At 40.4% G+C, this 121,896-nt stretch overlaps 11 protein-coding genes across 21 annotated transcripts in view; 6 read left to right on the forward strand and 5 right to left on the reverse strand.

The window, feature by feature from the left end:
- The window catches only part of LOC147869411 (polyubiquitin 9-like), a 3,653-nt gene extending 658 nt beyond the window's left edge, over positions 1-2,995 (reverse strand). Inside the window, exons 1-2 of the mRNA XM_087338404.1 lie at positions 2,881-2,995; positions 329-514 (exon numbers count right to left, since the gene is read on the reverse strand). Of these exons, the coding sequence (XP_087194530.1) occupies positions 329-514; positions 2,881-2,883 (189 nt within the window). The 5' untranslated portion in view covers positions 2,884-2,995. The remainder of the gene's footprint in view (positions 1-328; positions 515-2,880) is intronic.
- Positions 2,996-47,405: 44,410 nt separating this feature from the next.
- Positions 47,406-53,926, reverse strand: LOC147869412 (KH domain-containing protein At2g38610-like). Of its 3 annotated transcripts, XR_015530673.1 has the most exons (8): positions 53,616-53,922; positions 52,887-52,972; positions 51,090-51,220; positions 50,884-51,009; positions 50,607-50,723; positions 49,781-49,933; positions 49,392-49,697; positions 47,406-48,595 (listed from the first exon to the last, which is right to left on the reverse strand). XR_015530673.1 is itself a non-coding variant. In XM_087329130.1 (7 exons), the coding sequence occupies exons 1-7, from the start codon at positions 53,765-53,767 to the stop codon at positions 49,551-49,553; spliced, it is 870 nt and encodes a 289-aa protein (XP_087185256.1). In that variant the 5' UTR covers positions 53,768-53,926; the 3' UTR covers positions 49,218-49,550. The 3 variants fall into 3 exon arrangements, 2 of the variants coding, with proteins under 2 accessions (XP_087185256.1, XP_087185253.1); XM_087329130.1 differs by lacking the exon at positions 47,406-48,595 and having other exon boundaries at positions 49,218-49,697; positions 50,607-50,691; positions 50,894-51,009; positions 53,616-53,926; XM_087329127.1 differs by lacking the exon at positions 47,406-48,595 and having other exon boundaries at positions 49,218-49,697.
- Positions 53,927-61,169: 7,243 nt separating this feature from the next.
- LOC147869413 (1-acylglycerol-3-phosphate O-acyltransferase-like) lies at positions 61,170-63,964 on the reverse strand. 2 transcript variants are annotated; one of them, XM_087329141.1, is made up of 6 exons: positions 63,768-63,964; positions 63,478-63,638; positions 63,128-63,237; positions 62,877-62,976; positions 62,639-62,762; positions 61,170-61,793 (listed from the first exon to the last, which is right to left on the reverse strand). In XM_087329141.1, exons 4-6 carry the CDS (start codon positions 62,969-62,971, stop codon positions 61,677-61,679), a joined length of 336 nt encoding a protein of 111 aa, XP_087185267.1. In that variant the 5' UTR covers positions 62,972-62,976; positions 63,128-63,237; positions 63,478-63,638; positions 63,768-63,964; the 3' UTR covers positions 61,170-61,676. The 2 variants fall into 2 exon arrangements, with proteins under 2 accessions (XP_087185267.1, XP_087185270.1); XM_087329144.1 differs by having other exon boundaries at positions 63,768-63,947.
- Positions 63,965-64,153: 189 nt separating this feature from the next.
- Positions 64,154-79,896, reverse strand: LOC147869414 (1-acylglycerol-3-phosphate O-acyltransferase-like). The gene is made up of 2 exons (XM_087329137.1): positions 79,661-79,896; positions 64,154-64,415 (listed from the first exon to the last, which is right to left on the reverse strand). The coding sequence occupies exons 1-2, from the start codon at positions 79,861-79,863 to the stop codon at positions 64,172-64,174; spliced, it is 447 nt and encodes a 148-aa protein (XP_087185263.1). The 5' UTR covers positions 79,864-79,896; the 3' UTR covers positions 64,154-64,171.
- On the forward strand, positions 72,554-75,817 carry LOC147869415 (uncharacterized). The gene is made up of 4 exons (XM_087338465.1): positions 72,554-72,735; positions 75,353-75,479; positions 75,574-75,631; positions 75,726-75,817. Exons 1-4 carry the CDS (start codon positions 72,644-72,646, stop codon positions 75,770-75,772), a joined length of 324 nt encoding a protein of 107 aa, XP_087194591.1. The 5' UTR covers positions 72,554-72,643; the 3' UTR covers positions 75,773-75,817.
- Positions 79,897-82,111: 2,215 nt separating the features above from the next.
- LOC147869416 (histidine acid phosphatase family protein) lies at positions 82,112-88,965 on the forward strand. Of its 2 annotated transcripts, XM_087329155.1 has the most exons (11): positions 82,112-82,355; positions 83,589-83,679; positions 83,767-84,039; positions 85,516-85,674; positions 87,194-87,334; positions 87,578-87,634; positions 87,714-87,852; positions 87,942-88,046; positions 88,136-88,344; positions 88,477-88,518; positions 88,592-88,965. In XM_087329155.1, the coding sequence occupies exons 1-11, from the start codon at positions 82,132-82,134 to the stop codon at positions 88,742-88,744; spliced, it is 1,593 nt and encodes a 530-aa protein (XP_087185281.1). In that variant the 5' UTR covers positions 82,112-82,131; the 3' UTR covers positions 88,745-88,965. The 2 variants fall into 2 exon arrangements, with proteins under 2 accessions (XP_087185281.1, XP_087185289.1); XM_087329163.1 differs by lacking the exon at positions 83,589-83,679.
- A 2,156-nt stretch (positions 88,966-91,121) lies between these two features.
- Positions 91,122-97,041, forward strand: LOC147869417 (Transport protein particle (TRAPP) component). 4 transcript variants are annotated; one of them, XR_015530678.1, is made up of 8 exons: positions 91,122-91,337; positions 93,391-93,479; positions 94,750-94,813; positions 94,897-94,974; positions 95,043-95,119; positions 95,856-95,940; positions 95,977-96,143; positions 96,618-97,041. XR_015530678.1 is itself a non-coding variant. In XM_087329183.1 (8 exons), exons 1-7 carry the CDS (start codon positions 91,272-91,274, stop codon positions 96,171-96,173), a joined length of 579 nt encoding a protein of 192 aa, XP_087185309.1. In that variant the 5' UTR covers positions 91,123-91,271; the 3' UTR covers positions 96,174-96,177; positions 96,599-97,041. The 4 variants fall into 4 exon arrangements, 3 of the variants coding, with proteins under 3 accessions (XP_087185309.1, XP_087185301.1, XP_087185321.1); XM_087329183.1 differs by having other exon boundaries at positions 91,123-91,337; positions 95,856-95,922; positions 96,036-96,177; positions 96,599-97,041; XM_087329175.1 differs by having other exon boundaries at positions 91,124-91,337; positions 95,856-95,922; positions 96,036-96,143.
- A 1,512-nt stretch (positions 97,042-98,553) lies between these two features.
- Positions 98,554-102,261, forward strand: LOC147869418 (Inosine triphosphate pyrophosphatase family protein). Of its 2 annotated transcripts, XM_087329206.1 has the most exons (8): positions 98,554-98,785; positions 100,618-100,682; positions 100,771-100,834; positions 100,966-100,975; positions 101,099-101,130; positions 101,632-101,744; positions 101,872-101,948; positions 102,052-102,261. In XM_087329206.1, the coding sequence occupies exons 1-8, from the start codon at positions 98,644-98,646 to the stop codon at positions 102,155-102,157; spliced, it is 609 nt and encodes a 202-aa protein (XP_087185332.1). In that variant the 5' UTR covers positions 98,554-98,643; the 3' UTR covers positions 102,158-102,261. The 2 variants fall into 2 exon arrangements, with proteins under 2 accessions (XP_087185332.1, XP_087185340.1); XM_087329214.1 differs by lacking the exons at positions 100,966-100,975; positions 101,099-101,130.
- A 3,032-nt stretch (positions 102,262-105,293) lies between these two features.
- On the forward strand, positions 105,294-109,353 carry LOC147869419 (low-temperature-induced cysteine proteinase-like). 2 transcript variants are annotated; one of them, XM_087329232.1, is made up of 6 exons: positions 105,294-106,018; positions 106,802-107,043; positions 107,145-107,285; positions 107,599-107,866; positions 107,906-108,171; positions 109,038-109,353. In XM_087329232.1, exons 1-6 carry the CDS (start codon positions 105,484-105,486, stop codon positions 109,158-109,160), a joined length of 1,575 nt encoding a protein of 524 aa, XP_087185358.1. In that variant the 5' UTR covers positions 105,294-105,483; the 3' UTR covers positions 109,161-109,353. The 2 variants fall into 2 exon arrangements, with proteins under 2 accessions (XP_087185358.1, XP_087185350.1); XM_087329224.1 differs by having other exon boundaries at positions 105,297-106,018; positions 107,599-108,171.
- Positions 109,354-110,826: 1,473 nt separating this feature from the next.
- Positions 110,827-115,432, reverse strand: LOC147869420 (uncharacterized). 2 transcript variants are annotated; one of them, XM_087329241.1, is made up of 5 exons: positions 115,075-115,428; positions 113,838-114,201; positions 113,277-113,347; positions 112,757-112,855; positions 110,827-111,263 (listed from the first exon to the last, which is right to left on the reverse strand). In XM_087329241.1, exons 1-5 carry the CDS (start codon positions 115,396-115,398, stop codon positions 111,156-111,158), a joined length of 966 nt encoding a protein of 321 aa, XP_087185367.1. In that variant the 5' UTR covers positions 115,399-115,428; the 3' UTR covers positions 110,827-111,155. The 2 variants fall into 2 exon arrangements, with proteins under 2 accessions (XP_087185367.1, XP_087185375.1); XM_087329249.1 differs by lacking the exon at positions 112,757-112,855 and having other exon boundaries at positions 115,075-115,432.
- A 2,063-nt stretch (positions 115,433-117,495) lies between these two features.
- LOC147869421 (ERAD-associated E3 ubiquitin-protein ligase HRD1B-like) lies at positions 117,496-120,862 on the forward strand. The gene is made up of 6 exons (XM_087329260.1): positions 117,496-118,056; positions 118,830-119,006; positions 119,084-119,233; positions 119,315-119,538; positions 119,900-120,086; positions 120,249-120,862. The coding sequence occupies exons 1-6, from the start codon at positions 117,521-117,523 to the stop codon at positions 120,463-120,465; spliced, it is 1,491 nt and encodes a 496-aa protein (XP_087185386.1). The 5' UTR covers positions 117,496-117,520; the 3' UTR covers positions 120,466-120,862.
- The last annotated feature ends 1,034 nt before the right edge of the window (positions 120,863-121,896 follow it).

The raw sequence follows: 121,896 nt of genomic DNA on the forward strand, positions 1-121,896 counted from the left end.
CAAATAGTCAATATATGTGACATTGTACATCAATATATAACAAGGATCCATTTGGGAATATGAGCAAATGTGATACAACACGTGCCTATAAGTGTCGAAAAGATTTTTTAAAGTTAGCAAGAAATATACTTGGAATTTTGAAATTTTAAAATTGATCATAGGACCACAAATCCTTGGATTTTAGACAATTCACTCTCTATTAACCCACTCTTTATTTGATAGAAAAGTCTGAATGAAATAGCCAATCAAATTGTTCAATCGTAGTAATGGTGATTGATTGATAAAGTGTGCATCACTTGTGGTTAATAAAGATATCCCAATATGTTACCTGTTGTTGAGAAAGTGTATTTGCATCGTCAAGGATATGATATGAGTCAAGGAGGATCAATCGTTGGCTCCTCACAGGATTGCCTGTGAGATTTTGCAACTTTTGTTTCACCTGTATGATGGTATCCGAGGGATTGCATTGGACGAAATATGTGATATTCTTCCTCTTCACACGAATGTGCATAGCCTATTCAAACAAAATCCAATTTGGATGTCAACATATGGATTCATTATTGTACCCTAGTTATCATAAGAATAATTACTTTGACCCTAGCAAGCTTTACTAGTTATAATTCATTTGAGATTAGAACTTATTATTCATTCCCACATGCATTCTCAACTCATTATGGCAAGCTATCCTTAGAACATCACAATATAGTGGTTAAAAGAACACTAATAAGTTGTGTTTTCACGACATTTCAAATTGCTCCAGCGATATGACTTTATTAGATTTTGGTTTAGGTCAAAATTCTTCTGAGGGAACTTTTTTGTTTATAGTACATCCAAAAGAGGTGAAAACTCTCACATAATGGTGACCTAAAGATATTCTACAATCAATTAGAAAGAGAATTTTATTGTGCATGTAGGTTGCATCCATCTAGAGGCCTCACCAACCATGTTATCAACAAGTCAAGGCCATCAATACCTCTATGTCTTGACTTCGATAAAGCATTAACAAATAGGATCAAGTTCCTAAGAAATGCTCAAAAATATCATGAAGAGTACAAGAAGCATCAAAGACAATTACGATGATATGTCAATCTGGGTTGAACATAATGAACTTGGATGAAAGCTCACTACATATGTTGGCATTTCATAAGTTTTTACAATTACAACTCTGCTAACAATTAAGGTTTCTTGATCAACATTTTGGCAAGTTCTTGTTTTTCGGTTCCTTGGTTATAACCATATGCAACAATCTTCAAAAGTTTCAAGTTATGTGCTCAAATAGCTTTGTAATTACTCGCATTCATGTGTATGGAAATGTGTACATTTACAAGCATCATGTGTCGCAAGACATTCACATATGCATCCATAGGGAAACATAGATATTGAGCATGTTGACCAATCATAATTATCTTCGAGAAACATAGAAGGAAACATATTCAAGTGCAATATGGGTGTTATAACTTTTCTACATTATTTAGATATATATGTTGGATTCACATCAATTTTATTTTTCAACAAGACATGGAAAGGAGTAGTATGGTTTAGTCTCGTCTTCAAAAGATGTGCATATACATTGCTTTCTTTATTTTCTCCCTTTTTTTTGTAAATCATTTCTTCATGTTGTCAATTTGGCATCATAGCTCGCTCGTGCGCGCGCGCGCGCACACACACAGATATATACATAGCTAGCTATCCTCTTCAAAGTTCACGAGAGACCAATTACAATCTACGAGACAAAGCCTAGCCCGTGGTGGGGATAAAACTCTCAATTTTATTACTTTTGATACTATTGAGTAACCCACCAAGGCAACAACGCACACACATAGACACATGGAGATAGTTGGATTGTATTATCATCTTTGTAGGTCAAATAGGACCCATGAGACAAAAATATAATGTGAAAACATTATACATGGGAAATTGAATAGTGACTCTTGATGTTTAAGAACTTTACTGAATGAATGTTAATTGAGAGTGAACATTGTGACTATGCGAGAAATTCATGCAAGGATTGGATTGGGTTGAAGATGTGTGGAAAGCATAATTGAATGTGATAAAAGGTAGAGCATTGTATCAGAGTCTGATACTCAATCTCCCAAACTTGTCTAGGGCAATATGTGCACACAAGAGAGAGACAAGCAGATAGATAGAGACAGAGACAGAGATTATATTAGATCTTTATTGGCCATGAGGATCCCAAATTTGACCTCTAGGACTGAATACAAGCATCATCTTGTATGCGACTCCTTCCCAAGAAGGCGGGTTACTACTTTGTAGTAAAACCTCTTTATGTAAAAATAATGCACACACATATGTGTTGCCCTTCTTGGTGAATACGTCATTGAAATTTAACATTTCCCTCTAACAAGTCACCTACTTATCATGAGTTCCATTATACATTGAGCATGCTAAAAGTAAGCAAGTGTCATCATTATATGCCTTGCATATCTTCATACCTGGTTTTCATTCTGACCTTGTATTGGGGCCAACATTAAGGGTAAACATTTTGCGATGTAAAATTCCAATTTGACCTTTAGCATCTTGACATGTCATTCTAGTGCCTTTGGTAATTTAACCTCATATGTGATTCTACTCCACACACGGTTTTAACCATTATCCATAACGTCCATGGGGGACCGATTACGATATCTTGGGAAGGGCCTAGCACATGGCGAGTACTGATCTTGGTTCTCTCAATTTTATCGCTTTGATGCTATTGTGTAAACCATATAGTGCACACATTTTTTATTATTGTTCTTCAAGGTCAAATATGAACTATGCAAGAAGGAGAAAGAGAGAGAGAGAGAGATTTTGTGCAAATGGGAGCATGAACAAGCAAAAGAAGAAACAAAAAATTATCATATACAAAACCTTATAGCTTACCATTTCTATATTTGGAATTTCGATCTCTTTGGTAAAAAGTTCTACCTCTTCATGACATGAAATAAGTCAATTTATAAGAGAAGTTTATCGGTAGATGTCTTCTCTTTCTGTTTGTGATGCATATACGTGGGTGTGTGAGAGTTGGTGTAGCCCTTCTAAAAAACGAGTGTCAACAGGTCCACCTACTCAATTATGAGCATTCTAAAATTAAATCAACAAAGATAGTTTCCTTTTATTTCCACCCGCAAAATCAATATTCCACCTTCTACGACGCATGTTACCATTACCCTATTCATTTGTGTATATACTATGTATCGTAACACAAACTCATGGTCAGAATAAGATACTTGTAACATGATATGTGAACTATTACACTACACTTTTTGTACCTTCAAGCACGATCATGACCACGGTAACCTATCATTTATGCCTCCCATTACTTACTATTCCAATTGTTTCCTTCTTTCTTCAATTGCTTGTAAGATCTTTGATAACTTTTCTACACAATCATAAGACCTAAAAGTATAGGTTACTTTGATTCTCCCATTTGCATGTGTAGGAAGAGGGACCAAGAGAGGTAATATAATGACCAAGTGATAACATGCTTAGAGATGTAGACGGTGTGAATAAAGTTTGATATCTCTTGACTCATTCTACACATTGTCTCTAGAATAATACAAAAACAAAATGTCCTTGATTCTTGGAGTTATATAATAAATCCTTTTTGCATTTTGGAAGGGTTGATATAATGTTGTAATGCACCACATTCTAGATATGTGTCAAACACTCAATGCCTTTGAGAGAAGTATTATTGTTATTTCTACAAAAGAGCCAATATTTTGTAACAGAATTAATCATAAAGTATTACACAATGATTTTTTTAGATGTATAAAGGTAACACTATGTAGCATTATAAAAGGATTTGCCAAGCAAAACATTTACATTCAAGATATTATTCATGTGAATATTAATTGAGTGAATGTCTAGACTTACAATGAATCATGACAAATCAAATTATAAAGAAAAATTTAGTCAAGAAGTTTCCTATCTATGATCCCGAGATTAGATGCCTTCTTAATGTACTCATACTTCTCCACAAAATTGTCACACATTTGTGATATCTATATGGTTGAATGCGATAATGGAGGACAAGTTTTGTAGTGTAACACTTTCATTTGACATAAATGTCATTTGCTTCCAAGTTCTGATTATACAACGGAAAACTAAATAGGTTAACTCAAACGTCAAGAGAAGAAAACCACCTTTCTCTAAACAAAAGTGTAGCGATAATTGCAATTTAAAATCTAAATACGTTTTAATAAGCTTAATTAGAATTTAATCAAGTTTGATTAAATGAATAAAATAATACATGAATTGTGTCCAAAACAAAATAGTATCTTTGTTCTATGCAAATAAGGATAAAAAGGCACTTTAAAAAGAACAAAATTTACATAATGAAAATAGGTTTGTTATTGTTTTTATAGATAACTTTAGAAAGATACGATCTCATAACAATGACATCTATGTGTATATGGTTTTCATAAAAGTCCACGGGTAAAAATAGGTGAGAAGATACTTGTTCATGGAATAATCCTTCACTTATTGCTTCTTTGGTCATGCTTTCAAGCTAAACCTACGATACAATATGTGGAACATAAATTCATTAACATCATAAGATTCTAATGTTGATATTACAACTAGACTCTCACATGTTTTGTTAATACAATATTTAATGTAGGTGATGTTGAATACTCATCAAATTGCACGAAATTATGATCTTTCTTTATGAGTGTCGAGTTGTATATGAGAGGCCTATCAACATGTATCATTCTTAGGGGGGGAAAAGGAGATTATAACCACATTCGGCCAATCCTCTTCGAACATCGTTGTGCATTGTATCATGACACTTCCCTTAATTCTTCTTTAGGCCCTAAGGTGTTTGGAGCACTTGACAAGCATGCTCATCACCGTACTCAATTATTTAAGGCTAGGGGTTCTCTAGGTTACAAATCTAACAACATACAAAATTCTTCTAAAATGAAAGGAAGGTTATACACAAAGTTCCAATCTATCGCTTGGTGTATAGCCCTAGTTGACATTGCAATAAGACAAGACAACTTCCTAAATAGTCTTCCATGCTAATATCATAATGTATACATTTTACTTCTCTCATCCACAAACCCTTTGCCTTGCTAATTATTATGGGGTTAGACAACATTTAGTGCTCTTAAGAACTAAGGAAAAGTATGCCCAAAGTTCAATATTTTGACTAACTATTTAGTTCTAATATTGGGAAACCTCTTTCCGTCTAAAACAACATTGATCTCTTCCTTGTACCTATCACATACACCATTAATTTTGCTCAATGACAATGTTGGGCACTTCATACATGTTATTGTATGTTATGATTGTCACAATACTAGTACCTCCACTTGGGAAAACATTTACATCCTCAAAACACTAATGGGTAACTTGTTATACAAGATTGTCGCTAATTCAAAATGATTATACCATGGTAATATGTCCTGTATAGATGAGATTAAGAAATACTACCATGTTGCAAAACTGGCAGCTCTCTAATTCCATCGACACTTTACTAATGACTATGAAAGGTGCAAACACTATGAACACCATACAATGCTGAAAAAGTGTTTCTGCATTACACATAAGGCTCTCATGCCTATGCAAACAACAACATCCAACCACAAAAATTCAAGACACATGAACCACACAATGAAAATGCATATTCATAGGCAGCACCTTCAAATGACTAAAAACGTGTAAATGCTACAACTTAAGCTTGTGTGCCCAAAAGCTTACAATTTTTCATGTACAATGATATACTATAATCCGAAGATCGAAGATAGGACTTATTAAATGGTTTTGAAATTTGTTGCTACACTTCTATCGTGATTAACTGGTATTCAAGAAAGGGTCCATGGGAGTTGATAGTTCCATTGAGGTCCTTGAGTTGACTCTGTAAATAGGGGCAACGTTTTCCATAAGTGAAGGAGCTTCTTCTTTCTCTTGTTCATAGTCTCTAGTGAACCATGCATCTTGTCATACTGGCTGCGTACTACTGCCAACAAGTTCTCCCATATCTCAAGCAAGACATCTGAGAGGCGTTGATCTGCTGCATCATAATGTCGGTTGTAGCGACATTTCCATAATGCCCATAAGGTTATTGTAGTCACAGTTTTCCATATTTGGACAAATCGCACCTGCTTTCGAGGTTGTTGAAAGGGGTTGACTAATATCAATCCTCTATTATGTACCGTCATTGCCTCTTGAACATCATTTGCCTCATACAAAACCAAGTTGGAATGTAGCACTCCCCACATAGTTGATCCCCATGGAAATAGGCAACCGACATTGATTGTCAAAAATAACGAAAGAACTTTATTCCATACTTGTTGAGCCAAGGGACATGACCAAATGAAATGCTTGGCGATCTCCTGAGCTTCATGGCAAAAGGCACATTGTCGAAGATTGTGTGTTACATTCCCTTTCAATCAGTGACCAACTGGTAAGGCCATATATGTCACGGACACACCAACGTGGACTCGAATGGCACATGAAGACAGAGATGTAGATCAAGGAGTCTGCAAGATGAGGTGAAATGAGAATACTGTATTGATGTGTCAATGACTGGTGTTGAATCCCTTGAAAGGGACGAAGGAGGTTACAAGTATTTATACTTTGAGTCGAAGTACATGCATTAGAATATTCTGGAGATTATTTGGGAGAATATTCTAGAACCCTCTAGAACCTTCTAGTTCTAGAACTTTCTACAAACTCCTAGGACTTGAAATTGATAATCTACTAATAATCTACTAAGATATATATACTATGATCATATATTTGGATGTGTTGGTTAGAACACAACACTTGACTATATACAGGAGGTCAAGAGTTCAAATTTTGACATGACTGTTGTCATGTCTATGACATTATCCTCCCCTTTACGGCCGCCTTTTCAAAAGCATGGTGTAGGGGTGAGCTGAAGAGGAAACCAAAGTACATTGAGGAGGGAGTGTCCATGAGCAGTCCTCACCATAAATAGGAGTACGGGTGAACGCGAGCGACCGTGTGTGATCCTCACCAGAGACTAGAACACCAACGAGCGTGAGTGACCATGTATAGTTCTCATCGAAGACTGTAACACCAATGTGAGTGTGAGCGACCATGTACGGTCCTCATTGGAGACTGAAACACCAACGTGAGTGACCATGTGCGATCCTCATCGGAGACAGGAACAACAACAGATGTGAGCGACCATGTGCAGTCCTCATCGGGAATTGGAACACCAACGGACGTGAGCGACCATGTGCGGTCCTCACCGGGAACTAGAACACCAATGGGTGTGAGCGACCACGTACGGTCCTCAACAGAGACACAAACACCAAGGGCGTGAGAGACCATGTACAGTCTTTACCGGAGACAGGAACACCAATGGAAATGAGCAACCACGTGCGGTCCTCACCAGGAACTAGAACACCAACGGGCGTGAGCAACCATGTGCGGTCCTCACCGGAGACACAAACACCAAAGAGCGTGAGCTGTTGTCCATAGGCCAGAAATATAAATTAATTAAATGTAATACGTTGGTAGGTAAGGCGAGTAGGTAAGGTAGAGTTAGGTAAACGCCGAGTTTTGAGCCTCACAGTCAGCCGGCCGCTTGGCTCTGTATGAAGAAAAAGAAAAAGTATATAAACCGAGGTCTGCGTACCTCGGCAAGGGGGAGATATCTAGAGCCTAGGCGAGGTCGTTTCATAGATATAAGAGCTTTGTAAGGTCACCGGCCATGGGCCGTGTTTTTGTAATCATTGCTAACTGTTTGCAGTAATACATATCTATTAGCTCTTGTTGTTTTCGTCTGTGTGCCGTCGTTTCTAAGGTCTCAACTAGTATACGACCCGGGCTCTATTCCGGGTATGCTCTCTATTTTCTTCACCTAACGACGCCTCCGTGCACAAGTCTTCACGTTACACTTCCCTTGATACCAATAGCTTGTAGGCATATCAAAGGTGTTTCCAACAGAACAGTTAACACAATTTGGCACGCCCGATTACAACTATGAGATCACAGCGAACTACGTTGAAGACAACCTTCAGCCGCCATTACGACGCCCAATCGCACCAAGCGGTCTCAGCCATCTGGCCGACGCCCTGACCCAGTCGAAGGCACTTCTGACTCGGCAGTCATGGACCAGTCTTTCCAAGAAATATCGGAGGCTCACCAGTTGCAATCCTCGCCACCTGCTACTCGGTCGCGAGTTGAGTCCACACCAACCTCTCCACCAAGCCCTCCAGAGGTCACCCACCCTGACCCTAACCCTTTTCCGGTTTTACCGGAAGACCTCGAATTCGATACCATGCCGTATCCTTACCCACGATACACCGACAGCCCCGACGCGGAGTCGCACATCCGTGGCTTCGTGTCCACCTGGTAGGCCAACCACTCAACACAACGACTCTCGCCTGCCGAAATCGAGGCCTCAAAAATTGCCGGGTTTACGCTGTCGAGGTTATCATCGCGGATGTGTAGAAGTCGGGTAGGACCACGGGGGTCTCGAACCAAAGAATCAGGGAAACGAGGAGGGAGGAGTTTGGGGTCACGTAGGTCTTGAGACCATGGGAGAGCGGGCAAGTCTAGCGAACGAGTGAGAGCAAGAGAGACACCCGTAGACATAGACACGGACAAAGGCATCGAGAACGAAGTAGGTTAGGTAGTAAGAGTTCTATTAAAACACAGGTGCACAGTGCCGTGAGTGGTTACAGCCGGATCAGAGCCAATGATGGAGCGCGGAGCCTAGCAAATCGCCAGGTACCAAGAGACGTCGGTGCGTAGAATGTCGATCCCCAGGTCGGGAGCACTCGGGCGTCTGACGCGAGCAAGGGGGAGCCTCTTCTTCCGCGGTCCGTCCTCCGTCTTTCTCTGTGTATTCTTTTCTTTAGATGGCATCCCGAAGACAGTCAATGGTCGCCCCTTTTATAGCACAAGGAGCGACCGTTACAAGCATTCATGACCTGTCACTTTTGTCCTAGATTTTCTCCCCTGATTTACTCTCCTCGTAACTCTCCCTACTTATGCGATCTCTATGCTCTAACTACCTAGTAGTGCTCCTTATACTCATGCCTAGTACTTGTCCTATTTAATTCCCTCGAGGCGTGCACTCGCGTAAACCGGTGTTCCTGCGCGTTTCACCTTGTTTCTGACAGGAACTGCACGCTTCGTATACGCAACGCTCGGCCACAACCGAGCTTAGAATCATACACAGAAAAAAAAAAAGGGGAATGCAAGCACGACACAATGGAGAGAAGAGTACACAGGATGTTTAACGTGGAAAACCCTGAGAGGGAAAAACCACGGTAGTCCACTGACTGCTAACTATCACTATGTCACAATAATTACAACAGTGAGCTCACGAAGGCAACGACCTCGTGCTCACGATCTTCGCCACAGGCGGCGGTTACAACAGAGGCAACGACCTCTTTCTCTCTCTCTCTTTGTACACTGTTACACGCTCTAATCTTGTGCAAAACAAGAATGACAACAACCACTCAAAGTATTGCCCTAAGTCATATTTATACTAATATGACTTTTCGACTATTTACAAATATAGCCACGATGGACTCTCAGAAAAAAACATATTTACAAATATGTCTCTTCATCCGGTTCTCACCGGGTCTGCACCATCCGGCTCTCCGTAGCCGGGTTCTCCTCATCCGGTTTCGGCCTCGGCCGAGTTTGCTCTTCAACACTGTTCTTCTCCCTTCCCATCCGGAGGGACCTGTCTCCCAACAAACTCCCCCTTCACTCCGGCATGGGGTGTCTTACTAGTCCGATCCTCTTTCGGCATGCATCTAGCTTGTCGGGTATCAACACTTTGGTCAGCATATCTAACCCGTTCTCGACCGTGTAGATCTTCGTCAGTGCGAACTCCTGGTCATCTACTCTTTCCTGGATCCAGTGATATCTTCGCTGGATATGCTTCGTCCAAGAATGGTAGGCCGCATTCTTAGCAAGATGGATGGCACTTTGATTGTCGCAATAGAGCCGGTATTCATCTTGTCGGATACCGAGCTCTTCGATGAAGTCCTTCATCCATAATATTTCCTTGCCGGCTTCCACAACCGCCATGTACTCCGCCTCAGTGGTTGACAATGCAACCGTCTTCTGCAGCCTCGACTACCACGAAACAACTCCCCTTGCATATGTCATTACATACCCGGATGTAGACCGGCTGGTATCCACATCAGCCGACATGTCCGAATCGGTGAAACCGTCAAGTTGAGGTTTTTCGGAGCCGAATCGGAGACACATATTTGAAGTGCCCTTCAAATACCGGAGTATCCATTTGACCGCATTCCAGTGCTCCTTGCCGGGATTGCTCATAAACCGGCTCACCACTCTGACTGCGTATCCTATATCTGGACGGGTGCACACCATTGCGCACATTAGGCTCCTGACGACAGAGGCATATGGGACCTTCATCATCTCCGCCTTCTCTGCTTTTGTCTTCGGGCTTTGATTACCGGATAGCCTGCAGTTTGCCGGAAGTGTCGATCCGACCGGTTTCGCATCTGACATATTGAACCGTTGAAGCACCTTTGTCATGTACTTCTCCTGTGATAGCCACAGTTGCTTCATTGACCGGTTCCGAATAATATGCATCCCCAACATCTGTCTTGCCGAACCCAAGTCTTTCATTGAGAAGGTCCGGTTGAGAGCCTTCTTCAACATCCGTATTTTGGCTTGGTCATGTCCGACGATCAACATGTCGTCCACGTACAGAAGGAGTATCAGGAAGTCGCCTCCTTCGAACTTCTTCACAAACACGCAGTGATCGACCTGCATCTTGTGGTACCCTTGATTGGTCATGAAGGAATCGAACTTCCGGTACCATTGTCGGGGAGCCTGCTTTAGTCCGTACAGGCTCTTCTTCAGCCGGCATACCAGGTGCTCCTTCCCTTTCTCCACAAATCCCTCCGGTTGCTGCATGTAGATCTCCTCTTCGAGGTCGCCGTGAAGGAATGCCGTCTTCACGTCCAGCTGTTCTACCTCGAGGTCCATGCTTGCCGCTATACTCAGCACCGTCCGGATGGAGGTCAACTTTACTACTGGGGCAAATATCTCGTCGAAGTCCACGCCCTTCTTCTACTGGAACCCCTTTACCACGATCCTAGCTTTGTATCTCGGGGGGTTGCCAGCATCTCCCGGTTTCAACTTGTAGACCCACTTATTTCGGAGTGCCCGCTTTCCTTTCGGCAACTCCACCAATTCGTACATATGGTTCTCATGTAGGGAATCCATCTCATCCTGCATGGCACTTAACCATTTACGGCTGTGGGTGTCATCCTTCGCTTCTTCGAAGCTTTCTGGATCCCCCTCATCGGTTAGCAGCACATGCTCTACATCCGGAAATCTCCGGGGGGGCCTTCTCTCTCTAAGAGGATATCTCCGTCTTTGGGCTTCGGTAGCCGGCTCCTCCATTTGCTCTTCATCCGAATCTGATTCGGGGTCTTGGCCGGTTCCGGTTTCAGCTTCCTCTACTTCTTCTTCTGCCGATCCGGTATCCTCACCGTAACCGGCTGGTTCCTCGAGTGCTAACCGGTCTCTTGCCGGTTGGGTCTGCTCCTCACAGAATCGATCCTTACCGGTCGACTCGGAGTTCATTATCTTCTTCTCCGACTCCTAGTCAGCGAGCGTCTTGTTCTCCATGAAGATAATATCTCGACTCCGGAATACCTTCTTGTCAACCGGGTCCCACACTCGGTAGCCGAACTCATCATCGCCGTAACCAAGGAATATGCATGGTCGGGTCTTTGGATCTAACTTTCCTCTTTGGTCCTTAGTTACATGCATGTACGCGAGACACCCGAACACCTTCAGATGCCGGTAGGACACTTCCTTACCGGTCCATACTCTCTGTGGCGTGTCTCCGTCGAAGGGTACTGAGGGTGATCTGTTTATCACATATGTCGCCGTAGATAGTGCCTTAGCCCAAAACTTCTTGGGTAGTCTTGCATGCGATAGCATACTCCGGGGACCCTCTCCATTATGGTCTGGTTCATCCTCTCGACCAACCCGTTTAGTTCCGGCGTCTTCGGCACGGTGAATTCAAGCCGGATTCCCTTTGAGCGATAGTACTCCTCGAACTGCCCCCGGTATTCACCTCCGTTGTCTGCTCGAACTGCCTTCAGCTTCCGACCGGTTTCTCTTTCCACTCTCGCGTGTAGCTCTTTGAAGACTGATAGCACCTGATCCTTCGTCTTCAATGGTGTGGCCCACAGCTTCCGGTTGTGGTCATCTATGAATGTCACGAAGTACTGTGATCCTGCATGTGACTTCGTGTCCACTTGACACACATCAGTGTGCACCAACTCCAGTGGTGCATTATGTCTCATCGGTGGCCTTGGTCGGAAGGAGGTCCGGTTTTGCTTACCGGCCAGACAATCAATGCACTTCTCCAAGTACACGTTCTTCACTGGAATGAGGTTGTCTTCTGCAAGCCTCTTCATCCCCTTCTCGCTCATGTGACACAGCCTCTTGTGCCACAGCTCACCGGTAGTGTCGGATGCCACATTCACTTCCTCCGGACATAACCAGGCATTCATCAGGTACAATGTGTTGACCTTCCGGGCCCGAGCCACAATCAGGCTCCCCTTGCTGAACTTCATAACACCGTTCCGGATGCTACCTGTGTAGCCTTCATCATCTAGCCGACCGGCTAATATCAGGTTCAGACGAACCTCCGGAACGTGTCGGGCATGCTTCAGCAGCATCTTGCATTCGGTTGGCGTTGTTAGCCACACGTCTCCTATGCCGACAATTCGGCATGTACCTTCATTCCCCATCCGGACACAACTGTGATCACCGGCTAAGTAGGATGAGAAGCATTTCCGGTCCGGGGTAAGATGGAACGACGCTCCGGAGTCTACCACCCAGGTCATCTCGTCGCTGGCAAGGTTTATCTCACTCTCCTTGGTGATGAGCATCAACTTTTCTTCACTTGCCGCGATTGCCGTCGTTCCCTTCCGGTCCGGCCCCCTCTGGTCTTTACCCTTCCGGTCCAAAGTCCGCTTCGAATTGGTACCGTCGGTTTCCTTGTCTTTTCGGAAATGCCGACAGTTCTTCTGGAAGTGTCCCGGCTTGCCGCAATAGAAGCAGGTGGGCCTCCCCCTTGACTTTGACCGCGTCCCTGACTTTTCCCGGTTTTGGGGGCTACGGTTCCTTTGTCTTCCACGTTCCGATTTGGTAAGGAGCGCTTTGGAGTCGGAGCTCGTATCCTTATCTTTTCGACGCGCCTCCTCATCTAGCAAGCTCGACTTCACTCTTGCTAGGGATAACCGTTTCCCTTCCGGCCCGGCGTTGCCCAAGGTGACAACCAACGTCTCCCAGCTATCCGGGAGGGAACCGAGCAGGAGTAGCGCTAGTACCTCATCGACGAGAGGTACTTCCAATGATGTTGCCTGGTGAATCATCCCCTGGAAGGCATTCATGTGCTCCGCCATGTTGGAGTCATCTTGGTACCGGAGTCTTACTAGCTTCCGGAATACCGAAACCTGGTTAACAACATTTTTGTTCTGAAACAAAATGTCAATCTTCTCCCAGATCTCATGAGCCTTGCTCTCTTCATTGAAGTTGTTGTATAGGTTCATGTCGATGAAGCACCGTATGTACGCCGTTGTCTTCATGTGCATCACCTCCTATATCGTGGCGTCGATTTTGTCCGGTCTCTTGTCCCCGAACTGAACCGGCAACCAAAGATCTTTAACCACGAGCATGTCCCCCATCTTCGACTTCCACACCGAATAGTTGGAGCCGGTGAGCTTGAACATGCCTCCTAATGAATCATCCATCTTCTGTGTCGTTTCGCTCTGATACCACTTGACAGGAACTGCACGCTCCGTATACGCAACGCTCGGCCACAACCGAGCTTAGAATCATACACAGAAAAAAAATAAAATGGGGAATGCAAGCACGACACAATGGAGAGAAGAGTACACAGGATGTTTAACGTGGAAAACCCTGAGAGGGAAAAACCACGGTAGTCCACTGACTGCTAACTATCACTATGTCACAATAATTACAACAGTGAGCTCACGAAGGCAACGACCTCACGCTCACGATCTTCGCCACAGGCAGCGGTTACAACAGAGGCAACGACCTCTCTTTCTCTCTCTCTCTCTCTCTCTCTCTCTCTCACTCTCTTTGTACATTGTTACACGCTCTAATCTTGTGCAAAACAAGAATGACAACAACCACTCAAAGGTTTGCCCTAAGTCATATTTATACTAATATGACTTTTCGGCTATTTACAAATATAGCCACGATGGACTCTCAGAAAAAATATATTTACGAATATGTCTCTTCATCCGGTTCTCACCAGGTCTGCACCATCCGGCTCTCCGTAGTCGGGTTCTCCTCATCCGGTTCTCACCGGGTCTGCACCATCCGGCTCTCCGTAGCCGGGTTCTCCTCATCCGGTTCTCACCGGGTCTGCACCATCTGGCTCTCCGTAGCCGGGTTCTCCTCATCTGGTTCTCACCGGGTCTGCACCATCTGGCTCTCCGTAGCCGGGTTCTCCTCATCCGGTTCTCACCAGGTCTGCACCATCCGGCTCTCCGTAGCTGGGTACTCGTCATCCGGTTTCGGCCTCGGCCGAGTTTGCTCTTCAGCATTGTTCTTCTCCCTTCCCATCCGGAGGGACTTGTCTCCCAACAGTTTCTACCTATGGCCCGGAATCTTCATGACATCCACCCCCACTAAACCGCACATCCTCCGGTATGTGCCGTATTGTGAATTTAGTGAGGGATTTCGGGCCATCGGTTACTCGTCATCCTCTCCTGAACTGGCGCTTTCGGCTCCCGGGTTAGGTTCTGCTTCGTTCTGTCTCTTGAAGGCTTTTACCTGCTTCCCAGCCACCGAAGTCACTACTCGCGTCCCGTCGAGCTCCACAAGATGATACGTCGCGTTGTTGTTGACGCTAGTCACCATGTACGATCCGAACCAACGGTTCGCAAACTTATGTGTAGACCTATGCTAGTTGTCAAGGCTGTTGTCATAGACTAACACCCAATCACCTTCCTCGATATTCCTTGGCCTGAGTCGGTGAGTTCGGTCGAACCGGGCTTTGTTTCGGATCCGCGCCTCTTTCACCCTTGCCGTGGCGTGTTCCACGTCTTCCGGTCTTCGCTCGAGTTGCTGGATTCGTGCCGCTAGCAGCTCTTCTCTGCTCATTTTGTTAGACAATTCGATTGCCACCCACGAGGCGATCGTTCTCTCAATGGGCATGATGGGTTTCTGTCTGTACATTAGTTCCACCAGCATGTACCCTGTCACCGAGCTGTGGGTAGTCCTGTCCGCCCATAACGCGTACGGTAGGAACCTCGGCCAGTTTCCGACTTGACCTTCGCATGCGCACACAATGGCCTTTACGATCGAACCGTGGCCCCGTTCAATCTTCCCATTTGCCTCTGGGTTGTACGACGTTGTGAGGGACAGTTTTACGCTGTCGAGGTATTCTTCGCGGATGCGTGGAATGGGGCGGGGCCTCGGGGGTCTTGTACCGAAGAGCAAGAGACAAAGGAGAAGGGAAGGGACCCACTACGTGTGGGCATAGATTCACAGGGACACGGCCCTTCGACACAAAGACGCGAGTGGGACACGACGCAGAGAGACACGAATGTATGTATATATATATTAACAAGGACAAACAACAAGAAGCACGAAGTCGGTTACAACCGAACAGGCCAGCGAACAGATGCCGATGCCTGTTCGTAAACGCTCAGAAAGAAAGGAGTAGGTTGGAGGTGCTGCCGGAAGCACTCGGGCATTCCTCAGAGCAGCGCGAGCCTCCCGAAACCCTGCACAGAAAGAAGCTACGGAGTATGGAAGAGAGAGAAGCCTTCGGCCCACAACCCGACAACACTTCGTCCTCTCTAACCGCGATCCCCCACTCCTCCTCGTCTCCCTCCTTTTATAGGCAAGAAAGGAGTCGTTTCCCATTAACTTCCTACCTACCGAATCTACCTACCTAGGATCTTCTATGTACCTAATTCTCTCTTATGTACTACATAAGACGCACGTGCATGAAGAGCCGGTTCCTACGCTCCGGTGCACCGATTCCGCTTGTGGACGGTTTTCTTCACGACATCCGCCCCCACCTAACCGTGCATCCTCCGGCATGCGCCAAATTGAGTTGGGACGGAGAAAACCGGTCCAGCCTTCATTCCCCGCCCGTCGGTTCTTCCTCGGTTTCGGATCGTTCGTCGTCGTGGTCCAGGTTAACCGGATCCGGCTCGTCGTTGTGACGCTTCTTGAACGCTTTGATCCGCTTCCCAGCTACCGGTATCGCCATTCTCATGCCGTCGAGCTCCGCCAGATGGTACGTCCCGTTGTCGTTGGCGCTTTGTACCACGTAAGGCCCGAACCACCTTCTTGCGAACTTCCGTGTCGCTCGATGCTGGTTGTCGAGGCTGCTGTCGTAGACTAGCACCCAGTCGCCTTCCTCGATCTTCTTTGGTCGGAGCCGGTGCGTTCGGTCGAACCGGGCTTTGTTCCTCGTCCTTGCCACCCGAAGCTTTCCCGCAACCTGCTCCACGTCCTCCGGTCTTCACTCGAGCTGTCGTATGCGCGCCGCCAACAGTTCCTCCCAGCTCATCTCGTCTTTCCAGTCCACGGTTGCCCATGAGGAGATCGTACGTTCCATCGGCATGATCGGCTTCTGCCCAAACATGAGCTCTGCCGGCATGAATCCGGTTACCGAACTGTGCGTAGTTTGGTCCGCCCACAACGCGTAAGGCAACAGCCGCGGCCAGTTCCCGACTTGACCTCCGCATGCCCGAACTAACGCCTTGACGATCGGTCCGTGTCCGTGCTCCACCTTCCCATTCGCCTCCGGATTGTACGCAATGGTAAGCGAGAGCTTGACTCCTAGCCGGTCGAACAACTCCTCGGCCTCTTCGGCGTCCAACTCCCCGCGATCAGCCACGATCTTCCCGACGCACCCGTACCGGCATATCATGTCCTCGATCAGGAACCGACATATGGCCGCGGTCGTTTTGTTCTGAAGGGCTCGGCCTTCCACCTGGTTCGTCAGATCTTCCCAAGCCAGGACCAGATACCGCATCTGTCCTACTCCCATCGGCATCGTCACCAGATCTACCATCCATTTGAAGTGGATGGTCGGAGGGTACGTAGGGTGAAGCTCATCCCGATGTCGGACTATGGAGTGCATCTGACAGCTCTCGCAAGTTGTCACGAACCGATGCACGTCCCGGTACAGTCCCGGCCACCAGTACTTCCCCTTTATCTTCTCGAACGTGGCCCACGTTCCACGGTGTCCAGCCCAAGGGCTATCGTGGTAGGCCGTCAACAGCTCCTCCTGTTCTTCCTTCATCGCCACCACCCGGAGTGGGACGCTGTCGTGAAGTACGAAAGCTTCACATTAAAAGTCTACAATAAGATAAATACGTAACTAAAATAACATTTGATAATGTTTTATAACAACACATATGATAATATTATATATATGTAAAGAAAAATAATATATATATATATATAAATATATTATATTACACGAACAAGAGAGGACTTGAACCAATAAGCCCACCCTATGACTCTCAAATCTTACCATTTACTCTACACTAATAATATTCATAAAATAAAGCATACTTTATATATACTTTATATTACATAAAGGATTTGCTTCATGATATAAAAATAAAGTTGCATGTTGTATTCAATAGTATTTTGAGACTCGAACCCACAACCTCATACACTAAAGTCAACACACCTACCATTAGGCTAGGCCCTTTCTCTTTAAGGTTATGTTTTCATGTTTATTGTTATTGCATATATTGTTTCATACATAAAAGCTCAAATGAGCGAGATGTTTATCATGCATCACATGTAATGCATGAACGCCAAATGGTGATCATGCATCACATGCATTTCATGCACTACATGCATGATTTGTACCCTCCAATGCATCATATGCATGGGGGCACCTATTTAAATGGTGAAAGAGAAGATCAAAGGGGGATATGTATGAGATATCAATCAAATTATATATTTCATAAGAGATACCATAAAAATAGAGAAAGAAGGGAAGAAGTTGAACATAAACGTGGAGCTCTAGCTTGGCGGTCGTGGTGGTCAACTCTCAACAAGAGGGAGGTGGTTCGAGCCTTATCTTCATCAAAATATTGAAGTGAAGATTGTAGTGGTCTACGATCAAGAAAGAGAAGAGCGATTACATTGCAAGACAAAGTTCGGAGGTTCAACGACGTGTACAATCATTTTGTAACTCTTTTATCAAATAATTATAAATCTCTTTTATTGCTTCAAATATCATTCTATATCCTATCTTGTCATATCTTGTTGATCACTATTTATCTATCTCTACTCTTTCGTCTCTTCCGTCCATAATCCCAGTGATTCCTTCCTCACTTTCACGTTATCCTTTGTCTACGCAACGCTACGCTTCTAGGCGAGCCACGCCACGACACAAATTGGTGAACCCGACGTGAAACGGGGAAGTAGAAGAGACATCTAAAGTAAAGATCAACATCAACATGGCAAGTACGAGTACAATGGATCCGGTAATGTTGTTTATTGAAAAGTTGAATCAAGATCGATTATTTCATGCCTTACGAGAAGTCCGAGAGAAGATTGGTATGTTTGATGGCACAAATATTTCGAAGTATGTGAATATATATTATGATGAAATGGAAATGTTTGGTATAAATGATGTCAATATGATAGCAAACTTTTATAAATTAGTGGACATGGAATTAAGAGATAGAATTCATGAAATACAAGCATTGCATAGTTTGGATTGGAATGCATTCAAAGAAGCACTTGTGTCTGAATATGCTCGTGAGGATTTCTCTCGAGTTACTATGCGTTCATTTCATGAATGGATCTTAAAAGAAGATAAAGGGTTATCTGTGTCTGACACAAAAAGAGAGTTTGATAGGATGTATGGACACCTAAAGCCAGAAGAAAGAAATTCTTTGTCTTGGCAAAAGGTTGCTTTATTTTTGCAGGCAGTTGACAAGAGATATAGAAAAGAATTGGAATTTATGCTTGAAGTGCCAAATACCGAGGATGGTATAACGACAGATTGGAATGAGGTAACAAATGCTTGTAATAAATTTATGAAAAGAATGCAAAGGAATGGTGTAATGCTACAAATACCACATGTGGGAAACACAAATCGGCTTGAGCAAAACATCGAAGTTCAAAGACTTGGTCGAGAACCATCACACGAAATGGTCCATCAACCACGAGAAATGACGGGAACTAAGAGTGAGTTTTTGCTTGATGATTTAGTTCAAAGTATGAAAGATCTAACAATTAAAGTGGCAAAGCTTGAGAATGGTCAGACTTCGAGGTCAAGGGAACCATTTCGACCTCGATGCATGTGGTGTGATAGTCTCGACCATCGTCTACGTGATTGTGAAGAATATAAAGACATGGAGAATCGAGACTTGGTCTATTGGAAAAATGGTAACATTTACTTAACTGAAACTAGATCTCTGCTTACAAAGAACTTTGGTGATGGTGGTGTTAAGGTTAAATTTGAAGAAGCTGAAGCAAAGAAGGCTTCCGCAATGTACTACTCGGCAACGGCAGGGGTGCGTCTCGATGACATGCCATCCCGATCACCATTCTGGGAGAAGGTTGTAAGTACCGCACAAAAACAAAAGATGAAGATGGAAGACCTTCGTGTTGCCGGAGATTCTGTGAGGAAAAACACTGGATGGGATGTTCCAGTAGATGTTATGACAGTCTATGCTCAAATGGCAGAACACCAAGAGCATGAGGTGATAGTGGAAGAAAAAAGGAAAAGATCGGATGAGGAGATTGGCTCAACCAAAAAGCATGAAACAAGAGAAAGCAAAAGAAAAGAGATGGACGCAAAAGTTGAAAAAGGTAAATCTGGTCCTTCATTCAAATTAATGTCTGATATTGAAAAGGATACAGATTTAAAGAAAGTTTTAGAAACAAGAATACTAGACAGTCGAGTAGAATTTACACTAAGAGAAGTGTTAGGTATTGCAAAAAAGGAATTTCATGATGAAATAATTGATATTGTGCGAAGAAAGAAGCAAGTAAATGAGCAGGTTAAAGAGACAAATCCGAAGGTGGCATATGAAGTGGTGAGCAACGAGTCAAACAATATTGTTGTTGACTCTCAACATGCATCAACCTCAATGATAAATTCAACAGATGTAAGAAGCCATTACTCTCTCAAATGTTGGGCAAGAGCCACTACTGAGCATCATGTGAAGATTGGAAATGTTCCAGACCCCGTGATGGCACTTATTGATCATGGTTCTGAAATAAATATAATGAGTGCTGATTTTTACAGGAAAGGTAGATGGCCAATTGATACTCAACATGGTTGGCGAGTAAAAGCTGCCACATCAGTCACGGAAGATTTATTTGGTGCATGCCCAAATGTAAAGGTTACTATTGGTGATATAGAGGTAGATCAACATTTCTTTGTGCAGGAAGGATCTACCTATCCAATAATCCTGGGGCAACCATACATTACAGCCGTACGAATGGAGACCAAAGTCCTCGACAATGGTTCTGCCTATGCGAAAATCCGTAGTGAAGATGGACGACGAACTGTACAATTTATGACCGTTCGCCCAAATCATGAGAGGAACAAGCAAGAGCTTCGTGATCATTCAATACCAAAAGATTGTGATGATTTTGATAATCAGGTTTTTGACTAGGACTGTTGCGAGTGAGGGTTGCAATAGTCCCATTATTAAAAGACCCTCATATAGGGCATTACAACATATGAATAAGTCATTTCATGTTTCTGAAAGTGGTGCTATATGTGTGACTAGGATGTATGAATGCAAGAGGAACTTGAAAAAGAATGCTAATCTGTTTCAGCAGGCATTGAAGGATACTGGAGTACTTGAAATGGAAGAGCAGATTGAAAGTGTTATGGAAGAAATTTCTTTTGCAAATACTTTAGAAGAGTTAGAAATGTATTTGAAAGAAGATGATGAGAATGTTAGAAAGATACATGTAAACTCAATTGATATGTATTATGAGATTGATAGGTATAATTGTAAATATGAAGAAGTAGAAAGTTTATGTAATACAAAATACAAAACAATAGATAAAAAGGTCAAACCTGCTACAGTACCATTACCTATTGGTAGTGAAGAGAAGATGGAGGCAGCAGCAACCGAGCCTATGCTTCGACCAATAGAGAAGATCGGACATCACTTCACTTCGGAGACAATAAATAACTTGAGAATCGGAAGGGGTGAATTTCTTCTGCAATCAGAGATCGTGACTTTCAAAGAAATGATCTTTAGGCATGGGAAAGCGTTTGCATTCAAAGCTGAGGAGATTGGTTGTGTAAATCCAAAGGTGGTGACGCCAATGGTAATATTTACTATCCCTCATATTCCTTGGAATTTTAAACCTATTGCAGTACCGAGAGCTCGATTACCTCAATTGTTGGAGTTGCTGAAGGATAAAGTCAAGATGAAGATTTTAGAGCCTTCAAATGCACCATACTCCAATAGATGGTTCACAGTTCCAAAGAAAGATGGTTCTCTAAGATTCATTCAAGATCTACAACCAGTCAACAAAGTCACAATCCGAAATGCGGGAATCGGACCGATCGTTGATGAATTTGCGGAAGCGTTTGCTGGCAGAGCGATTTACTCTATGGGAGACCTATATTCAGGATACGACCAATTTCAACTAGCAATTGATAGTCGCAATATCACAACAATGAAAACACCAATTGGGTTGGTTCGAATGTGCACTCTACCTCAAGGTGCGACGAATTCGGTTGCTCATATGATGAATGCAATGAACAAAGTTCTACATGAATACATCCCAAAGGTAACTATGCCATTTTTAGATGATATTCCTATTAAGGGATGCTTAGAAAGAGAGAAAGATGAGACTATGGTTGGAAATGGTTGCAGAAAGTTTGTGATGGATCACATTAATGACTGTGAAAATATTTTAAATAAGCTTGAGCAAGTACATTTGACACTATCAGGAACAAAGTCTTGCTTTGGGCAAAACGAAGTTCTAATAGTTGGTCATATGTGTGGGTGGTATGGGAGGAAGCCTTCACCGATCAAAATTAACGCAATACAAAATATGAAGGAAGTTTGCGACTCGGTAACAGAGGTGAGAAGATTTTTGGGTGCATGTGTGTTTTATCATATTTGGTTACCACACTTTGCACATGTCTCAGATCCTCTCTACCAACTTTTAAGAAAAGGAAAGAAGTTTATTTGGACTGATGAACATACACAAGTTGTTCAACAGCTGAAAGAAGCATTACTGAAAGCACCAGTTCTTCGTCAACCAGACTACAAAGGTGAAAGACCAATTATAGTAACAGTTGATACTAGCCCAATCGGGATCGGTTGGGTTATCAACCAAGAAGATGAAGACCAACATCGATATGCTATCAGATTTGGAGCAAAGATATTAAATGAAAGACAAAGAAACTATGCACAAGTTAAACGAGAATTGTGGGGTTTGCTTACTGCATTAAAAACAGATAGAGATTACTTGATCGGAGCAGATGTAGTGGTTGAAACAGATTGTTTGCCACTCATTGGAATGATAGCAAGTTGCACGACACCAGATATTGCAATGCTTCGGTGGATTGCATACATCAGAACCATGAACCCAGAATTGCGGCATATAAAGGGAAAAGACAACCCAGTTGCAGATATGTTGTCAAGGGCAAGGTTCATAAATGAAAAGGTGATGCAAACTGAATATAGGAACTGGGCAACTACAAGCCATCAATTTGCTCATCAAGAATCTATTACGCCTCATGATGAGTTTAATGTAAGTATAATGTTCAAAGACACAGAGTATGAAGGTCAATGGTTAGAAATAGGAAATTTTCTAAAGACTCAAGAAGCCAACCCATCATGGTCGAAGAAACAATTAAATGAATTTCGAAGACGAGCATTCAAGTTTTTTTTACATGAAGGGCATTTATGGAGGCGTCCAAAAAGGCCAACCGAAAATCCTCTTCGAGTCATTTGTAAGGATGACATTAAGAGAAAATTAATTAATGAATTCCATGATAGTTTGTGGGCAGGACATAGAGGCATATGGGCGACATTTATGAAGTTGAAAGAAAAGTATTGGTGGCCACATATGTATAAAGATGTAACGAAATTTGTGGAAACCTGTGAGGTTTGCCAGAGGTATTCAACTATCCGGTATCGAGATGAGCTAAAACCAACATATTCATCATCAATGCATTATAAATGGATGGTTGATTTAGTGACAATGCCACTTGGGGAAGGTCAAATGCGATATTTAGTACTAGCAAGAGAAGACCTTACAAACCAAGTAGAAGGAAGACCACTACGACAAAAAACAACTAGAGCTGTATGTAAATTTTTGTTAGAAGATGTAATATGTCGTTACGGGTGTGTTGGTAAAATAATTGCAGATAGAGGAGAACTCGACTCTGATGAAGCTAGAGAATTCTTCAGCCGAATAGGGGTCAAATTATCACTTACAACTGCGTATAATCCAGAAGCCAATGGAAAGATTGAAAGAGGACATAGCCCAATAGTTAAGGCGATCGTGAAAAGCTGTAAAGGTAAAATAAGAGATTGGCCACGCATGCTACCTTATGCACTATGGGCGGATCGAACAACTCATAGTTCAGTAACAGGATACATGCCAGCTGAATTGATACTTGGCCAAAAGCCCATCATGCCGATAGAAGAATCAATTATGTCATGGATATCTATTCCATGGAGAGAAGAGGTGAGCAGAGAAGAATTACTTGCTTTGCGAATTCAACAATTAGAGCGTCGACCTGAAGATATAGAAATAGCAGCCCAACGATTAAAGGAGGCTCGACTAAAGAATAAAATCCGTTTTGATAAAAGTCATAGAATTCGACCTAAGAAAATAGAAGAAGGAGATTGGGTGCTCGTGTACGATAGCAGTTTAGATAATCAACATAGCACCGTCCGCAAGTTCGCTGAAAGATGGTTTGGGCCTTATATAGTAAGAAAAGTATATGATAACTTTACTTATAAGCTTAGTGAATTGGATGGGACACTAATCCTAAACGTGGTAGCTGGAAAGAGGATAAAAGTATTTAAGAAAAGGTTTGAGCTTGAACCTCCTCCGATAGATCAACATGAAGATGAAAGATAGTGGCACATGCCGGAGGATGTGCAGGTCTAGAGGGGGTGGATGTCGTGAAGTACGAAAGCTTCACATTAAAAGTCTACAATAAGATAAATACGTAACTAAAATAACATTTGATAATGTTTTATAACAACACATATGATAATATTATATATATGTAAAGAAAAATAATATATATATATATATAAATATATTATATTACACGAACAAGAGAGGACTTGAACCAATAAGCCCACCCTATGACTCTCAAATCTTACCATTTACTCTACACTAATAATATTCATAAAATAAAGCATACTTTATATATACTTTATATTACATAAAGGATTTGCTTCATGATATAAAAATAAAGTTGCATGTTGTATTCAATAGTATTTTGAGACTCGAACCCACAACCTCATACACTAAAGTCAACACACCTACCATTAGGCTAGGCCCTTTCTCTTTAAGATTATGTTTTCATGTTTATTGTTATTGCATATATTGTTTCATACATAAAAGCTCAAATGAGCGAGATGTTTATCATGCATCACATGTAATGCATGAACGCCAAATGGTGATCATGCATCACATGCATTTCATGCACTACATGCATGATTTGTACCCTCCAATGCATCATATGCATGGGGGCACCTATTTAAATGGTGAAAGAGAAGATCAAAGGGGGATATGTATGAGATATCAATCAAATTATATATTTCATAAGAGATACCATAAAAATAGAGAAAGAAGGGAAGAAGTTGAACATAAACGTGGAGCTCTAGCTTGGCGGTCGTGGTGGTCAACTCTCAACAAGAGGGAGGTGGTTCGAGCCTTATCTTCATCAAAATATTGAAGTGAAGATTGTAGTGGTCTACGATCAAGAAAGAGAAGAGCGATTACATTGCAAGACAAAGTTCGGAGGTTCAACGACGTGTACAATCATTTTGTAACTCTTTTATCAAATAATTATAAATCTCTTTTATTGCTTCAAATATCATTCTATATCCTATCTTGTCATATCTTGTTGATCACTATTTATCTATCTCTACTCTTTCGTCTCTTCCGTCCATAATCCCAGTGATTCCTTCCTCACTTTCACGTTATCCTTTGTCTACGCAACGCTACGCTTCTAGGCGAGCCACGCCACGACAACGCTGTTCCTCTTCTTCGGGTGCTTCCATAAGTATCCGTCCTGGAGAAAGAATCGGTATGCTTTCTTCCGGATCCGGTTGGCCTCGTCCCTCGTCCACGACGCATCCGACGTCATTGTCCTCAAGAAACCACTGATCTGGAGCCACTCGCCGTCGTACTTGCTCTCGTCGAAGCCGTTAAGTGCCGGAGTGCTCGTCCCATCGGTCGTCACGTACGCTGCCTCGAAGAAGTCCACGCCGACTTCTTCGTCCTCCGAAACCATGCCGCCCTCGTCATGAAACCTCGCCCTCGAAAGCATGTCGGCCATGGCGTTGTCCTTTCCGGAAATGTGTCGTATTTCCGGGTCCAGGGACTTGATGTATGCTATCCACCTGAGCATCGCCAGGTCCGGTGTCGCGCATCCGGAAACCATGCCGAGAATTGGGAGGCAATCCGTCTCGATAATCACTTCTGTCCCGATCAGGTAGTCATTGTCGGCCTTTACTGCCGAAACGATACCCCAGAGTTCGCGTTTAACCTGGGCATACCCTCGTTGTCGCTCACTGAGGACCTTCGCGCCGAATCGGATCGGGAACTGAATGCCGTCCTCGTCTTCTTGGTTGACGACCCATCCGATCCTTCTCGTAGACAGCCTTCTCGGGGTATCCTTCTCGAGTTATCCTTCTTGTAGACAGCCTTCCGGAGCGCCGGTGCTGCCGCAAGAGCTTCCTTCAGCTTCCGGACCGACTCCGTGTGCTCGTCTCGCCACTCGAATTTTCGCCCTTTCTTCAGCAACCCGTATAGCGGCTCCGCAACGTGGGTGTAATGCGGGATCCATATGTGGTAGAATGCGCACACCCCTAGGAACCTCCGAACTTCCGTAACCGAGCTACAATCGGTCTTCATCGCGGAGATGGCTTCTACATTTGCCGGAGACGGCTTCCGGCCATATGGTCCGCATAGGTGTCCGACCACCAGGATTTCTGATTGCCCGAAGGACGATTTCTCCCCGGAGAAGGTGAGCCTTGCAACCTCTAGCCTTTGTAGCACCTTCTCGCAGTCGTCGATGTGTGTTGCCACGAATCGCCTGCATCCGTCCGGCCCAAGTGTCTCGTCCTTCTCTTCCACCGGGCACCCCTAGATCGGGATGTCGTCTAGAAATGGCATGGTGATGTCCGGGATGCAATCCCTCAGTACCTTGTTCATTGCATTCACCATGTGGGCCACCGAGTTGGTCCCTCCTTGTGGCAGGGTACACATTCGCACTAGGCCGAGGGGAGTTCGCATCATCGTAATGTCTCTGCTCTCCACGGCTAGCTGGAACTGGTCGTACCCCGAGTATAGGTCACTAACCGAGTAAATCGACCTTCCGGCGAAGGCCTCCGCGAACTCGTCTATGGTCGGTCTGATTCCTGCGTTCCGAATGGTCACTCTGTTGACCGGCTAGAGGTCTTGAATGAAGCGCAATGTTCCGTTTTTCTTTGGTACGGTAAACCATCGGTTCGAGTATGGGGCACTCGACGGTTCGAGAATGCCCATATCGACTTTCTGCCTCAATAGCTCCATCAACTTCGGGATGTGAGCTCTCGGTACTGGAATCGGCTTGAGATTCCACGGCACATGCGGTACCATGAATATCACCATCGGCTCCACGATTGTCGGGTCTACGCACCCGATCTCTTCTGGTGAGAATGCGAAGGCTTTCCCGTGCCTTCCGAGCATCCTCCGAAACCGTTCTTCCTCCGCCGGCAGTAGGAACCCGCCCCCGCCGATTTTGAGCTCCCAGAGCGTCCCGTCGGTGAAGGCGTGTCCTATGCAGACCGGATCTCGTAAACTGGGGTCTGACGCAAGCCCTCTGATTCGGGACTCGCTGCCCTCCGGTAAGGGTGCCGCGACAGGCCTTACCTTCCGGTCTACCGTCTTGTACTTCGTGCTAACCCGGGCCGTCCGATCCGACCCGAGCCCCTGACTGAAGTTCGCGATGACTTCGTACATCTCTTCGGAACATACCGGTATCGTCCGGTCTTCGTTAAGGTCTTCTCCGGCTACCTCCCTCAGCATTCCCAAGGTGTCGTCGAAGGAGACCGCCTCCACGGCTCCGCTGATTTCCTTGTCCGGGCCGAGAACTCCGCACGCTCGAAGTCGCTCCTCCGCCCTTGCCTTTTCTCGGCCAACGATGCCGACTATCATACACCCTCCGTCGTTGGAGAAGAAAATTTTTCTACCTATCGTACAAGGTTTCTTCGGTTTCGGTTCTATCGTACAGCTGTGGGGTCTTTCCCGAGTGTCCGGACTGTCTCGGCCCCACGCCTTGGCAGCCCTCTCTAAAAATCCTCCCGGTTCTCGCCACCGAGGGATTCGCGGTTTCGCTCGTGGTTCAGCCGCACCGTCAGAAATTGGACCGAATGACGCCCGTCCTGGCTTTTGACTCTCGCGTAGGCCGAACCGTTGTCCAACACCTTGGTCTCCATTCGCGCCGCCGTGATGTATGGTTCCCCTAATATGACTAGGTGCGAGGATGTCTCCTGTACGAAGAAGTGATGGTCAATCTCGACGTCGCCGATCTTGACTCGCACGTTCGGGCAGGCCCCGTGCAGTTCCTCGATGGCGCGCGTCGTAGCCCGTATCTTCCACCCGTGCTTGGTGTTGATCGGCCACTTTCCCTTCTTATAGAAGTCCATGGACATCAGGTTTATTTCCGAACCATGGTCCACCAGTGCCACCACCGGTTCCTGAACATCTTCGATCTTTACCGGGGTTTCCGTGGTCGCTCGGGCCAAGTGTGGGCTCGAATAGTGGCTCTCCGCCCACTCATCTTCCAGCGCCAAGTCGTCGATGTGCGTCGTCCGCACCTCCATCGGTCTTTCCGGTTCCGTCTCCGTCCACAGCCTCTTCCGCTTCACCAAGTCCACAATGGAGTCGTGGCAGTCCTTCTTAGCGATCCCCAGCACCTCCCGCAATGACAGCTCCACTTTGTTGTCGAGGATCCGTTCTTCTAGGACCTTTCGTAGGTCCGTGGTCCTTTCTATTTCCGTCCCCAGTCGGTATCCGCCCTTCCTGGGGTTATCTTGCGTGCTGGACCCACCGGCATCGTTCCGTCGTTGCCCGAATCGGGTCTCGTATCGTTGTGAGGGCCCGGCCGCTCCGACTTTCCCTACTCATTTGTCTTCTACCAGAGCCTCGTAGTTCCGGCAGGCGGCTTCTACGAAGCCTGTCTTCTCCTCGACCGGGTCGCTCCACCCGGTTATTTCCCGGACCCGTCTCTCAGCGCGGTCCGCTTCATCTTTCCTCAGTCGTGCGCCGGCGAGGCCTTCCAGCATTGCCGACCAGAATCCGTCTTTGTTCTCCTTTCAGGCCTCGCTGCCCCCGACCCGAATACCGGCCGACGTCGAGTAGTGGATGGCCTCCACGTGTCAGGCCGCTGCCTCTTCCATCAATCTCTTCATACCTCCTCGCCCGTCGTTCCGGTTTAGGGCCCTTCTGGTATCACCGGCGTGCACCCGGCCTTCCCATAGGTACACCACCCGGTTCCTCAACGCCTCTGCGAAATCGCCGCAGTCCTTCCGAATGTGGCCGACCTCGTCGCACCACATGCACCTGTTCCCTGCTACCGGCCGTCGGTCACGAGCCGGTTCACCGCCTTCCCTTCGAGTCTGGGCGATCTGGAGATCCTTTATCGCCCACGTCAACTCCTCCAGCGCTGCTTCTCCGGACGAGTCATTGACCATGCCGGTCGGAGCCGACCCGGTTTCGAGCCACTCCCGGGCTTCTGCCCTTCACCCTTGCGGTGCCGGTTCAAGCCTCCTTGCTGTGACAGAGCCCGCACCGGCCGCCCCGTTATCAGCCCATTCTCGCCGTTTGTCGAAACGGCCACAAACTCTCTTAACCGCAGCCTAGTCGGTCGTCAGCCCATCTTCGGTTTCCAACAAGGAGCCGACTTGATCCCGGTCCCGCTCGTCCACCGACTTGACGAACAGTAGGACCCGGCTCGTATCCAGAATGGTTCGGTCAAGCGCCGAAAGGCGCGCAAAGCGTTCTTCAAACTCCCGGAGGAGTGCCGACGCGTTTCTTCCCTTGCCGGGGGACTCCACCCATTCCATGAAGTCCCGTTTCGAAAGCCGGAGCGCGTCGTCCAGCCCGTATTTTTCTAGGAGTCGGCCTTCGAACTCCTCCCAGGTACGGCTCTCCGCCCGTACCTCGAGCACCTCCGCATGGATGATCGGCATCGCCACTCAAGGGAACCCAGCAAGTCGCCTCTCTTCCGGAATGTCCCGCATCAACATTTCTGCCCCATAGGACACCAAATACTTCGTGGCATCCTTTCCGCTGAACCGGTCGATCGTACTGACGACCGCCTCAATGGCTCTGTCGAGGGCGCCGGTGCCCTCGCGTGCGCTCAATATCTGATCCACGGCCAAAGCCATGGCCTCTGCAAGATCTGACCCCCTCATCTTCTGCTCTTCTGCCGCCTCTTTCACGTCGGGTTCACCAAGATGTCGAGGTATTCCTCGCGGATGCGTGGAATGAGGCGGGGCCTCGGGGGTCTTGTACCGAAGAGCAAGAGACAAAGCAGAAGGGAAGGGACCCACTACGTGTGGGCGTAGATTCACAGGGACACGGCCCTTCGACACAAAGACGCGAGTGGGACACGACGCAGAGAGACACGAATGTATGTATATATATATTAACAAGGACAAACAACAAGAAGCACGAAGTCGGTTACAACCGAACAGGCCAGCGAACAGATGCCGATGCCTGTTCGTAAACGCTCAGAAAGAAAGGAGTAGGTTGGAGGTGCTGCCGGAAGCACTCGGGCATTCCTCAGAGCAGCGCAAGCCTCCCGAAACCCTGCACAGAAAGAAGCTACGGAGTATGGAAGAGAGAGAAGCCTTCAGCCCACAACCCGACAGCACTTCGTCCTCTCTAACCGCGATCCCCCACTCCTCCTCGTCTCCCTCCTTTTATAGGCAAGAAAGGAGCCGTTTCCCATTAACTTCCTACCTACCGAATCTACCTACCTAGGATCTTCTATGTACCTAATTCTCTCTTATGTACTACATAAGACGCACGTGCATGAAGAGCCGGTTCCTACGCTCCGGTGCACCGATTCCGCTTGTGGACGGTGTTCTTCACGACAACGGGGTCCTACTCACGCACACCGATGATAGCCACACGACTCGAAGAAACAAAAGGGGAAAGGGTAAGGAAAGAGACTCTGCTGGAAGCACACGGATTGTCCACGAAGCAGAGGCAGCGAACTCCCGACACCCGCAGAGAACAACGATTTGAGGAGAGAGAGCCCGGCACTCGGTTCTACAGTAGCACTTCGTCCTCGCCAACGTGCGATATCTTTCTCCCTCCTCACCTCCCCTTAAATAGTTCCCAAAAGGGGGTGCCCTTTCTCCCTAGTCAAATCGCTTTATTCCATGTCCCTTCTGACAGAGATACGCACAATCCCCTAATAAATGTGTACTACTTAGCATTTACATCAGCCGATCCATTTATGAATCAATATCAATATATCAATTCACGCTTCCATCCATGTGAGAGCCGGTTCATGCGCCTTTTTGTCCGATTCCGCCTATAGCCGGTTTTCTTCATGACAACGGCAGCATCCACGGCCAAATTCGTGTACGAACATCTCTGGTGCCGTTATGGATGCCCAATTGAGCTCGTTAGTGACCAAGGTGGGCACTTTATAAACCATATAATACGCGAGCTTACGACACACTACGCGGTGGTAAATAAGAAAATTACACCATACTACCCGCAGGCAAACGGATTGGCAGAATCGACTAACAAAATTCTCCAAACAATCCTGAAGAAGATCGTCAACGAGAACCGCACTGATTGGGATGACAAGCTCCAGACTACACTATGGGCTTATCGCACTACATTCAAAACGAGCATTCAATCCATCCCCTTTCGGATGGCTTTTGGTCTCGAAGCCGTTATGCCCATCGAGTTCCAAGTTCCGAGTCTCTGAGTTCAAGTTAAAGCACGTCTCCCCGAGGCCCAATCTGAACGATTGAGGCTGGAACAACTCCTCGAACTTGGCGAGGACCGAGTAGCAAGCATGACCCAACTTGAACAGTGCTAACGACAATGGAAAGCCTTTTGTGGACCGACATTGGAAAGGATTGGAACAAGAACTAACCATAGGCAAACGTGACTCGGTGCTATGCCAGGAAAGTTACGATTTCGATGTACCACAGCCCCTTCTGGATTATTGACGAGTTTAACGGCACGTTCCAGCTCGGCACCCTCGCCGGGGAAATTGTCAAAAGTTGGGTGAATGGATTCCGACTGCGACCGTACCCAGGGAAATACCCCAGCCAACCCTTTCACCAAGTCTCACGGCACGGACAATGCCACGAAGGAGGCCACGCGTCCCCCTCGGTAAGAACCCACCAACATTCCAAAGTAGACATTAGGTAGGATTAGGCATAGTTTTAGCAATTAGTTAGTTCCACCTACACCACCTACCACTAGGGATTGGCAACGGCTCGGCTCAAGCCTAAACCATTTGGCTTTGCCGGCTTGAAAACGGCTTGGCGGCTTGGCGGCTCGGCTCGGCTCGGTTTAGGCTTGAACTTGCCTTAACGGTTTGAGCTCGGCTCGGCTTGGCTTGAGCCTCGCCAAACTGGCTCAAGCCGGCTAAGCCAACTAAACCGTTTAAGCCGTTTATAAACTTTAGAGAGAGGGGGAGAGAGACAACAGACAAGGGGAAAGAGAGAGAGAGAGAGAGAGAGAGTGAGGGAGACTAAACAGACGATGGGAGAGAGGGAGTGAGGGAGACTAAACAGACGATGGGAGAGAGAGAGTGAGGGAGGGAGAACTACACAAACGTGGAGAGAGAGAGAGAGGGAGGGAGACAACATATAAGGAGAGAGAGAGAGAGAGAGAGAGAGACTACAGAGATAAGGAGAGAGAGAGAGAGAGGGGGAGGGAGACAACATAAGGAGAGAGAGAGAGAGAGACTACATAGAGGGGAGAGAGAGAGAGTGACTACACAGAGGGGAGAGAGAGAGAGAGAGAGACTACATAGAGAGGAGAGAGAGAGAGAGAGACTACACAAAGGGGAGAGAGAGAGAGAGAGAGGAACTACATAGAGGAGAGAAAGAGAGAGACTACATAGAGGGGAGAGAGAGAGAGAGAGAGAGGAACTACATAGAGGGGAGAGAGAGAGAGAGAGGGAGAGAGTCGAGACCACAGACGTGAGAGAGAGTGGGAGGGAGAGCTTGTACAATGTATAGTATATAGTGGATCATCTAAGAGAGAGAGAGAGAGGGAGAGAGTCGAGACCACAGACGTGAGAGAGAGTGGGAGGGAGAGCTTGTACAATGTATAGTATATAGTGGATCATCTGAGAGAGAGAGAGGGAGGGAGGGAGGTTTCTAAACCGGTTTCCAAGCCGGTTTGGAAACCGGTTTACAAGCCGTTTACCAAACCGGTTCAACCGGTTTGTGAACCGGCTCGGCTCGGTTCGGCTCAAGTTTGAGATCCCGTAAACGGTTTAGGCTTAGCCAGTTTGACTTGGATCAGGCCAAACCGGCTAAGCCTAAACCGAACCGTTGCCGATCCCTACCTACCACATCACCCAAATCACGTCATGTTTAGAGGCACACATTAGTCACTTTCACATTCACTTAAGTATTTAAAGGCACATGCACAGCATCCAAGGCAAAGCACTAACTCCCTAGGACACGTGGCCATAATATCCTATTATGGCATCCACGCCCAAGAACCTCCAGGCTCCTCTTCATGCACAAAACCCTAGGCGTTCGCTAAAAAACAGTTACCCCAAGCCCACCCCACACAGAGACGTTTTCTTGCACACCCAGCTTTCATCCCTCCCACGCTCTCAAGCCTCCTCTCGCTCTCAACGCGTTCATCACTCCCACCGCTCTTGCTCACAAGCCCTCTCTTGTCCTCGTAGCCCCTCTGCCGCACCACAACCATCTCCTTCCCTCACTCTGTCTCGGCCTGGTCGAATCCTCCTTCCCCAATCTTCCACACAGTAGAACCCCGAGTCCATTATGCCTCTGGCAGCTTCACAGGAAACCCGCTCCTAGCTTCAAGAATGAGGATTGGGTGGTTATTTAAAGGTTATCAATGCCCTTGCACACCCTGATTCCCAAGCGGTCGCACGCTGAATCCACCTGGACACAGTCACCAACAATATGATTCGTGCTGCCTTGGACCTGAAGCGAGGAGGTGATAGTGAGGTCGAGATTCCCCCTTCCACGACCTTGAAGGAATACTTTGGTGCGTATTCCATATCTGGTAAAGCCTATCGCACCTACGGTGGATCCAACAAGGCATTCGGAGAACTCGCTCGCATCCTGATGGAGTACACGTTCGTGCATACCAACCCTACAAGTATGCCACAAAGCAAAGCGGCGATCATTATCAGTGCCTACGAGGGAAACAAAATCGACTGGGGAATCATTATAGGCGAAGGAATCCGCGCGGCGCTCGAATCCTTCCAAACCGGTAAGCGTTTGTTGCCTGTGATCAATCACTTCCTTACAGTCCTCTACCCACCTCCTTCGGTTTCCCCTCGTCGCATACTGACCTCTCCACCACCACCAAGGAAACAACGGGAGAAGATTTTGGAGATAACTCAGGAAGAATGGGAAGACTCCTCGTCTTCTCCACCTCCCTCAGGCGTTCGGAACCCCACTTCCGCCTCGACCCCACCCCCACCAAAAACACAAAAACAACGGGCGGTAACAACAACCCGTGTCAAATGGGATGAGGCCGAGGAGGCCATCCCCGAGGATGTCACCATACGCCAGAGGCCACCAAGGACATCAATGACCTCTCCACAACCAAGCCCTCGGCCCACAAGCCAGCAACCCTTGGCCATCCGGCAGGAAAAGAGGAAACAGGCCGAAGGGCCAACACCACCAGCCTCGGACGCACAGGATCAACCGCCAAAAAGACAGCGCATCATTCGAGAGGCAACCACAGAAACTGAAGGCGACCAACGTCAGAAATCAAAAGAGGCCAGCTCCACCTCCGTAGACATAGTACCAGCGGAGTCATGGCTCCAAGTCGGTACGATCGAGCATGGACAAACCACGCAGATATCAGAGGAGGAAGTCCTCGGTTACAAAGATCTCCCCGCGGAGGCATACGAGTTCAGTGCACTACTTCGACTAGGCACAACTTACGAGTTAATGGATTTCCTTGCACGCGCCCAAGTAGCTGCCGCCGCTCGTATGGCCGAGGAGCACGCCCAAACAAAGATGATTCAACGCGCTCTAATGGGTGAAATCGAACCTCATGAGGATCGAGCCTTACAGAAGATAGGACGGAAGAAGCAAGTACAGAATGCTTCGCTCCTCATGGAACTACTGGATCTGAACATGGCCTTAGTCGAGGCATATCGCAATCTACACCACACTACTCGAGCAGCCAAGGACATGGCCCGACATATCAAAATGGCGCATCAGCAAGCCAAACGGGCTACCAACCTATGGCAAGACGCAGATGAGAAACTAGCGACATTCACGCAGCAACAACCGCCCTTAATCCTCCTTGCGTCGAGTGACGTTGTCTCACCAGCCACTCTTCCGAACCCAAGCCTGAGTGTTAAAGGTACCGTCACACACAAAGATGACACCGCCCACCCCAAGGTAGCCACGGCTAAGGCCAGCACAATGACGGACTCGGTACAGACAAGTGAGCCATCGTCACGGGCAGATATTACCCCGGACCCCCAAACCAGCCAAGCCTCCACACAAATGCCACCACCTCCGGTCTTCATGGAACGAGCGACACAGACAGACAGGGAGTCTTCGGCCCAAATCCAGCAAGCAGCAACCCAGACAGGGCCTCCCCTTAGGGACTACCAGGAGGAGCTTCAGGCCCAGATCGCTCTGGCCGAGTTGGCAAAACAAAACCACAACAACATTCTTGGCCAGCTACAGGAACAAGCCGCGAGCCGCGAAGCGAACCTCAAGCGACTGCTTGCTAAAAGGTCGGTCGTGCTTGAAGCACGAGAACGAGAGGTGATGACCCTCCAGGTCTCTATCACTGAGGCTAAAGAACGTTTCATCAAAGAAACCGAACGGAATAGCCAACGGGAACATGAGCTCTTCGCAGACAACCAAGAATTACAATGTCATCAAAGAGCCTTCCAGGACATGGCCAACGAACATATGCAAAAGTGGAGGATCTTAGAGGAGCAACGAGCAAAAATTTCAAATGCATATCACCAGTTGCAAACCGAGCACATCGCCATCAAAGAACAACACTGGGACGCTTGGCGACAGGATAGGGATGAAACTATAGCTCAGCTCACCAACCGTTATGAGCAGACCATCATGCTCATCACTGAAAAAGCAAAAGATAATCAAGCTACTTTAGCACTCTTCGCCCGCAAAAGCCAAGCCCGCAAGGGAGGCACTAGAAGTTCACCGCGCGAGCATCGGCATGGACAATACCAAAATCAAGACCCTAATCAACAAGTATCGCCAGCAATTCACCACGAAGATAAAAGAAACGCTTGACCATGTCTGGCAGGGGTGGTCAGCCCAAGCCGCGGACCTACACATATTACGCGCGGATGCCGAGAACCGACGGAAGGAGGGCCGAGGGTTTTACAAGATGGATGACACCAGCATCCAAACCCTCCGTGAAGACTTAACGGAAGAATATCATACCTTGGCAACATCCCACACCGCGGCCATCAAGCAACTCTTGGAGGAATTCAACGACCATCTAATGGTGTTTCGTTTAGAAGCCAAAGCATACGAGGAGGAATGAATCGCTACCGGGAGTCACAAAGCTCCCACAAACACTGAGCAAGGAACCGAGTCACTCCCCACGGTAGCTCGACCGGAAGAACCTGCCCTTACCGACCTCCACATCCCAACCGAGCCACTCACCACGGCAGTTAGACCGGAGGAACCTACCCCTACAGACGTCCACATCCCACCGGAGCCACAGACTATAACCCTGACCCTGCCTGAATCAGTCCCAACAGAGGAGGGCACACACGACGACACCGCCATCCCCGACTCGGCAACACAACCACCATCACCAACCCCACCTACCAAGCAGCCAGCCCAACCCCACGCCCCCGAGGATATCCTCGGCATATTGGAAGAGGAATAAAACCAACCTATAAGCCCTCGTAGGAACGGCCAATTTTTGTAATTTGTGTTGTTTTGCCAAATCCATGGTGAACCATGGGTCCGATAGACAAAGTCCTATCCCACGGGCGTGCCAGGTGTTGTCCATAGGCTAGAAATATAAATTAATTAAATGTAATACGTCGGTAGGTAAGGCGAGTAGGTAAGGTAGAGTTTGGTAAACGCCGAGTTTCGAGCCTCACAGTCAGCCGACCGCTCGGCTCTGTATGAAGAAAAAGAAAAAGTATATAAACCGAAGTTTGCGTACCTCGGTAGGGGGGAGATATCTAGAGCCTAGGCAAGGTCGTTTCATAGATATAAGAGCTTTGTAAGGTCACCGGCCATGGGCCGTGTTTTTGTAATCATCGCTAACTGTTTGCAATAATACATATCTATTAGCTCTTGTTGTTTTCGTCTGTGTGCCGTCGTTTCTAAGGTCTCAACTACATATACGACTCGGGCTCTATTACGGGTATGCTCTCCATTTTCTTCCCCTAACGACGCCTCCATGCGCAAGTCTTCACGTTACACTTCCCTTGATACCGATAGCTTGTAGGCATATCAAAGGTGTTTCCAACAGAACAGTTAACATGAGCGACCATGTGCGGTCCTCACCAGAGACGCGAACACCAAAGGGCATGAGCGACCATGTGCGGTGCTCACCGGAGACGTGAACACCAAAGGGCGTGAGCGACCATGTGCAGTCATCACCGGAGACACGAACACCAACAGATGTGAGCAACCCTGCACGGTCCTCACCGGGAACTGGAACACTTGACGACAATGACGGCTAGGCAAAGTAGTGTTGATGATGACAACAAGAGGGTTGAAGATGATGATGTCAAAGGTGAAACAATGAAGGCAATGATGTTGACTAGGCGACTTTGGAAGCAACGACTTTGACTATGGCAATGATGGAAGCGGAGAAAGAGATGAAGAGGATAAGAAACATAGAGATCGAGATGTTGAGGTTCTGAAGAAACACAAAGACACATATACAAAGGATGATAGAAAACACAAAGACAGGGATGAAGCTGATAGGAAACGCAGAGAAAGGGACGATGATAATAAGAAACACATAAATAGAAATGAAAACGGTAGGAAACACAAGGAGAAGCATGACAATGACAAAAAATGCAAAGATAGGGATGTGGAAGATGATAAGGAGTGCAAAGATAGAGATGATGATGAGAAGGAACTAGGAGATAGAGATGTGAAGGATGAGAAGAATCTAAAAGACAAAGACGATGATGAGAAGAAACTAAGAGACAGAGATGGCAAGGAAGATAGAAAACAAAGGGATGTTGATGATGGTAACTCTAGAACCAATGACGGTGACAATGGTAACTCCAGAAGCAAGGGCGATGACGAAGACGGGTTCACCAAATGATGTCGCGAAGATGCGCGTGCATGTGTCGCTCGAACGGGACCACCGGAGTCTTTGACCAGGGAGGACGTTTACCAAGTTATCGAGAAACAATGTTACCCTTGAAAAGATCAAAAGATTGATGATTATAAGAAGTACAATAAGAAGTATCAAAGATGAAAGAAGATGAACAATAGAAGTATAATTATAACAAGAATTTTATATTGATGCTGATTGTTGAGAATCAAGCTCAACATAGCACAACGTGTGAACACACCTTTTGAGAATCCATGATTACTCAAAAGTCAAGAGTCACACCACTACTCTCTACACATTAACTATGTGTCATAGAATCATATTCTATGACACATAACTAATGAGTTACACATTCCCCATGACTATGAGTCTTCACATTCCCCAAGAGAGAGAGTGGTTGTTGTAAAGTTAATGAAGAGAGAGGGTGACTCTATATAAAGCACCCTCCTCATACTTCATACTAAGTCGGGAGTGACTCCTTGTTATGCTACACTTTGTAAATCTCATTCTACTTGTGAAATATACACCTTCTTCTTGAGTATTCTATTTTCCTATCATTTACCTATCTTGATTTCTCTTTCCTCGTCATTCTTCTTCTCTCACACATATACGCACATAACACACATCTATTCCGCTACACAAGAATCACCATTGATTCTTTACAATGATGATGACGATGGTGATTATCACCTATTGATCCCCCCTTGAGCATAACCTTTCACAATTTGTGTATGTGCCACCTGCATCTTGTCTATCTCCTTGGTCAAGAAACTTCGATCCTTCATTCTTTCTCGTCCCCTGCTTGCCTTCACAAGACCTCATTCGAATGTCGATGTTGACTACCCATTGTAGTCCCTTCAAGCACATGCTCATCTTGGGGTCTCTAAGAGACCATATTGCATGCTTCTCTTTCTTCCATTCGTTGTGGTAAACTCTCGCTTTTGAGTTGACCATCGTACCTTTGAACTTCATGCTAGTTTCCTCCCTCATGTTAAAAGACATTATCACTTCCCGAGGTACACCTTTCAAATCCTCTTGGCGTGTTTTGTTGTCATTGTCCATTGTCGCACTTTCTTTGGCCTCTTTGTTGTGCACATCCGCTTTCCTCGTTGTGCTTTGTTTGGTGTCTTCATTGCACACACCGGCTTCATCCTTCACTTCCTCGCAGCCACCTTCCATCTCTTTGGTCTCATGTTGGCTCCCGGACGCAACTGTCGAAGTCTCTAGAACAAGTGTGGAGGAATCCTCTCCATGGTCCTTGCTCGTTCTTGCCATCTTCGGGCCAATGTCATTGTTTGTGGCTATGTTCCCATCATGTGCATCAGCTCCGGCCTTCGCTTCCTCGTCGCCACCTTCCGTTGTCGTGAAGAAAACCGTCCACAAGCGGAATCGGTGCACCGGAGCATAGGAACCGGCTCTTCATGCACGTACGCCTTGTGTTGTACATAGGAGAGAATTAGGGACATGGGAGATCCTAGGTAGGTAGATTCGGTAGGTAGGAAGTTAATAGGAAACGGCTCCTTCCTTGCCTATAAAAGGAGGGAGACGAGGAGGGGCTAGGGATCGCGAAGTAAGAGAGGACGAAGTGTTGTCGGATTGTGGGCCGAAGGCTTCTCTCTCTTCCAAACTCCATAGCTTCTTTCTGCGCAGGTTTCGGGAGGCTCGCGCTGCTCTGAGGAATGCCCGAGTGCTTCCGGCAGCACCTCCAACCTACTCCTTTCTTTCTGTGCGTTTACGAACAGGCATCGGCATCTATTCGCCGGCTTGTTCGGTTGTAACTGACTTCGCGTTCTTGTTGTTTGTCTTTGTTAATACATACATACTTTTGTGTCTATCTGTGTCGTTGTCCCACTCGCATCTTTGTGTCGAAGGGCCGTGTCCCTGCGAATCTACGCTCGCACGTAGTGGGTTTCTTCCCTTCTCCTTTCTCTCTTGCTCTTCGGTACAAGACCCCCGAGGTCCCGCCTCATTCCACGCATCCGCGAGGAATACCTCCACACCGTCTCTTGGGTCTCACGTTGATTCTCGGATGCAACTGCCCAAGTCTTTAGAACAAGTGTGGAGGATTCCATACGCCTTTGGTCGATTACCTTTGCCATGTTGTCCATAGCCATCTCCTTGATGTCGTTTTTCGTGATTACCACCTTAATCATGTGGACCTCGCACTCTTTATCCTCCTTGATCATGCAAGCTTCTACTAGGCTTGCTCCTTCATCACCCGACGTTTCGAACATGACGCATGTTCTGAAACATTCTTCCTCCCTTGGACTGGCGTTTGCCGTCCTCGATTCATTGGTTTCATCCTTCTCTGTTGTTTCTTTCCAAGATGAGAAGATGATTTGTTTTGCATTTTCTCTTGTAGTACCACCGTACCGAACTTGAGCCTTTGAATCCACCACTTCCTTAATCTGCATTTGTGGAGAGGTCTCTTCTTCCTCAACCATCATTCACCTTAGTTTTTGTCCCTTTTGAAGTTTCTCTTTAGGCTCAACTTGTGCCTTTAAGTTCTCGAATGCCTCTCTCATAAAGACTTCTATGTCGAGCATCGTCGAACCTTCCCTCTTTGAGCTTGCTTCCTTCGGTGGTGGCATGTTGCTGCATCTTGTCCTCCTTCTATCGTCCCTCATCGGCCGTGACATTGTCGACAAGATTCCTATCCTCCTCTTGTCATGTCATTGGCATACCCTTTTCACTTCAGCCCAATTTTCAATGAGGCCGTTCACACCATGGTTGTCCTCGAGTTGGACTCCAATGGCCATCATGTTCTTCCGATCAATCGACTTGACGAACATTAAGACTTTATTTGCCCCCACCAATCCTTGTTCCCACTCCGAGAGTTGAGTGAATCGACACTCAAACTCAATGAATGCATGCATAGCACTCTGGTGGGTCTTCCTCGATGACACCCATTGGTCAAACTTGTATAGACCTCGTCCCTTCGGCTCTTCATGATCATATGCCTCTCGTAAAGCTTCTTCGAAGGAAACCCACGAATCGTGAGCTTTTTGAAGTTCTTTCATATCTTTGTAGATTGGTTCAGCCACCACTCGACAAAAGTACTCCAGGCTCATTGCTTCATTCACACATCTTGAATCCATTTCGGCATTTTAGGCCTCTAGAAATTTTTGGACTTTGCCTCTGTCGAAACAGTTGACTCGCTCAACCATGCTTTCGATGGCTTGTTGGGCCGCATCTCGTCTTTTCCCTTCTCTTGAAAATTCCATTACCATCTTTGACATTGCCTCCATGAGATATTCCTCGTCCATCTTCATCCTCCCCTACTGCTCTTCACGTCGGGTTCACCAAATGATGTCGCGAAGATGCGCGTGCGTGTGTCGCTCGAACGGGACCACCGGGGTCTCTAACCAGGGAGGACGTTTACCAAGTTATCAAGAAACAATGTTGCCCTTGACAAGATCAAAAGATTGATGATTATAAGAAGTACAATAAGAAGTATCAAAGATGAAAGAAGATGAACAATAGAAGTATAACTATAAGAAGAATTTTATATTGATGATGATGATGATGACGATGGTGATTATCACCTATTGAGCCCCCCCTACACACAAGCCCAACTAGAGGCTTTTATAGGTCTCTCCATGCTTGTGACATGCACAAAACCATGGGCTAAAACCATGGTTTTGTCCACACGGTTTTGCCTATGACATGCACAAAACCATGGGCTTAAAACCATGGTTTTGTGTACACGGTTTTGACTATTTGCTACCTATGAAATACTGAATATGAAAAGAAAATATACAAAATGTAAAGCATGTAGTAGTAGCTTTAGTGGTATGATAATTGTTTCTTATCTTAGACGTGCAAGGTTCAAATCCTACTTGCAACCCTCAATATGCGCTCAGTGCCATCATGTCCTAGGTTTATTTATTATTATTTTCATTTTTACAAGTATTTGTGTAATGTGCATATATGCTCAATTTTTCACTTTTTCTCACATTAAACACGCCACATCACGACATCATCACAAGTGATATTCCTTGGGATGAACAAGCCCTAATGGAGCAATTTCGTTCCGGTCTTCGTAGTGATGTAAAGGACTTACTTCTTACCTTCCCCGAGGATCCAAAATCACTTACATAATCTATTAGTCGAGCAATACGGTGTGATAATCGTCTTTTTGAGCGTCGATGTGAGCAACAACAACAAATAACAAGATCAAGATACACACCAACTTATGCATCAATAATGGCGCAATCGTCTCCAAGGCAAATGTATAGCCCTGCTCCAACCCCAAGGCAAACACGTAGCCCAACCCCAATGGATAGGCCGACGCCCATGGAGATCGATATGACCCAACGTCGAGGACCATTGTCAGATGAAGAGAAGCAACGACGCCGAGCAAACCGTCTGTGCTTATATTGTGGAGGTCCAAGACACATAGCCATTCATTGCTCCCGTAGGCCAAGACGTCAGGTAAATCACATTCACTATGACAATAAAAATGAGTCCAACATTTTAGAAGCACTTAGTGATTCTCATATTATGAATAATCCACCCTTGTCCAATAAGTTTAAAGTCCTAAGCCAATTAGAAGAGGAGTCAAACAAATAAGTCCGGCCAAAATAGGAGCCATTTGGTTGGACAACCCAAGCTCTGTACAACCGAGTGTAGGTTCCATTTCATCCAAGCATGTTAGTAGAGTCTTCTCAGCCCAAGTACAAGTTAGGACACCGAGTTGCCAACTTCACGTCCAAGCCCTCTTAGATACCGGAGCCAATTCTTGTTTCATGGATAAAGATTTTGCCCAAAAACATCAAATATCCTTGCATTCACTTCCTTGCCTAGTTTCCGTAGTGGTGATTGATGGACGTCCCATAGCTTCCGGGAAGATATTCAAAGAGTCTGAGCCAATACACATACTCTTAGGTGATTTAGGATGTGTAGTTTCCTTTAATATAATCCGTAGCCCCGAACATCCAATTGTCCTTGGTTTGCCATGGTTCGGGCTACATAACCCACGAATTGATTGGAGGAGGCGAGAAATTTGGTGCCCTTCTGCAAAAAACATCATTGCTAAGGATTCTACCTAGGACTATTCCCTCAAAGAATATAGTTCTACCAATGCACCATCTCCTTTTCATCAAATCTCAACTATCACATTGCAACAAATGTTCCAAATGGGAGGAAAGGAGGAACTTTTTTTGTTTGCAATATCAGTGACACCTTCTAGTGCCACTCAAGGGAATTCAGACATCCAAATTCCCGAAAAATATCAAGAATATGTTGATGTTTTAGACAAAGTCAAAGCTAGTGTACTTCCAAAGCATCGGCCGTATGATTCTCCCATTGACCTCCAACCAGGAAAAGAGCCACCGTGGGGTCCGATCTACAATTTGTCACCAACTAACAATCGGCAACGGTTCGGTTTGAACTGAACCGAACCGCGAAACCGCGGTTTAACGGTTTCAACAGTTCGGTTCAAGTTTAGGTTTTTTTTTAACGGTTCGGTTCGGTTTCGGTTTGGTTTCAACAGTCAAAAACCGCAGTTTAAACAGTTTAACGGTTTTTATTTTTTATTTTTTTATTTTTTTATTTTTTTATTTTTTTATTTTTTTATTTTTTTATTAAAAAAATTCTTAAAAAATTTAAAATTTGTTTTTAAACAATCTTTTCATTTTTACACCTTATTCTCACATTTTAGGAACATCTAAAAAAAATTTAAAATTCTAAATAATGAAATATTATAAATTTTAAAAAATAATAAATAAATAATAATAATTTTGAGCTATGTTGAAAACCGAAACCGAACCACGAAACCGCGGTTTAATGGTTTAACGGTTTGAAAAAAAAAAAAAAAAAAAGTTTAACGGTTTCATGGTTCGGTTCAGGTTTCAAAAAATTTAAACGGTTCGGTTTGGACCCTCTCAAACCAAACCGTTGCCGATTGTTATCACCAACTGAGAATGAGGTTCTTCGAGAATACATCGAGGAGAATCTTGCACATGGGTTTATTCGACATTCAAAGTCTCCAGCCGATGCTCCTATATTTTTTGTGAAGAAAAAGGACGGGTCGCTTCGTTTGGTCGTGGACTATCGGGGATTAAATAAAGTCACCATAAGAAATAGGTATGTTCTTCCTTTAATCTCCAGTCTTTTAGAGCGCATTGGTGGGGCAAAACATTTTACAAAGATTGATTTAAGGGGTGCATATAATCTTGTTCGCATTTGACTGGGAGATGAGTGGAAAACGGCATTTCGCACTCGCTATGGTCATTTCGAGTATACAGTCATGCCTTTTGGGCTCACAAATGCACCCGCAGTTTTCCAACATATGGCAAATGACATTTTCCGAGATTTTATGGATATCTTTCTCATAATCTATTTAGATGATCTGTTGATTTACTCTAAAACACAAGAGGAACATGATATACATGTCCGGAAAGTACTTGAACGCTTAAGAAAGTATGGTCTATATGCTAAACTTGACAAGTGCAATTTTGATAGCGAACAAGTCGAATTCTTAAGTTATACTATTTCATCTAAGGGTATCTTCATGGATCCAGCAAAAGTCAAAACAATATTGGAATGGCAACCCCCACGTTCTGTTCGAGATGTCTAATGCTTTCTCGAATTTGCTAACTTCTATTGCAAATTCATACAGAATTATTCAAAGATCGTGTTGCCTCTCACCCAACTCACCAAGAAGAATCAAGCATTTGTTTGGACTATGGAAGCGAACACAACCTTTACTCAGCTCAAAGAGGCATTCACATCAGCTCCTATATTAGCACATATTGATCCCGAAAAGCCATTTACCATTGAAACATTTGTTTGGACTATGGAAGCGGACACAACCTTTACTCAGCTCAAAGAGGCATTCACATCAGCTCCTATATTAGCACATACTAATCCCGAAAAACCATTTACCATTGAAGAGTATTAGCACATATTGATCCCGAAAAGCCGTTTACCATTGAAGCATTTGTTTGGACTATGGAAGCGGACACAACCTTTACTCAGCTCAAAGAGGCATTCACATCAGCTCCTATATTAGCACATACTAATCCCGAAAAACCATTTACCATTGAAGAGAATGTGTCAGACTTTGCATTGGGGAGTGTCATGAATACATAAGCATCATGGCTTCACTTGGGCTTGAACCCATGACTTTGTAATACATAATCAAGAACCTAACCATTAACATAGCATATGATCATATCAAACAATAAAAGCTACTTCTTGTAATAGACTAACTATTGTAAATGTTCTGGAACATTCTAGAACATTCTAGAATATCCTAGAACATCTTAGAATATTCTAGGTCTAGAACATTCTAGAATATCCTAGAACTTCTTGCAATATTCTAGGTCTACAACATTCTAAAACATTATAGTAATCACTAGGCTATAGGAACCTATAAATATAGGCATATAATTCTTCTCAAACCAATTCGAATCAACACCAATCTTAAGCTTTCGTCGCCTATCTTGTATCCATCTTCATTTTATCTTATTAATACATTCATTCTCTCTTATCGTTTCATTCTTCTCTTATCATTTCATTCTTCTCTTGTTGTGATCTCTTTACACTTTATCTTTTCTCTTGGTTCTGACAATATGCATTAATAGTCATCTGAAGACAATAAATTTAGTTGGCCCCTTGAATGACCAAATCCATCTCCAGTAGTTTTTCAAATGCAAAGTTGAAACCCCCCAACTGGTCCAATGTTTCTGAGTTGTTGGTATCCTTGCATTCCGAGAGAGTAGTCATGCTCTTCCAAGTTTTACTGAGTATTGAAAGAAGGGAACCTTTATGACTTGTTCCCCCAAGGAATGTGACCAAAACCAACCCCTCGGATCCCATGTTAATCTTGCAACCGGGTCTCTTGCATATAACCACAACATATCACACATATGAGCAATTGAAGGATAAGGATCGAGCATTCATTTCTTTCCAATTTTTGCAACCACTCTGACTGGTGCACTTCGCAAGTGTTGTAGATAACTGCACTCAAAGGTGTAAGGTTGTAAAGTATGATTGTTTAGGACTTGAAAATAAGAAGTGCACCCATTAGGTAAAACACCCTTGACAGCCATCAATGTGTCATTTACGAAGCGTCCAAACCACATTTACATCATTCATATATTATGATCATATAATCCCCAATTGTACCAATATAACCACACAATTGAACTATTACTCTTTATGCAAGTAAAAAATACATTTCCCCACAAAATAGTATCAATCATGTCAAAAGTTCATATCATCAATTCTTGGATTGATTTCAAACATGGTCAACTTTAAGTACCTCCAATTTAATAGTTTTTTTTTAATTAACAATATCTGAATCCTGATTACCTACCTAACCTTTAAATTAAAAGAATTCTATTAATACATCAACTAAGCAATTCTACCTTATGTCCCACATGTGAATGGCCATCATAATTGTAAAATAAGTGTAGAAAATAGGAAAAGAAAATATAGTTTAAGAGGATGTATAGGATTATAATGACCATAGGTCAAATGCCCAACAAATAAGAATTAAAATCTTGATGCTGGGATAATGATCCACCATGTACATCATTAAAACCATCCAAAGGTGCAAATGACATCTAGAGTTAGGGGGTCTTATACCACGAGAAAGACTACACATTATAGCAAGCTCAGAAGATAGATTTTAAGTAGCTACAAAGCCAATGATAGTACAACTTTAGAAGTGTGGCACAATTGCTAATCTTGATCCATAGAGTGAAAAGAAGCACAATGATCTATTTCTTCTTCTAAGAGCATTCATGAATCCAAGCGTCAACTTCATCAACTCTTCTAAACTAATTACTACCTACATAAAGAACATGATGTTATTGTTCCCACAAATTACTATTGGTGTTATGCAAGGATGCTTAAGTCTCACCCACTATCTTTGACTTATGAGTCATGACTTAATGAATTGGAACATATGGGCAACTAGTTTAATGAAGAAGGTATTGGTAGGAATGAGGTTATCATGCTTTTGTTATATGCATATGATGTGGTGCTTTTTGCAAATACTTTAGAAGATGCCCACAAGCTTAGTGGACATAGAAAACTTTTGCATGCATAATTAGTTGAGTGTTAATACCTCCAAAACAAAGGTTATGCTTACGAAGCCTAAAGATAAGATAAACTACGTGTTGTGTACTATAGGGAGACACTTGAAACCATAGAAAGCTTCAAATATCTTGCACTTAAGGTTCCCACCAAACATAGATCAAATGAATGTGCTACTATCGTTTAAAAGTGAAAAAGAGAGATTGCTATGAACATATAAAATGTTGGGAGAAATTAAATATCGAGATCTCAAGAAATGCCTCTCACATATTGATAACACCAATGTTTCTTTATGGAGTTGAAGTATATGGCAAATCCCTAAATAAAAAAGAGTTATTAAATGTCCAAAATCTCTTTCTTATGAGGTTTATTAAGGTCAAGTCACCACAAATGCTTCCATTTCTTGAGACCAAATTACTTCCCATTAAGATCATGGCTGTGGAACGAGTGATCAAGTACATATTTAAAGTTCAAAAACAACCCTCACACCAATTTTCTACTATTGCATGGGACACAAGTAGAAATAATCAAAAGACACAACCAAATTTTGGATATAAAGAAATGGTTTGGAAAAAGGGACGCATCACATTTGCTTCATGATGCTTCAATAGAAGCCTCAGTGATAAGAGACTTTATTGCAATGCCAGTGTAACATCGCTTGTATTTTACATCATTTATTACAGATGTTGGTTGCACCCAACTACAAAATCATTTTCACTGTTTCCATATCCTCTGTATTTGAATTAATGCAAGATGATGCAGATTTTTTCTTACATAGATTAGAAACTCCAGTTTCACATAATTTATTACATACGTTTGCACCCAATTACAAAACCATTTTCACTGTTTCCATATCATCTGTATTTGCATCAATGCAAGGTATGCAGATTTTTTCTTCATAAATTAGAAATTCCTCCTTTGCAATCTACAACGTTTAGATGGGTCGATCAAGGCCAGTGCAGGGACAACAATGACAAAGGAGTTAATTATAAGTTTAATACACATTCAACTAGGTTCAATGCGTTCAAAAAGAATAAATTTACATGGACTTCCATCAAATACTGGTATTTATTCAACTTTTTGTAGGTTCACCTTTACATATTTATATGCCCCTCAAATACTGATAGCAATCTTACAATATCAGAAAGAAGCTATGGATTACAAAGTTGTACTCTACATCAGAAACAATTACTGACTGATAAGAAGTTTATATATATATATATATATTATTTTGCTGATAAAATCATAACTAGTCGTAAGGAAAAATATAACCTAGTTCTAAGGAAAGAAACAAAAAGGAAAGTTTAACTGCCTCTCACTAAATACGTGACCACATGCAAAACAAGAAAGGCTCTCTAGTGACCTAAGTCAAACGACTTTTGTGCAAAAATATGCATCTCTAAATGTCATAACGTGATGAAGTAGTGAGCTCTCAGCCTATAAAGGGCATGAGCCACTAGGTCTTCTTGTAATTATGCAAGTGGTATGTGGTGATCACTATTATATAAGACCTTATTATTCCCCCACCTTCCCTTCCAAATATTCTGATCCATTCCCATTCTTCCCATATTATAAGCAAATTACAGCTCATAGCCTCTCAGTAGGGTAAATAAATCTAAAGGGAACACAACCCGCAAATTGTCTAGTATAGCAACCATATTCTGTACTCGGGATGCAGTATTCATTTACTAAACTTGAAGAACTTCATAATTCAATTACATACCTTGCAACTGCCGTCTGGAGCAAGTAAACCTGGGCGCACAATAGGTCTCATGAAATAGCACCATATTCAAGGAACAATAACCTGCAAAAGAAGTATGTACATGGACACATTATAATCATTTATGCTTTACTCTAGTAAGACTAGTAAATACTATAAAGACAAATTATGTTAAAGCCAAAAATTAGGTCACCTCATCATTAAAAACAAATACGAGAAATACTGTCAGAAAGGGAAGTCTTTTTGAAGGTCAGGTTCTAGATGTTTCTAATGAGAATAAGAAAACCAGTTAGGCATCTGTTATATTACCTTCCTTTCCATAACTGTCAGCGTCAGTCTCATATGTAATGTCAGTAGCTCTGCTTCATTTGGTGTGTGTAAAGTAAAAGTCAGTAGCTGCTGCGGTCAAAAGAGAAACCGAGAGATCTAGTAGTCCCACTTACATAAGTTAATCGGTGGATTAGTTCAAGGGTAACAAACAGTCGTTGACATCCAAATGAATATCAGTGCATGTTAGATGATTCACTAAATTTGTCAGTGGATACAAAAAAATTTAATTGCAGGACAAATATGTCCATACATAAAAAAATACGAGTCTCGATCACATATATTATGAGTTAATGAGAAATGTACTCCCCAATAACTGAAATTAGAATCCACCATTTTTACAATAAGGAGAGCAAAAGAAAGAAACAATAGACAGAGAGAACTGCAAGAGATCCTTTTCCTGAAAACTGAACAAATGCTCAATCAAAATTTGCATCCTTACATTTTATTGATAGTGGACAAGACATGTTATTGCTCTAAGTTCATAGGCTAAAAAGAATCCTCCTTGTCCTAGAAATTCTGATAATCTTTACTTAGTAGAAGATGAATGCACCTGCTTCCTCAAAATAACAGCTGATGGCGGGGGTATATGTACATGAGACACCACCACCCAATGCCAAACTCTGACAAACTTCATAGCAGTCCTTATGCTACTGTAATGCATGCCTTTGTAGATCAAATAGCTAGCTTCAGCTTTATTGATAACATATCTTTATCCTCCTGTTTTAGCACGCTTCATCCCAGAGTTGTTAAATGGAGATGCATTCCCATTCCATGGAGGAGTCTCCTCTCTCAAGGTGCCATTAAGCATGGCAAGCTCCCTAAGCTGTTGCTTCTTGAAGAAATCGTATGTCTCCTCCTGAATCATAAAAATTGTGTTAAAAACTATTACGAACAACATTCAGAAGGTCCTCATCAATAATCCATCACTTGTTAACATACCACAGGCTTCAGAAGGTCCTCAATAATCTCGCGAGCTCGATTCAGCTGAAGATCAATCACGTTAGCATTAGTAACCAGTTGTTCTGCTTCTATAAGAACATGAAGGTGCTCATTGAGATGCTCATAGCCAGGTTTATCTCGAAGCTTCTCCTCCTGCGGGCGACAAATTGCAACCATTAAAATGGTTTGTCAAACCAAATGTAAATACCCTGGAAATCGCTTATTATGCTGCTATGAGAGGAACGTTGTTATTGCCACTTTAAAAGAAACAAAAATAGAACAAGAACATCCTCCCAGACAAATAAGTGAAAAGATAGCGTAGCATTATTCTGGCGAGAACTAAGTTTTTTAACATGTTCAAAGAGTACATTAACCTTCTCTATTTCCTCAAATGTGAACCAAAATAGGCCCTGCAAACTTAGACAAGCTACTTTTCTATTTAGCTCATGCAAAAGAGCACATATTAACTTTGAGCAGGCTGACTAACACAATGCTTCAGATCCTGTTCGCAAAATTATCTTCCCTATCCATACCAGTCTGCCAATATTTTGTGCTGCTTCTTGAATCCTACTGCATACTTGACTTAAATTTGTCACAGCACATTCAGAAAATTTACACCAATCAGATCATGAAAAACAAGAATTTGATCATAGCTACTTTTTTATGATATATAGAACAATGTGTAAGCTTCATCTCCAACTTCACAAAGTTTCAATGAGCTTGAGCACAACTCCACAACCACATAAAGATGCATATGTGAAAAAATACAAGTAAAGTCAAGGGGGGGTGGGGGGAAACTATTTAACCATCACACAACATAATGCACCTTATCAGCATCTCTTATAGATCCCCTCCCTCTGATGAACACACGGCACCCAGTGTCACTTTCCACACGCTTTAAAGAGTTGCCTCTGGGACCCAGCAGTCGGCCCACAAAATTGAACTACAATTATTCACCAATTGATACAAGCAAAAGAAGAGAAATGATGTAAACATTTGGAAACAATATAATCTAGTTAAGTGAATCTTCAAATATTGGAGACAACTCAGAAAAAGTTGATTTGTTGACCTACAACTTACTGGATCTTTCTTCATACACTTACATTAGGATACCTGTCTATAGGAACTTCGACTCGTAGCACCTTCTTTACAAGATGACCTGGAGAACTCATGGAAACGTTGCTCATTCCTGGAGATCCACGCCATGCAAAATTTTGTTGTGCTATCCTCTTTAATGAAAAGTGTACATAAAACCGATCAGAAAACATTTGCGAGAAAATCAATCATCTTTCCAAGTCGATATTTTTACCTCAGATTGAAAAGCAGACCAACCATTCACATCAAGACCCCTCCCAGTTGAGATGAATTCTCCACCCAAGTGTTCTCGAATATCAAGTTCCCCAAAAGTAGTTCCAAGCAAAGCAGATAATCTCACAATTTCTGTCCCAAAACAACAAAAGCTCAGACTGTCCTTTCTATGTAACCAATAAGTAAAAACTTAATTCTAAACACTAAGATACATTATTAAAACTGTGATATTCTGTAGCACATCCAATATAAATCAATTTTGAATGATTTCGAGCAAAGCAAATTGATTCATGCCAAAACAATGGTGTCCCTATTCGCAGAAAAACATCAAAATTCATAGCAGTCCATATTGCATCTGCAAGTCCCTATTCTACAAAATGTCTCTTCTAAGGTCCTTCAAATCAGCTCTTTGATTGTCCTTCCAATTGGTCATTTAATATCCCCAAACATCTCTTCTAATACCCTTTAAATGTCCATTCTAATATTCTTCAAAACGTGTCCCCACAAGGATTCTTCTCCAATTTTCTTCGTATCCTTCACCATCATCAATAAATATTACAGAACAAATTCCAGAATGAATCGATCACATCCTTGAGGAGAAAAAACAATTAAAATTGAGAAACATTATGGATCCAAGAATCTAGGAATTAACTTGAATTTTAAAGAGAAAAAACCCATGCTCAGGAATCTATGCCTATCAACATTGGGCTAGTATCAGCTACACATGATTTGAGCAACCATACCTGGCAAAGTTTAGAAGTTCATACCTTAATTATGCATAAAAACCAACTCTCATTCTCAAATAAAGGCAAGCATCAAATTTTTTACATCAAGGGCACTAAGCTCACTAGCTGGAAAAGTAATCTATTTCATCAATTATTAAATTTATGATTGCATCAACCAAAAAATTACATTTAAATATTTATGATGTTGACAATGCACTTTACTAGCCAATTCTGATCAATCCATCATGTCATCTCTTATTCTTTTATGATGTTGACAATGGGGGAGGAGAGTGTGATTGGTCTTTCTTTACAAGTGATATACATTGTTACACAAGTTACTTTGTTGAAGTTAAATTAGCTGTAAAATATAACATGTCATCTCCTATTTTTTATTTCCAGCTGTAATTGGATATCTGTGCCAATGCAATAGCTCCAAGTAAATAATTCATTGATACTTGAAACCATATTATACATAACAGTATAACATGGCAGCATGCTGTTATTAGCTATTAGAAAGGACATTATTGAAATTCATAGGAGTTAAAGAATATAACATGCCATTTTTTAATCATCTACTTCAAACTATAGGTGGCTACCAGGATATTTACATACACGTTGCCTGATATTTCCAAGCAAAATTACAGATGATATTTATATACATAGCACTTAAATGGGTGCTTTGTTTAAAATGTAGCTATAGTGAATAGTAAAAATCCTGAACTCAAACGAACTATAATACATTTCAACTGTAGAATAGTAAAATGACTTCCAGAGATAGCTTTATTTAAGGAAATGAGCTATTATTTCAAATAAGCTGCTTATATAAATGAACTATTTCTTTTACATAAAAGGTACTCAAACGAGTGCTTTCTTTCAACTGCGACCTTGGAAACATTTTTGCAATAACCAAATAAGTTAATGCATAAAGAGCACAAAATCACATGCTTTGTTTCAATGTAACCTAGGAAAATAACTTCCCATGACCGTATACTTAAAACAAATGAACTGTTATTGATCTTATTATGGTATCAGCCCCAAAACAATGAGACATTTTTTATGTAAAACTCTAGTACCTTGGTTAAGTAGCCTGCTGCAATTAGGAAGTACTTGAATGAACGGTCCCAATTTCTGGCGCTCTAGAAGGAGCTCTGTTAAGAATCTATACAAGAAATTCTCGTGAGGGTTTGAGCATGTTGCAAAAAATCCTAGTTCTTGCAAAAGTCAATGCAGATTCAGCAAAATATCACATGGAAATGAAATAATATGAACATGGTCAAACGAAAATGAGGCACCTTCTACATTATCACACAAAAATGACGCATCATCGGATTAAAATGAAATGACATATTCATGATTGTATGAAAATGGAACGGCATATTCTTCAGGACATGAGAAACGGAACATTGTACACATCATCGCATGAAAATGCAATAAATTATAACATGAAAATGAAATAAACAATATACATCACCATGGGAAAATGTGAAGAATGTATATATCAATCAGCGTAAGGGAATGGAACAACATATACATCATCAACATGAAAGTGGCGTAAAATACACATCATCATATAAATTGAAACAAATCACGTGGGAATGGAACAATATATACATCATCATGTAAAAAAAAGGGAACAAATTACCACATTAAAAAGCAAGAAATCAGCACACGAGAATGAAACAGCATAGACATCAGCATCATACGAAAAAAGAAGGGGAAGAAGTTACCACCACGTGTCAATGAGAAAAGCATACACGTCATCACATAAAAACAAAATGGAACATGAATAGGATCGCACATACCTTTGAATCTCAGCAGCTGTCCACGAAGAAGAAGAAGAAGAAGGGGAAGGGGAAGGTCGATGGTGCGAGGAGGTAGCTCCATTGGAAGAGTAAAGAGACAGGGAATTCATGGAGTTCATTGAATGCACGGGGGATTGGCGAGAGGGGATCATGTCGTCGCCTTCCTTCACGTGCTTGAGCAGGAGAATTAGATCAGGCGGAGAGAGTACACAGAATGGATCGACAGAAGCAGGAGAAAGACTCTTCTTTTGTGTGTGTGTGTGTGTGTGTGTGTGTGTGTGTGTGTGAGAGAGAGAGAGAGAGGGGAATGCAGCTTTTTTCCCGTCACTTTTTAAAAATGGACAGACACACCCATGTGTGTTTCATCGGCCAAAGGTTTAAATAGCTCCGGAGAATCGCCCATCCCCACACGTGCACTCCCACACACACACACGTGTGCCTTCCATGTCCCGCCCGCCCCCTCGGGGCCTTCACACAGGCCGTGCCCGAGTCGAGTCAAGTCGTCTCTCGCCTCGTGACAGACGTGGCCTTCCTTCCGTGTGCCGATAGTGTTTCTGGGTGCCAAGAATAGAGTGTCGAGGATACTGACTCTATTAGGAAGAGGGAGTCAGCCTGGGAGTGGCTTGCTAAGGTTGTGTGTGCGCGTGGAAGCGGGGGGTTTGGGGGCCGCTCCCAATGGTGAGTCGTGCAATGTAGGAGCAGGTCGAGAGGCGGAACATATTCGTCTTCATGCAAGCAAAACCAATCCCTGGATGATGGCGCATGGAATGTTATAACTACCACCAAAAGAGTCACTCTTTAGAAGGATTGTCGAGCCCTTAGGGAGTTGAGGGAGTTGTATGATTGGCCCTACCCTCGATGAGGATAAGAGAATACCGATGTTTTTATCAAAGTGAATGGAACGTTTTAAGGAATTGGAAACTTCCTCTACACAAACAACGAGAGACGTTCTCCTGATGGATGAGGTATTGCGTGTGTGTTCATTGGACTGAGGTGCATCATTCCATCAGATGCCACATAGAGCTACCTCGTATCCCCACTTTTAGTTTTGCGAACATTTAGCATCTAGATAGTAAACGAAGAATGCCCACAACAGTTGATGTGGCACGAAGGTGCACATACACTAGACCATCTCTTAAGGCATACAATTAGGAGATTCCATAACTTTGTAGCTTTGGAGTTAGCATATGGGAAGCAACTTACACTACATGAAGTCTATCAAATGCACGAATTGATAAAGAGCCTATTATTAGTGGGCCGAATGGATGAGATGAGATGTCATGCAGTGGTTGCAAAATGGTCCTTGAATATCCTAAACTATGTTCATGTGCCTAGAAGGGGCAACAAGTTTGCATTGCAACGCCTACTCCACATGTCCCATTTGTTAACATTGATGAATCAATAGCGGTTATAACCACTACGGCATGGCAGATTGGATATACATCAAAAACCAAAATGATGGTGTTGTGAAGCTTTAGTTATCCATCCACTTGATCATATCCCCACGTTCAGTTTTGCAAACATTTCACAGCTAGATAGTAAACGAAGAATGCCCACAACACACATATAGAATTCACCAACTTAGTACAGTTAGGTCATTCTTATGTGTGCGAGTTTATGTCTATTTAGTCATTAGGTGGATTGTGGTTCATCATTACATTTTCCAATGATGGTAGAAGGAAGGGTTGGGTAGTGTACCCCTTGAGGGGAAAGGATGAGAACTTGGCAACATTTAAGATGTGATCAGTTATAGTAGTAATGGAAAGATCTCATATAGAACCACAAAGGAGATTTCTATTATAATTAGGCATGGTCTTTCTATGAAACGAGTTTCCTTGTAGTTGTGACTAATCACCACGAAGAGAACTTGACAAAATCCACCATGATGATAACTCGATGAGTTCCATAATGGACATTTGGCTACCATAGGACTCAAAGAACTCCATCATTGATATGTTGAGCTCAAAGAAGAATGCAACAATGTTGTTATATTGACACTTGAGCAGCAACATGTTTCTTGTGGATACACTGACAGCCTATTTATCAACAACATTGTTGCATGGTAGCAACACCACTCGCTATTGCAGATGAATAGATCTTGATATCAAGCCTCATCACTACCTAACCTACCTCACTAACACTACTACATGAAACTAGACTCACGCTACCCACCTTTTTACGTGCCCATTCACACGCACAAAGATTTTAGCTATCTATTCCTAACAAAGACACAAATTCTATAACTAACCCTCCATAACCACATTGTTACAATGAACACATATATGCCTTATACTTGTGTGCATAAGCATGGTTTAAAACAACAACACATTTAGGCATATGTGCAACTTCACACATTCAAACATATAGGTAGCACACATATTGACACACGCATTAGAACCTATTTCACATGCAAATTAAAACTCAATACAAGTTATCTCATGTACACATTTTGAATAAGACACACGCACACATAAATATTGTCAAATTACACACACACTCATGGATTCACATTGAGTGCATGCATACACACACATGCAAGAAACAAATACACATTCACACAACTTCGTCAATAGGCACACTATTACCATACAATCACTCATTAAACACATGGAAATTTAATACTCATGCACCCATCAACACACATATTCTCGCAAGAAAGTTCTCAAGGGCTTCCATGCTTATCGAAAGGGGTAAAAATTGGGTGCACACTTTCATACCCTCTTGAACATATAACTGAAACAAACTCCAAGGATGCCATCTTCAACCCCACCTCCCTAGTTCAAGACCCTTATGGTCACATTTCACACAATAATGTGAATGACAATTGGAAAGTGCACACAACATACACCAATATTGAAGTATTAAGGCCTTATTTGCCACCCACTTCCACCAATATAGTGGATCGATTTGGATCACAAACTTGCTAATGCAGTCCACAAAAACCCAATACTATAACAACCCCATTAGGTGGGAGGTGAGTTTCTTGGATGTATAGAAGCCTACACCTCCTATGTGTATATAAAGTTCATGCATGTAGTTAGATGGACTTTGAAGACTCTCAATCATGGGCACCTTTAGACTGTTCTAAATAAGACACACTAAGTTAAACGGCTCGTTGTTCAAACTTGTGTGAACCCTATAACCCCAACTATATAAAGATCACTAAGGCTTTAAAAGGACTAGTTGTGTTGATTGTAGTCGTTGAAGCACTATGTCAAGAGTTTGACTACCATATGCTTGGCTCAACCACATTGTTTGTTTGAGCAAAGTTGTTACGGTCATGACCATATAATATTCCGTGGTAAGATTGTACTGTAGTATTCTATACACATGGATAAAGTGTGAGGGTTAAATGAGAGTAAGAATTACTTTTAATACTTGCGATTGAGACAACCCATTAAGGCCAAGTGTGAACTTGCTTGGGGGCCTTAGGTCTTGATATAAATATGAGGCCTAGCTACCATCATTTGACACATTATCGACTACATCGAGACTCTGTCCTCGTGGTGATGAACTCTTGAAGCGAGCACGCCAGTACCAGGTACAACTTGTGGTATGGGTCGTCGATCAAGGCTTGAGTCCATCTTGATCCATTCGCTCGGAGGTGATCGGGTAGATCAACACCTTTCTTTCTCTCTCTTTCCTCTCTTATCTATTTATTTTATATTTCCTTATCATATGCTTATATTAGGATCTAGTTCTAACAAAAGTGATAAATTGATTTCCTCTTTGTTGTGTACAAATAACGTAGGTGAGGGTAGGTCACTAATATTACATAAGTGAAGGGTATATTCACTAATGTTAAAAAGGAACTAATGTGATTGGATAGAAGGAATGATAGGTGCATACACTATCACGATTCGAACAACCAATGAATGGGGGAGTCTTTTAGAAAGACACATTTATTCAAGGGGCCTAGGGATAGGTATAAATATGAGGCTTAGCTACCCTCATAGGGACATTACGTCGGAAGGTTGTTGTCTTAGACACTGATGGTGTGGGCTAGGCTTTCGTCTCGACGATCGTGTTAACTCTTCCAAGGCATTAGTCATCCTAATATCCGACAGTATGGGACATCGGTGGTAGATTGGTTATGTCTAGATCGTAGCTCGGGGGTGGAACGGGTGGAACGGGTTCTTCGATTCAATCTATTTTCCTTCTTTTACTTTATTTTGGTCTATTGATTAGTAATAGATTCGTAACACTCTTTGACTATGTTTATACATTGTTTAGGTTCATTGGTACCTTCTTTGTTAGACATGCAATGTATTTTTTGGGTGGATTTTATCCTCCATATCTTGTATGATCACATCAAAGCTCTTGCATCCTCAAACAAGTTAAAGAAGCTCTTGGCCAAACAAAGTGGCGATAGCTTAGCAATTTTTACCATCCACAAATTGTAAGTCACAACAAGGTTCACTTCTCGAAGCTTCACATCTAAAACTTTGCTAAAAATGAAGAACTCACTTGTCAAGGATTCCTAAGCTTTGGTGAGTTCCTACAAATTTGTGGGGTGATGGTCAACAACTTTCCCAAGGCATCAAGACAAACATATGATTATTGTCATTGAAGTTACCATTAGCCTTGGTTGGCAACATTTTTTGGGGTACTCGTAAGTGATCGATTTGGAAAAGGGCCATCATCTTTGTGTGATTTACTAGGTATGAGTTGATTTTGTGATAGATCAACCTAACATGTTGACGCTTTCCCCATGGAGCAAAATCAAGATTAAGCTCCAACGGATTCTATGAGATTGGGAGGTGGTGCATTGAATACAACTTCACCATTAAATCTCATTTATTTTAGTTGGAGTACTTTTATGTTTTTTACTATTCATGGGACTCAGAAATATATGTGCCCAAATATAATTCGTAATATTGTCAAAACTTGATACTTATCAAATTCTTGTAATTCAATTGTGTTTTTACTACGAGGATTTACCAAGTTGGTTGTTCATATAACTATTAGCAATTTGATGAACATAGAGAAAACGACAAAGATCTTTTGAAGAAAGTTTATTTGGAGGTTCATCCGCTCTCAAAGAATTATCCCACATTCATGCAAAGGTGTTAAATGTAGGTAGGATTAGTTAGACACTCTCATGCTTGAGTTATTACGAACATACTTTTGCAATACAAAAGTCTTAGAGAGGTGGTTGTAACTTGTAAGAATAGGATATGGAAGGGTGGGAACTATTGGTTCTTCCAAAGGGACATGTATTGTCCCATAATATCAACTTTTCTAACCCATGTAAGCATGGGTCATTGTACGCTAATTGTAATATGGAATGGAAATCATCATGATGTAGGGAGTAAATTCAAAAACTATAATATAGAAAGTGTCTTTGGGTAAATCAGCCATTAATCATGTTGATTAACTTTAATTTATACTTAGGTGAATCCAACATTATAAGGGCATGTTGTCTTCAACAAGATGCTTAACACTTGACACTGTTGTTTTTTCATATCACTCAAGGTTATGCCATATGTGTTCTTGTTATGCAAATCCTCTTTAAGATTGAAGCTAAATATGTGAGATGAGACTTTGCACCATTAAAGTAACGTAAACTTTAGTAAAGAAGAACAAGGATAATTGAGCCAATTTACTTTCTTTGTTTCCATACAACATAACATGGTGACAAAGTTTATCACCAACATTAAATTAAAGATTGAAATTTAGTAAAGAAGGTAAAGAGTTCTTAGGCCCTTTATATTTTCTTTTTAATTACAACATAACATGGTTACATACTTAATCAACTCATACAAATGATAAAGAATTATTCGCAACCTTTGAAGCCTAGTGAGAACCCAACCTCCAAACATAAAGGCAAGCATCCTCATTGTTTAGATTGTAAAAGGAATGGTAAAATAAATGAACCATGCCATCGTCTCACGTTATCCAACCTCCATGTCACTATGTTATATGTCAAACTAAAGTTAGACCACATTGTCATATAAATATAGCGCAAATGCAATAGTTAGTCATAAAGATGGTTTCTCTCATAAATTATTTATGAGGCAAAAGAGTAGGGTAAAGTAGCAAACCATGTCCAATTTAGAAAATCACCAACCTCTACCTCACGATAGAAGTAGTGGAATAAAAAACACATACAAAAGCAAAATTGTGTTGTTGGATTTGGGCCTTAAAAGAAACAATGTTCGACTATAAATGTAAAGTTATTATTTCTTTTTATATATTCCATTTGAGAGCTAGTAATATGACCCAAATCACAACAAATAACAAATGCAAGACGTGACACATATTTATTGACTTAATGTACATATAGCCTTATATGTGCCACATTATTTCAACTTTAAGATACATGAACTTTATCGTTTCTATGCTAGACCATGGGATCGAGTATCTTGTGTGCTTACTTGCAGCTATCCATATATTTATACTCCATTCAATTAGGATATTGACATATTGTGAAATTTGGTGCTAATAGCGTTGTTTCTTGAATACAAAAAACAAATTGCACAACATTGAGTTCGGCAATTTGTACATCAATACAATTTTTTGTTTATTAACGGTTTCATTCATTGTTAGCTCAATTATTGTCATTGCATGCAAATTATGTCATTGCAAATGAAGCATGTTTGGGTATAACATGTTATTAGAAAATTGAAACTTTGGTTAATGACTACATTTGCAATCAAGGGAAATTGAATTCAAAAGTTTCAATCAAATAAACAAAATCTATTGACAATTATTTTTTGGGGGTTCAAAATATTTAACATAATGTATGATCCAATGCTTCCACGTCGTGCTTTGGCCATGTCTTTATCCACAATTGGTGCCATTACAATTCCATCTAAAGCATCATGTTATCTCTTAATAATTCTAACAACCCACTTATTTAATAATAATTCTAGTAAAAAAAACGTCCATCTATTTGTTGGGCATCAAATACTTTAATTTTCTTTGATCATGTGCAATATCAATTGTGTTTTGGTTTCCCTTTACCTTAATGAGTTGGAATACAAGGTGAATATTATTGATATACCTTTTTTGTTGGATGTGTAGTGACACACTGACACAATAATAAAATAACATGAGCATTCAATATGAATTTGGTGAGTTGCATAGTAGATCCAAGTAGAGTAAGTCAAAGAAGCACAAAAACTTGTTATGTACCATGCAAAGGAAGAAAATGCATTCACCCCCGAAGATGGGAAATGTGGCTTCTTTCGTTGTGGAAAAAGCTAAATTTATTGTTACTTATCATGCCTTCCTAGTACTTTATATGATTATGGAAACTAAGTTCACATGGTCATGATATACCTTCCTATTATCATTGTATCATGGTACCATATACCAGATTTTAAGTTTTATGGTATTACTGAATTTTTGTCATTTGCACAACAACAACAATAATGAATCATTTTCAGAATTGCTGTTTAAGAATGAAGGTAGACATCAATATTTTACATCAGGTTTTACATTCTTATGGAAATGCGTTAGACAATATACTCTACATGTTTCCATTTAGTCCCATCGATTTTAACACGATCTTAAAAATGTTATAGAAAAAAACTTGGCATAGCAAGGATGTTGAAAGAAAAGGAAGATAATATAAATTTTATTTGGACCCGGATAAATGAATAAATGTTTATATACATGCTTCAAATGTATGTTATCTAAATGGCCATCAATAATTTCATGATTTGCTATACAATTTCTATTGATACAAGAGACACCAGGATATCTCATAAAACCTTCTCGATATCTTCATGAACATTCTCTACTCCATCCTTCAAAAACTCCCGACAACTTTGAAGTACAGCCGCATGAAATGCTGGTGCATTTTCGAGGAAGACAAAATGTTCACCCTAAACAACAACAAAGAACAATGCACAATTATGAGGAAAAACAAAACAAAACCTATCAATTTCTGACGGTAACAAATAATAGCTATCTCGAAAACATGGTGACATCTCTAAGGTTCACATTATAAAGCCCCAAAGCTTTGTCTTTGGATTTATGCTACAACAAAACTAAAAGGTATTTCTATGTCTCACATCGCAAAGCCACCAAGCTTCATCTATACCAATATTATCTTCATGAACGTTCATCTTCATGAACGTTCTCTACTCCATCCTTCAAAAACTCCCGACAACTTTGAAGGACAGCCGCATGAAATGCTGGTGCATTTTCGAGGAAGACAAAATGTCCACCCTAAACAACAACAAAGAACAATGCACAATTATGAGGAAAAACAAAACAAAACCTATCAATTTCTGACTGTAACAAATAATAGCTATCTCGAAAACATGGTGACATCTCTAAGGTTCACATTATAAAGCCCCAAGCTTCGTCTTTGGATTTATGCTACAACAAAACTAAAAGGTATTTCTATGTCTCGCATCGCAAAGCCACCAAGCTTCATCTATACCAATATTATCAACCAAACATTGCAGATTGTGCATTATTATCAACCGAACTCTCAAATCTATGTGGCTAACATTGCAAAGATAAGCTTCATCCATTATATTTCTACCAGAAAAACATAACTGGCTATCAGCAAAAACTCTATGGAATCTTTAAATGAGAACGCTGAGCTTTATCTTTAACTTTATGTCGGTAACATATAAGCTATCACCAAAACTCTATGCATTCTCTAAGGTGACATTACAAGGAAAGAGGAAATATTCATCAAAAATATACTTTTGAAACTGTGACAAAACTCTATGAAAACTGTAACGCTGACATTAGCAAGTCGATCTTCACTAAAACAAATCCATAGGGAATGCAAAAATGCAACAAAATCTCTAAGCTGGATATTATCAACCTGTCCATCTATAAATTCCTGTAGGAAACATAACAAACTACCAACATAAGGTTATCGACTCTGTAAGGCTGTCATCTCAAAGCCAAGCTGTGGGGGGGAAGCCAAACCAGTATTTAATTGAACCACTGTCTGGATTTCTCCTTTCTTCATGGACTACTCTCATATAGTAGAATTGTTCTATGATGATTGCTTCAACAAAAACAATATGAACCATAGAAGCAAAAACAGATACCTTCTCGATTTTTAGTATACTATGAGGAACGGTCATTTTGCTACAAGCAGCCTCGGCTCCTTTGTAATACATCCAATCTTCTTTACCATATATGAATGACGTTGGAACTTTCCAATCAGCCGCGCTGATGCAAAGTTAAAAAATAAACAATAGAGCATTAAGTTTAGACCAAAAATACGATTCAATTCTTAACTTAATCAAAGATGTGTCTCATGTAAAGCATTTTCATGATGCAAACCTTTGTACAAGTGGGCTCCTCGCAAAACCCCCCAAAGCAAAGAGATATTTGAGGCACAACTCTCCACTAGCCTTAGCCGCCAAGGTATGGTACATATAATCTACATTTAGAGAATGGGCGGGATCATATTCATTTAATCCATTATGATCTTAACAATGATGTGATGTTGTGGGCTTTTTTACATTAGCGTTCTCAAGAATTATATACTAAATTGATGTTGCATGGTTTTCCACATTAGCATAGAAAGAAACCTGAAAGCAAGACAGACTCCTTTTCACTCAACCTCGCACCAGGCGACCTTGAACTAAACCTTCTGCTCGTGTAGCCCCTTACCAAATTAGGTCCCCATCAACCTGCAATTCTGTGGAAACCAAAATCTAAGGCTCAGGTTGCAATATGATCCAAAACAATACACTATGTGAATGCTGTCCCTTATTGAAATTCTAAGATTCAAATATATAAAGGTACAGGTTGTGGGAGCTCCACAACCTTAAGGTTGTATGACCAATTAGGTTGAAACCATAATGTTTGCCCTAAAAGGCAATGACTTTAATGTTATGCTAAAGCACGTGATTCTAAATTTTTAGGTTATTATTCATACCTAATAACCTTTTGAGGGGTGAAGTTCAATTCCCATAGATGACTAATTATAGCACCCATCCATGTGGATTTGAACCTGAGAAGCTGCTCTGACTTTTCATCTGACTCAATGGAGAAACCCACTGGACCAACCAACACTAAACGTTGCACATGTTCTGGATGCTGCAAAAAAGAGCATAATAAAAACAAATATGACCTATATAACGTAGAGCACTGTGCCCATAAATGGACCAAGAAAACGTAAAGATTATGCACAATCCATTTGCAGTTATATTATGGATTCTTCCTCACCTTCAAAGCATACTTTGCTGCAACATAGCCTCCCATCGAATGACCCAAAAGAATGAATTTTTCTAGTTTTTTAGCTTTTCGCCATGCTTCCAAAGAATCAATGAACCATGCATCAGTCTCTGCAAATATAGTATTTCATTGTATCCATAATCACGTTCAAATAAACGACTAAATCATCCTATCCATAGCCATACATCTCGTATAAAAACATGCATATGATTTCCATGACAATACTATACTGAAACCTGTATGGAAACACAAGAAGTTTCTCTAGAAACAAAGTTTATTTAACTGAGATTCTTAGTTATCCTTAAGAATGACAAAGAAAAGTGTCAATAACAAACCTGAGATTCTGAAATAACTGGGAATCTAATTGATTTACATAGATTTAAGAAAAGTGGTACTTACCCAAGTTGATCTATGGCAATCACATTAAAGTGATTTGCAAGGCCATCAAAGTTCCTGAAGAAGAATCCTTGTGATGCTCCATAGCCATGAAGCATAACCAAAGTCGGGGCATTTTCCGACTTATTTTTAAATGTAACTGTGTTTATATATTGTGTCTCAGGACTGACGGATCTGAACCACGTCAAACTGCTTCCAGAAGGTCCTGAACCAATATCCACTTGTTCGTGAACATATGGAGTCCTGAAAGACAGCAAAAATGTGTATAGATGTCAATATGTACCACAGTGCCATTATAACCTAAACAGAGTGCAGATGCATATCCTTGAAATGGACAGCATTATTTAGAAACTGACCTCCAAATTTGAAAATATCATGGAATTCAAATGATAGAAAAATGCCTCAGTACTCTAAAAATTATTTCCGGTATTAGGAATCTGCACCATCTATGGTGGCATTTTCATGTTGCTGCAAAACAAATTTCCGCGTGTTTTCTTCCTCTGCGCAGTTTCAGTTGTGTTCTACGACATTCCTACAACCCTCTTCTATGCGGTTGCTACATAGAAATCAAATTTGTTTCCTTTTCTCTTTGATGGTTGATCTTCTAAGTCAAAGAGGTACGTTATTCCCTTTTATTCATTCGGCAGACCATTTTTTGCATCAAAACGTGTTCAGTAAATGGCCATGGCTGAGAGCAATCATGTATTTCAGATGTTTGTTGTTGAGGATAAATTGGATAGAACAAAATACCCTCTCTGGGCTTATATGATGCGCCATGTATTAGTAGTAAAAAGGTTGTGGAATGTGGTTCAGGGGGTTGAAAAACGTCCTGTTGTTGAGAACACAAACGCTGATGGTACTGATTCTGTTGAGGATGTTGATCATCCTACTCATGCTCATGCTGCAATTTCTGTTGTACCAAATGCAGAGCAACTTTGTTGGGATGTCAAAGATGCTTAGGCACATGGTTTGATAGCTTTGTTTGTGAAACATGCCATTATTACCCATATTCGCTCTTGCAAGATAGCAAAGGATGCTTGGGATACTCTTACCACTTTGTACCAACCAAGAAATGAGGCTCATGTTGCTTATATCTTTGAAAATAATTGGAGAGTGAGCACATGAACGAAGGTGATTCTATGGACAACTTTCTTACGAAAATCAAAGATTTAAAGGAACAATTAATTTCTACTGATGAAATGATACCCGATAGTTCACTTGTGCAGACTGTTCTAAATGGTCTTCCTGATTCATATCAGAGTGTTGCTTCTACTCTTCGTTTAATGATGAAAGGAAATCCCAATGTCGTATTATTTGAGGAGTTAGTTTCTGTTTTGTTACAGGAAGATCAATCTAGGCAAAACAGGTCTATTATGCGTGTTGCAGATCAAGCTTTCCTAGAAACCAGAGATTTGCTAATACTTCACAAGTGAATGAAAAAAAACAAGTGCAAAAACAAAAACTATTGTAAAGGAATTGATCATATTATAAAGAACTATCCAAAATTGGCGGCAAAAGAGGCAAAGAAAAAAGTAGGACTCGTTGTTGCATAAGTCTCTACACCGAAAACAGAGTCTGCAAATCTTGTACAGAATGAAGAATGGGCATTTACTATTGTTTGCAGTTTTGACCCATCTTCACTTGAACAATGTATGTCTATTGTAGAATCAGATGTTTGGTACTTCGATAGTGGGGTAAGCAAACAAATTACCTCGCAAAGCAATTTCTTCACTTCATTGGAGCCTACCCCTACAGGGAATACTATCACATGCGCCAACAACTCATCTTATCCAATTATGGGTGTTGGTAAGATCATTTTAACTACTGCTGATGGTAGTTCTTTCACCTTGTCAAATGCTTTGTTTGTGCCAGGGATCAAGAAAAATTTGTTGTTAGTTTCAGCATTAGCCAAGCTTGGCTTGGTTGTTAAATTTGTTGATGACAAGTGTACAATTCACGATTTGTCCAATGGCGATGTTATTTTTTGCTTCTGGCATTTTACGTCGTGGACCGTATAAGCTCATAGATTATGAAAGATCTATAAATGATTCAGCATGTGCAATACAAGATTCTCAGGCTATTTCAGATGCAAAGATTTGGCCTGCACACTTTGGTCATCTGAATTTGGCAAGTTTGCTTCGCCTGCAAAAATCTGAAATGGTGTCCTCCTTGCCCAAACTTGAGGCACCTCGGAAGCATGTCTGTGAAGGTTGTATTTTGGGCAAAATGCAACATTCATCCTTTCCAAAAGATGGTTCAGTGGTCATAGTGATGTTTGTGGTCCTATGCAAACACATTCTCTTGGGAACTATCTTTACTTCGTGACTTTCATTGATGACTTTTCCAGGCATGCCTGGGTATATCCATTGGAGGCAAAATCTGAAGTGTTTCTGCGCTTCAAACAATTTCTAGCTTTGGTTGAAAATATGTCAGCATGTAAAATGGACACCCTTTGTTCTGATCAAGGGGGGAAGTATATGTCTTCAGAGTTTAATGCATTTTTTACTGAACATGGGATAAACAATCAGTGTACAATGCCATATACACCTCAACAGAATGAATTGTTGAAAGAAAGAATAGGTCACTCATGGAAATGACGAGGTGTATGGTCAAACGTCAAGCTTTACCACATAGTTTCTGGCTTGAGGTTGTCATGTGTGCAACATATGTACTTAACAAGTGTCTCACTAAAGCGTTGCACTATCACTCCATATGAGGCTTGGCATGGCCAAAAGCCATCTGTTGCTCATCTACGTGTTTTTGGTTGTTTGGCATATGCATTAGTGCTTAAACAACAACGCAAAAAATTGGATGATAAACAATGAAATGTATTTTTGTAGGATATAGTTCTGAAAGTAAAGGCTATCGTCTATATCATCAACAGTCTAAACGCATTCTCATTAGCCGTTGTCGTGATGTGTTCAACACATAGTGCGAAACCACCCTCAAAAGAGAATAAAATAGTAGTCCAAATAAACTAATGTTGTTAAATCAGCTACAGTAATAAATGAAAGGATAAAAAGTTAGAAGCGATTTTCGAAAGTAGACAAAAGTAGAGAAAAAGATGGGAAAAGAAAAGCTAGACGTGGATATGAGGAGCAAGGTCGAGTAAAAAGCTCGTAATTTCCTCGTCCAATGTCCAAATTAGAAAATGAAATATGCATAAGAAAGCTAACAGAAAGAGCTTTCTAAGAATATCTTGCATGTCAAATTTGACGTTACGGAACAGAAATAGTGATAAAAAGAAACTTGACTCATACAGACAAATTTTTAGGAAAGAAGAAGAAGAAAGGAAGCAAGAAATCCTAAACCTATAATAAGAGCTCATTTTAAGAAGAAGGGGGGAGGGAGAAGGAACGCAGAAGCTCTACTCAATTGGAAAGCGGAAGAAGAAGGATCAACAACATCAAGAGGCATCATCAACAAAGAAACTCCTTCTATATTCCACTCTCTTCTTTTCTCCACCTCTCTTTCCCCTTCCTTTATAAACAATCCTTCATATTCACATCCAACCCATTGTAACATGATTCTTATATTATAAAAGAATCTATTATTTTGCAATAAACTAATGTTTTGTTTCACCTATGTGTCTTATGTGTAAATCTTGATCGTGTTGTGTGTGTGAGCTCTAATTCCTTCCAGTCCATAACCCCGGTGGTTCCGCCTCACGATCCACACATAGTGACGGATGTGCTTTGTGGTCATGAGTGTATATAGAAGGGAATCTCCAAAATTTGGCAGACCTTATATTTCTATTGACATGGATTGCTGTCACTTTGGTTCACATGGCAAAGAATTTCCCATAATTGTACATTTCATTAACAAACATTGATATCCATTGAAAGTTCTATATGATATATTGATGGGTGGATTAAAGGTTAAAGTTTGTACGAAGTAAACTTTGTAACACACATTTCGAACACCTTTATGTACAAAAGCATGCATTTGTGAAGTGGATAGAATGCTTAACATAAATTTTAAATAGCATTGGGAAGGGGGAAATGATAGTGCCTGTCCAAAGAAATTGAAGTCATACTAAATAAATATGAAGGCTTTCCAACTTGTGGTGTATTACAACCTCTCATAACATGCTCATGCGCTTGAAAACGACAACTTTTTGTAAGCTACATGTGGGATAGAAATACAAGACCAAACTACTAGCATATAATATGGTGGGGAATCCATCTCTCTAAGCATGTCATGGGATAGGCGAACTTACAAGAGCAAACTATTTAACAAAGCATACGGTGGGAAATTGATCTATCTCAGCATGTCACTCGAATAGTGTTTTATTACACAATGTTTTTCTTGAACAAACTGCAGAACACGGATGAGAGAGTGGGTAAGTCTAATGAGAAGGGCATTTTTCCAATGGGAAGGAAGGAATATATGATAAATAGAAGGGAAACAGAGGAGGGCATCTCGGGAATTAAATGATCGCACTACTAATTGACGGCGTGTGGCCCATGTGACAGAAAACACACTTAGGATGACCTTATGGAATTGTAACGGCGCACTCTGGACACACCCCGGCCGCCTAGAGGGGATATTAAAGGAATCAGATATAGTTTGCCTAGTAGAAACACACCAAAGCCCAAATAGGGGACTCCCACGAGTCGAAGGATTTCGTTGGGAGTCGGCTTTTAGACAAACCTCACGTCGATGCACTACCAGGGGATCTGGAGGTGTCGCAATATTGTTTCGGAGGGAGCTACATAATAGGATAGAAATACTGAGCACTGACCCAGAAGCTCGTTTTATGTGGGTGAAAGTCTCCACAAGCAAGGACAAGGCAGTAATTTTCGCCATTTGTTACTTCCCCCCAAAAGGCTCTCGTTATAATCTGGCTGGCGAGGCGAGATTAGTTGATGACGGAGTGCCACATGGGCCTTCCCCATATGAACCTCTATCGGATGACATAATCCGATATTCTTCCCAAGGCGAAGTATTCCTTGTAGGAGACTTTAATGCGAGAACCCAATCCCGACAATGCACAATATTTCAAATGAATAGAAACCTAGAAATGGTAAATGTTGATCCTTCAGACATAGACACCACACGTAAATCAAAGGATCAAGGTGCAGACGCCACGAGCTTTGGCCATCATTTGCTCGAACTCGGTAGTCGGCACCAGATGGTCATATATAATGGTTTAGCCAAGTGGCCAGGTTCGGAAGAGCTCACATGTTTCCCACATGGAGGAGGGGAAAGCACAGTCGATTATCTAATAGGACGCCCTGAAGCCACCCACATGATTAACTCCTTCCGAGTGGCCCCATGTCCTATTGGCGCGGACCATAGTTTCTTATACTTCGAGATAAAATGCGATATCTCTAACGTCACCAACTCTAGTCAACCACGCCATGACATCACAATACATTTCACACATGAGCTCTCTGACATATATGCTCGACATGTTCAAGCCCATCTGTCCTCCCTTGATCCCTCCCTACCTTTAGAGAGCCTTAATACGAAACTCACACACATCCTTCATTCTGCAGCGGTTAGCAGCTTCCCATACACGAAACACTCCAATCAAGGTAAAGTAGGATCTATGCCACAAAATAGATGGTATGATGAGGATTGTAGGTGCTTACATCGACAACTTACAATATCGCAACTCAGTGGTAGTATTACCTCAGTACAAGCTCGTAAAGAAATGCGCAAGATGACACGTCGTAAGAGACGAGCATGGGAGGCATCCCAATATTGGGAACTCTACCACATGCTCATGAGTAACGATTGTGCCACTGCATGGAAGAGATTACGGGAACCACGACCACAAACACCCATCGAAGATCCCGAAACTTGGCACACTTATACAGAGAGACTTTACCACATCCCAAACCAACCACCCATTCCAATGCCTTCCACACCCCGACCTACTGTGGGGACACTCTTCACGACCTCTAGGGTCACGAAGGTCATAAAGAAATTACAACATAGGAAGTCCATGGACCACACAGGGTTGCGAGCAGAACACATCATATACGCGAGAGAGTGCCTAGCTCCCTTACTAACTCTAATCTTCAATCGTGCCCTTGCAGAGGGTTTTCCATCACAATGGACCATGAACACAGTGGCCCCCATACATAAGGGGGGGGACCCCATGGACCCAAATACTTATAGGACCATTATGATAGGTCATACCCTTGCTAAATTATATGGTGCAGTAATGGAGGCAGAGCTTAGCGAGTATATGGAGACCTTAAATCTTCGTGCACCTGAACAGGCCGGTTTTAGACGAGCCTTCTCCACTATTGACCATATCTTCACACTTAGATGCTTAATTGACCAGACTAAGGCTCGCAAGAAGAAACTATATTGTTGTTTTGTGGACTTCCGCAAAGCCTTTGACACGGTCCCTAGAGAGCGGTTGTTTGATAGGCTTAAGAGCTTGAGGATACCAGATGACATGGTTTGGGCCATCTACGCACTATATGAACAAGTGTCCGGGTGTGTTCGATGCCCAGGCGGCATATCCGATAGTTTCACTAGCACTATTGGTGTAAAACAAGGTTGCCCCTTATCTCCGACTCTTTTTGGGATCTACATTGATGAGATCACAGATTTTATTGCTCGTAAGGGAGGCAATGGAGTAGTCCTTGGAGATACGCAGGTGCGTATCTTGCTCTATGCAGATGACATAGTTTTGCTCTCTGAATCCGAACACGACCTACAAAGGCACCTTAATGCCTTAGATGACTTTTGCACACAACGAGGATTGGTAGTGAATCTAGGGAAAACTAAAGTCCTTATCTTCCACACGTCGGCCCAAGTTAGGGCTAAGTGTCACCTAACTATCTCCCATAGCCCAGTTGAGGTGGTTGGATCATATGTCTATCTCGGAGTCACTTTCAGTGCCCGCTCAGGTAAATTTTCGATGACACAAGCAGCGAAGGATAGACTTACAAGAGGACATGCATCCCTCTCACTCCTCGAGAGACAATGCCACCAAGCATACTTCCAAGAGCCACGAACTAAAGGGTGGCTCTTTGACTCATTAGTGACTCCCTCTCTCATGTATGCATCAGCGGTTTGGGCCCCAGGACTACCATCTTTCATGTGGACGCAATTAGAGAGACCATTGGTGATGATGTTATCACGCCAACTCCGAAGCAAATCGTCGATCCCACATGACATTATTAGGGCTGAGTTCACTCTACCCCCTATGTTAGTAGAAGCACTTTTTCAACTGGTAGTCTTTATACACAGGATACATAACCAACCACTTGATAGAATATCCCACCAAGCCTTTAAGGCTTCTCGAGCATTGTATGAGTCCGGCTATACTAGCTCATGGTATGGCATGATGGTGAGTTGGCTTCTTGCCAACGGTCTAGACATTACTAACCTCCCCCCCCTCAAGTACGACCACACGAATGATAACACTTTACTCTCTCATGAGGACCGTAATAAAGTAATACGCCAAGAAATATGGCAAATTTATACCCGGTATAAATGGCTCACCCCACTAGAGCCACTCCCATCTAAAATGTCGTACTATAAAGAACACTTTATGCACTTCTCTGAGTTAGGTTTTATCACGCGCCCAAAATATCTAGATGTATTCTTACCACATGCACTAAGGGTTGCCATTGGTCAACTTAGAATATCATCTCACCAACTTGAGATTGAGAATGGACGTACTAATGGAGTCCCTAGGGAGGAAAGGATATGTAGGTTATGCCACATAGAGATAGAGGATGAGTACCATTTTACATGCAAATGCCCCACCTATGCCGAGATAAGGGCAAAATACCAAGACATACTTGGTTCCTCTCCCACCCTCCCTAAACTATTAGATACACTAGATATAAAGAAATTAGGTAGATACATCTTAGAATTGAAACACCACAGAGAGAACAAATTACAAAACGTTGATAATAATGTTGCTAATGTTTACCAACATATAACAAATGAAGTTTTTCAGGAACAGGGGGAGACAATGAATGTCGACACACCTGTACCACTCGGACTTCTCCTTGATGAAGCAGAAAATCAAAGAAGAACCAAACGCCCTCGGATGCCGGGTTTCAAAGCAACTCGACGAGATGTAGAAGCAATAAAGAAAATAAGGGAACGTGAACTACACCGCCTAGAAGCCATGGCTAGGGCACTCTATGCATCGGGACCATGGGTCACACCCACACCAAAAACTTTTGACCTCCCACTTCTTTTTGAGAGACTTGGGTGGAAATGAGATTAGGCTTGGTGCAAAGTTTTGTACACTACTAGAACTTTCTTAGCTTAAGCTATTTTCTTTTATTTTTAGTTTTGATGATTGGATAAACACTCATCTTTTGTTGTAACCTATTTGTCTCATGGGCCAAATTTGGCCTTAGAAGACGTTAATATATCTTTCTTTCTTTCTTTCTCTCTCTCGCTCTCTCTCTCTCTCTTGCATCTCTCTTTGTTCTACTCCTCTTCCCTCACTTGTCTCCTCCTCTGCCTCTACCTCTGCTGCTGCCATGGCTCTTCAACGCCCTCAGACGATTCTCGACTTCTCTCCCATCGCCTCTTTCCCTTGCATCACCTCGACACCGCCTCTTTACACAGCTAGGTCAGGGTTCTCTTTATCAGTTTCTTTTTTCATCTCTATCTCATTTTGATCTTTCCTTTCCTCTTTTTTTTTTCGTTCGTTAGTTTAGTTAGAATATATATATATATATGTGTGTGTGTGTGTGTGTGTGTGTGTGTGTGTGTGTGTAAATTCAACGTTTTGAATAGAGTGATACGTGAATAGGGCAAAACCAAATCTAGAGAATGATTTATACCTGTATATTTCATTATCTTTGTGATGTAAATGATGAATATTGAGTGAGTTAGAATTAGAATTAGAATTAGAATTTTTATCGTCCAGAAAGAGGTCAATTTTGACCTATGGGACCAGAGTATACATGTGTTCTTGATATGTGTCTCCTTCCTAAGAAGGGGTATTCATACATTGAAGCACAAAGTCTCCATGTATGAATGAAGCATACACATATGAGCTCAACCTTCTCGGTGGTTCATCGAAAGAAAGAAGAGGGAGATAGAGAGAGGTGGAGTAGTTGAGATGAAATGGGAGAATGGTTTGTATCTGTATATCCAGAGATATAAAGGAAGGAAGGAAGGAGGAAAGATATATCAATATCTACTAGAGGCCAAAAACAGCCTATTAGACAAATTGTGATTACAAAAACTAGCGAACTCATTTTATTCATACTAAAACTAAAATAAAAACCCTTCATTATCTTAGTGCATGTGGTGAAATTATTTTTGGGATGGTTTATGAACATGAAGTGCATGGCTTATATATACGAGAGTAATGGTGACTGGGCTTCATATCCAACATTGGTCGATGCAGTGAAATGCCATTATGAATTTTTTTAACAAGTGCCTGGATTTCCTTGTGCGGATTGGACACGGTGGATTCTACATAGAGGGTAGCATACATCTCTCTGATGTGGTTAAAATCTGGCATCTGTACAAAAATGTTCCTCACTTTCGATCTCTGCTTCATATAATTTGCAAAATCTTTCAGTTCTAGGTATGCGAAGTGTTTGTGTTGCCTCAATCTCTAGTTGATGGAAGAGAACTCTGAGTTGGTTTATTTCTTTGCGAGCACTTTGGCGCACATAGATGTCCATGTACCTCAGTTCTTGTATGAATCCATCCTCTGAAATGATCTTCATAATAAGCTGTCTTTGAGGGAAGTGGCTCCCTTTGTGAGCCAAGTCTTTTGTATGTAGATTTCCATAGGCCTTACCACCATACCTTGTTCTTTTCATAATTTTGGAGAGGTGTGCAATATTGAGAAGGTGGCAACTTCTCAATGTTGAGGCCATTGTGTATTGAATTACTTTCTCACATGTGAATACCATGATCCTTCTGTGTGCTCTGTTGTTACCATTTGCCTCAATGCTTCAAACGCCTCATTTGTAATTCTTTGAGGTGGCATGGTTCCAATTCATTTTGGTGGTGTTCACTGTCTGAAATGATCTTTGGTGCTTTGGATGCTTTGCTATGTATAATCTGTGACAACTTCATGATTTAGTTCGAAGATGCATGGGGTGAATGCGTTTATTTGTGGAGGTTTATGAGAAGATCATCTTATCAATGAGCCCAGTCTGCATAGGGGCGTCACTCAGCTTTTCAGGTGTAATGTGTAATTCTTTGAGGTGGCATGGTTCGAATCCAGTTGATGAGGTTCACTGTTTAGAATGATCTCTTGTTCTGTGGATGTTTTATTATTTATCATCTGTGGCAACATAATGATGTATGAAGATGCATGTGTTTATTTTTGGAGATGAGAAGATAATTTTATTAAGGAGATCAGTTTGCATAGGAGCTTTGCTCAGCTTTTCCCTTGATGGTTGAGATCCAAAATCCTAATTGTTTTGAAGAAACAAGAATGCTTTGTCAAGTTTAAGATTGATGGATACGAATATGTCTACAACACAACCTGAATTCTGGTGGCCTTGGTGTGTAGATTATATGGATATGGTTTGTATATATTATATCCTACTGATATGTCAGCGTATCTCTTGGAGTATTGTGTAGACTCTCTTTACTATACCTATAGCCCATTCAAACTCTATTTTTTTTGGATACTACACGCTACGCAGGAGTTGATGTGAGGCCAATGTGAAAGAGCCTCTTGATTGCGCTGAATCGTTTTTTGCTTTGAATCTTTCTAACTATGGTATTGCACTGATATTGCAAGTTAGTCAATCTCAAAGTTTTGTTGGTATTTTGAAGTGGGTTTTCAAGCTCTCTGTTTTAAAGAGAAGAGCATATGTCTTTTCCTTGTATGTTTAGGACCTGGGGGTCACCACTCTTGAAATTAAAATAATTAAATATTTTTCAACTCCATTTGTCTCAATAGGGATCTATCTTAATTTATGCTATATTTTCTGATAATCACTGTCTTAATTTTACATTTTTGATGTTTGAATCCGTTTATAAGATGCAAGCCAAATGTAAAACTTTGAAGCTTTATACTTTAGGCAGGCCATAAACCAGATTGGGAGAAAACACATCGAAAGCTAATATATATTTTTATTGACTATTAGAGCAAGCTGTTTGCGAACTTAATATTTTTGTTATGAAAGTTAGGTAATGTACAATGACTTGATATGCTTTTATGTATTAAAATAATAACCATAAAAGGCTATTGTTTGGTTCTCCTTAAACAGACTAAACAGTGACTGTTGCAATTGGTCATTTGGAGGTTTGGTTGCCTCCAGGACATTCAGAATCTCAATTAGTAAGAAACCGACGTCAAAGAGTCGGAACTCAAGGCTGGTTGTTCGAGCAGATTCTGTATGGATACGACTATTCCTTTTCATTCATCAACTACATTCTCAGTGCATTTCTCATGGGTGAGCTTCAAAAAAGCTTATATTATTATTTTTAGGACTATTACAACATTCTTGGTGTGTCAAAAACTACAAGCAAATCAGAAATCAAAAGTTGTAAGTATTGGAAGTCTTAATTGTCTCTTGGCAAATATTTGGAAGGCTTAATTGGCCTGTAAAAGTGACACAGTTTTATTGATTTGTTTTCCAGCTTATCGGAAATTGGCGAGGCAATATCATCCAGATGTCAACAAGTGAGTCTATTTTAGTCAATTATTCAGTCATGGTTGAGTCTATTTCAAATCATGCAGCATATATGCGGCATATATGTGAAGCCTATCCTGACCAAAGGTCGTGGGGATTGTAGTAAAAGTATGGAGTGGTATGAAGAAGTTAACATGTCTGGAATGCATAGGCTCACTTCACCTCACATTCATCTACTTTATAGATCTAATAAGATTGAGAAACTTGGAAGATGTATGGATGTAACTTTGAATCAACATTTGGTGAAAGAAAGCAATATCAGTTGAGGAAACTTGATTTTCACAACACCGTGATGTTATTTTTGTGGAGGATGCAATTCAGCCACTTCTTTCATGTACTAAGGAGACATCAATTAGATCCAGAGATGTGTATGACACTTTGTTGCCTCTTTTTACAAGTGGACAACTAAGTGTTGGCCCACTTGAGGCACCTTCTCAGCCTTTGAGCGCTACTCATAATGATGCAGATCATTCCATTTCTGATGCAGATAATTCTATTTCTGATGCAAACTTACATGATGCATTTATTAATGAGAGGGCTGATATAGAGGAGGCAAAGACTGTGCCTAAATGGCTGTTGCAAACTTTGCAAGATAGCAAATTAGATGTTACTTTGTCATATCATACTCGTTCAGGTTCTCATAGTGCTTCTTTTGCATCAGATTGTTATGCTATGGCTGCCTCTAGTCTTTGTGATGAGAATGAGCCAGTTTCTTTTGATGAAGCACAAAATTCAGAAAATTGGATGGCTGCTATGCAATCAAAATATGAAGCTATTATGAAGACTGGTATATGTCTTTATGTGACTTGCCTCCTGGCAAGAGGGCTATTGGCACTAAGTGGGTATATAAGCTGAAGCGTAAACCTGATGGAACAGTTGACAGGTATAAGGCTAGGCTTGTTGCGAAAGGTTATACCCATAGATTGACACATGCGTGATATTCGTGATATTCTCCATGCGCAATATTCTCTATATTCGAGAATATAAAATGGCCCTAAGAATATTAAAAAACCATTTGTTTTGCAAAATAGATATAAAATATTTATTTATTTATTTAAATAAATTTATTTTACCAAAAAAAGAACAATTATTCATTAATAGATTATAGTGTCAAGAGAGTTTATGAAACTTATTTTAATTAATCAATTTTTAAAAAACGAATATTTTTATATTTACTATACAAATATGATTAGTATAAACTTTGAATATATGATTAGTTTGAAGTACTATTTTTAATGTCAAAATAAAAATATCCATAAATTTTGAGGGAATAAAAAGTGAGAAATTAATGAGCTTTTATTTTATTTATTAAAAATAAAATAAATACTTATAATTTATAAGTTATACATTTATTATAAAAATTTAGTAATGACAAATCCCCAAGTCCCTCTTTTATTATCCCTATTTATTGTCTAAGTTCCTTTTTTTTATCCTAGAAAATTAAAAAAGACAAAGTTTTTTTGTTTTTTGTTTTAGTTAAATGAATACTTGACCACATATTCGTATTCGTATTCATTTGCATTCGAATGGGAAACCCGACGAATGCGAATATGTCAATCTATGGTTATACCCAAGAAAAAGGCATTGATTTTGATGAGAACTTTGCTCCCACCTGCCGTATGACTAATGTTCGTAGAATCTGTGCAATTGCAGCTCATCGTGGTTGGAATGTACATCAATTGGACATTAAAACAACATTTCTAAATGGTGATCTTCACGAGGTGTATGTATCTCAGCCCCATGGTTTTGTGCAGAAAGGGCACAAATACAAAGTGTGCAGGTATGGCTTGAAGCAAGCACCACGTTCTTGGTATGAAAAGATACATGCCTATTTGATTGCATTTGCGTTTGAGAATAGTCCAACTGAAAGCGCCTTATATGTTAAGCGTGCTGATGATGAATTCCGAATCATGGTTGTGTATGTTGATGATATGTTGCTCATTGGTCCCAAGGAGAAACACATTGCTGTCTTTAAGGCTGATTTGCATGCCTCTTTTGAGATATTAGATTTGGGACATTTGCATCATTATTTGGGCATTCAATTTATGCAAGTTGATGGTGGAATAGCTTTGTGTCAATCGAAATACATTGAGACATTATTGCATCATTTTGGCCTTGAAGATTGTAAACCTATTGCCAATCCCATGGAGACAAGTTTACGTGAGCCTTCATGATGTTGGAGATGCATTTGATGTTATTCTCTATCAGCAGGCAGTTGGATGTTTGATTAACTTATGCATAACCCAACCTGATATTCAGTTTGTTGTCACTCAGATGAGCAGGTTCATGCATTGCCCAGGAGTTAAGCATTGGCAAGTAGTTAAGCACATCCTTCACTACTTGGGTGGTACCCGGTCACTTGGATTGTTTTACCCCAAGGGGGGAATCACTACAGCCAGACCTGCATGCTTTTTCTAACTTTGATTGGGCTGGATGTTATGACACGTGTGTCCATGAGTGGTTTTTGCTTCATGCTTGGTAGCTCTTGCATATCTTGGTTGAGCAAGAAGCAACCTACTATGGCCACTTCCAGTTATGAGGCTGAGTATAGGGCAGCTTTCACAGATACCGTTGAGTGTGTGTGGCTTAGATGCCTTTTAGCTGATTTGGGTGTTGGTCAGTCTTCTGCCACCACCATCTTCACTGACAGTCAAAGAGCAATGGTAGTTGCGAGAAACCCTGTGTTCCATGCTCGCACTAAGCATATTGAGGTGCATTATTACTATGTCAAGGAAAGGTTCTTTGCTGGAGAGATCAGTTTGGCTTATGTGCCCACACATGAGAACATTGTAGACCTCTTCACAAAGGCTATGCCTAGGGAGAAGTTTGAAGCTTTCTGCAAAGCTTTAGGCCTACTCCCATTTGTGGATTGATCTCTATCCACATAGCTTGGCACTTGCTTAACCATGAGTGCCAGCTCCTTGTTCACCGCATCACTCCCAAGGGGGATTTGTTGACATAGTTTGGTAGTGATGTGTGTGAACAGACTTGGGACAATGATTTGTGAACACACTTAGGACCATAGGGACATTTTTTTTCCCTCTTTAGGAGGTTTTTTCCCCCTGTCTATAAATACGCTCATAACCCTAAAGTGGAAAACTTTTTTGTGATTCAAAACAAGGACCCAACATCCTCTAAACTATGAATCATTGAAATATTGACTTCATCATTTTAAGAATTTTAGATCAAGGCATATTTTAACATTTTAATCAAATTATTTTGTGTTTTCCAGATTCATTAGAAATTACGGTAAAACTATTTACCTTTAATCATTTCAGAAAATTTAGATCAAGGAATATTTTAACATTTTGATCAAATTATTTTGTGTTTTCCACATTCATTAGAAATTACAGTAAAACTATTTAGCTTTGTGTAGGTTCATTAGATCAACTCAATTTCTTCCTTGTATAGAGCACACAACATACACCTCACAAATAACGGATGTCTCACTTTCTCTCTAATGGATACTATGATATTCATAAGCTTGCCTCTTGCTCGCTTGACTTCTTTTCAATTAATATTTCCTAGTTTTTTAATCAATATTTGATGCTGCTTTGTCCCTTTTTTCAGGGAAAAACCTCGCTTTCGTTTCTTCGTCAAATTTTTACTTGCTTTTTCTCATCCAATTTTACTAAATTCTCTTTCTTTTTCTTCTATCTTACTTCAAAATTGACTAAATTTTCTTTGTTATTTTCACTAAAATTTTGCTTCAAAATTGACTAAATTTGCTTTGTTATTTTCACTAAAAAATTGATTCTAGATGCACTCCCTTTTTAATCAAATTTTCATTCTTTTCTTCCATTTCAAATTCAATGAGATTCTAAGCGTCATGTTTTCTGACATATTCTACAGAATTAGTCTATGGAAAGAAGAAAGATTTACTTTACTAGAGAGAGTAGACGTTGCTCTGATGCGATAATAGCTTTGGTGGAGGTTGGAGTCCACCGCAAACTTCTCTGCAGTGACGAAGAACGACCACTAGCAGTAGTGATCGAATCGACTGAGGAAGCTACAGAAGCTTCTGACACCATTGCTAGATTGAATACCGTGGTAGAAGATCTCCTGATCCCAGCACGCATAAACATGTAAATATATTTATATCTAAAAAGAAGATCTGGATTGGTTGCTCCTGCTCAACTGTGCACGAAGAAGATGATGAGCAGGAGAGAGAGAGAGAGAGAGAGAGAGAGAGAGAGAGATTGCTTCTGTGTTTGAATGAGTGAGAGAATGAGTTGTGAGAGTGTGTTTTGGCAGGAGTGGAAGGAGTACATATTTATTTATTTTGAATTTTGAATTATGTTTGAATGGCTTTTTGCTTGCGTCACGCACTACGTCACCGTATGTGTCCGTCCGTCTCCGCCTTCTTCCCCACGCCGCCGCCGCCGCCAGAAGAAGAAGAAGAGGAAGCCTTTTTGTTTTAGTGCGTTTTCCTTCTTTGCCACGCTTCCTCCTCCAAAAGAAGAAGAAAAAGGCCTCCCCCATCACCAAACCGACAATATGTACATATTCCCCATCTTGTTACACCAAGCAGGCTTATTCCAATTCACTGATTCGTTCTTTAAATTGCTAGCTAATTGGGTTCTAATTATATGAATGTTCGCTTTGTCCAAATACAATTCACATGTTCTAACAATAAATTTACATCGTCGTTACATGAAATGGTAGAATGCCCTACCTTACCTATTTGATCCTGACATTCATCACAAGTTGGCTATCTAAATTAAGAATTGAGAACTTCATTTGAAACTCCTTGGACTAGCAAACTTCCAACCATTGGCACATTAACATCACATGCATCCATCAAAGTGCATTATAGTACATTCAAGAAAACCTTCCAATGTGCCTTATTAGGGAATGACTAACAAATAATAAGCCTAAAATTATGTTCTTAGCGGTACTTCAAAAATGTCAACGATTCTGAGTTCTTGTGATTTTGGAAGAATCATTACATGACAAGCTTGCACCAGAGCGTGTGTCAATGGAATCAACATCCTCACTGGGATGTGGTTTTGAACCAACGAATGAGCAAACTTTTTATTATGCCTATTCAACATGCATCTTAACGTAGTATATGTTGTTTTAAATGCCAACACTTGGGTAACTTGCACCAACAATGACATCTCACCATGTGAAAGTTATAAATTGCATACGTAATATGATCACATTTTGGGGATAATTTTAAAAATTATGATACTTTTTTTATTGATGCATTTGGTTTGCTCGTTGTTTTCTTATGACCATCCATTTTTCACAACAAATATTTGAAAGATCAACGTCAATGTCCTTAATTTGTGGATGGCTCTGCCCTTCATAATGTTTTCTAAGATGTTTACACAAACATAGGATGCATGACTAATGTGTATAGGATGAGTGACAACAATGGGGCATTGTGTCCAATGTTGGTCGGAGTGTGGCCATGATAAAGTATATTGATTGCCATGATGCTTGATACATTGGTATTATATGCATGATATATGTGCCACATATAATTGGTCTAGTACTCACGGTCTCCATCGTCGACATCTCTATATTAACACAACAATGTCTCCTAACCCTATTGTAAAGGAGGTATAGGTCTTACCTGATGATTTTCACTCTCGATGGCCCAAATATAAGGGATGAATCCCGTACGTTGTCGTGAAAATCTACTAGTAAATGCGGAACCTAGTTTATTTTCTTTTGATGGTGGTTTCACACTAGTTTATTCGAAGCAACAACGTCCTTGATGCTCAAGTAAGCTTGATCAAAGTAACACATGCCAACCCTCTTCATCATTTGTCGGGAGGTATACTTTTGTGAAGTGTGTGGCATACTAAGCATGTAAAGTGTCCCTCACTCTCAACTTCTCCTTAGTGTGGCTTTCTAGAGCAAGTGGGCACGAGGTGTGCAAACCGATCATATCTCACTTTGATCTGTAGCTGGTGGAGGGAACTCTAACTCGTGTAATTGCTTTTACGAGCACGACGGGGCACATTCGGAGGCAAAGTACATCAGGCATAATACGAATCAATCAATTCTTCGAGGAGCTCACGAATCGGTCATTAAGAGCATGCCATATGCGTGGGAAGGGGGGGGGGGGTGACGATGCAGTGACCCGAGTCGTATAGGTGCGGAGAATTGCCATGGATATATATCTCTTTCAGAAGAAGTGATGGAGCCCTTGTGATTGGGTTGGTGATCTACTGAATAGAAGAAAGGTCTCATTCACACGTAGATGGGTTTTTGTGAGGTATGCTGTGAGTGCCAACGACAAGCTCTTTTATATATGTATGCATAGTCATTCAAAAGCTCTTCTCCTTTTTTGCCCACATGACTGAATGAGCGAAGGAACGAACAAATGAATGAATGAATGAATGAATGTACATACTGAACAAATTAATTGCTTGTTTGCTTTCTTCTCTCTCCCCGTCTTCATCGCCGACGTTATGTCGTCCCTCAGGTTCTCCTCCGTCTCCGTCTCCGTCTCCATCTTCATCATCGTCTTCTTCCTCTCCTGTGTTACTTCTCTAAAATCTAAAGAAGATGAAAAGGCAGAAGGTTTGTTTGATGTTCGCCAACACCTTTCTACTGCAACAAGGTATTTCTCTTGCTTTCTGTTCTTCTTGATCTGTGTAGACGCAATAAAGTTCGAACCTTATCTTTTTCTTCAATCAGTCCATTGCCTAACTTTGAAGTAATAATGGTATTGGTTTTTGCTCTTTTTTTGGCAAGAAACGAACTCAGTCATAACCATTTAGTACTGGATTTTCCTACATTTCAAAAACTTGTATTTGCAAATATCTTAAAATCGAGTTCTGTGTAATTTGCATGTGCAAAATTTTGAAAAAATACCCTCTAAAATATGTAGAAATTTTAAAAATTCAATTGTGAACAAGAGCTGTCACCTTTTCGTCATCATCTTTACTTTCAAACGTGGAGGCACATGCCTTAGTGTGAAGTAACGATCCTGAGTTTGTTCTTTCTTTACAAGAAGCTTTGAGACTTTTATGTGCAAAAATTATTAAATTGAGTGCAATGTCTCTGCTATGCACTTGGCTCATTAAAAATGGAATTGTTAGGCATATATACGAATCAATATTCAATGGATATGGATGAGCGAAGATGCAATGGCCAGGCATATATATGAATTGGTGTTCCTGGATGTGGTACAGTCATGCATTCAATATTCGTCTACATGGATCAGTATGGCATGGTTAGACATGTTAATAAATCAATTCTCAAAGATATGGTTTGTCATTCAACTTTCATGGATATGGACATATATAGTGCTAGCTACTATGCATAGTTACCTCCCTAGGTTATTCATGTATATAGATCAGTGTTCATGGATATGAATATGTAAAGTCCTAGCTGCTATGCATGGATATCAGAACATATGGCTCGATTAGGTATGTCTATTTATCTGCATTATTGGATATGGATGTGAATCAGTAGGTATGGTGGTTAGGCATGTATATGAATCTCAATGATTAGATTTTTTCCGTTTACTTGATGGGTTGGGTTTCTTTTATATGTGTGAAATAGAATCAAATTAATTTATAGTAAATGCAATGTACGTGCTAGGCATAGTTATGGATACAGACGAGTCAAGTTGGTTTATTGAATCAGTCTAGATTACTGAGAAAAATGCCACGGATATGGATACAGAGCAGTGAAGATGGCATGAAGATCAGGCTTGTATAGGAATCAATATTTGTGAAAAATTCTTTACTTTTGATTGATCAATTATCATCGAGAATGGTAGGAAAGTACCACAAAGTTGCTTTAGTGTGAAACCTGAATGTTATGTAGCTAATTGTTTGTTTTCTAGGTATAATGAAGCAAAGGTTACAATAGACCAATTTTTTGGGGAGAATGTTTTGCCACCTTCAGGTTGCACTCCAGTACACTTAAATCTCGTGGTAATACTTCATAGTTACCATGGACTAATCAAGATTATCCTACAAATCTAAAAGGAAATGGTAGTTCTCATTCTGATTTTGATGCAGGCTAGACATGGAACACGTGCGCCAACAAAGAAGCGCATTAAGCAGATAAATCTTTATGCGGAGCGGATGCAATTTTTGGGAAATTCTTCTCCAGAAGCTCCAGCATGGATGAGAGATTGGGAGTCTTCATGGAGGGGAATAACCACGGGAGGGGAGGTATTAGAGAAGGGAGAGGAAGAAATGTTTGAACTTGGAAAGAGAGTGCATACAAAATTTCAAGAACTTTTCAAAGAGAAATATCATCCAGATCTTTATGTGATTAGTACAACTCAGGTTAGAACTAATTCTTTTCCTATTTTCATGCATAATTTTCAGTGATTCACCTCAAATCTACATGTTTGTGCTGCATTCTATTTACCCTTCTAAAATATCAATAGATTACTCAAACTTAATGCGAAAAATTAAGTAAATTACTAATGGAAAAGTTTCCTTGACACTAATGTTGGTCCGAAATATCATCAATTTGCTATTGAAGACCACTTTAAAGTCATTGTTGAGGTCTACATATCATGTGGTATTCATATCTGAGCCTCGAGGAGGACATGTTTGAGGGCATGATGCATGTTCTGGTAAGAAGATTGTCTAATAAGTCACGATCTTTTTGTTGTCTTTGTTTGGATGGCCTCATTCCCAAGTTTCTATTTCTTTATTGCATAGTTCTAAATATACCTTAAACATGCATACCTCCCTTCTACTATTAATTAAAATCTTGTACTGGGATGGTCTTCAAGTCAACAATTTGTGGCTGTAAAAGGAGGAAAATTGATATGTGCAAGATGAACATAGCTTAATGCCGCATTGCCTTTACCTTTTTTAAAAGTTCGCATTTTCAAGGTTCTTGGGGAAAGCTTGTTAATAACAGCGCAGTGCTGGTAATATTGAGTTTGATCCATTCTCTAGAAATGTGATTGACAGGGTGAGGACGTTCTGGGATTACCAATTATTTCAGGATTATGCGATCTCATTTGTGAAATGTATGGAAAAAGTTGGAGTAAATTAGATAAAATTGGAATATAAAATACAATATTCTTCTATTGTTATTATTGAAGCCAGAAATAATGAGGATACAGATACTCAGCATAAATAGAACTTTCCTGGTGCAAATTGGGACATATACAGGAAGAAGGTCCTCTGATGCATGTGGTTGGCCCTGGACTAAAAGAAGTGGGTTTGATGATGCAGACATTGTCAAGACTGGAAGAAGATTGCATTGCATGTATGATCAGTTTATTGAGGGGAGATAATTCAGTATAAAGCTAGCTGAAAGTATGCATCCTTATGGCAGAAATTTTAATTTATAGATTGAAAAACATTTGGTGTGGAGATAGTACTCTAGGGGCTATTATGATCCATGTGATCCTCAAGTATACATAAAAAGCTGCTAACGTAGAACTTATGAGTCAGTTCTTAGTGCCTCATGTTGATTCTGTATTATTTATATGCTAATTATGCTTTGTTTGTTATTAGAGAGCACCCAATTGAAAATTTTATATTGATTAAGTTCATGCCACATGGACACCCCTCCGTCAACATCATTGGATGTCTTCCTGTACAAATATTGATATGTACCAAATATATATTGTCAATGCAAGACTAGCATTTTTCATGCATCTTCTTATTGTCTTAACTGGAGACTAGGTTAGATTCTTCAAGCTATTCTGCAATGTTTTCAATTTGTGTAAAGTGAAATGATTCAATAAAACATAACAGTAAATCAGTTTGTTTACTGGTTTACACTAATCACCACAGGTGCCACGTGCTGCTGCAAGTGCTGTAGCCTTTGGGATGGGACTATTTGCTGGTGAAGGAACTCTTGGACCTGGTCGCCACAAGGCATTCTCTGTGATAAGTGAAACGAAAACACATGATAAGCATCTACGATTTTATCAGACCTGTCATTCCTATCAGGTTATTTCTATGATGTAGTAAATAGCACTACTACTTTCCTATTTAATGATACCAATGCGCATGGTCTGAGTTTGGATTTTATTATTTTCTTGTTATGTCAGATTTCATTTCATGTTTAATTTTATCGTTTAAGAGTTTCCAGTTTTGCATATTATAAAGCAGTTTTATCTCACTGGATGAAAGCAAACTCAGTTTTGGTTTGTATTAAAACAAAAGGGAAAGAATAACAGAAGGTTTCATATGGATACACCCTATAGAAGTATTAATTATTTGCATAGGCTCAGTAATAGGTGCGTAAAACATATAGCTGTAGTGCACCCCCTGAAGTAGGTTGTATTGATGTGGGTGTCAGCCTTTTGGTTCCATATGCCTTCTAGGTATTGTATGATTGTAAATTTAACCCTTTCATTCATTCGTTCTTAGATTGAGACGAGATTAAAGACGGCAGGGTCATGAGGTGGAGAGTGAGGTGGTAGACAATTTAATTTTTCTTAGGTTCAATAGGAGCTGTCTCAGAGGTTTTCCTCCCAATTAAATAATCTCAAGGCAAAGTATTTGAGATAAAAGACAAGAGGATCAGCATGGCATTCCCTTCTTGCCTGCTATGATCTTGGACTAGGGGTATGATGCATATAGACCACCAGATGTGTCAAGAGTGTGAGATTTTGTGGTTAACTGATACATGGTCCAAAAATAGATCGAGGGGCAATAGGCTATATCCCATGTTGGAGCTAATAGTGTGTGATTTTCCTTCAATAGGCTAGATGCACTACAGACCAATGAACAAGAATTTTCCTAACGGATAGAAACTTGAAATTTGAACAATGCAAAACTTAAGTAAGAACTTGGAAACCCAATTCCCCATTTCATTAGGCTAGATCCCATGTTGGAGATAATAGTGTGTGATTTTCCTTCAATAGGCTAGATGCACTACAGACCAACGAACACGAATCTTCCTAACACATAGAAACTCGAACTTTGAACAATGCTCCACCCAAAACTTAAGTGAGAACTTGGAAACTCAATTCCCCATTTCATTATGCCATTGACAATTTAGGGGAGCCCTTTTTTGCCTGCGACACTGGATCCAATGGATCAGAGATAGTTTGAATCTTCCAAAAGTTGTTCTTTGGAGCTATTCTTTTTTTCAAACTCTCGGTTTGGCCTTATGAAAGTATATAAATAATTGGTTTAGTTTCTAGTTGTTTGAAGTAATTTACTGTACATATGTTTGAAATGAAGCTTTACACATTTCAAGAAGTATTTTAAAATTAAACAAGAATTTTCCCTAATCCGAGTTTGGGGAACCTGTTTTCCAACACAAGTCAAACCTCAGCTTTGCATGGAGTGATGCACTGCCCAGCAGGGCAGTCTGGGTTTTGCTATGATTAAAATAACAAGGTCGATTCATGATCACAGGAAACAAAAGCATTGGATATACCTGTATTTTTATCGATGCAAGAGAGAGCAGTCTGGGTTTGGCTATTATTAAAATAACAAGGTCGGTTCATGATTACAGGAAACAAAAGCATTGGCTATGCCTGTAGTTTTATCGATGCAAGAGAAAGCACACATTCAAATAGCATCCTCCACAAAGGAGCGATTCAAATTCAATGTAACAAAAGATGACATTCCAACCCTTTGGTTCATTTGCAAACAGGTTCGTTGCAGATATTTGACTTAACAGAATGTACGCTGTCACTTTTATTTTGTGAATCAGCATTCATTTTCATGGAGATTTTATCTTTTGTTTAATATTTTTTTGATTTGTAAGAAGCTTAGAGATTATACATGAATTGCTGCTTTTGCACTGTCATATTTTATCTGCATTTAAATTCATCATCGATTCCTTTCTTCATTTATAATTATTATAGTATTTTCCTTTATCAACATTTTATTGTAGGAAGCTGCAGCCTTGAATATAATAGATGGAGTTTGCAGTCTTTTCACCAAGGAAGAGGTGAGTTTCTATTGTATGCTTTAGTAGAACTGATTCAGAATTAGTTATTCATAAAATAACTCTCCATGTCTGGTGATAGGTAGAACTGCTTGAGTGGACTGATGACATAGAAGTTCACAGGCTGAAAGGTTATGGAGAGTCGATAAATTATCGAATGGGCATACCACTTCTTTCAAATATTTTAGATTGCATGGAAAATGCTATTTTGGCTAATCAAGGTCAGAAATGGTGTCACGTAGTACTAAGTACATGCATGAATCCAAATGTTTGTATGTTGGAATTGAACATGCTGGTGTCTTTGTGGTAGGTGCTCAGGCTTTGCATGGATCAGAAAGAGCACATCTTCGTTTTGCACATGCAGAAACTCTTATTCCGTTAACTTGTCTTCTAGGTCTTTTTCTCAATGTTGAAGGTGCTGAGTCCTACTTCACCTGACTATGTGTCTAGATGTTAGAATTGGAAAGGATATCTGAAGCAATGGTTATTGTGTTGTTTATTCAGATGTGCACAGATTAGGGAAAGAGTTACCGTTGGAAGTGCCACCACCGCCACCAAGTTCTCGAAAATGGTGGGGAAGTGTAGTGTCTCCTTATGGGTCGAACACAATGCTTGTTCTTCACAAGTGTTCTCGTGCTGAAACCGGTGTGTCGGAGAATGTTGATGATTTTCTTGTGCAAGTTATCCACAATGAAAGATCAGTAGCATTACAGGTACTATATGGCGCCATTTTCTTTATTGTCTTGAATTATATTCACATGTAGCTCTTTCTTATATGCAATGCTCCTAGTTTTTGGGTAAGCGTCATCCAGATTTCTAACTTGATGTTTCGTAAATATATTTAGGCATGCAATGGAACACACTTCTGCCCATTCCACGTCTTTAAGGTCAGATAATTGTGAGGTTAAAATTTGAGCTTGAAATTAATACATTATCTGATACTGGGAACTCATTTCTCAGGATCAAGTTGTTGCACCACATCTGAAGGATACATATGAATCTCTTTGCATGCCTAAGAAAGAAAAGACAACTTGCTCATGGGGATGCCAACTTAGAGCTATGGGCTCAAAGATGTTCGGGTCTGTTGCCAAGACACAACATGTTGAATTATAAATTGGGATATAAATTAGTAAAAGTTGGGCATTTAAGGAAGTGTTTTCATCTGGTGTCATTTTTTAACACAACAAACTAAGAACAAATGGTTTGAAACTTCTCATGAAGGTTACTGATCAGCATTTTGTTGCCGACGTCAGAATTTTGTGTATGTATAGAGTTGTAATTTGAGCCTATTTTATGCTTACGGAAACCATCATCTAATGACAAGATGTCTTTGAGTGGAGCAAGGATAGGATTTTGCTTAGCATATTATCGAAACCTCTCATTGATAATAATCTTGGCCATCGGATGGCTTCAAATAGATCGATATGTCTTAGCTCCAACTAAGTTCGTATGAGTGGTTTGCAATAGGAAATGGTGCACAACTCGTGTATTTGTCCATTATATAACTTTCACAATTGCACATCTAATCATATTTTCACATTTGGTTCCATAGACTTGTTTTAGGCTTTGAGGATATCCTTGTTCTCTCGTGTAATGCAGTGTATTAAATTGCAACATGTAGCAACAGAAAGGAATGCATGAGTGATGGATGCACCAATTTGCCTTTAAATCGGATAATGTGTTGGAATCCCATATCAAGCTTCAAATACAAAACCATATTGCTATAGTGTGTATACATAATAAACTCGGAGAAAATCTAAATGTAGAGAAGGCATTAAAACTTTCCTGTGAGCAGATGCGTATTGGATAGGGACTCCAAAGCTACAATCAAAGAACCATATCAAGTATATGAATCTCCAACCTTTGAAAGGAAGGCAATACTATTGCCAAAATTGCACCACAATTTGTTGCCAACTTTGGGGCCTCTTGAATCCTCATTACTATCAACCTAGTCTAATGCATGCACACTTACTAGTTGGACATACCTCCCTTTCGACATGAGAGAGAGAAAGAGAGAGATTTTATTATAATCTCAAATGTGGTTGAATGCAACATTTTATGTCAATGTCTGATACTTTGACGCTTCCAAATCATATAGAGAAAAATATACATAGAAGAGAATGGTGCAAATGGTAGACAATCGGATGGGTTCTAGCATGTATCAATGAGTATGGTTTACTTGCTTGAAGAATAATAGTCTCCTCACTTCCCCAAAGTCCCATCTCACATTGAAGAGAATGTGAGATAAGTTTAATGGAAGCAATGGGGTGTGTGACGACCAAAGTGATGGGCTTTAGTGTGTATCTAACCAACCTTGGATACCTTGTCCTCTTATTACTAATCACCCCATACATATTCCAATGGCATTGTGATTTAAAAAGTTGATTTGGGGTTTAGGATGCTACAAATGCATAATTGGTGCTTAATTAGAAACCATAAACATTGATTTGACTATTAAGATTCAAAATACAACCCAAAAGACTAAAAATATGATTTGATAATCTAAGTTGGAACAACCCAAAATAGGAATGATCTTATACTTGGTGTGGATACTCTAATTTTATGTGAACATGGTTAGAAGCTAAAATATTTGATGCTTTCTTGTGAGAATTAACAAAGATAGGAGAATAACAATCGGGGCCTTGAATTCTATTTGTAACCAAGATGAGGTGTAATGTGCCCTTAACTTGAGATTAGAGAGAAATTTTTTATATTAAGCATCAAATCATTAAATACCAATGCACTCACCCTAATCCTTAAAATTGAGTGCTTGCTTGATGAGTGGTAGCAAACCTCTCCATCAAATCTCCAACCATCTTTGTGCAGTAAATGTTTTCACCAATGGTGAGGCATGATGTTCATGCCTTTATTGATTTTTAGACAAGGTAGTGTCATGAAGATACAAAAAGCCGTAAGTTGGGAGTAGATGTGAACAAGCATTAGTTTCTCATGCAACAAATATCCACAATGTTCAATTTTGCAAATAGATTGTTGTCAAGTGACCTAACGACGCCATCAAAATTCAGCCAAATAATTTTGATGATGGAGAGACGATCAAATGGATATCCACAAAACCCCTCTCTCATTCATGTCATTGATTGGGTTGGCTTGGTTTGCAAGCTCAAAATCCCATTCATTGCTTTTTGAGCAGAACCAGAATCCAATTGCGGCCCCTACCTTTTTTCCAAGCGAGTCTTAACTTCCTCCCATGTTTCTTTGGTTATGTATTATACTCATATCTACGACCTCTTTTCGACACCATGGCACCTTGGGTTGAATGTAAGAGACTCTCAAATTAGGCGTAAGTCCGCAATATGTGCCCACCAAGCGCACGAAAGTCATGTCGGCCAAGCAACATACATGTATGATCCGATTGGAAGGAAGGCCGAGCGATGTGTTCTAGCTGCCGGGCCTTTGTGTTTAATAATGTAATTATTGAAAAGCTGAGGGCTATTACATAACATTTGAAATCCAGTATCTTCCTCTCTGCTCCTGCTCCTGCTCCTGCTCCTGTCTGTCTGTCTGCCTGTGTGTGTTCAACCAGAGATAAAACAATCGAAGCTTGTCTGTCTGAACCAAGGAGCGGGAAGTTAAGACGTAGGTAGAAGACAGAAGAGGAAAGGCATAAACAAGAAGGAAGATGATCGGGCGATCAAAGCAGCATGTCAACGTCGTCGACAAGCCGCTCGGCAAAGGAAAACACGAGGTAAGGTCTCTGCCATTGTCTCTTCCTTAGCGTCGTAGTTCGTTTTTTCTTTATCCGTTGTCATCCATTTATTCTCTGTTTGTTTGTTTTTGAATCGATTTTCTTGTTCATGCTTTTTTTTCCCCTCCGAGCTTCGTTGTCTCTTTTTGTTGGCTTCTTGACTCACCACCTCATCTTCAAAGAAAAAAGATAAATTGATTGATTTTACGGTTCACTTTATGTATGATTGTTTGCTTATGACATAGATATGGCTTCTGCCCTTGGTAGCTTTTACGAGGACAACTTAGCACCATAGTTCCTTCTGTATGCACAAAAAACCGAATCTTGCAACATTGCATAGGCCAGCTTAGACCAATCCTTACATTTCATGGCCATTAGTTGCAAATATATTATACGATTTTGACCCTTTTCTTAGCCTGCAAATCAAAATGCTCTAGTGTGAGGATCACTGGAAAGACATTAAAACTTTGGTTTCTTTACATTTAGAAATATTTGATCTTACAAAGATGTGTAGGACTTACATCAATACGCTAAGCTGTTCTAGATTTCATCACAATATATTAAAATATTTACTTAATAAGATGTGCATTCTCATTGCGTAATTAGCTTAAGCAGGATACTATAATTTTTATTATTAAGTTTTGTATTCAGTTCCGTGCTTCATTCTTCTAAGTAGAGATCTTATAAAATATTCATTTATTTGTGTATTCAACCTCCTTTTGACAATGCAAAAGGAATCTTCCTTCAAGCTTGCATAACGAGTTGAGAGGTTTCTCAATACTTTAGCATTTAGATTAAGAAGAGGAGCATCAATATCTGTATCAAGAAGAGAAATGCAAAAGAAATGTGCATACAAGATGAGTTCATGGATTTTATTAAATACTGTAGATAATTTGTAAGATTCGCAGGCCAGAAATTTGTAGAGAAAATGATCACAATCTCACACATTATTCTAAGGTCAACCTATAAAATCCCAAATAATCTAGGGTTTTAAAGCCCTTTTACACAATCCTATTACTTGACACTTTCACTCTGGAAATGAGAAAGAATGTAGATATGTCCATTATCTAGGCATCTAATATTTAGAGCTGAGATGGATCTGATTTTGTCATCCTGTTTGCTTGAGTCATGCCTACTCTTAGACACCATCACTTTGTTTTTATACAAGTTTATGGACCAATCTCTATCTGTACAGTATACATTAAAGCATCTTGATGTTTATGAAGTAAATGTGAAAAGTTAGAAATAGCACAGGTCATCACTATATACTCAAGAGTTCTTCTGAATGACTGGGCATAAAGGGCATGTAGGCAGTGAATCAGGTTGAAAGTCAAAGGCACCCACTCAACTGGTGGAATGCTTTCAAAACTAGTTTTTTTGAGTGGAACAGAGGTGATTGAATGTTCATTTAATGTGTAGTGCATGTATGATTTAGCTAAAGTAACCAATAAATATGTTCCTGACATCCATCACTACATGCATGATCTCTGTATACTCATATTCTTAAATTGTGATAAATTTTAATGTTGGACTATACAAAATAATTGGGAGTAAATTTGCTAGTGACGAAGAGTTTATTAGATCATTTGTAGCCATTTGATGTACAAGTATTTGTTTATCTATTCAATTATCCATTTGTCTCTATCGATAATTCAATGCATGTTTTTGAAAAGCCATTTCTCTCAGTTCTGACAGATCAACCTTCTCCTACTCTATAACAATCTTGTGTTTTATGAGCATGGTAGTTGAAAAATCTGTGCACCTTGAGATAAACCTTTCTTGTGGTACATACCTGACTTACATATATCTAGTGTCAAAAAATTTGGATTTGAACTAAATTAACATAAATTTATTCTAAAAACTAATGAACTGATAACTTTCTTTTTTTCTCACATTTACTCATTCGTTCACTCAGACGAATGCAGACTGAATCCATAACCTCTGATATTATGGCCTCGTGTCAATATATGTATAAAAAATTGCATTATGAAAATAAACATGTTCTACTTGTCTGCACATGTGCCTTCAATTAAGAAGATGATTTGATGTGCAGGTCAGCTTGAATGCCTTTTCATTCTTATTTTCAGAGTTGGTTCAATATAACCAAGCATGCGTGGATAATATTGCTGAGCTTGAGCACAGGTCGTTCCTTCTTCAATGTTATAATAAGTTATTTGTCTAAAAGTTTGCATACTATTAAAATACCATATACAAAGTTCGATGCATATTATGTTGTGTGCAATGTGCATTGCATTGCGGTTGAAGGTATAGGTGAACTATAGTTATTTTCCCTCTAATATTTCTTTTATGAAACTTGCATACTACAAAGTGTAAAATTCCAATAATTTATGGAGCTTGCTGTTTCCATTTTGACAGCATACTACATATGTTGGGGGTTTAAATCCCCTTGGACACATTTAAAGCGTATCATTTGTCAGTCTTGTATGCTTAAAATACAAATATATGGAATCTCATTCATGCATTGGTTGTTCGATATCCATGGGTCCTGATCTCTCAATGATAAAATTTGGAGAATAAAATAATAGTTTAATCCTTGAAGGAAAAGATAGTATGGTCTTTAAAATAGAGTCATCAATGGTAGAAACTTTGGAGTGATAATTTAGAAATTTTAGAGAAAAAATTAAGATGTTACTGATGGACAAATGCACCAATCAGTCTGAAACCTGGCAATTGCCTTTTGGTTTTTATTTAATCAAATCAGATGCAAATAAGCCATGCACTCTGAGCTGCAAGTTGTTTGCAAAAAAGTATTGTTAGTCTGAGATGTGTTGAGCCTTTGAGGAACAGCACCCATGGGTAAACAAATCCACCAAAAAATCTCATGAAGGGACCTACTTTCTCTGGAACCCAAAAACAATACTACACAAAACCAAATAATTCAAAAACCCAACGAATAGTATCCTTGAGAATAGAACTTATAGATGTTATTACTGTTACACTATCGTTGATTTTGAGGCTCCACGGTTACCCTTCGTACCATACACGACTATTCGTTGCCTCTGTACTTCACACACCGCACATGACTTATTTTCACCCGTCAATCTATTTATCTTCATGTATCTCAATAAGACATCATGCCACTAATATTTTGGTTGTGTATGGACGGAAGGTTTTGAGTTCTATTTCATGAAAGTTATTCCTTTACATTCAAGAAAAACAATTTGTTCAGGGAAGTTTTTTGAATATTCAGTTTTCAGTTTCATAAAAAGTAACTTGCCTTCCAATTCCAATAAAACAGAAACTGTTCCTGCAATGCACCTATCTGACTTTTAGATATACCTTGCAGTCAAGAATCTCTCAAAAATTAAATATATTTATGCCAATGATTGGGTATATATTCTGTCTTCGAAAAATTGTTGATGTTATTTTGTTGGGAGATTGAAGTAAGCAGGTTAGAAGATGCTGGCTATGGTGTTGGTATTAGAATGCTGGAGCTACTTTGCCATAGAGAGAAGGTGACTCTATTTCTCATTTTTAACTTAAGTTGTTTTTCATAGTTGGTGTATGGTGTAGTTTCATGGAACAGCTTTATGTGCAGGCCAATAAGAGGGAAATAAGATTGCTGGGAATCTTGTCTTTTGTACACAGTACACTGTGGAGATCGCTTTTCGGGAAGGTGTCTATTTACTATCAGGTGATTTTGCTTTCTTTATAGGCTGGATTATCTGATGATTGTGGAAAAAGGTTGCAGATTCCTTGGAGAAGGGGACAGAAAATGAAGATGAATACATGATCAGTGAGAAAGAGCTCCTTGTCAACAGGTATCTTTGATGATTCTCTTTGCATTATTTTATTCTGTGATGGTAATCATAAGAACATTTGCATTTGCATTATTTTCTTTGGTATGGACATTTTTAAACACACCTCGTGGTCCTAGGATGACTGCCTTTGTGTTGTCTTCTTCTTTATGAACATTTTTAAACACATGTTCTTGAACTAGGATGATTGCGTTTGCATTCTCTTCGGTATCAATATTTTTAAACAGACATTGTTGAATTGACAATTACCTTTGGTTTGTTTTCTTGACATTTACTGAAACCACCCGTTGATCTATTACAATTTGCATTTACATTGTTTTCTTCAGGAATGACATTATTAAAAACATATATTTGACCTATGATGATTGCATTTGCTTCTGTTTTCAGTGCTGACATGATTTAAATTCGTATTTGACAAATGGTGATTGCATTTGCATAGTTTTCTTTAGTGATCAACATTATTAAAAACATATTTTTTCTGTAACTACATTACGGGAACACATGATGTTGACCTGTAACGATTGCGTTTTCATTGTTTTCTTCAGTAATGACATTATTAAAAGTTGCCATGATGATTCAATTTTCTTCAGTAACAGTATTTTGCAATGGCATTTGCATCATTTTCTTCCTCGATGAGAATGTTAAAAAACACATGTTTGATATATGACAGTGATAATTGGCTCATCCTATTAAAGACATGTATTAAAGGAGGAAGTTAAATGAGCTTATCCTATTACAGGTTTATATCTGTGCCAAAGGATATGGGTGCTTTCAATTGTGGAGCTTATGTTGCAGGAATAGTCAAGGTGTTGAAGCTGAATATATATATGTGTGTGTGTGTGTGTGTGTGTGTGTGTGTGTGTGTACTTACCAATCATCTTTTTTGTTTTCTTTACTCATTAACCTTTCTCATGGACAGGGTGTTCTTGATGGCTCAGGATTTCCTGCAAGAGTGACTGCGCATTTTGTTCCTGTTGAAGGGCAGCAGCGGCCCAAAACAACGATTTTGATCAAGTTTGCAGAAGAGGTGAGGACTCAAAACCTGTTACGAATCTAATCTTGTTCAGAGAATCTATACAGTTGTGGTTCAGATTTCTTTTATCTCAAATGTCTGCATAACTTAATCTATTTCCATCAGACCATTTTTGCTAGGTTAGAAAGTCTTTAAGAAAAAAGGACATGTTATGTGCTGTTTGTTTAAACTGGAAACCTTAGCAGCATCTAAGGGGGAATTAGATTACCATATCCTCTCGATTCTGTCATATATCTTCACGTATATTTACAAGATACACTTTTGTTACTAAAGTTTGGTAGTAAAACCTTGAGAGTGATCTGGATGGAAATGATGAAATATATAAACAGAGAGCGAGGAAGTCCTCGACAAGGAAAATTTAAACGAAGGCATTCAACAAATTCATTTTTTTAAACTCATGAGTTACTAAAAATAATTTTCATGATAATGGATTGTCAAAGCTAAAACAGTGGCGGTGATTTGCTGCAGGTTCTTCAGAGAGAGGCTCGATTAGGATAAAAGTTGCTAATTGAAAGAAGCTTTGAAGATGATATCGTTTTGTAAAGATATGGTTATTTGTGTATCTTTAATGCCCTGTGGTGATGCTCTGATGCTTCTTTGAAGTGTTGCTTATGTTCCTGAGATTAAGACATATGTGGGGGCACAGGAATGTCTTCCAAACTGATTTATCTGACTCACCAAAATAATTTTGATAGATGATTTCACCCTTTAGTGTTTTGATTTATCATGCCTCCCTATAACAAAAAATGAATAAACTTTGATAAACTGAGACACTTAGAATACAAATTTGGGGGCATACTAATGTATGGGGTCATCATCACTAATGTGGATTCTATCAAGTTATGGAGAGACAATTATTGTATGACATTGAATTGAATTTTGTTCAGGTGTATGTTTATGAGCAAATCATTGATTCTTGTATCCTAGTGAAGTTTGCCTCCTAAATTTAGTGTGAAAGAAGATTAGATTTGCTTTGTATGAAGATAGCGATGGTGACGATAGAAAGAGTTTGTTAAATTGACGGAGTGATTTGATTAATAGAATCCATTCAGTGTTTAAGATTTGATGAAATGACCATATAATTGCTCAGAGATGATGCATAATTGAGAGAGGATGAATTGGGCATGCAATTGCTCAAGTAAAACACATACTACCTCTTTCGAGGCTAACCAAGGACAAATGGGAGCAGGATGAAACAGTATGATGAGTTGGGTGTCTTGGCCTTGCCAAAGTGTGTTTTGCTTGGCTGTAACTGACATAGCGAATTCTGATTATCAAGTAAGAAGACTGATGGCAGCTCTCAAGTGTAGGACCTAGGGATAGTACTTGAGTCACCAGTCTTTGGTGGATGTTGATCGGAGATTTCAAGGTTATGTTCATAAAGATAGTGTGAAAAGAAATTTGGCATTTAAAGGTAGAATGGACAAAAAAAAATGCTAAATGTAAGTACAATATCACTTAGTTAGAAGATCAAATAAAGATTCTTGGATTGACCCTTGAATAATGAATTGTAAATTTGGCTGGGGAGTTTCCTTAGGCTGATTGAAGACTTATTTTTATCCCATCATATCAATTGTTTTACCTCTCTTTCTTGATGAAAAATCCCATAACAAAGCCAATACTGTGTGATTGGTTTATAAATAGTTGAATCCTAGTAAGATCCTACATGGCACAAACATTAGAACATGTTCATAGTAAGAAATTTTGTCCATCATAATGAGTATGCTCGGATCAAAGCCACTATGCGTCGTTTTCTACTCCTAATGTCTATTCACCACTATCACCGAAGTACACATGGAACATTGCTTAAAACAACTTCCAAGGTTGTCGTATGCGAATGGCAAAGCTTGTGTCTTGCAATGTTAACAATATGGTTTGAGGTGTTGGGAAATGTGGTTGGCATTAGGAGCACACTTGGTTTGGTTTGAGAATTTTGTCTAGGCATCAATAGAAGAAAAGGGTAGGAGTTTGTTCACCTCCCCCCCCCCCCGCCACCTTCCAACAACTCCCTTTGAAATGTGAAGCCAAAAACGAGATGCCATAAGTCATGGACAAGTGTTAGCCAAAGGGGCTCGAGCTGAGTACTCACGAAATAGCAACAAAAGAAGACAACCACAACAACGATAACATTGGTGTAAAAGAAGAAGAAGAAGAAGAAGAAGGTATACGATATTTTCAGATATATAGACAGATATTTTTAGCGTGTCTATAGAGAGGCCAAGATTGACTCATATTAGTGAAGGCCATAGGAAATATGTGGGCATATGAATGAATGTGTTTGGGCTAAGGCTTCTTCTCATTAGCAGAAACACATTCTCACAAACTCTGTTTTGGCCTATGAGGTCCCCTAATTAACTGATCATGTAGGAGGAATGAATATCCCCCCCCCCCCCCACTCTTTTAGCACACAGAGTCTTTTGAAAATGCTAATGAAAAAAACACAGAGCACTGGAAGAGAGCGTGTGTAACGCATCGAGAGGTCGATCGATCATCGATGATGTCTTCCTCCAGTGTTGGGTTTTCTCCTCTCTCCTCCAAGCCCATCATCACGTTCGTAACCGGCAATGCAAAGAAGCTCGAAGAGGTGAAGATGATACTGGGAGACTCTGTCCCCTTCCAATCTGTCAAGATAGACTGTAAGTTAGTCATGAGTGAGACAGAGATACATACGAAGAGATCTTTTTTTCTTTTAATGTTTCTGGGTATCTTGCGCTTTTTCATTAACGTTCTAGTATGCTTTGTAAGTTGAGAGAGGGAGAAATTTAGACGTTTTTGGGGATCTTGCCTTCCTTCATCACATTCCCCTTTACACACATTCATAGATAAGAGGAAGACAGAGGGAAAGGAAAATATGTAAATGAATTCTAGAGGCCAAAATCGTTCTTTGAGGCAAATTATGGCAATAAATATCGGCGAATTCATGTTATCCATGCTAAAATAAAAATAGAAGCTCCATGATCATGATCATAATGCATGTGATGAAATGATTTTGGAGTTGTTTTATGAGCAGCATGAAGTGCATAACTAATATGTGTGGGTTGAGTTGTGGTGACCTGCTATCGAATCCAAGGTTGGTTGGTGTGGTGGAATGAGACTATGAATAAGTCTTCATATGAAAATGTAATGGTATGGCTTCCATGCCCACTATCCTGTTACTCATGCTCTCTATTGTTGCCAGAATTTCTCTGCTCGCTCTATGGTGAATCCTCGGCACATTGCTGGTGGAGGTGTGAATCTATGGATGAAATCAGTGATGTGTGATTGCTGTTGCTTCCTGCATGCAAATAGAAGAGCTGATTCCCTATGCTTTGCTGATCAAGCAAGATTTGGCCAAAATGTCATGGGTTAACCTTTTCCATCATATGGTGATGGAGTCCACGTAGAGAGTGGCATTCTTTTCTTGTAAGCTGGGCATCTATACACAAAATATTCCCTTGTTTCAATCCCTCCTTCACAAAATTTGCAAAATATTCCAGATCTAGGCATGTGAAATTGTCATCTTGCTTCAATCTCTGGTTGGAGGGAGGAAAATCTGAGTTGACCTATTGATTTGCAACCACTGTGGGGTATGTACGCATCCATGTACCTCGGTCTCTATATTCTGAGAGGTTCATGAATGCCCTTTGTAGTAGGTCATCTTTGGGGAAAGAGTCTCCTTCGGCGTGATCCAAATCTTTTGGGTATGGAGCTGTCATAGTTCTTGCGACAATACCTGGTTCTGTTCATCATTTTGGAGAGGTTTACAATATTGAAAGGGTGGCAAGTTCCCGATGTTAAGGCCATTGTTGTTGAACCTCTTCATCACCTGCTAGTACTATGATCCTTTTGTCGTGCTAATTTACATTCATATGGTAGACTGTCCTGGCTATGTCCTGTTCTTGGAAATTCTCACAAGTTTGAGTAGCTCTAAAATACCATGTTTTCTGTGTCTATGTGTGTGTATTGGTCACTAAAGCACAAATGAATATTCTTTTGTGACTCTTCACCATCATTTGTATCGTATACTATGAACTACCTTTCCTTTATATCCCAAATTGGCCATCTTCCGGGCCTCAATGTGCATTCATGTAATCAGTTCTTGTTTGAATAGCACTTTGCCCTTCTTGTTCTTTGTGACATAGGTACACTGACATATGATTGGATTTCATTTGTTATTCCTCCAATCTCAAGAAGCATGGTCAAGTTTAATGTCATGCTTTTCATTTTTAGATTTTGATACATATTTGTGATATACTTTTTTACTAGTGTCAGTTGGATGCTCAAAACATTGTGGTTTTGTTATGAGGAGAAATTAAAAGATAGACATTTTTAACATCCATGGACACCGATTGCAATCTATGGAATGGAGTCTAGGCTATGGCGAGGAGCATATTTGTGTTCTCTCAATCTTATGTGATTTTGATCCTATGATGGAAACCAAAAAGCCAATAGCAAGAGAGAGACGTAATGATGATGCTGTTTTTCACAGTGCCTGAGCTTCAAGGAGAACCTGAAGACATCTCGAAAGAGAAGGCTCGCATGGCAGCAAGGGAGGTACACTAAATCTCTCCACTCAACTCTGGGTTTCAACCATAAATGTTTTCTCTTGCATTTAACAATATTCTTTCCTGTTGATGAAAAGATTGGTGGCCCTGTACTAGTGGAGGATACATGCTTATGTTTCAATGCACTAAAGGGTCTCCCAGGTTTAAGCATTTAACATTTTCATGTTTAAGCATTGAACATTTTCAGTTCATCATGAGTTTTTTTAATGATGATGTGGACTTGATCATGTTTTTCTTTCTTACCGTTTGCTATGTTTTCTGTTGCTTTGCAGGCCCATATGTGTAAGTGTTCTGAAGCTCATATTCTCTCTCATCTAAAGATTAAACTGGAATCTATTTCATTTCCAAAATCAAGACTTATTTTTGTATATTAAAAATCGGATTTCTCGGGTGCTTTTTGCGTAGGAAGTGGTTTCTACAGAAGACTGGTCCTGAAGGTGATGATAACATTCAGTAGCACCATAACCCTTCATTTTTCATATATTTTTGTGTTAGTAGATATACTAGCATGGGAGATAATAATGCATTGATATTTGTTTTCTACTATTTTTCTGAACCTTGTATATCCACTTGATCTCATCCATCTATGTTTATCTATGTTATAAAACTTCATGGATATAAGAAGGTTAAGTTATCTATGTGCTTCACAATCAATTTAGGCCCTCTTTGATGCTCTTTAATAATGCCACTGAGGATGATTTTTGGATACCTAAAATGGTAAGAAAGAGAGTCTAGTGAACACATGTATTATGTCATTGGTTTGGCCCCTCTTGCATGGTCCTTTCATCATCGTAATTGAGAAGTTGCTCTTTTGATACCGTCAGAAGAGAATATGATGCTTGTATAATGGAACAAAGAAGACACACTAAAGTGTGACATGTTATGTCTTATGATATTTGGATATAAAAATGACTTGACTTTTTTGATTTTGTTTATAGGTCTGAATAATATACTAGTTGCATATCCAGACAAGTCAGCATATGCTCTCTGCATCTTCTCATTGGCTCTTGGACCGGGAATTGAACCAATAACCTTTGAAGGACGGACAGAGGTTTAATCTTCATCTTTCATTTCTTCACATTTTTGTTAGATTTATTGTTTATGTTCATGCTTTATGTATAGATATATATGTTCACTACTACTGAAGAAGTGGTTTTGTAACTATATTTTTATAACAGGGGAAAATAGTATCACCACGGGGTCCAACCGATTTCGGGTGGGATCCAGTTTTTCTACCAGATGGTTACAGTCAAACGTGAGTTATATTTATCTTTTTAGAACAAAAAGAGTTGGTGCTGCATATACTGTGTCATACATCCATATTAAAAAGAAACATTATTTTGTATATATATATATAGATATGCTGAGATGCCGAAGGCTGAGAAGAACCGGATCTCACATCGGCGCAGAGCTCTAGATAAGCTCCGGGAACACCTACACCTCAGATATTCGTCTACACATTGAATTTTCTGCTTGCGATAATGCGAACTTGCAATTTTGTTTCTTGTTTTTTAACAAATTTTAGCTCTATGTTGAGCCTATGCCATTGTTGCTTCAATAAACAAAAACACATGTTTTCCTGATCATCTACTTCCCCAATTCATTGTTATTAACAAATCTCCAACCAAAGTGATGGACGATTAAGAACTTTAGCTCGTAATATGGTAAGGCTAAATTTAGAGAAACTATATTAAGTCGTCAGACCAAAATGAGATGTTGTAAAGAATTGTTTGAGGTTTTTTTAAAACATAAAGAGGATTGACTTAGGTGCGTAGCTTTGCAAGTAGAAATTTAAAAGTTGCCCTCTCCCTTTAGACTACAAATAAAGTCATGTTTTTAACCTAGAGAGTCAAGACAATCAAATATAAGTTGGTTCATAAAGAAACAGACAATTTGTAATAGGTATCACATGAATATGGATCCATGTTTCTGTAACATGTAATAGCTGGATGGATTTGTGGCATAAACAAACAGTATATTTTTTGTGTCAATCATGTGTGTGTGTGTATGGCATGAGCAAGTCCATGCATGTTTGTGTGCATGGCATGAGCAAGTACATGCATGTGTGTGTTTTGTTTTCTTATGTATATCAATAGAGAAAAAGAGGGGAATATAGTAATGAGTGTGATGCACATGAAAGTGGTCCAACAATTCTTAGCATGAACTGTTTACTTGAGCATTGATTTCGTGTTTTAAGAGGGGATTAAAGTTTTGCAAACATTTGTCCTTCAAAATGACAAGCAACAGATTTTGACAATTGCTTTGAAGCCGTACTAAAAAATTGTTGAATTCATTAAGTTAGATCTTATCTAAATCAAATTCCTGTAGCACCCATAAGAAAAGGTTTTGTAAGAAAAACACCCTTCAAAATGAAGGCAAAAGAATTTGAGGATTGCTTTTGAGACCTACACTATGTCTCCAAAACACTTTGGAAATGTATAATTTACTAGAAATCGAAGGTAGAGAACTCTAATGTTGGATGCCCATATGGCTAAATGAAAATTTGTAGGTTGATGTTTCGTAGCTCATATTCTTTTGTCAAAACTTAATGAGGCAAACAAGAGGTAGTTTTCGATCAATGTCTTCGCCACATTGACATGAATTTTCATGTTGCACTTTCCTTGCTTGTCCTCTGAATCGTTTTTTGTCCAACCTCAATCATGTGGAAAGTTGTTGACTCCACTTTTCTTGTGCCAAGATTTCTTGTGACCAATGGTTTGTTGATTATAAGTTAAGAGCCAAGTTTCCTTTCCACAATGCTTAATTGCCACATTAGTGTGAAATTTCATGCATACAACTTGTTCATACCAGATTTCTTATAATTAATAGTTCGTTTTGCCACAACATCCATATGACCAAGAAGTTGTTCAACCCACTTCTCATATGACCCAATTATTTGCTAACACATTAGAATGAATTTCCCTTCAGAAACAAGAAAGTCTCTATAATAATTTACCCATTGAGTTTCTATGACATCGGCATCAACAAAGAATTCCTTTGCCTCATGGAGGATTGACCTCAATATCTCAATCCTTACCTAGATAATTGCAAACAAGTGAATGTGAGCTATTTATAAACTTTTTGTAAGGGGAAAACTTCGAAATACATGCGAGAGTTTTTCTGGTTTGTTTATTTTATCAGTTCACAAACATTGAAATGCCCATGGGAGTGAATTAATGACATAACTCTAGGAAACAGAGGTGGTGGAATCGACAACATAACTCCCAAACACATAGGGGTTGGATATATTGGGAAGTTCAGGGGCATGGTTGGGAATTAAGAGAAACTATTGACAGGTAGAAGCCCATTCTCTCTCTCTCTCTCTCTCTCTCTCTCTCTCTCTCTCTCTCTCTCTCTTGTAAATAATGGCTTTCATTACGAAGGTAAAAAAACACCACCATGACTAATTTACTACAAAGTATAGAACACTTCTAGGGATCTAAATACTACTACCACTCCAAACTCAATGCCACCCTACACCGATTCAAATGGCAAATATGATGATATGTGACCTAGTAGAGTCCTCTCTCTTCATGGTTGAGCATTCGTGACTTCTCTAGAACTATCAATTGCCACAAAAGAAGTCCTTTTAACTTTACAACATAGTTTCTCACCCCAATTTGCAAATCAAAAGTGAAGGCAGTTTGCATAATCCAATTGAACCATAGCCCCCAATACATCAAGAACTCAATTTTTATTTGGAAATGAGGCATCGGTTCATAGTTCTCCATATGTGCAAAAACCAACTAAAGGAAGATAGGCTTACTCTAGTTAGAGACATCCACACTAAATCGATACACCTCCAAACCATCATAGCGATCGGGCATGAAAAAAAATGATTGCCGACTATGTTCCAATTCCACCAAACAAAAAAGAAACACGTTCCTCTAGTAATGTTTTTTTTTTTAATGCATCCCGCAATGGTAAAGCTGCAACCATAGAACGTAATATTCGTGTTCGTGGAGGCATTCAAACGTTTGAAAACGTACACGTTTGAAAGGGGAAAAATACGTGCTCCTTTTTTTTCTTTTTTCTTTTTTCTTTTTTTCATTTGTTTTCATTGCAAATTTAGCCCATAATATAGACCATAGTTAATCCAATCAAACGTGTCAAACCAATCCAACTTTTAGTTGATTTACCATTCACGTTTTATTGAATCAAACACGAATGCGAATGCGCGTATGATACGTATGGTTCATTCTATGGCTGCAACCATAACTCTCCAAATGAAAACCTTAGCTCGTAGCATCAATCGAAAACACCAACTTGTCTTTGATCACATGAAACCACCAGGTAATGGGCTGACGAAAACCCAATATCTTTATAACCCTTTCTTCCATCCACTTATTTTTTGTGAATCAACTTGTGATAAGCAAGCATCATTTCTTCGGATCATATCTTTATAACCCCTGCTCATGGGCCAAAATTTGGCCTTAGAAGACATTAATATATCTTTCTTTCTTTCTTTCTCTCTCTCTCAAGCTTGTTCTTTTTCAGTCATTTATGAATGTGGGCGATCCAGAGTGTCCACACATAGCACGTGAGGAGCGCAGCACTTGCACGTGTCTCATCATGAGATATGGCACGGAGACTTTGACTTACCTCTGCAAGAAAGTGCTTAGTGTCACAGCCTTGTCGTACAGTTGAAGAGCTGCAGGTATGGCTTGTCTCTGCTAAGACCTTAGAGACATGGGTTCTCGGTCATAGAAACCCAGAGAGGATTAAGCCATACTGAGCAGAGAAAAACTGAAAAGTTTTAAGGCTAATTTGAACAAGGCAGGCGTAACAACATGGCCTCTGCGTCTTGTAATGCTGGATGCTTGATGGCTGTTCTGAAATCGAAGCTGGGTCTTCTTCTCTTGATGCAGATAGTTATTGTAAATCTATCTCTAAGCTCTTCCTCTGCTTTGCCTCTGAAAGAGCACGGTGTGATGCCTTACTCCGTGGAAGACGTGGAATCAGAGAGCAGGGCATTTACTCTGTTCGAGGCTTGGAAATTAAAACATGGAAAAGAGTATGGTAATGAAGAGAAGATGAAAAGATTCGGAATCTTTCGGGAGAATCTTAGGAAAATCCACAGGCACAACAGCCGAGGTACGTCCTCTTTCACGCTTGGCCTTACACGATTTGCCGATCTCACTAACGACGAGTTCAAGAAGCTTAACTACTTTGGAGCCAGGCCACGTCCAGAGGTTCTCAGCCACAGGAGAAATTCTAGTTTCTCTAATTTGAAGCTACACACATGTGATACATCGGATCTTGACGAGTCATTTGATTGGAGAGATGATGATGCCGTTGTTAGTGTCAAGGATCAAGGGAGTTGTGGTATGTCATCACTCCTTTTCATTCCTCATACTTCTAGTGTTGCTTATCATCTCATCCATCAGAATAATGAACTAAATTTTTGCTCAACTAGGACCTAGAGTTTTTACAAGAAAGAGCCGTATTTCATTGATAATGTCGTCTCAACTATTGATAAAAGAAAAAGGATAGGAGAAAACTATGTAAAGTCTACTTATGCATTTTACAAGAGCGAGAAATATCTGCACTAAAAGTGTTTTCAAATATATGAGAACAATGAAAACCATTAAAAGTATGCAATTAAACTCTTTAGTAGAGTTAACTAGGAGAGCAATGTTTGCATTGGAAATGTTGTCTTGTTTATGGAACAATGAAAGAAGCAATTTCGCATCCATGAGAATGATGAAAGAAGTGATGTCTCATCTATGAGAACAATGAAAGAAGTGATGTCTTTAGTATGAGAACAATAAAAAAATGAAATGAGGAAAGCACCTAAAATCTACTTTGTAAAAATTAGGCATTGAAAATGGTTGTTCATCTGTGTGGAAACAACAGCAAATATGATTTGTATGAGAACATTGAAAGAATGAAAAGGGACAAAAATAGCTATGCAAGTATGTAGAAACTTTTACAAGGCCTAACTGGAAGAGCAATACATGCTCAATGACAGCATCCCTAATGCTAGAGGATGTGGATGAGAAACAAGAAATGGTGCAAATAGACAGGGATTGTATAAGCTTGGATGATGCAAATATATTACAACACTGATAAACTAATAAAATCGAGTGTCTTTATCTTCTTTTGCAGGTAGTTGTTGGGCATTTGCTTCCGTAGCTACCATTGAGAGCGCCAATGCTATAGCGACGGGGACTCTTGTTAGCTTATCAGAACAGGAACTAGTGAGTTGCGATTCCAATGATTATGGATGCAATGGTGGTTGGATGGACTATGCTTTCCAATGGGTCATAGACAATGGGGGAATTGACTCTGAAGAAGATTATCCCTACACAAGTTCAAAGGGCCGAGCTGCAAGTTGTTCTTCTTCCAAGGTATGCAACTTACAAAAGTAATGGTTTGATGGACTTATTTGTTTTGTCATGAAATCTTCTTCTCTAACTTATGTTAAAACACATGAATTACCATCCTACAGCTTAGCAACATCGTTGCATCTATCAGCAGCTACGTGGATGTGGATTCCTACGATGAGTCTGCATTGCTTTGTGCAGTTGCATCTCAGCCTGTCACAGTAGCACTTAATGGTGATGCTTATGATTTCCAACTTTACTCTGGGGTAAGCTCTACATTTTTTATATCATAAAGCTAAGGTCCTGGTTGATTAACCATAAATGCTAACACTACGTCCAAAAAATCTTAAACTTAGACCATACACTCTAAAACCTACATACTACACCCCAAACAGTAAGCCCTAGACCCTAAACATTGAATCTTTAAACACTGACCCCACATTCTAAACGCCATACCAAGGTCACAATCCTAACCTAGACCCTAAACCCGATAACCTACATCTTGAGCCTAAACTGTACACCCCAGATTCTATTCTATTGAAGCAATGCTTGGGGGTTAAGGGTTTCTTTATTGTGCAGGGAGTTTATGACGGGAGCTGCAGTGACGATCTCAATGACCTTGACCATGCAATTGTAATCATTGGATGGGGTGTGAGTTCCAGCAATGTGGAGTATTGGATTGCCAAGAACTCATGGGGAACATCATGGGGGTTAGAAGGATATATTTATCTTGTACGAGGGACAGGGCTAACGCGAGGAATATGTGGCATATACTCATTGCCATCATACCCGATCTCTTCTTCTTCTTCGCCGCCACCGCCGCCATCACCACCACCTCCATACACACCTCCACCACCACCGTCACCACCTCCCCCTCCATCACCACCTCCACCACCATCGCCACCACCTCCACCTCCATCACCACCTCCACCTCCACCATCTCCTCCACCTCCACCACCATCGACTGAGCAATGCGATGATTGGGCAACGTGTCCATCCAAAGAGACATGTTGCTGCCTCCTAGAGATATCGTCTTATTGTTTCAGTTGGGGATGCTGTGCTTATGAGAATGCAGTGTGCTGTGATGACCACCGGAGCTGCTGCCCTCATAACTATCCGATTTGTAACACAAGGACCGGCTACTGCTATAAGGTAGAATAGATATTTTTTCAACATTGTATGTGAATGTAAATTTGTGTTGGTTTAGGGTTGGTAATATTAGTTATGGACATGTATGTGGATGTGGATGTACATTGTTTAAACTTTAGGATATGAATGTATGTTATTGACATGGTATGTAAATGTACGTCCTTTAGGGTTCAGGATATGAATATATGCTATGGATATGGTGTGTGTTATGTGGATGTACATAATTTAAACTTCGGATTTATGTTTGGGCTTTAAATTTTAGGGTTTCAGATTTAGGATATGGATATGGTATGTAGATCTACATCATTGAATACATAAGTTTTAGGGTTTAGAGTATAGGATAAGAATATATGTTAAGGACATGTATATGAATATTAATTGTTTAGATTTTAGGATATGGGTTCAAACCTATGATCATATGTCCTAGTGTTGATATGTCAAGGACTAGGTTGCAACTGCTAACTTTCATATAAAATGGAAAGACCTGAGTGAGCATTTATGGCAACGAAATGGTGCTTAATATGGGAATTGATCCATCTCAAGAGATAATATATGTGATAGACATGGTATCTGTATGTACTTTTAATTTAGAGCCTAATTTATGCATGGTGAAAGTGTTTTCTAAAGATACTGGTATAGCTTATAGCACGTATTTATCCTTGGATGAAATTTATCACCTAGGAACGGCTGCATTCTCAAACATGGTGTACATTCTAGGCATGATAATGTCAGTCGGTGTGCTCTGAATGAACAGAATTAATTAGGTCACTCGTTTTTTAAACTGAACTTGTAAAGGTTTAATCAGATATACTAATCATTTGAAATATCTTCCAATGCTCTTTTGATTTTGCTTGTTCTTTTGGCTGCAGGACACTTCAAGCTCAGGTTCACATCCCTTAGTGGGTGTTCCTATGATGCCACGGAAGCCAGCATTTGTTCGTGATGGGGCTCCCTCATTTGATGATATGCTCAACCGTGATGCTCTTGAATGAATGAAAGAAATATTTGTGTGAAATGATTAACAATATTCAGAAACTACTCCAATTCATGACATTGTGTTTATGTCTCCGAACTATTTGTATTACTGAATAATTCTTGTACTCGTATCTCTGTAGTCTTGTATGGCTCCTAACAATTGTGTATAACGTGGTTCAATACATAATTGCAGTACTTGAGTTTTAGCTATTGTCTGGATTGCATTGCAAACACCGTGATGGAAGACATTTTTTCTTTTTTTGTGCAAGTGTAAATAAACTTCGTTTGTTTACCTAATCCCATAATGAACTTGTTGTAGAACTTGTCATGGTACCTTCCTTGTTTTTAGTTCTTACAAAATTGTGATCTTTCATCATAGCTTTTCCATGTTAGGGGCATCCTGAAAGCCACTCTAATAGAATGGTCCAGAGCATAGTATGAACCATACGTACATTATGTGCATTTTTGCATTCACGCATGTTTCAATCATTCGAGTATGGTCAACACCCTCGAAGAATGGTAAATATCATACTTTTGTATTCATTATTTATTATAAAGTAAATTTTTTAAGGTAATAAAGTTAATGTAAAAAGTGTAAAATAAAAAACCATAAGATTGTTTTGATAACATACGCATTCGTATGAAAAAAAATGTTTGCTAATGCATTCGAGTAGATTATATACTATGGTCCAGAGTAGGACTTTGGCCTCTGATTTGAATAGACCTAAACTTTGTTGATTTAGATAGACCTAACTTGCCAGTTGTATTGCATACAATGCTAACGTTGGACTGATTGTTTCAACTTAATATTAAGCATTTTCAACAGGTGAAACAATGAGCCTCAAGTAATGTAATAACATTCAAGGTAATTGCGCATGTTAACCAAACAAATTCATAACCTTCCCGTGGGGGGAAGTACCTTGTGTTAGAATTTACATCTAGTGCCATCTTGAAACTTAAACTACACTTATCTCTTTATGTTCATGTTTTTTTCCATCTCGTTGATCTAACTAACACAATAGTTTCTGTTGCCTCACCATTAATGTAGTCTGCGTTAAGTGTAATTGATCTTGTGCAATCTATTTACTTTTATTTATAATTCTTTACAACAAATGTTGCTAGGCATAGTCTTTATTTACCTAATCCATAGCCATAAGTAAAGTCATTGTTAAATCTATTAGATGAGTCTATTTCCTTGTTGTCTTTCATAATCTATTTGCTTTAATTTATAATTCATCACAATAAATGTAGTTAGGCATAGTCTTCATTCACAGAAGCCATAGCCATCACTAAAGCCTATTCGTATACCCAAGCAATAGACATCACTACTCCAGCCAGGCCCTGATCTCGGAACAGCTGCCAAAGTTCACTATAGCAAAACTGAATGCAAGGTTTTCCTGTATATATAGTATATTTCAAATTGTAATCACTGATTGAGACAACAGTCCCAGTATCATAAAATACAGATTTGCGTTGTTTGCTATCTAGAGAACAAACATCTCTTAATTTCCTGGTGAATTCCTCAATCTTTGTGATCGTCTCTCATCATTTCCTAACATTTCATTCACTTAAAAAGGAAAACTGGCAATAATCATTTCTCGAATAATTGTTCCTCCTTTGGTCTCTCTTCGCTCCCAGTATCCTTCTTTTAAGAAAAAGCAGAAATCAAATTAAGTCGTACCGAGGCAAAAATAACTTTACTGTCTTAACTAGAAATAAAATTACGAAAGGCTTCAGAATCAATGTCAGAGTAAGTCAAAGAATACATTCATCAATAAAGTTTTATCTTATACCCAGGATAAGCAGGACATGTTTAGGGCAAATTAGAACTCGCTAGGGATGCCTTGGCTCTCTTTTATTTCTTAGGCTGTTTTCTAATTTCCTCTTTCCACACATGACTTTCATCATGGTCTCTATTTTCATAATTGAGAATAGTATACTATTATTGTACAAATAAATACAAGGTATGCGAGTGTTCGATCTTTCTTCCAAGAAGGATGCCTTAAGAAAATTTATTCCTTCCCTATGCTGCGCTCCTCTTGCAAACGCCTCAGAAGAGAGTCCTTTTCTTCTTCAGGAAGTGCATTGAACATAAATATTGATTTGTCCCCAAGGTCATCCTGCCAATTCAACAAGGCAAATGTCAAGGCATGAACCAAATCATCATGGTAGTTCAAAAGAAACACCAATTTAAGAAATGGAATTGAATCTGATTGCCTTTGATTACTCCTAGGCTGTAGCCATCATTATACACTCTTGAAACTTGATAGATGGACTTATATCTGACTGCTTTCTCTGTTCTTGGGGCATTCTTCTCCACCCACATTATGCTGGGGGTTAATGCATCATTACTTCAAACCTTGATCTCCAATCACAATCCCCAAGACACTTTACTGAATCTTCTAATGGTGGAAATTGGTATGTGTATGAGGTCATTAAGCTGGATAATGTCTGGTACTAGCAGGCATGCTCTGATAGAGCGTCACATGGGTTCAAATTCATCACATATTTCCTTTCTTTTTCTTTCTTTTTGGGTACATTCAATTAGCTGGTCAAATGACCCACATGATGCTGGCGGTTAATGCACCATTTCTTCAACCCTGCATCTCCAATCACAATCCCCAAGACGCTGCTAAATCTTCTAATGGTGGAAATCGATATCTATATGAGGCCATTAAGCTGGATAAAGTCTGACACTAGCAGGCATGCTATGAAAGAACACCACATGGGTTCAAATTCATCACACATACTTCCTTTCTTTTTCTTTCTTTCTGCATAACCCAGGGAAATGTTACATAACCAATGAGATATGCCAAATATGATGAATCAAAGGATAGCATATCGCACCATCCTGGGTGTAATGTGTCCAGAAAATATTGCAATGAGACCAATTGTTAAATAAAAAGCCTCCCCAACCTACAGATTTGCCCAAAAATGCTATGCTGTTTGGAAAGGAATGAATTCACAACCATCTCTGCAAAAACTCCCAGATCGAAGAAAATTTAAACAAAACCATATAACAATATCATTCTCTCATAATCAATTGACCTTCAGCTGGAATGTGTAATTATTTTTCATCAATTAAAATCCAGGCATCCTTAGCCGGCCCTAAGCTTCAACTACATCTTCTTTGACTTCACCATCCTTGCAGGTTGAGACTATTAAGTTGAGTAGGAATGGTCTCAGTACTAGTATATTTTAATCATAAATCCTGAGATCAGGGCAGATATTTAGGCAGCCACAATATTGTTTGCTAATTTGTCCTGTATACTTTGTTAAAGGTTAAATAAAATATCAACTTCAATGATATGCCCCCCATTCCTGATATGCAAATATGAGAATGCTTTGTATGCCCTTTTTGACTATTTATGAACCTAAATATATCATCACAACCACTATCACGATACATCTTTGCATCCAAAAGACTAAAATTCCCCATATAACATCCTTTTCAAATATCATTCATACAGCTGTAGAACAATTTCCTAGAATGCATGTCTCTTGTTGAGAAGAAAACATTCAAAATTTTCAAGAACATTTGTCTCCAGTTGGCTAGAAATTAGGAATGTAATGTCTAACCAGATTGCGTAAAGGAAAAAGCAATGAGCTATACCTTGATTGGCTGGGTAAATTTTCTAGCAGTAAATACTATGAACAATGTCATCCAAGTAAACAGCAACGGAAGCTCAGCATTTCCATCCAACAACCCTGACTATGATCCATACATGCACCAAAGACATCAGCATAAAATTAAATTTCATTGTCCTCTAAATTAGCTCCCAAGCAATATTCTTAGGACATTCAGCATGTCACTCATGTCTTAATCCTAGCCCGCCTCTATACAGTTTCTCCATTCTACAATGAGCATATCCTAAGTTTCTTTTTAAAATACTTAAGAATACGTATTTTATAGATAAAATATGTTAAATACTTAGAATACATGTAGAATACTTAGAATACTTGTAAAATATGTTAAATACTTCTTAAATTTTAAAATACTTCAGATTATTCTAAAATGTATTCTAAACTATGAGCATATCATCTTGTTCTCGACATTTCTACATGCCATGGAATTCAAACCAAACTATATTTTTTTGCCTTCTTTTACATGAATCTAATAAAAACAAGTATACCAGATGTCCCAGCAGAAGAGATGGGATGATAAAAACCAAAATTGCAGCCTCCAATTTTCCATAGCATAGCCCTGTGAGGTATTAGAAAGCTTAATTAATTGGTACTCTGACTTATAATGCTTCTAAGAACTTGCAAACATTTAGACTGCATGCCAAATTGTTTATATTCAGGCAATTATTGCAACAATGTCAATATGATTATAAGGCTTTCTCAGTATCTCACACACAGGAACAGCAAAAATTGAACTCTTCAGAGTCAAGTATCAATGAGAAACATCTAGAATCCATGGTTCCATGATGAAGAGTAAAATAAATGGTTGAATCTGCTGGAAAATGTTTTATGTTTCTCTAGTCATCACATCAATGATAAATGTGTTGATCATACTTTTGGGAAATTATACGAAATAAGAAAGGCGCAATTAAATCAATCCACTGGAAGATGTTCTGAGTTCTCTTGTCATGTCATTGGTCCAAAAACAGCTTTTCCACAGAAAATACTTCAAGAACTTCTACAAAATAACACAGGCGGAATTTAAAAATTGCAATCAATAGTGTATGCACCTTCTTTAAACACCAGTCCAGTCAAGGCTGCAAATAGAGGTCCAACTAGCCATATTGCCCACTGGTTTTGTACCACATAATTCACAAGACTCTCATGTTCAGGTGCTGCAAACTTCAAAGCTACCACTACTGAGCCTAGTACACCAGCTCCCCACAGCAGTTGCAATGCTCTCTTGATTGGCGTTACATATATATGGATGAGAAGCAACGAAATGCCCAATCCTCCAGCACCAACCCCATATAAGATGTCTGAACCATTCTCTACAGTCACATATAGCAAGCTATCCTTCGGTAAAAAGGCTCTTGATGCAGCTGTGACAAATGCAACAGCTGTTGTCACCAGCCCTGCTCTGTATAAAAAAACCTGCACTCAAGGATGCTTTTTAGAAAGGATTTTCTATGAGAGAAACTTCAAAATGAACATCGGTTAAATTTACTGCTTTGCCCATATCCATATTGAAATACGGGTATGAAATAATTATCAATAAATCATGTGTGCACTGCAAAATTGTAAACAAATTAGAAGCCTTCTCTGCTGGCTTCTATCACCAGAAAACTAGCAGCATGCAATCTCTCTCTAGGACGAATTATATTCTACATTATCCTCAAAGATGCAAACTTTGAGCAACAAAGATATGTAGACCTGAACAACAACACTTGAAGAGGTGGGATATAGCTAGACTCTCATTCTGGAAATAATTGCAATGGGACGGAATCAAATTGCAAGCAGGAGAGGAACAGTTAGCCTGAGGTTGCAAACACTCATAGACACGTAAAAAAATTTACTTGAGATTTTTAATGGTACTAAATTGCAGTTCTCTCCATGAACATTTGAAACCTCAATAAATTTCCTGATTTTGAGCATTTAATAATTATCTAATTACATGTTTATATGATCATACGACACATAATTTCCCAGAAAAGATAATAGAATCAATAATATTCTGTCATATCTTGCTTCATTTAATGATATTCTTCATCTTTCAACTACAGGAGAGGATGCAAAGTTGTGATGTCCTTATTTCAAAGACTTAAAACACACCAAATGGAGAAAACGACCTAGCTAAACGCAATTTGCCTACCTTTATACGTCCTAATTATGCAGACAAAGGTTCTTATTCATAATCAATGTAATCATCCATCATCGATGTTGAAAAAAGTTTACAGTAATCTTACTTCATATGCTGATTTAGTAAAAAAGCCATAATAAAACTGAGGCAGAGAGAGAGAGAGAGACCTCGCGTATATCAGCAGAATCGATCGACCAGGGTCCATAAACGCCTTGGAAGACCTCAGTTTCCCCGGCGGTAGAGGAGGAGGAATCGTTGGAAGCAGCGGAGAGGAGAATGTTTCTCTTGATGGATAGAGGTGCATGAAGCCTAGAGGATCCATAGCGGAGCTGACATCTTCGATTGAAAGAGAGGGATGGCGACGGTATTGCGGATGCAGGGAAAGGGCAAGGGCAAGGGCTAGGATTAGGGTTAGGGTTAGGGTTAGACAGGAGATGCCGTGGGACATGGGCAGGAAGATGCAGAGTGAGGGAAGGAAGAAGCAGAACCATCGCTTTGATTATGGTCGGAAGGCGAAGGGGTAAGGGGTTGGGTGGTGGGTTCGAATCTCAGTTCAGTTGCTCAACACAAATAATGAATGAATGGATGGAATGGAATGGATGGTAGTAATTACTAAATACTGTACCCACAAAAACAGAGTGTGTGTTTCTTGCTACATGGATATGGATCTTTAACAAAAAGAATGATTAATTATTCCTGCCTTGTTTGGCCGTAGAATGTCATCTCGATCCGTATTGACACAACGGTCCATGTTAAACGCATATTGCGATCGATTTACTTTATGCGACACAGAAAAGTGCCAATTGGGCGCCCATGCATGGTCCAAGTTCGCACTTTGGTTTCTCCCAAAATTCACAGCTTTCGATGTTTTTGCAATGTAAACCAGGACCATGCCCACTAACTAGTCAAAGAGAAGTAACGCTTGTTCGAAAAAAACACGTATATATAAAAAGATAACGACTTTCCGGTATGTTTTATAGGATACGGTTTTATTGAGTCAGGAATCCTTGAAATGACGAAAGATGGTGGGTGCCGTCTCTCTATTGCATAGAAACTCGTGCTTTGCCGCAATGTTACTGGGAAGGGAATTTGGAACCATCAACTCAAGCCCGGCGAATTTGGGCAAGCAGCTAAGAGTATGTAATAATGTATGAATGTCTCTCTCTCCCCTGCCCCTGGCCCCTCGGACAAACACAAAAAAAAAAGCAAATAAATAAATATGTGTGTGTGTGTGTATGTATACATATGTACATACATATTCAGGCTCCACAACACGCACATACATACATCACACATGTCACACACACACACACACACATAGTATGTAATATTCGTGCTTAGCCCAAACATTCTTCCTTACCCTTAAAGAAAAATTCCTTATAATAAATAATGAGTGCAAAAGTATGGTATTTACCATACTTCGAGCGTGTTTTTCCATACTCGAATGGTAAGAATGTTGGCGAATGCACCTACACACGCAAGAAAGAAGAAGAGCTTAAGTTTATTCACCGAGAGCGTGTGTGTGTGTGAGAGAGAAGAGAGAGAGAGAGAGAGTGTGTGTGTGTGTGTGAGAGAGAAGAGAGAGAGAGAGAGAGAGTGTGTGTGTGTGTGTGTGAGAGAGAGAGACCAATTGGCCAGATGCACACACGTCTAGCCAATACCCAGGCGCCACGTCATACAGCTGACGTATATTGAAAGAAGGCTCTGCTCTCGCCTCTCTCTCTCTCTCTCTCTCTCTCTCTCTCTGCCTGTGCGTGTTGAAGGCTAGGGTCTCTGGTTCTTTTTTAGGGTTAGGGTTTGTGTGTCTGTTTTTTTAGGGTTTGAGTTTTTTTGTTTGCGTCTTGTGTACAAAGGAAAGCGACAAGCCCGGAGATCTGGAGAAGACGACGACCACGAGAATAGAAAAGGAAGCTAATAAGAAGGGCTTGCGATGCTGTGATCAGACCCCCCCCCCCCTTTTGGCCTCTTCGTCTGCTTCTTTCTCTGCTAAGGTTCGGCCAGTAATTTTCTGAATCTCCTGGATTTTTTAGTTAGAAAGCCAAGGCAGAGAAAATCGACGGTAGGTAAAACAGGAATAGTATGAACTGAGTTCTTTCATTTCTCTGTCAAGGTGCGATCTATGTTGTCTGCGCTCTAGGTTTGGAATTTCAACGATCCAGACCAACAGACAGATAGAGATAGACAGAGACGACCATAAGAAGAGAAATGAAGGAGCAATATAGATAAACATAGAAGGTCTCAACAAGAAGAAAAACAAGGCAATCGAAGAATTGAAGAAGAAGATCACAAGAAGCCAAAGAAGAATTTATTAAAATCAGAATAATAAATAGCATTCGAAGATCAGAATCAAAAGAATCCAAATTTAGACAAAAAGTCATAGTTTTTTTACGGAGTGTTCAGGCTTGAAACACGACAGCAATTTCTGACAGGGGAGCAGCCACAGTGAAACACATACAGGAGAACGATCAAAAGAAGAAGAAGAAGGAAAAGGTAGAAAGAAGAAGAAAAGGTAGGAATTCGCAGAAGCAGAATCAGTGAGAACGTGGAAATCAGATTCCTAACTGAAATCAGAATCGGGGTTTAATAAAGGCATCTTTTTTATTACACTTGTGCATGATGGTGAAGCTGAGGACATATGCCACTGCCAGTGCTGTTGGGGCGGCAGCTGTGGTTTTCCATGCTTTTCAAAGTCGTCGCCAGTTTTACCCAGCTATGCTCTACCTGGCTACCTCCAAAATTAGTCTCGTTCTCCTCTCCAACATGGCCCTCGTCCTCCTCTGCTTGGTCTGGCAAGCTCTCAAACTCATCTTCCTTGGACGCCTTCGTGAGGCTGAGATTGAACGACTCAATGAACAATCATGGCGTGAGCTCATGGAAATCCTTTTCGCTATGACTATATTTAGAGAGGAGTTTAACGTGGTTTTTGTTGCTATGGTGACTCTTCTTTTGTTTATTAAGGCCTTCCATTGGCTTGCTCAGAAGAGGGTTGAGTTCATCGAAACCACTCCATCAGCATCAAGACTCTCTCATGTTCGTATGGTCTCATTCCTTGTTTTGCTCCTTGTGCTTGACTCTATGTTCCTCTATGGTTGCATCTCCTCACTCTTGCAAACACGGCGCCCCTCAGTTGCCCTTCTCTTTGCTTTCGAGTAAGTGGGCATTTCTTGATCAGGTCTTTTGATGTTGTTCAGTGATTGATTAAGTAAACCAAATCCGTTTTCTTGATTAGAAATCAAAGTGAATTGAATTTTATTTCTGCATGAAACGAATAGAAATTTCCTTTTAGCAAAGGAAACTCCTTATCCCTGTTTTTGATGAGCGAAATATGTCTGAATGGAATCAGTCAAAATAAAGAGAAATTTGCGTTTCAGTTCTCCATCTCTAGTTTTAAGAACAATGATTTGTTATTGTTTTCTGGAACAAAATATTTGTCACATAATGCCAGAACATGAAAGAGTTTTTGCATTAAACTAATAAAAAGATCCAAATATTTCTGAACCCAAATTGGTGAGAATCAAAATATAAGAATGAAATGTTTTAGAGTACTCATGTAAAAACAATCTAACAGGGAAAAGACATCTTAAAAGAATTTCTGTATGTATCATACTTTACAGGGCTCTAAGTTGGTGGGATACATTATGCATGCATATATTCGTAAAGAATGTTTTCAGTCATCATGCACCACATATTAGAATTTTGGGAATATTGTAGAATCCACGTATCTACATTAGCATGTCAACCATCAGTAGTCACCAAAATACCCTGCATCGACTTCTGGTCATGAATAAATAAAACGTATGGATTCTACAATAATTGTCAACTTTGGTTTTGTGTTGTCAGAAGACCAATGGAACTCGAAAGTGCATTTAGCACATTGATATAATATTTAAAGTTCTTCTGATTTAGTGGATTTCTTTTGCAGGTATATGATTTTGGCAACTTCGACAATAGCCATATTTCTTAAATATGCATTTTATGCCTGTGATATGTTCTTTGAAGGGCAATGGGAAAACAAAGCCGTTTTCACTTTCTACTTGGAGCTTGTGCGAGATCTTCTTCACCTCTCACTTTATTTAGTCTTCTTTCTAGTGATCTTCATGTGAGTACCACTTCTTACACTGACTTGTGTCATTCAGATTGTTTTAGATGTCTGAGCTATGAAATTAATGTGTACAGAAACTATGGTTTACCATTGCATCTTGTGCGGGAACTTTATGAAACATTCCGTAACTTCAAATCTAGAGTTTCTGACTTCATCCGTTACCGGAAAATAACTTCAAATATGAACGAACGATTTCCTGATGCAACCCCAGAAGAACTTAGCAGGTCCATTCTTGCAACAAGCATTTGTCTTTTATTTCATGTCTTGAATTTTATCTTTGTTTTCTGAAGATTATATATGTTTAGGAGTGATGCTACATGCATAATATGCCGCGAGGAGATGGTGACAGCAAAGAAGCTGCTTTGTGGCCATCTATTTCATGTGCACTGCTTGAGATCATGGTTGGAAAGGCAACAAACATGTCCCACATGCAGGGCTCCAGTTGTTGCTCCTGAAAGTGGACAATCTGCTGTTGGTGGAGATGGAAGGGCACCAGTATTACCACGACAACAATATCGACCACTAGAAGGTTTTCTTCTCCTTCCAGAAGCATGCACTTTGTAGAGAACTTGGCTGTGAAAAGAAGGAAAGAAAGAAAGGCTTTTAGCGCATATTGAAGGTGCAATGGTGGAATGCAGCTTAGATGTTGGGTTAATGCTAAGATGTAAAGAGTAGATTTACAGAGTTGATTTTAAGATGTTAATAAGTAGGAGTTTTTGGATTGAATTCTAAATATGCAAGCCTTAGAGAACTAAATTAAAGAATGTGAAGAACACCATTTGAAAAGTTGGTCTAAGCATGTAAGAACCAAATTGTAGATTTTATTCTAAGCCTGTAAACTCTAAAGAACCAAGTTGTAGAGTTGATTAGAAGATGTGATGCCTTTGCAGCTAGAGATGCCACGGGTGAGAGGAATGGAATCAGTGCTCGACAACATGATCAAGCTCAAAGTCTAATGCCATCTGAGGCTACATATGTGGTGCCTGAGGTAGCTCGACTACAAGCAGCCGCAGCAGCCGCCGCTCAATACCAAAGTTCTTTTGTTTACCCTGCACTGCATGGTCGAGAATTGATCGGGTATACTATTCAAAACTATGGATTTAAGTTTCTATAAATAGCTCAAAATCCCTATCTGTTGTACTAGATGTTGAATGTTTCTTGACGATGGACTAGGATCTATGCATGTTTTTGGTAGTAGATTCTGAACATCTTATGATGTCACATTATGGGTTTTCTTAGGTACCCTGCGTACCTTTACTATGTTCCACAAACATATTTAGCAGCAACAGTTGGACAGACAGTCAATGAAAATGCCACTACAGGTGAGGCTCAACCAACTGAGCCTTCAGGGCATATAAATAGGGACTCTTCATCTCCCTCTAGTAGCAACAGTCGCAAAGGGCATCATTCTAATGATCTCAAGGGAAAAGCGCCAGCTGATGATGTGTCAAGGTAAAATGGACACAAGTTAAGTCCCTCCATCGTCTATCTCTAAGAACCATTTGTTAATACCTGAGCCTTACCTATCACAAACACTTCTGATTCTAGAGTAACATATTAGCAATGAGCCTTATTTTAAGTGCCTGCCAGTGATACACAAATTTACAATCAAAGGCAGCTTAGGAAATAATGCCTCATTTCCAGCTCTGGTCATTTTTTTCATTTGACCTTTATGGTTTCTCCCTCCCTTCTCTCTCTCTCTCTCAAAATTTGTTCCCAGATCCATAACATGTTTCATGTTCCATCTTTTCTATCTCTCTGGCAGTTATTGTTTCATTGTAAAAAGGATGTGTAAGCTGTTTGGGTGAGTTCATGGGTTTTTTATTATTTTATTTTTATTTCAGTTCAGCTGCGATATTTAGTATTCAGAGTGAGATTAGAAATGAAAGGTTGCAGAGTCCATATGCTTGACACCACTTTCTTGTTCGGTATATGATTATTGAACACCATTTGTAAAACGGGAAAGAAGAATTTTCCATGTTTAATAATTGTGAATCTTTGACATTCTACATTTCCCACTGATTTCAACTGGTCTAGCATTGTAGAGAAGCTAGAAAGTTGCTAATAGAAAATGAGACTTTATCAGTGATGCGGATTTCAATACGAATGTTCTTTATTACCCGAGTAAATGTCAGCTTTTATGTGCTGCCTTGGCTACAAGTTCTGAATTTTTCTGTCTCTTTCCAAATCAGCATATAAAGTCAAAACTTATTGTTGGAGACCTCATATCATAACTTGGCCTAGTGCGCATCTTTGAATGCAGCATGTCATGTACCTTGGAGGTAAAGAAAATTATCTGTGTTAGAATTTGACCCTTTCACTAGGAACACTTCCAAGTGTTGAGATATTGCCTGCCTATTGTGTATCGTAATTGTATTTTGAAGTTCTTTGTTTTCTTTTTGCCCCTTCTGAATTGCATATTTATCAATTGCATTGTAACACTAAGTTTGGATTATATTCCTTTTTAAAGGTTCACATCTTTACCATTGAGAAAAGGGAGCTTCAAGTTTTGCACACATGATAAGAAGAATCAATAAGAGTGAAAAGTCTGGCACGAAAATGGAGCATTTAAAAGCTTTAAGGTTGAAAGAAAGTGTAATTTGTTATCCTTCTTTATCAAAATGATATATGGTTTATATTTGGAAGTTTCAATATAATTTCATTAGATGTTGCGTGATAAATGTTGTAAATACAAGTGGGAGCATGTGCTACTTGACCGTTAGGGAGAAATACAAAAAATGGAGATATGTTCATATGCATAAGCGAAGTGTCCTAAATATGGAGTTGGAAGTCTTTTTTCCTTTGCAATTCCTCAAAATGCATGTAGAATGATTTGGCTTGAACTGCTTACCAGCGAGAAGGACAATGAATGATAAATCCAGTGGTG

Source organism: Azolla caroliniana, unplaced genomic scaffold (assembly GCF_043228905.1).
Source record: "Azolla caroliniana isolate FFs.n. ecotype wild unplaced genomic scaffold, voAzoCaro1.0.p SCAF_1, whole genome shotgun sequence".
Taxonomy (NCBI): domain Eukaryota; kingdom Viridiplantae; phylum Streptophyta; class Polypodiopsida; order Salviniales; family Salviniaceae; genus Azolla; species Azolla caroliniana.

Excerpts from the sequence above, each read along its gene's own strand:
- LOC147869420 (XM_087329241.1), bottom strand. The coding sequence starts at position 115,398 with ATGGTTCTGCTTCTTCCTTCCCTCACTCTGCATCTTCCTGCCCATGTC. Across the intron at positions 114,202-115,074 it reads ATTCTGCTGATATACGCGAG|GTTTTTTTATACAGAGCAGG; the intron begins GTCTCTCTCTCT and ends CCTTGAGTGCAG. Across the intron at positions 112,856-113,276 it reads CTCTTCTGCTGGGACATCTG|TCAGGGTTGTTGGATGGAAA; the intron begins GTATACTTGTTT and ends TATGGATCATAG.
- LOC147869413 (XM_087329141.1), bottom strand. The coding sequence starts at position 62,971 with ATGTACCATACCTTGGCGGCTAAGGCTAGTGGAGAGTTGTGCCTCAAA. Across the intron at positions 62,763-62,876 it reads AGGAGCCCACTTGTACAAAG|CGCGGCTGATTGGAAAGTTC; the intron begins GTTTGCATCATG and ends ACTTTGCATCAG. Across the intron at positions 61,794-62,638 it reads GTATACTAAAAATCGAGAAG|GGTGGACATTTTGTCTTCCT; the intron begins GTATCTGTTTTT and ends GTTGTTGTTTAG.
- LOC147869412 (XM_087329127.1), bottom strand. The coding sequence starts at position 53,767 with ATGATCCCCTCTCGCCAATCCCCCGTGCATTCAATGAACTCCATGAAT. Across the intron at positions 49,934-50,606 it reads CTATAAGAGATGCTGATAAG|GAGGAGAAGCTTCGAGATAA; the intron begins GTGCATTATGTT and ends TGTCGCCCGCAG. Across the intron at positions 49,698-49,780 it reads AGGACCTTCTGAAGCCTGTG|GAGGAGACATACGATTTCTT; the intron begins GTATGTTAACAA and ends TTTATGATTCAG.
- LOC147869419 (XM_087329224.1), top strand. The coding sequence starts at position 105,484 with ATGGCCTCTGCGTCTTGTAATGCTGGATGCTTGATGGCTGTTCTGAAA. Across the intron at positions 106,019-106,801 it reads CAAGGATCAAGGGAGTTGTG|GTAGTTGTTGGGCATTTGCT; the intron begins GTATGTCATCAC and ends CTTCTTTTGCAG. Across the intron at positions 107,044-107,144 it reads CAAGTTGTTCTTCTTCCAAG|CTTAGCAACATCGTTGCATC; the intron begins GTATGCAACTTA and ends ACCATCCTACAG.
- LOC147869415 (XM_087338465.1), top strand. The coding sequence starts at position 72,644 with ATGGCTCTTCAACGCCCTCAGACGATTCTCGACTTCTCTCCCATCGCC. Across the intron at positions 75,480-75,573 it reads TGGTTGTTCGAGCAGATTCT|GACTATTACAACATTCTTGG; the intron begins GTATGGATACGA and ends TATTATTTTTAG. Across the intron at positions 75,632-75,725 it reads CAAATCAGAAATCAAAAGTT|CTTATCGGAAATTGGCGAGG; the intron begins GTAAGTATTGGA and ends TTTGTTTTCCAG.
- LOC147869418 (XM_087329206.1), top strand. The coding sequence starts at position 98,644 with ATGATGTCTTCCTCCAGTGTTGGGTTTTCTCCTCTCTCCTCCAAGCCC. Across the intron at positions 101,131-101,631 it reads ACAGAAGACTGGTCCTGAAG|GTCTGAATAATATACTAGTT; the intron begins GTGATGATAACA and ends TTTTGTTTATAG. Across the intron at positions 101,745-101,871 it reads CCTTTGAAGGACGGACAGAG|GGGAAAATAGTATCACCACG; the intron begins GTTTAATCTTCA and ends TTTTTATAACAG.
- LOC147869417 (XM_087329183.1), top strand. The coding sequence starts at position 91,272 with ATGATCGGGCGATCAAAGCAGCATGTCAACGTCGTCGACAAGCCGCTC. Across the intron at positions 94,814-94,896 it reads TACTTTGCCATAGAGAGAAG|GCCAATAAGAGGGAAATAAG; the intron begins GTGACTCTATTT and ends CTTTATGTGCAG. Across the intron at positions 95,120-95,855 it reads AAAGAGCTCCTTGTCAACAG|GTTTATATCTGTGCCAAAGG; the intron begins GTATCTTTGATG and ends ATCCTATTACAG.
- LOC147869416 (XM_087329155.1), top strand. The coding sequence starts at position 82,132 with ATGAATGTACATACTGAACAAATTAATTGCTTGTTTGCTTTCTTCTCT. Across the intron at positions 87,335-87,577 it reads TTTGGTTCATTTGCAAACAG|GAAGCTGCAGCCTTGAATAT; the intron begins GTTCGTTGCAGA and ends ATTTTATTGTAG. Across the intron at positions 88,047-88,135 it reads TCTTTTTCTCAATGTTGAAG|ATGTGCACAGATTAGGGAAA; the intron begins GTGCTGAGTCCT and ends TTGTTTATTCAG.
- LOC147869414 (XM_087329137.1), bottom strand. The coding sequence starts at position 79,863 with ATGTTTATGCGTGCTGGGATCAGGAGATCTTCTACCACGGTATTCAAT. Across the intron at positions 64,416-79,660 it reads CGTCTACTCTCTCTAGTAAA|GACTCCATATGTTCACGAAC; the intron begins GTAAATCTTTCT and ends GCTGTCTTTCAG.
- LOC147869421 (XM_087329260.1), top strand. The coding sequence starts at position 117,521 with ATGATGGTGAAGCTGAGGACATATGCCACTGCCAGTGCTGTTGGGGCG. Across the intron at positions 118,057-118,829 it reads GCCCTTCTCTTTGCTTTCGA|GTATATGATTTTGGCAACTT; the intron begins GTAAGTGGGCAT and ends TTTCTTTTGCAG. Across the intron at positions 120,087-120,248 it reads CATGGTCGAGAATTGATCGG|GTACCCTGCGTACCTTTACT; the intron begins GTATACTATTCA and ends GGGTTTTCTTAG.